The sequence below is a fragment of the Physella acuta genome, unplaced genomic scaffold (genome assembly GCF_028476545.2).
Source record: "Physella acuta isolate Inbredline_101_S28 unplaced genomic scaffold, ASM2847654v3 ptg000091l, whole genome shotgun sequence".
NCBI lineage: Eukaryota > Metazoa > Mollusca > Gastropoda > Physidae > Physella > Physella acuta.
The window spans coordinates 665518-792712 of record NW_026731611.1 but is presented as its reverse complement, the minus strand read 5'-3'; the positions used below and the strand labels follow the sequence as shown (position 1 = coordinate 792712).

Sequence of the window (127195 nt, the reverse complement as noted above, 5' to 3'; positions counted from 1 at the left end):
CAGCATATCCCAGTTGCTAAGATAGTCACAGGTTAACTCTTGGTGCCCATCGCACCCTACCAGTGTTTCTTCCAGACTTGTTTTCTCCGGGGGAGGGGTGGGCACTAGAAAATTTTCGGGGGGGGGGGGGGGCGGACACTGGTAAAAGTATATATATTCTATATAAATTCCATTTCGTTCGGGGGGGGGGGGGTAGACGATCTTTGGGGGGGGGGAGGGCGAAGAGATACCTGGAAGAAACTCTGCACCCTACCAGGCTGCCACTCCTCCGAAATTTGTTTTTTTTTTTCGTTGAAACCTTTCTATGAGTATTCTCATCAACTTCCAAAAGAATGAAAGACAGAATAAAAGACAGAATAATAGACCCGCACATACTTTCTCTTTTATCTATAGATACTGATCTTAGCATTGATTCCACACGATCAAAGCTAAGTCCCGACTTTAAAAAAAAACGACTGTGGGGTCTTTCAAAAACCCTGTCTTCGAGACTTCTGAGGCTTAGAAAGTATTCACATTTGAGATAATTCATAGTTTCAAATTATCTATTTGGGTAACGTGTTTTGTTGGGGCGGCTTGGGATTCTATATCCGTATTCTTTAAAATTGTAATAACTAGCGTTGAATCCTCCTGAGCCTTGGTTGTAGTAAGGTCTTTGGTGTCCCCCCCCCACCCGATGATCTTCGTTAGGCACATATTATTGTCGTGTTAGTACCCAGATCATTCAATAAATACATTTTTTTCTTCTCAAATATAGACCTACATACCTAAGAAATAAATATATTAATTTATTGATTGTGTAGCTTTTAAAAAGTGATGGAACCCAAAGGCAAATCGTTTATGGACGAGCAGTTTATTTTGGCCGACGTTTTTTTTTTAGGGTGACCTACATTATGTTTGTAGTGTATTACATTTTCCACCAACTTTTATTTTGTCATTTGTTGTTTGTTTATATAAATGGAGACCCATTTAATTCAAATCAACATATTTGTTGGAGTTAGATTTAGAAAATTAATATTCCCGTTTCGCTGAAAATAAGCTTGCTAGCATTGCTAAATAAGTAAAAACTTTTTGATTATATTTTATTTTTCCTAATGTCATTACTTATTTTCCATATTTACTGATATATACAAAAGTATCCATTTATCCCAACAAAAAAATGCCCAGCAAATACCCACTTTTATCCCAACAAATGTACACCTTTATCCCAACAAATGTACACGTTTATCCCAACAAATGTACACGTTCATCCCAACAAATGTACACGTTCATCCCAACAAATGTACAAGTTTATCCCAACAAATGCACACGTTTATCCCAAAAATGTGCACGTTTATCCCATCAAATTTGTGAAACATATCTGTGTAATCTCCTCTAGGATCTCGAGTAGCTTTCTTTAATGATGGAAATAAGATAGGTGTAGGTTTCTGCTGACATTCGACACGACCATCCAGTTAAAACAATAAACGTCATTACAGTGTAGGTTACCGTGACGTGCATCCAATCAAAGGCCAAACTCTTTGCTTGCACTGAAAAGATAGTTTGACATGTACATTTTCTGGAAGTTAAAACGACCCAGACTTGCGACATTATTCAAACCTTTTAAAAAACCTGTTTGACTTCATTCTTTCAGCTGTACCTCACACCCCAACCCTCCCCCACCCACCCGATCACACTGGGTGTGAGTTTAATACTTCGGGGATCTGTCCCATATGCGACACCATTATTTATGTATGCCCATACAATTGGTTACCCTGTAGGAACCGTGCGCTTCTGGACGGTGATCTAAAAGTCTGACCAGTGCAAGTGTCCCCGAGCACCACACACATCATGGGAATATTAAATCACCGGCAATGACATTTCTCAAATTTTAATTTTTTTTTTTTACTAAGATTACCAAAAGTTGGTCAAATAAATAAATAAAATTGGTAGATATGAGGGGAGAGAATTTGTACACAAGTCTATTTACTTCATGGATTAGATTTTTTTTAAATTGAATGGTAAGCCCCAGTCTTCGTCCTGAGTGCACGCAAGGATAAATCTTATTGCACAACAATCTCTGGCAGGATAGGCTAAACAGTTTTCATAATGATTATTTGCAAACGTCAAATAATGATTGTTTTATTTAAAACGTCATTAATGATTGTTTAAAACGTCATGTAATGATTGTTTTATTTAAAACGTCATTTAATGATTGTTTAAAACGTCATGTAATGATTGATTAAAACGTCAAGTAATGATTGTTTGAAACGTCAAGTAATGATTGTTTAAAACTTCAAGTGATGATTGTTTGAAACGTCAAGTAATGATTGTTCAAAAGGTCACGAGTACTTAGTCTAGATGTGTAGAGTAGAGCAGTGTGGGTGAGCTAATGGCCAGTTGTCTGACACAAGTGTGAGATCCCATTGATTTTTTTAGAGACACTCCATTGCAGAAAAAAAGGACAAAAAAATGTTTTATAACCCTGTAAATAGTAAAAGGCGGAGTCTGTGTTCATAAATATTCAGATAAAGAAGTAGATAAATACAAATATTCAGATAGAGAAGTAGTAAAATACAAACATTCAGATAGAGAAGTAGATAAATACAAGCATTTCAGATACAGACGTAAATAAATACAAACATTCAGATAGAAAAGTAGATAAATACAAACATTCAGATAGAAAAGTAGATAATACAAACATTCAGATAAAAATGTAGATAAGTAAAAAGTAATCCAGACTTGGGCGATTTGCAGACTCTGCGTCTGGTTTACTTCAGGTAAATAATTAGACGAAGTGTTGATTGAATACACTTCAGGTAAATAATTAGACGAAGTGTTGATTGAATACACTTCCGGTAAGTAATTAGACGAAGTGTTGATTGAATACACTTCCGGTAAGTAATTAGACGAAGTGTTGATTGAATACACTTCAGGTAAATAATTAGACGATGTGTTTGATTGAGTACACTTCAGACTTCAGGTAAGTAATTAGACGAAGTGTTGATTGAGTACACTTCAGGTAAGTAATTAGACGAAGTGTTGATTGAATACACTTCAGGTAAATAATTAGACGAGGTGTTTGATTGAGTACACTTCAGGTAAGTAATTAGACGAAGTGTTGATTGAGTACACTTCAGGTAAGTAATTAGACGAAGTGTTGATTGAATACACTTCAGGTAAATAATTAGACGAGGTGTTTGATTGAGTACACTTTAAATAATTAGTAGAGGTGTTGAGTTACTTCAGGTAAATAATTAGACGAGGTATTAAATTGATGTTCAATATTGGAACAAATTAATTTAAATCTGCTGAGACATGTCTCTGTTCTAAATATCGGACACAGTTTCAACTCCGTGGTGAGTACGCGTGTGACTTTTTACATCGACAGATAATTATAAGAGCATCTGAGGGCAGAGTTGAGCGATGTGTCTTCACCCCAAATGTGTCTCATTTGTCAGCCACGCCACATACAGTGGCGTAGCTAGGATTTTCCGGCCCCTATGCAAAAATTATCTCCTCTATCAGCCATTAGACTACAACGGAGTTAAACATGGGAAGTGAAGAAATCGACTGCTATTTACGAGGGAGGGGTTTAAATAATATAAATATTCTGTACATTTTGTATTGTATATACTTAATTATTATGTATTACCCGGTAGCGTAAAATATCATTTGATTTTATGTCACCTTTATGTAAAAAGCACAAGTTAACTGTATGCCTGTAATATATATATATATATATATATATATATATATATATATATATATATATATATATATATATATATATATATATATATATATATATATATATATATATATATATATAAGTAACCAACACAGTAGTGTCACAAGATGGGGACGAAGGTGACACCATGTCGGCGTGATACTAGGACAATTTTTTTAGATGTACTGTCAAAACTATGTTTTATCCGTTAAAATAATAAAATACTAGTGAGAGAGAGGTGACACCTTGTTGGAGGGGGCGGGTGTGGTAACATCCTCAGTAAAAGCACAGGGTGATACCAAAACCTGTGACGCCACTAACCAAACACAATTTTTAAATAGGTGCCCATGGTCTGTTTTCTTCATGTTTTCAAGTTAGCAAAGGGGTTAATAAGTTCATTGAGATCTATTTCAGCTGCTTTTGTATGTACAATACTTTGGATGGCCAAGTTACTGACCCTAAGGGCGTATCTACAAGGTGTTTCATAACATCTAAATAATGAGCAAATAATGAGATAAAAATTACACCATAAAAGCATGATCTCCTTCCCGATCACTATATAATGCCAAAGAATTTTAATGCGGAACTAGCGTACCAGACATAAGTTATGTAAGTATAATTAGTCCTGTAAGAACAACTAGTTTTGTAAGCATATTCAGTTATGTAAGTATATTATTTTCTGTAAGTATAACTAGTCGTGTAAGTATAACTAATCGTGTAAGTATAACTAGTCGTGTAAGTATAATCAGTCATGCAAGTATAATCAGTCCTTTAAGTATAATCATTTCTGTTAGTAGGCTAAACTCAGTTCTGTAAGTATACAGTTATGTAGGTATTATCAGGTCTCTAACTATAATCAGTCCTGTAATTATAATCAGTCATGTAATTATAATCAGTCCTGTAATTATAATCAGTCATGTAATTATAATCAGTCCTGTAATTATAATCAGTCATGTAATTATAATCAGTACTGTAATTATAATCAGTACTGTAAATCTATATATATAAAGCAAAGTGGTCAAGTGCCCGATAGGGCACTTCCCGGCGCCGCAGGCGCGTCAAATTTGGAACGATGGTGCCTTCGGGCGATAGAACACGAGGGCCGGTGACGGTTGGCCGAAAAATATACGGAGAGGGGGTCAAAACTGACCTCGACTGACCGGCGCCTTATATGGGCTATATTACGAAAAAAATATTCCTCCGACGACCCCCCTTGATATTTTGTGAGGTGGTAGGAGAATGCCTTGGGGTGTCACAAAAAACTCGGCATATCTGGGAAAACTTCGTAAAGGAGTCAAAACTGACCAGTCGTATTTCCCTATATAATCTTTGTATTTTATGGGGAAAACAGAGGGTCATTTCAAAACGGATTTTAGGGCACTTACCTTCTTTACATCTGGCTAAGTTTTGGCATGCTTATAGGTAAATGGCTTGGCCGTAGGTCAGACATGTCGGTTTCACTCATAGCCCTCGACGAGGGCTAAAAAGTGACCGTGAGTGAAATTCTCTTTAAATGAGCTCTATTACGAAAAAAAATTTCCTCCGACGACCCCCCTTGAAATTTTGTGAGGTGGTAGGAGAACACCTTGGGGTGTCACAAAAAACTCGGCATATCTCGGAAAAATGGGGAAGTGGGTCAAAACTGACCAGTCGTATTTCCCTATATAATCTTTGTATTTTATGGGAAAAACAGAGGGTCATTTCAAAACGGATTTTAGGGCACTTACCCTCTTTACATCTCGCTAATTTTCGGCACGTTTATAGGTAAATGGCTTGGCCGTACGGCTGACCTGTCAGTTTCACTCAAAGCCCTCGACGAGGGCTAACAAGTGACCGCGAGTGAAATTCTCTTTATATGAGCTCTATTACGGAAAAAAATTTCCTCCGACGACCCCCCTTGATATTTTGTGAGGTGGTAGGAGAACGCCCTGGGGTGTCACAAAAAACTCGGCATATCTGGGAAAACTTCGTAAAGGGGTCAAAACTGACCAGTCGTATTTCCCTATATAATCTTTGTATTTTATGGAAAAAAACAGGGTAATTTCAACACAATTTTTACGTTACTTAACCTCTGTACATCATGCTAATGTTTTGCATACACTTCTATAGATGACTAGGCCTTATGGAAAAACTGTTGGTCAGACTCCAAGCCCTCGACCAGTGCTAAAAGATGACCGCGAGTGAAATTCTCCTTATATGAGATATCTATATATATAAAGCAAAGTGGTCGGGTGCCCGATAGGGCACTTCCCGGCGCCGCAGGCGCGTCAAATTTGGCACGAGGGTGCCTTGGGGCGATAGAACACGAGGGCCGGTGACGGTTGGCCGAAAAGTCTACGGAGAGGGGGTCAAAACTGACCTCGACTGACCGGCGCCTTATATGGGCTATATTACGAAAAAAACATTCCTCCGACGACCCCCCTTGAAATTTTGTGAGGTGGTAGGAGAACACCTTGGGGTGTCACAAAAAACTCGGCATATCTGGGAAAACTTCGTAAAGCGGTCAAAACTGACCAGTTGTATTTCCCTATATAATCTTTGTATTTTATGGGAAAAACAGAGGGTCATTTCAACGCGGATTTTAGGGTACTTAAACTCAGTATATCTGGCTAATTTTAAGCATACTCTTAGGTGAATGGCTTGACCGTTAGGGAAAACTGTCGGTTTCACTAAAGCCCTCGACGAGGGCTAAAATGTAACCGCGAGTGAAATTCTCTTTATATGAGCTCTATTACGAAAAAAAATTTCCTCCGACGACCCCCCTTGAAATTTTGTGAGGTGATAGGAGAACCCCATGGGGTGTCACACAAAACTCGGCATATCTGGGAAAACTTCGTAAAGGGGTCAAAACTGACCAGTTGTATTTCCCTATATAATCTTTGTATTTTATGGGAAAAACAGAGGGTCATTTCAACGCAGACTTTAGGGTACTTAAGCTCAGTATATCTGGCTAATTTTTTGCATGCTCCTAGGTCAATGACTTGACCTTTAGGGAAAACTGACGGTTACACTCAAAGCCCTCGACGAGGGCTGAAAAGTGACCGCGAGTGAAATTCTCTTTATATGAGCTCTATTACGAAAAAATATTTCCTCCGACGACCCCCCTTGATATTTTGTGAGGTGGTAGAAGAACACCTAGGGGTGTCACAAAAAACTCGGCATATCTGGGAAAACTTCGTAAAGCGGTCAAAACTGACCAGTTGTATTTCCCTATATAATCTTTGTATTTTATGGGAAAAACAGAGGGTCATTTCAACGCAGACTTTAGGGTACTTAAGCTCAGTATATCTGGCTAATTTTTTGCATGCTCCTAGGTCAATGGCTTGACCTTTAGGGAAAACTGTCGGTTTCAATCAAAGCCCTCGACGAGGGCTAAAAAGTGACCGCGAGTGAAATTCTCTTTATATGAGCTCTATTACGAAAAAAAATTTCCTACGACGACCCCCCTTGAAATTTTGTGAGGTGGTAGGAGAACCCCATGGGGTGTCACAAAAAACTCGGCATATCTGGGAAAACTTCGTAAAGGGGTCAAAACTGACCAGTTGTATTTCCCTATATAATCTTTGTATTTTATGGGAAAAACAGAGTGTCATTTCAACGCAGACTTTAGGGTACTTAAGCTCAGTATATCTGGCTAATTTTTTGCATGCTCCTAGGTCAATGGCTTGACCTTTAGGGAAAACTGTCGGTTACACTCAAAGCCCTCGACGAGGGCTGAAAAGCGACCGCGAGTGAAATTCTCTTTATATGAGCTCTATTACGAAAAAATATTTCCTCCGACGACCCCCCTTGATATTTTGTGAGGTGGTAGAAGAACACCTAGGGGTGTCACAAAAAACTCGGCATATCTGGGAAAACTTCGTAAAGCGGTCAAAATTGACCAGTTGTATTTCCCTATATAATCTTTGTATTTTATGGGAAAAACAGAGGGTCATTTCAACGCAGACTTTAGGGTACTTAAGCTCAGTATATCTGGCTAATTTTTGCATGCTCCTAGGTCAATGGCTTGACCTTTAGGGAAAACTGTCGGTTTCAATCAAAGCCCTCGACGAGGGCTAAAAAGTGACCGCGAGTGAAATTCTCTTTATATGAGCTCTATTACGAAAAAAAATTTCCTCCGACGACCCCCTTGATATTTTGTGAGGTGGTAGGAGAACGCATTGGGGTGTCACAAAAAACTCGGCATATCTGGGAAAACTTCGTAAAGGGGTCAAAACTGACCAGTTGTATTTCCCTATATAATCTTTGTATTTTATGGGGAAAACTGGGTAATTTCTACGCAAATTTTAGGGTACTTACTCTTTGTATAACTGGCCAATTTTTTGCATACACCTCTATAGATAGATGGACCGTATGGAAAACCTGTTGGTCAGCATTAAAGCCCTCGAAGAGGGCTAAAAATGACTGCGAGTTAAATTCTCATTATACGAAATTTGGTCAATTGGTCTATGAGCAGGGGAGGTAACTTTTTAATGTAACAATTTTTTAATATTTTGTATACTCTTTTTAAGAAAAAACAAAAATCATAAAGTATAGCATTGTTTTAAATGGATATTGTGTTATAAATTAAGTTTTGTATTGTATTGTAATTGTAAAATTAATTGCAAAAGTAATTTAATATATTTGATTGATAATTTTTATGAAAGCCCTTTCAGTTCTAATAACCTTGCGAGTAATAAGTTGCGAATATTCTATCAATTTATGGGTACTAAAAAAGTACCCCACTGTATAAATTTAGGCATTTAACATAACAGCCAATCGCCTATTAATTAATCATTCAATTTCTCAACTTTTTTTGAAAACCTAAGCGAAGCTAGGCAGTATGCCTAGTATATAAATAATTTGACGATCGATCCCGTTAATATTATTTGAGGTCGTAGACCGACCCTGGAGGGTAACAAAAAAACTTTAATCCCGTCGGAAAAAGCTATTGTAGTCGTTAAATATGTTTATATATCGTATTTTCTTATATAAGCATAGTAACTGTTTGTTTAAAAAAAAAGTAAACACAGAGATACGTCATTCGGTTAATTTCCAAGGGAGGTAACCATTTTAAATAATTATTTTTCAAATAATTGTATACTATTTTAAACAGAAACAGAAAACGACAAAGTATGGCATTTGTTTTAGATAAAAATAAGTTATTAATTAAGCTACATATCATAATTAAATAAAAAATTAATTTTAAAAGTCAATGTAATATAAATTATGAGATATACTGTTCATGGAACCTCTGTAGTTCTATTTCCATCTTAGTTATAAATTGCGTACTTTCGAACACTTTTTCTGAAAGCTGATGTTAAAGAGCATAGGCCTACAACATCTTCTCTAAAATTAGCATTACTGTTTACATTTAAGCACTCCACGCCTCATCCATCACCTAATAATTACTATTCAAATTATCAAATGTTTTTGAAAACCTAAGCGAAGCTAGGCAGTATGCCTAGTATAATCATAGACGTAGTGGGTGACACCATTTAGGGGGGGGGGGGGTGACACCAAGTCAAAAAATAGCAAAATGATAATTCCACTTAATTAAGTGATTCATTCGAGTGTTAAATAGTGTTTTAAGAGGTGCAAATCGAAAGTTTGAGGTGGGAGGGGGTGTGCAAATCGAAAGTCTGAGGGGGGTGCAAATCGAAAATTGAAAGTCTGTCCCCGGGAAGGGTCGCTAGGCCTCTGGGGTGGGGGGGGGGGGGTGACACCATTAAGTGGCGCACCTGGTGACACCCGACCTCGCTACGCCACTGATTAAAATCTTCATGTACGTTACACTGTACGTATAATCGGTTCTGTGAACATAACGTTTAAAATGAGTGGCCACGGAACTGACAGTTAAAAAACAAACTGGACAAAACACTACTCCCTTACACCCAGTCCTAGGTCACATGACATGGGTTTGTGGGAAGATGGGAAGGAGAACGATAATAAAAAATGTTTTTTGTTTTCTTTAATTTCCTTGTAATTACCCGAGACAATTTTTTTACTTTATACAATACAGAAGGCAATGTTTTATTTTTTTTTTTACTTTATACAATACAGAAGGTAATGTTTTAATTTTTTTTTTACTTTATACAATACAGAAGGTAATGTTTTAATTTTTTTTTTACTTTATACGATACAGAAGGTAATGTTTTAATTTTTTTTTTACTTTATACGATACAGAAGGTAATGTTTTAACATGAAGCTGGACACAATCAATCAATCAATGACGTCATGGTGTCTAATTACGAGTGAGCTAATTGTGGTAATTAAAACATGTCTGCTGTTTTATTTCGGATTTCAACATTAATAATATGTTAAGACTTCTAATTCAAAGATAATCAGATAACTTTTAAAATTCTGCAAAATTGTAGATTTTGAGAAATACTTTTTATTTACTTAATTTGTATCTGTTGCTAGAATACATCTTTTCTGATATAATAACATTGTATATACAAAGAGCAACATATTTAAACCTGAATGCCGTTTAGCATCAAACATTGGAGTGTAGTATAGCATCCAACATTTAGTGTTAGATAACATTCAACATTTGGTGTAGTATAACATCCAACATTTGGTGTTGTATAACATCCAACATTTGGTGTTGTATAACATCCAACATTTGGTGTTGTATAACATTCAACATTTGGTGTTGTATAACATCCAACATTTGGTGTTGTATAACATTCAACATTTGGTGTTGTATAACATCCAACATTTGGTGTTGTATAACATTCAACATTTGGTGTTGTATAACATCCAACATTTGGTGTTGTATAACATTCAACATTTGGTGTTGTATAACATCCAACATTTGGTGTTGTATAACATCCAACATTTGGTCTTGTATAACATCCAACATTTAGTGTTGTATATCATCCAACATTTAATGTTGTATAACATCCAACATTTAGTGATGCATAACATCTAACCTTTGGCGTTGTATAACATCCAGCATTTAGTGTTGTATAAACATCCAACATTAAATGTTAGATACCATCCACCATTTGGTGTTGTATAACATACAAAATTTGGTGTTGTATAACATCCAACATTTGGTGTTGTATAACATCCAACATTTGGTGTTGTATAACATCCAACATTTGGTGTTGTATAACCACGACTAACACTTGAGATCTCGTATCGTATGACCGAGGTAAACAAGAGCTGACGACACCATCAAAGTTCAGACGGCAGACATTGTGATTCGCCCTCCTCAGCTAACGGCCTCTTGTGTCCCCCTCCTTCCCCCCTCCTCCGCAAGGACTCTGATAGCAGATATGTAGGTGCCGGACTAATTATACGGGCGTCAAGCAGTTCGTCCCTTGCCACTTCAATTCACGTCACATTGTCCATCACTGTCCACGTCAATTCACGCCACATTGTCCATCACTGTCCACTTCAATTCACGCCACATTATCCATCACTGTCCACGTCAATTCACGCCACGTTATCCATCACTGTCCACGTTATTTCACGTCACATTGTCCATCACTGTCCACTTCAATTCACGCCACATTGTCCATCACTGTCCACGTCGATTCACGCCACATTGTCCATCACTGTCCACTTCAATTCACGCCACATTGCCCATCACTGTCTACGTCAATTCACGCCACGTTATCCATCACTGTCCACGTTATTTCACGTCACATTGTCCATCACTGTCCACTTCAATTCACGCCACATTGTCCATCACTGTCCACGTCGATTCACGCCACATTGTCCATCACTGTCCACTTCAGTTCACGCCACATTGTCCACGTCAATTCACGCAGAATTGTCCATCACTGTCCACTTCAATTCACGCCACATTGTCCATCACTGTCCACTTCAATTCACGCCACATTGTCCACGTCAATTCACGCCACATTGTCCACTTCAATTCACGCCACATTGTCCATCACTGTCCACTTCAATTCACGCCACATTGTCCACTTCAATTCACGCCACATTGTCCATCACTGTCCATTTCAATTCACGCCACATTGTCCACGTCAATTCACGCAGAATTGTCCATCACTGTCCACTTCAATTCACGCCACATTGTCCACTTCCATTCACGCCACATTGTCCATCACTGTCCACTTCAATTCACGCCACATTGTCCACGTCAATTCACGCCACATTGTCCACGTCAATTCCCGCCACATTGCCCATCACTGTCCACGTCAATTCACGCCACATTGTCCATCACTGTCCACGTCAATTCACGCCACATTGTCCATCACTGTCCACTTCAATTCACGCCACATTGCCCATCACTGTCCACGTCAATTCACGCCACATTGTCCATCACTGTCCACGTCAATTCACGCCACATTGTCCATCACTGTCCACTTCAATTCACGCCACATTGCCCATCACTGTCTACGTCAATTCACGCCACATTGCCCATCACTGTCCACGTCAATTCACGCCACATTGTCCACTACAGTCAACGTCATTGCAGCAGCCTCGAATTTACCCGATAGAACAATCATTTGATTTTATACCTAGGCAAAGAGATGTGTGAACATCAAATTTAAAATATTCCTTGTCAATATCTGTATTTCGTCTGGATTTTGACGTTGTTATTTGGTCTCGATTGCTTACATTAAGAATTGTTGACGGCTTTTCAACTTGATCCTATGCTTTATTACGTTTTAGACACTGTCTCTGTAACTTTATTCCCCAGCCTGTCTTGACCTCACCTCTGTAACTTTATTCCCCAGTCTGTCTTCTGTAACTTTATTCCCTAGCCTGTCTCTGTAACTTTATTCCCCAGCCTGTCTTAACCCTCACCTCTGTAACTTTATTCCCTAGCCTGTCTTCTGTAACTTTATTCCCTAGCCTGTCTCTGTAACTTTATTCCCCAGCCTGTCTTAACCTCACCTCTGTAACTTTATTCCCCAGCCTGTCTTCTGTAACTTTATTCCCCAGTCTGTCTTGACCTCACCTCTGTAACTTTATTCCCCAGTCTGTCTTCTGTAACTTTATTCCCCAGCCTGTCTTAACCTCACCTCTGTAACTTTATTCCCCAGTCTGTCTTCTGTAACTTTATTCCCTTGCCCGTGTCTTCTGTAACTTTATTCCCTAGCCTGTCTCTGTAACTGTATTCCCCAGCCTGTCTTAACCTCACCTCTGTAACTTTATTCCCTAGCCTGTCTTCTGTAACTTTATTCCCTAGCCTGTCTCTGTAACTTTATTCCCCAGTCTGTCTTAACCTCGCCTCTGTAACTTTATTCCCTAGCCTGTCTTCTGTAACTTTATTCCCTTGCCCGTGTCTTCTGTAACTTTATTCCCTAGCCTGTCTCTGTAACTGTATTCCCCAGCCTGTCTTAACCTCACCTCTGTAACTTTATTCCCTAGCCTGTCTTCTGTAACTTTATTCCCTAGCCTGTCTCTGTAACTTTATTCCCCAGTCTGTCTTAACCTCGCCTCTGTAACTTTATTCCCTAGCCTGTCTTCTGTAACTTTATTCCCTAGCCTGTCTTCTGTAACTTTATTCCCTAACCTGTCTCTGTAACTTTATTCCCCAGCCTGTCTTAACCTCACCTCTGTAACTTTATTCCCTAGCCTGTCTTCTGTAACTTTATTCCCCAGCCTGTCTTAACCTCACCTCTGTAACTTTATTCCCCAGCCTGTCTTAACCTCACCTCTGTAACTTTATTCCCCAGCCTGTCTTAACCTTAACTCTGTAACTTTATTCCCCAGCCTGTCTTAACCTCACCTCTGTAACTTTATTCCCTAGCCTGTCTCTGTAACTTTATTCCCTAGCCTGTCTCTGTAACTTTATTCCCCAGTCTGTCTTAACCTCACCTCTGTAACTTTATTCCCTAGCCTGTCTTCTGTAACTTTATTCCCCAGCCTGTCTTAACCTCACCTCTGTAACTTTATTCCCTAGCCTGTCTTAACCTCACCTCTGTAACTTTATTCCCCAGCCTGTCTTAACCTCACCTCTGTAACTTTATTCCCCAGCCTGTCTTAACCTTAACTCTGTAACTTTATTCCCCAGCCTGTCTTAACCTCACCTCTGTAACTTTATTCCCTAGCCTGTCTTCTGTAACTTTATTCCCTAGCCTGTCTCTGTAACTTTATTCCCTAGCCTGTCTCTGTAACTTTATTCCCCAGCCTGTCTTAACCTCACCTCTGTAACTTTATTCCCTTGCCCGTGTCTTCTGTAACTTTATTCCCTAGCCTGTCTCTGTAACTTTATTCCCCAGCCTGTCTTAACCTCACCTCTGTAACTTTATTCCCTTGCCCGTGTCTTCTGTAACTTTATTCCCTAGCCTGTCTCTGTAACTTTATTCCCTAGCCTGTCTTAACCTTACCTCTGTAACTTTATTCCCCAGCCTGTCTTAACCTCGCCTCTGTAACTTTATTCCCCAGCCTGTCTTAACCTCACCTCTGTAACTTTATTCCCCAGCCTGTCTTAACCTCGCCTCTGTAACTTTATTCCCCAGCCTGTCTTAACCTCACCTCTGTAACTTTATTCCCCAGCCTGTCTTAACCTAGCCTCTGTAACTTTATTCCCCAGCCTGTCTTAATCTCGCCTCTGTAACTTTATTCCCTTGCCCGTGTCTTCTGTTGGAAAAGTCTTTATTCAAATCCAGCTTTAACTGACGTGTATGAATCGCTGTCGGAAATTATTTTTTTACTGCTGCCCGTGTAACAAATTAATTTGATTAATTAGTGCATGTGATCATTGCAGTCAGACCTCGTTTCCAGTCACCATCCGAGCAAATTACACGGAGCTTAATTGCATTGAGCTTCATTTTCCAAGCTATAATTACCCTGATATCCCCCACTGGTCATCTTTGGGAAGACTTTTTCTTCCGCCTCTTGTACATTTTTCTATTTGAATAAAACATCAGTGCCGTATTTAGTTTGCTCTCAGTGGGAAAAAAAACCACGATAAAACAACCAATAAAAAGTACACTATTCATTACATGATGTTCGTTAGTACGAGCTACGTGATAGTGTAGTCTATGTTATGTCTGCCTGCTATTAATTTTAAATGACTATCTATTTCTAGCCGTTATCGTCTAATAAAACTGTCATTGTGTCCGGATGTGTGGACATTAAGAGATGGTCTCGTTCAAATGTAACCCCGTGGTTATGATCGGCTTTTGTCTGACTTTCACTCATGGATTCAATTACCATCATACTATCCGTTGATCCTGCCTGGAAAAATATCGTGTTTCTTGAATAGCTATCTCAACCTTTTAATCGTTACCGTATGCGGAGGATTAAAGTCCTCAAATGACGTCACGTAAGCCGATTTTAACCTACACCTATCCTAACGTCACGTCTCGCCACAAAATCAACACCTACACCTGTTCATGTACCCGACGTCACAATATTCCCCAGCAGTGTTTCTTCCTTTCCTGACTTTTTTCTCCGGGGGGGGGGGGGACGGGGGGGGACTTGATATTTTCGGGGGGGGGGGACTTGATATTTTGGGGGGGGGGAGTAGAAGGCGGACGACATTTTCCGGGGGGGGGGGTGGACAGTGGTAAAAGTATATGTTTTCTGTATAAATTCCATTTCGTTCGGCGGGGGTTTGCGGCAGACTTTCTTCGGGGGGGGGGGGGGGGGGGGTAGGGGGATGCCTGGAAGAAACTCTGATCCCCGGCCACGACTTTCATAGCACGATTATAACAGATTCTCAGTTTTCTTTTTTTTTATTCTTTAAAAGACCTCCCCCCCCCCTTCCCCAGAGGTTTAACTAGGGGAGGGTGTTTTGTGCGGCCGCCCCGGGCGCTGGCTCTAATAGGGTTCCAAAAGCGGTAGTAAAATATAAAAGCTCATTTTGTGCTTCAGTACTAAATAATTGAGTCAAAGATAAGAAACAGACGGCTGCTTGGGTGTACACTGACTTATGTAAGACCAACGTCAAAAATTAAGCCTCAGTTCGCCCGCCCCTCCCCCATCTCAGTCTGTGTCAAATCAGAGTTTATACTGTAACAACTCTATTTTTTCTTTAGCTTTTTATAGTGTGTCCATTCGTCATGGAAGGTTCCGAGCAAGATAACATTGGCAGACTCTGGACCCTGGATATGTACAAGTACTAATTAATATTCGGCGATATATGGAGATCTTGAAGATGCGGACTTGAGTTGAAAATAATATGTTGGATGTTTTAAATTTATAAATTTAGGTTATTTAAAGAAGAAAAAAAAGGCATATTCGAATGTAGAAACACTTTTTTAATTATGCACCCGGAAAAGTGTTTACAAAGTGTAATAGTATTAATTACTTTAAAAAAAAAACCACAAATTCCATTGAACAGCCGGGATTTTAACGGAATCAGTTAAATCTCTTAATCAGTGTATGCATTTAATATGGTGTTGTGTTAACTAATAATGTATATAACATCTAATTGGTTTTAAATTTTTTTTTTTAATATATAGGCCTATAATTCCCGTGGAACGTGTACCTATGGCTTGTTAGTTTATAAACAGCTAGACTACATGTCGCGCGTACTGTTGTCCAGGAACAGCGGAGTTGATTTCAGTACAAGCGTTCCAATCAGCGGTGCCTGGTGCTAAGATAGCCGCAGGAGAACTCCGGGCGCCCAACCGCACACTACCACCGGGGCGTCGGCCCATGTATATTTAAACAACAATTAGGCTAGTTACATTCGCTGGAGTGGGCTAGGCAGCTTCCCTCAATTTGATGGCGATCGGATGAATGAATAAAAGACAGAGAAATAAAGAAGCAGACAACGTCAACATTCGTTTGTAACATTTTTTACTTTCAGTCTGTTTTATTTTCAGGATATGAATGGCACTTCCGGCAAGTAATGTGACTTCCGGCTGTCAAGGAAACAAAAACTGGATAATTAATGGAACTGTCTTGTGAGAGCTCCAATTATGCATCGCTTTAAAATGTTAATTGTTTTCGATAATTGCAACGTTGATTCCAGTAAAGAGAGACACTGCATTAATTTCCTTTTTTTTTTATCTTAGATCACAATGTCTGAGGGTGGGTGGCTTTGTGGTCAAATCTTCTAGCTCAATTTTGACCCTCTTCTAATGAAGTGTTTTCGTTTTACAGTTAAAATTCTTTTCTGGTGACAACGCAAGAACATTCTATTTTAATCGATTGAGATATTACATTAGTCTTTAAAACTTTGTTAAAATATTACTATATTCAATAACAAAAAGGAAGATAAATGGCTAAGTAGTTCTGGCGATCCATTGGTTGGCTGGGGTGAGTTGTGTTCACGTGTGTTTTCACACCTCAGACATTACTGATGTACAATTGATTGCCGTTTACAGTTGACCCCAAACCACTCACTGGATCTTGGTACACAAGTTTTAGGCGGGAGGGGCGTTGACTAAAAGAACAAAAGAAATTAGGTACTAATTAACTTAATTAATTGTTCTTAAAAACTTGTATATCGACCTACTTTTTTATTCTAAGTTACTAAAAGTAAAAATTTAAAAAAGAACAAAATAAACTAAAACTATGTAAGAAATTATTGGCCTCTCATGCATCCTTGCACATTTTAGCGCCAACAGTTTGTAATACAGAAAGATATTTTGTTTTATTTTCTATTTTATGTGTGGATTTAACAGCGAAGTGTCAAACACATTTTTTTTGTTATTAGCTTTTTCTTAGGTCAAAATATCTGGATGTGGGTGGGTGGGTTTGCGTTCAAATTTTGTAAATAATTTTTGACTCGTTTCTAATACAATTAAGGGTCCTATGATAACTAAAAATTTTCAAATTGTATGTGTGTGTGAGAGAGAGTGTGCGTGTGTGTGAGAGTGTGTGTGAATGTGTGAGTGAGTGTGCGTGTGTTAATGTGTGAATGTGTGAGTATGTGTGTGCATGTGTGTGTGTGTGTTTGTGAGTGAGTGTGCGTGTGCGTATGTTAGATACAAAGACTTGCGCGTGGAGCATGGAGTAGACCATACTGTCTGTGTGTGTCGTAGCAGCCAGTCTTGGTGCCTCAACTCTGCTCTGTCTGTAAAACTATACCAGTGTATCAAGAACAATAGAAGGCTCGGTGGAAAAAGTACTTCAGTTACATTTTTTCAAAAAATATTTTTGTAATAGTTGATTACATCATCTAAATCATCCCTGTAAATTTTTTGTAATAGTTGATTACATCACTAAACCATCCCTGTGACATGAACAAAGTACCCAAGATGTAGGCAACTCAAAACAAAACAATAAATTTTACACTTGAGTGCTCTTTCCATTAAGCCCAATTTACGCTTTAAACAGCACGCTTTAAACAGCACGCTTTAAACAGCACGCTTTAAACAGCACGCTTTAAACAGCACGCTTTAAACAGCACGCTTTAAACAGCACGCTTTAAACAGCACGCTTTAAACAGCACGCTTTAAACAGCACGCTTTAAACAGCACGCTTTAAACAGCACGCTTTAAACAGCACGCTTTAAACACCACGCTTTAAACAGCACGCTTTAAACAGCACGCTTTAAACAGCACGCTTTAAACAGCACGCTTTAAACAGCACGCTTTAAACAGCACGCTTTAATCAGCACGCTTTAAACAGCACGCTTTAAACAACGTAGCTTAGGTTTACAGAACAGATGAAGAGAACTTAGGCGAACCTAATGTTTGCCCGCCATAGATTTCCATCGAGCAAACTGGCAGTAAGTTGTCAGATTCTTCCTTTACAATCGGAATTAAGTGTCCAGCAGTCTGACCTTATCTAAAGGTCAAATCAGACATGAAATGGGTCACAAAGACCTCTATTACTTAGGACAACAAGCTAAAAGCTATTATTAGTCACATTTGTATTGGCCGAGCGAGTCCACTGTTGATCAGCTGATAGACACGGCTAAAGTTAAATGTAATCTGTTCATTAGTTACCAGAATGTATACTTTACGTTGAACTGCTCAAATTAATTGACACGATTATTTTTGTTTCAAAACATATCAAGTAGGATACGTGTATTTTAACCTGTATTTGGTGTATACAGAATAACTTGTGTATCAAGATAGAAGCAATAATTAATTTAACAAAACAAATGCAATAACTAACTTAATTTTAACAAAGATATAGCCAACATACAAATACTTTATCTCACACAAAAACAACTAAAAATATGTAGGACAATAATTAACAAGGTAAACACAATGATTAAATTAAAGGGACAAATAAAATCAGTGAACAAATTAGTCTTTTTGTAAACATTTTTGTAGTTCCCCGTGGGATTCTAAATAAACATTGAATTGACATAAAGTAATGAATGGTTTTATTTTTTAGCTCCCATTAACTCCAGTGCAATCGGGAGTAACACTGATGAATGGTTTCCATTAGAAAGTGTAGTGTATCACACTATCATTCTTTAAAATATTGTCAGTCGAACTTTGTCTGACGAATTGCAACACTTTTGTTTGTGGTTTTTAGTTAGCGGTTTTTAGTTAGTGGTTTTTAGTTAGTGGTTTTTAGTTAGTGGTTTTTAGTTTGTGGTTTTTAGTTAGTGGTTTTTAGTTTGTGTTTATTGCACTCAAGCTCAATTGTTTATATCTACCAGCGAGTAGTGTCGAGGGTTTAATCTTCAGTTTGTGTCTCAAATCTCTGCCGTGCAGTTTTGAAAGTGAATCAAGTGTGTCCGCTCAGCTGTGTTGATACCCAGCACCCGTTGGAGAAATGTTTCTCTTGCTTGGAATCGGTTGACGAGGAGAGGGGATACGAGAAGGTGATAGGGACAAGATACATGGAGAGGGGAAGAGAGAGAGAGAGCGGATTTTATAAATTCAACATCTTTGAAATTTTATATTAAAAAATAAAGTTCTGATTGTAAGACATGCATTTAGTCCTAGAAATTAGGTATTCTGTCATTTAGGTATTCTGTCATTTAGGTATTCTGTCATTTAGGTATTCTGTCATTTAGGTATTCTATCATTTAGGTATTCTGTCATTTAGGTATTCTGTCATTTAGGTATTCTGTCATTTAGGTTTTCTGTCATTTACGTATTCTGTCATTTATGTATTCTGTCATTAGCTATTCTGTCATTACTAAAAGTCAAACCTCTATCCTGTACAACCAAAATCACACAATATTACAAGGACTAAAGAACTTGAATCCACAGTCTGTAGTTAAATAAATAATCCAGAGTTTTTTCCCCTGTCAACTTGTATCAAATTTCTGTTCTAAAAACATACTACAATTAAAATATTCGTTTATTAATTAGCTACATCGCCAAGATGTTTTTCTTGAAACCAGAGTTTTTGTTTAACGAGTTTCTGATAACATGAGACAATAAAAAACGTCACAATAATTGCTTTTCTTCAAGTCAAATGTTTGAAGAGTTGTTTTGTTGAGTTCTTCAATTTCATCCCTACTGAAGTGGAGGCACAATATCAAAATAATTAGAGGAAGTAGCGTATTGTGTAGGCTAGTGTTAGATTAACAATGATGACGTTAGAGCAATACTATATAGCTAGTGTTAGGTTAACTATTGACAATATAAACACCTTTTTTAGTGCATCTAGGGAGAGGGATACACGATAAAACTTACAATTATCCTGTTGCTTGGGATACACAATAAAACTTACAATTATCCTGTCGATTGTGATACACAATAAAACTTACAATTATCCTGTAAACTGGGATACACAATAAAACATACAATTATCCTGTTGATTAGGATACACAATAAAACTTACAATTATCCTGTAAACTGGGATACACAATAAAACTTACAATTATCCTGTTGATTGGGATACACACAAAAAACTTACAATTATCCTGTAAACTGGGATACACAATAAAACTTACAATTATCCTGTTTATTTATAATTTTTAAAAAGATATATAAATGTCATCTATCGTTTAGCAAACATGGCATTGACTGCAGGCACGATGACTACTTGTACAGGGGAAATATAAAATAGTTTCTAATAGAAGAATTTCTAAAGCAGGTTTATGACATGATATTGTCTTTAACAAACTTTATGATAAATAGCACCAGTTTTAAAATCCTATCACATTTTAGAAGATTTACAGCACACATTCGATTTGTTATTAAATAAATTATTAAATAATTAAAAATGTGTCATTGAAGTAAGTAATGTGGATGTGAAATATAGTATAGCATCATCGTGTTATGAAGGATGGTCGGTCAGTATATTAATTATTATCTTGTTCTGAATGATGGATCCAATAGGTCAGTATAGCATCATTATGCTCTGAGTGATGGATCCAATAGGACAGTATAGCATCATTATGTTCTGAATGATGGATCCAATAGGTCAGTATAGCATCATTATGTTCTGAATGATGGATCCAATAGGTCAGTATAGCATCATTATGTTCTGAATGATGGATCCAATAGGTCAGTATAGCATCATTATGTTCTGAATGATGGATCCAATAGGACAGTATAGCATCATTATGTTCTGAATGATGGATCCAATAGGACAGTATAGCATCATTATGTTCTGAATGATGGATCCAATAGGTCAGTATAGCATCATTATGTTCTGAATGATGGATCCAATAGGTCAGTATAGCATTGTTATGTTCTGAATGATGGATCCAGTAGACTGAATGCAGAGGCGTAGCGAGGGGGGGGGGGCATAAATGGGTTGGAAAAATAAATTGAAAGCTTGAGGGGGGGGGCAAATAAAAAGTTTGAGGGGGGTGCAAATCGAAAGTTTGAGGAAGGGGGGGGGGGGGTGGAAATCGAAATCTTGAGGGGGGGGGGGTGCAAATCGAAAGTTTGAGGAAAGGGGGGGGGGGTGCAAATCGAAAGTTTGAGGAAGGGGGGGGGGGTGGAAATCGAAATCTTGAGGGGGGGGGGTGCAAATCGAAAATTTGTTCCCGGGCGCCGGGAAGGGTCGCTACGCCTCTGACTGAATGTTAAAGTTTAGTGAATCAGTCTGGTTAAAACAAACCTTATCAAATGCTGATTTTTAAAAATTGTTGAAACAACTACCAAAATAGTTTTATGTTTGCCGTAGACAAATTATTACCAAGATTGTCCATATTTAGATATTGGTTGTGTCTTTAACACGTGGGCTGTATACAGGCCTACATAATGTGTCACCCCACTGGCCAACCCTACGACAATAATACTAAAACCCCAATCCAACCCCTCCCCTTTTCCCCGTCACCCAGGCCCACGTGTCACTCCACTGACCAACCCAGGGACAGTCATACTACAACCCCCATCCTACCCCTCCCTACCACACCCACAAATGTAAACATTGTTCGCTGTTTTTACAAGCTTTTATTTAACTTGCTTCCTCGCCAGTCTAGATTGAAACGGCCGTGTGAAATTGCAGGCACTTCTAACTAACAGATACAGTTCTTAATTGGTATGTGGGTCAAGACATAAAGACAACGCATCGTGACATTCAATTTGACTTGAAATTTGGATTGAATTAGTAGGCAGTTCTAGTTATATCCACACAGGTCATCACGGCCGTGTTGGGCGTGGAGCGAGGGGTCGCTCCACGTCAAAAGGCGTCATTACGTTCAATAGGCACGCGATGGTTTTTAGTCGGGTTTACAGCCCATAATACTTTACTGAAACTTTAGCTATAAACTTGACAATGGTTTTTAGTCATGTAACTATTGTAAATAAAACATGTAAAGTACTGAAAAAAAAAAATCATAAAAACGTTTTAATAACAAGCTTTTATGTAATAATTACAAGCTTTTATTTAACTTGCTTCCTCGTCAGTCTGTCTGTCTGTCTGTCTGTCTGTCTGTCTAGATCGAAACGGCCGTGTGAAATTGCAGTCACTTCTAACTAACAGATACGGTTCGTAATTGGTACGTGGGTCAAGACATGAAGACAATGCATCGTGACATTCAATTTGACTTAATTGCAGTGGCGTAGCGAGGTCGGGTGTCACCCGGTGCGGCACTTAATGGTGTCACCCCCCCCCTCCAGAGGCGTTGCGACCCTTACCGGGGACAAACTTTCAAGTTTTCGATTTGCACCTCCCCCCTCAAACTTTCGATTTGCACCCCCCCCCCCCCTCAAGTTTTTCTCTCTATATTTTGCCATTTTTTGCCTTGGTGTCACCCCCCTAAATGGTGTCACCCGGTGCGGTCCGCACCCCCCCTCCCGCCCCCCCCTGCTTAATTGGTCGCCTAATTAATTTTTTATGAATTAATTACAATTTGGACCGAATTAGTAGGCAGTTCTATCCACACGCGTCATCACGGCCGTGTTGGGTGTGGAGCGAGGGGGGGGGGGGGCTCTACGTCAAAAGCGCGTCATCACGTTCAATAGGTGCGCGATGGTTTTTACTAATTTTAGTCGGGTCAGCAGTCTAGTTCTTTACCACTAGACTGCGCCATCCCATAATACTTTACTGAAACTTTAGCTATAAACTTGACAATGGATTTTAGTCATGTAACTATTGTAAATAAAACAGGTAAAGTATTGAAAAAAATCATAAAACAAAACGTTTTAATAACAAGCTTTTTATGTAATAATGCACTAAAAAGTAGAAAATAAATTATACACTACTATTTAAATAACTATAAAGAAAAGCGTGGGTCACTTTAGTATATATTGGATACCTTTACTAATATTTAGGAAGAGACCCACGCTTTTCTTTATACTTATTTAAATAGTAGTGTATTTTTTTTTCTACTTTTTAGTGTATATTACATAAAAGCTTATTATTAAAACGTTTTTTATGAATTTTTTTGTGTGTAAGTTATCAGGTTCAATATGAAACTTAAGTTCACTTAACACAACATAAAACAATTTTATTCTATTGACTCTTGAAAAGTTTTAATCTTTAAATATTTATAAAGGTCAGACACAGACAGATTTGAACATACAAGACAAAAAATGTTAACAATTGAAGTTGTTTCAACATTGCGGTCTCGAAATACGTTATTAAAAGTACGTTTCCATACCGCTATTAAGCCGCTTACATTAAAGTGAAACTTTTAATTAAAATTCATACGATCCATTAATGAACAATCTCATGAATAAGAGGCGAGGGTTGAATATTTAACATCCTTACTAGAACCAGATTAAGGACGAGAGTCCTTTGTGTTTATCAAAAAATGATTTAACAACTTATGAAGCACAAAGTTAATCACAATAGTAAACAATACTTTAATACCATTTTAAAGTAAGCACAAACTTTACCGAAAAAATGTCTCTAAAAACCTTGTGCATTTTTTGTTTTGAGTTGTCATTTGTATTATAATCCTATACTGTCTGTGATATTTTATTCCCAACCTAAACAATGTTGGTACCCAGAGGCGTATCCAGGTTTTCGTTGTAGGGGGAGCGAAAAGAGCAAAAAAAAGGCGCCGAATTTTTAACACGTTCTATATACTTGTATTATATATATATATATATATATATATATATATATATATATATATATATATATATATATAATTACTTGCTGTATGACATTACTTCGCTATGATGTAAAATAAATTGAAAGTAGCACTCTAAAGAAATAAGAAAAAACACACAATGTAAGCCGACAAAACAAAAATTGTATCAATCTAAACAAAAAATATATATACACACACTACAACCAAAAACAATGAACGTAACACAATCTATTTTGTAATTCTTGTAAAAAAAAAAACTCTTACATAATAATTCCTGGGAAATTATTTAAGACAAGTGAAATAGGGGAAATAATCACTCTCTTAATATAAATATGTATATATCTACACATTTAATTACAAGTGTCAAAACAAATAAATAATTACATTAGAATATTATGAAATTGTTTAACATTATTCGTGTTTACAAAATGTTTTTGTCTATAATCAGACTTTAATATATCGTCATCATAAATGCTAAAGTATTACAGCATAATGAAAGTTTTTAAAATCAGGGTTGGTATAAAACCACGATTTTCGATACAATAGAGGAACATTTGGAATAACAACGTACATTTTATTAAATATCGGTCTATTAGTTCAGTTCATATATTTTTATTAACTATTTTAATTAACTACTGCTTCTTTGTAATCTTTAAAGATTAATTTTTAAAATAGTGATAGGTATGGGTTAGATCACTGTATTGATCACACACCTTTTTACTGGTAATTGCAAAAACAATATTCACAGAGTTTTACGTTTAAAAAGCTAATTTTCTGGCGGCATGGTACTTTGGTACATCATTACGCGTTTTTCTACATGTACTTAACAGATCAGTTCGGGGTGGGTTGGGGGGGGGGGGTGGGTTCAAATTTATTCACCACTTTCCGTTCACTTTAGGTCAATTATCCAACCCAGTGTATACCTAGGTGTGACATTAATGTCGCTCTACACAATTGTGGTGGTTAGGTGTGTTGGGGGGGGGGGGGAGTGATAACCAACCACTACGCAGTTTGCTCATAAGTAAATTTAAATAGAGGTGCCGCATCAGTTGTATTTGTTTCTGTATTGTAATTTTTTTAAAAATTAATCACGCGATTCAAACTGTATATATAAATTAATTATGTGTGAAGTTTTATGTATAACATTTTCTAATTCAATTCTTCATAAGCAAATACATTATACAGTTGCCTTAAACTTAACACCCCTCTTGCCAAGTGGTACTACCGTAGAGGTTTTTTAAACATTGCAACGCATCGTAATGGTTATTTTTAGAACTGATGCAGCTGTTAATATGTGTTGTAAACGTAGACACTACTTGACTAGTGCAATAATGCTTAATTGCTGCATGAAAAGAAACCTTGTGATTTACATAGATGTGCCGACCAAAAATATTTTTTTAACAAATATCATTGTTTCAAACGTGGAGTTTAAAAAGTTTCCAAAAAGGCGCCACTTTGCTGAAAATGGCCAGAGGGGGAGCGGCCGCTCCCCCTGCTCCCCCCCCCCTGCGTACGCTACTGTTGGTACCCTTTCGCCATTCATTAGTTAGATTTAAAAATAGCTTGTCTACAGAAATGGGAACCGCTGATAGGGTGACTGAGGTTCTGCCAGGAAGTCCAAAGTCTACCAAGGGACATAACAATAAAAAATATATCAAAACACGACCTTTACACTCCAATGTTATAATCTCATACGCTCAACATAAATCTAGCATGACTTTACTAGCAAAGTTTGTTTCGTACCTTGTCCAAAGTTCAGGGTTTATTTACAGGTGGTACGCGAAGATTAGAATTTTTAACGTGCGAGATAGCATGTATTATTCATACCGTCAGTATCAGCATAGCCAAGAGAGATAGTGGGAATTTTTTTTTCAAAACGTATTAGCCATGGCATAAATAAACACAAACAGAAAGCTATCACGTGTACGTGGGGTGTTTGGTATTAGGACATTGTTTAGCTTTAGACTGATGTTGATGAGGGACATAGTCATAGGCCTATAATGTGGCCTTTGTTTAGACTGATGTTGATGAGGAACACAGTCATAGGCCTATAATGTGACCTTCTATGCGCCTTAAGAAAGTTGATGCCACTTTTGTTTGATGAAAAATTTATTCGCAGATCTGCAGCTATGGCAGTTGATTAATGAAGACATCTTTTTGACGTCACTATGTTGGATGTAGGCAGTAAATTTCGGTCAGTCATTGGCCAGCCAATGCGCGGATTGGCTGTGAAATAAAAATATGTTTGGCTAAATGGGCGCCTAAGTGTGGTAATCTGAAAATAAATATCTTCTCTCCAATAGCAGAGATAAAAGGGCTAATATACTCTACATAAGCCTCATGCGTTTAAAATCTCAAGAGGTAATTTTTTAAATCATGTACGCAGACATACAGAAATAAAATAGCACTTTCATAAAATTGAATCGTGAAGCATTTTTTTATTGTTGTTTAACGGTATCGCTTATCCCATTAATAAATAATTTATTTTGTCCAATATAGGCTAACGGGTCGGGTTTCATTGAAACTTTTCTAATAGGAATTTGAACCTTTCGTTTAATTTACAGACAGGGTTATTTAAATCACTCTTAAACACAATCACTCATTAAAGCTATACCGTGAACTTGGCAAACAAAATATGGAATAGCAAAGAAAACAAGATTTGATTGTATAACATAAAAACATAATTAAACTTTTCTAGCTTGCAACATTAACACTGCTCATATGTATTACCTAAGCTGTCTGACCTCCTGACCTAAGTTGTCTGACCTCCTGACCTAAGCTGTCTGACCTCCTGACCTAAGCTATCTGACCTCCTGACCTAAGCTGTCTGACCTCCTGACCTAAGCTGTCTGACCTCCTGACCTAAGCTGTCTGACCTCCTGACCTAAGTTGTCTGACCTCCTGACCTAAGCTGTCTGACCTCCTGACCTAAGCTATCTGACCTCCTGACCTAAGCTGTCTGACCTCCTGACCTAAGCTATCTGACCTCCTGACCTAAGCTGTCTGACCTCCTGACCTAAGCTGTCTGACCTCCCGACCTAAGTTATCTGACCTCCTGACCTAAGCTGTCTGACCTCCTGACCTAAGCTGTCTGACCTCCTGACCTAAGCTGTCTGACCTCCCGACCTAAGTTGTCTGACCATCTGCTCACCTGTCTGACCTCCTGACCTAAGCTATCTGTGACCTTCTAGTCACCTCTGCTGTCTGACCTTCTGCTCACCTAAGCCGTCTGACCGGTGACAGGACAAATGATCTCAGGACAAATGATCTCACGGACAAATAATACCAGGACAAAATATCTATGGACAAATGATACCATGGACAAATGATCTCAGACAAAATATCTCACAGTAAAATATTTATAGTTTTTTGTGTTATTTTAGCCGATTTTAACTTTTTGTTTAAATTGAATATCATATTATGGATTTTGTTTACTTTTTTTTGCACATAATTATTGTAAGATATAGCCAACTACATGAAGAACTTAAATTTAATAAACAAACTATCAACAGACTGAGTAAACTTACTTTTTTTTTAAATAGAAAATTTATATGAAAGTATTAGACAAAATAAACAGGGAGTGATCTCCCCTAAACTAAAACAACAGGGGATGGGAACTCGGGATATACACATGAATTTTAATCCATTTTAAATACTTAAACTTTTTAAAATATAATAAATCTCGTGGAAAAAGAATTGCATACCAAGTGAACGCCAAATAAAATGTGCATAATAGTGCGCAATATTATTAGTACTTTATAAATTTACATTAGTTTTTTGAGAAATCGGAAATAGCGTAAATTACTACTTTCCGTCAACGGATATTACTCAAAATTTGATAGAAGGTAGAGAATTAGATCTTTTACTTATATGTAAAATTTCATTTATCTATCTGAAATAGTACTCAAGTTATAGACTTTTGAAAAATTCAAAGTAGAAAAAGTACCACTTCCGGTTATCGGAAATCGCTCAAAAGTTAATAAGGATCTACGATTTTTATAAAATACTTATATATGAAATTTCATCAACCTAGCTGTAACGGTACTTAAGTTATCGTGTTTACACACACACACACAAACATACAGACACACATACACACACACAGACATACGGACAAGATTGCACAACTATGTTTTTCCGACTCTGGGAGGTGTAAAACGTTGAGATTTGCAAATATCTCGATTATTTTTTTTTGCACGATTACAAGACTTTCTCTATACTTTGTAGATCTATATACGAGAAAGTAAAAATGCATAAAACAAGTAAAATGATGATAGCATTAAATTAACCCCATTAATGGCAAAACACGTGAAAGAGTTTTTAAAAGGAAGTTTTGGTCTACAGGTTCGTAATATGAAATTGGTGTTTCTATTGCAACACTGAAAGGGGTGTTTTCATAGCCCTTTCATCAATAGATGAGAAATCTCCTTTGGTCTAGTATCGTTCAACTAATGTGGTAGGATTGACTCATGACCGGCAAGCCCACCTATACTGTCTATCGAAACTTAGTTTGAGTCTACGAATATTATACTTCTAATTGCAATTTTAATATGCTTAATGTAATGTGACAAACCTTTGCGACAAACCTTTTCTCACAATTATTTATGTGAAAAAAAAATTTAAAGTAAAATCCTTAAAACAGTTTTTTAAAATGTTAAAATCGACTAAAATAATCTCAAATACATTTTGCCGTGAAATATTTTGTCTGAGATATTTTGTCTGAAATCTTTTGTCTGAGATCTTTTGTCCGCGAGATCATTTGTCTTTGAGATCATTTGTTCTGATATCATTTGTCATGGAACCGTTTGACCTCTTTGACACTTAAGCTGTCTGACATTCCCATCACCTAAGCCATAAGCCATCTTGCTCAATCTGCTGACCTTGGTTAGATTTGAGCTGAGGCTATTATTTCAAGTTTGAATGGCAAAACTTGAAACGATAAACGTCTTCCTGACTGTTGCAAGATGCTAGAAACACTGGCACAGAGCCAGTAACATTGTGAATCATTGATGTTAGTGACAGTACGATTTAACAGTTGAATCAGAAATATCACCATTGTGACCATTACAAGTGTTTTATTGTCTAGTCTTGAAACTCAACTTTCAAAGATTATGAAGGGTGCGATTTCTTTCAAATGCTCCGATTACATTTACATTTTCGAAATAGTTTGGTATTGAAATAGTCACAAAATTAACAAAGAGATTACAGTATAGGTCTTTAATAAGTTTCGGAAATAAGTAGGTGATAGCGACGATAAGAGGCGTAGCGACCCTTCCCGGCGCCCGGGGCGAACTTTCAATTTGGCACCCCCACCCTTCCCCCCTTATATATATATATATATATATATATATATATACATATATATATACATATATATATATATATATATATATATATATATATATATATATATATATATATATATATATATGTAACTAGGGTGGGCCTAGTTACTAGTCACTATTGTTGAGAACGCGATAGTGCAGGTGTTGGACTGATAAGCCAACTGATAACGATTATAAAGCCACGGCGTAGTTTGGAAGGATACGACAAGCGCTGTCAACTTTGACACGACTTGGCTGACGAAACAGTGCAGATGTTATATTAAATCGGACTGTACGACAGAAGCGGCGTAATTAACATTCTGATGCAACAATTAGAATCGATTACGATTACGATTATAATAGAACCGAATACGACTACGGATACGAAGGGGATATAAGGAAGGCGACGGCTCAGTCTCTCTCTCTCTCTCTCTCGATCAGTCAGTCTGTGTGGCAGTATCAAGTTGGTTATATTGTGTTAAGAAGGACGATAGACATGTGTATTCAGTTATATGAAGACTAGTGAGGACTGTTGGGAGTCAGTTGATTCAAACTATTATTGTGAAGCATTCCTTTTGATTCAGTATATTATTGTGAAGCATTTCTTTGATTCATGTAATAAAAGGATCAATAGCGAACCTGCATCTTCGAGTATCTATACTGTGGTCGATGTTGTGTAGAATGAGTGGTTAGACTCGGTAACATTTGGCGTTGTCGAGCAGAACTCGTTAACATTTGGCACTACAGGCAAATAGTCTCGTTACATTTGGCGCTGCGGACAGGGTCACATTTGGCGCTGCGAGTAGCCTAGGTCACATTTGGCGTCGTCGGACAGGATGAATTCAACTAGACTTGCCGCTTTAGGCACCCATAGTCAACCTTGTTCATAACTGTGTTTAGTGTGTGTGTGAATTCGGACATTCAGGAACAGTGAAAATTGAGGAACGAGGAAAATTTTTTTCATACACACATGGTAAGAAAGGTCTTTTTTTATTTGAAGTAAATAAATAAAAGGGAAGACGGAAATCAGAATTGAGGAAATTGAAAAGAACAGAGATGAGACACCTTTCATTATCATTCTGGCTTGGTGTCACATGCTCTTTTGCTGCTGCAAGCATGTGGCTCAGTATACCCCTAGTTGTAGCACCAGCCACCATGGGGACAGCTATGGGGCTGACCACCAGCATCCAGATAATTGTCATTGGTATCTCCAACTGGGTTGTTGGACAAATACTGGGCAAAGATGGCAACCAAGATACGGATGTAACTCTTAGACACTGGAAATGTGTCATGATCTCCCTGTTGGGCAACACTATCTGCTGCATAGCTGTAACATTTTTCCTTAATGTGAGTGGCAGACGCGGGAGTGGTATTTTAGATATCGGAAAGGGACAGAAACTCCTGCTGGCCCAACAATCTGAGCCAGATAAAGATAGCCCAGAGATAGGCAACGGTGAGGATGACCCTTTGCCTCCAGAGGGACCAGGACAAAATTTGGACAAAAAGCCGATCCATATTGTGGTCCTGCCCAGTGAGTCCCACATTAACAAATTTTACGGGGACGGTGATCCAGCTTTAACCAACAGGTTCAGTGAAGAGGTCAAAGCGGCCTGGGCCTCAAGACACATGTCACCAGAGGAAAGATTAAGACTGCTGATGGGCAGTATAGGAGAGACGGTTAGGGCAGAGGTCAAATGCCACGATAAAACCATCCAATCAGATCCAGATAAGGTGCTGGATCTAATTATGGAGACCTTTGGGGAGAGACGGTCGGGATCGCAACTGCTATCGGTGTTCGTAGGCGTAAAGCAGAGAATGGCGGAGAGTGTGATGGAGTATTCACACCGAATGAACGGGGCCTTTGATTCGGTAAAGGGCAAAACACCTGACATTGATGTACGCCTACTGAGGGACCATTTCATCGAGGGGCTAGCAACCCCGATCTTAAGGAGAGAGTTGAAAGAGGAGGTCCACAAAGACCCACAGTTGACCTTCCTTCAGGTCAGGAACTCAGCGATCCGCAGGTCCGAGGATGAGGACCAATCGAACTGTTCGGTAGACAAAGTCTCGGTGCCGGAACAGAAACAATCCCCACCCACAGGGACCGGCACGATGGAAACCATGATGGCCCGACTGTTGGCCCACCTGGATAAGGTTGGCCAACGATTGGAGAGGTTAGAAAGCAGGTCAACAGCAGAGAATCAGGGCAAAAACGGGACAAAACATGGTCAGGTTGGACAGCCGCGACCTGCTGGTCCATCGCTCCGGTGGACGGCTGACGGTCGACCAATTGGCTTGTCCTGCTCTCAACCCGGACATGTGGCACGGTACTGTCCGGTGAAACGAGCGCCCTCTGTAAGGCAAGACAAGGCTACAGAGTGGCGAGGTTATGGCTTAAGAAACAAAATGGGACAAACAATGAAAGAGTCTCAAACAGGACTTGAAGAGAAATTATCAGATATTGAAAAAGAACTTCAAATTACACAAGGAAAATTAGATTTGAAGCGTTCTGAACTTCAGAATTGTGAAACTAAGCTAACAGATACTATAGCCTTGGTGGAAGAACTTAAGAATTCAAAAGACTTGTTAATAATAGAAAAAATGAACTGTGAAATGAACTTGGATGTTGAAAAGTTTCAAGTGAACAATTTGTTGGCAGAGAAAAATTATGATAAGAAAGAAATTGGTAAACTTAAGAATGAGATCTCAATGTTAACCATGAAACTGGATAGGGAAAGTTCATGCAAATTAAAAGCACAGGAGAAATGTTCATCTTTAAAGTGTCTGTTAGCTGAAGAAGAAAATAAAAACATGAGACAACAGAACAGTGTTGGCAAACTAGAAGAAATGATAGAAAAAGAAAGGCTATTGAATCAACAGTTAGAAAAGCAAGTATTAGAACTAATGAAAAAGGTTGAAAATGATACACTTCTTATAGCAGATGAAGAAAAAGAAGTAGAAGTCTTGCACATTTCTATTGAAGAAGTAGAGGTGATGCAAAACGGGCAGACTGTGGTGGAGCACAGATCCACAGAGCCCCGTCATATGGACATTAGTGATTTTAATTGCCTTAATCACAAAGAGATAAGAGATGCCCAGAGAACGGATAGTGGCTTACAGCCGCTGTTGAAACACGTCCAGGAACAAAAATTTCCAGGAAGAAGGGAAAGAGAACAATTTGGTCGAGAAACAAAGAAAATACTGAGTCAGTGGGACCGTCTCAGTATAAAGGAGGGTGTTCTCATGCGGAGAATTCATGACCAAATAGACGGGACAATACACCAGGTGGTTGTGCCTGGACAATTACGAGAAGAAGTGCTAAGGTTGGCACATGACAGGGCAGGACACCAGGGTCAGGACAGGACGCACAAAATATTACGACGGAGGTGTTACTGGCCCAATATGGAAACGGAGGTCAAACGCCATTGTGAGGCTTGTGTGAGGTGTCAGCATGCGAAAATGCCAGTTGTCAAAATGAGACAGCCATCAGGACACCTACTAGCGACAAAACCACTAGAGATTGTGGCTATGGACTTTACGTCGTTGGAGCAATCATCGGATGGGACGGAACATGTGTTGGTAATGACTGATGTATTCACCAAATGGACTGTGGCGGTGCCCACACGAGATCAGACTGCCAAAACAGTGGCAAAGGTCTTAATAGAACATTGGTTCATCAAATATGGCATACCAAGACAATTACACTCTGACCAAGGAAGGGCCTTTGAGTCAGAAGTAATTAACCAACTGTGCAGCCACTACGGGATCAACAAATCTAGAACAACCACATTTAATCCGAAAGGAAACGGACAGTGCGAGCGGTTCAACCGCAGCATGCATGATTTGCTGCGTACGCTAGAACCTGAACAGAAAAAACGTTGGCCTGATTTTCTCCCAGAGTTGGTATATCTATACAACTGCACCCCCCATGCCACAACCGGCTTTTCGCCACACATGTTGCTGTTCGGACGGGAGGCTCGACTCCCTCTTGACTTGTTCCTAGGAAAAAAGGAGAGTATGACTGGCTCATACACTGCACTGGAATATGTGAATGAACATATGAGACGAATTAGAGAAATGTACAGGGTAGTACAGGAAAGACTAGAACATGAAGCACGGCGAAGGGAACCGCCGGTACAGACAAAGGACCCGCCACTCAAACTGAACGACAGGGTATTACTGCGTAGCCACCCGTTAGGCAGAAACAAAATCCACGATCTCTGGGGACAGGAGATATGGCAAGTCGTGGAGATGCCTAAAGAAGCAGGTGGCCCCTTTAAGATAAGACCCATCGATCACGCCAAACCGGATCGGTGGGCGAATATTGCTCAATTAAAGAAATATTGTCATAGTCAAGAAGAGCAGTTACACACAAGGAAACCCAAGACAATTAGGGAACCGGAAACTATAACGGAAATTCACATACCCATCCCGGAACCATGTCACCATCAACAGAACAACAGCGAGACACAAGTGGAGGATAACGGCAACGAAGAGGATCCCGTTCCTCCCAGAAGCAGAGAGACAGTAGACCATCAGATAAGTGGTCCGCGGAGAAGTTTGAGAAACAGAAAGAATACGAAATTTTTTGTCAGCAACCATCAATTCTTTCATGGTCGCGCTGGTATGAGAACAGACTGTTCAAAAAGTCATAAAAGTGAACTGGTGAAGGCACCAAACGAAAAAAGGTGGATGTGAATTCTAGAACTGTTTTGTGTCTGAGGAATATGATGTAGACACATTTGATATGTGAAATAGGGATAACTGTCAATCTTTTACGAATGGGACGACATTGACAGTGAATGGAACAATAAATTTTTTTTTACGATGGTGCGATGGACATTTAGGAAGTGCACCTACCAAGCGTTGTTTGTGGTTGAAAACACACAAAAAAAGGCGGCGGTGGATGTAACTAGGGTGGGCCTAGTTACTAGTCACTATTGTTGAGAACGCGATAGTGCAGGTGTTGGACTGATAAGCCAACTGATAACGATTATAAAGCCACGGCGTAGTTTGGAAGGATACGACAAGCGCTGTCAACTTTGACACGACTTGGCTGACGAAACAGTGCAGATGTTATATTAAATCGGACTGTACGACAGAAGCGGCGTAATTAACATTCTGATGCAACAATTAGAATCGATTACGATTACGATTATAATAGAACCGAATACGACTACGGATACGAAGGGGATATAAGGAAGGCGACGGCTCAGTCTCTCTCTCTCTCTCTCTCGATCAGTCAGTCTGTGTGGCAGTATCAAGTTGGTTATATTGTGTTAAGAAGGACGATAGACATGTGTATTCAGTTATATGAAGACTAGTGAGGACTGTTGGGAGTCAGTTGATTCAAACTATTATTGTGAAGCATTCCTTTTGATTCAGTATATTATTGTGAAGCATTTCTTTGATTCATGTAATAAAAGGATCAATAGCGAACCTGCATCTTCGAGTATCTATACTGTGGTCGATGTTGTGTAGAATGAGTGATTAGACTCGGTAACATTTGGCGTTGTCGAGCAGAACTCGTTAACATTTGGCACTACAGGCAATTAGTCTCGTTACATTTGGCGCTGCGGACAGGGTCACATTTGGCGCTGCGAGTAGCCTAGGTCACATATATATATATATATATATATATATATATATATATATATATATATATATATATATATATATATATATATATGTGTGTGTGTGTGTGTGTGTGTGTTGCTGTGTGTATAATCGTGTGTGTAATCGTGTGTGTATAAGTATAAGCGTATACGTGTGTAAGCTGTATGTGTGTGTGTTAGCGTGTGTGCGACAGTCCGGAAAAGGTTTCATAATTACAGTGTATGATTTTCGTTCCTTAAAACTTTACTCTACGCCAATTAAATTCCCATTAAGATGCGTTTTCCTTTTACAAAATGTCAGTAAAAAAATATGCCTGATCTGAGTTAGAGGGTGGTTTGTAGCAAGCGCTAATTTGTTCAGACCAGCCTTTTATGTTTTATTTTTGGAACGATCTCAGTTGTGATATGGTACATAGTTGGATTATAAGTTTTTTAGAGTAAGGACATACAAGTGACATGCAATAGCAACTTATCAGAAACATTTATTGTGTGCATTGGAATACGAGATGGGTATAACGAAACAAGTGTAACCCTCACTCAGTGGGGATGCTTTTACCCACTGAGGTGTTGTGGTTAAGACGGGCTGACCCTGAGATTAAGTACACACTGACACCGACAGTTGTTGTCCAGTACTCGCTTTATTTACAGCATCAAGCCATGACGGCGATGCAACACAGTAGTACAAAACAAACTAGCCAAGAAGAAAAAATCCAAAACCAAATCCAAAAGACCAAAAGTCCAAAAGAAAAAAACTGTAGCCCTTCATTAGGTCTACATCTTGGTCCACAGACAGCAGCCTTGCGTGTGCCTGACACGGCTAGGCATGAAACTACCCACAGTCCCATGTCACATGACATGGAACACAGGTAACATCGCTCACAAAAGCATAAAAAAAACAACGTCAACAGTTCAGTTGCAGTCCCACAGGTGCCGCAACCCAATGAATAAAAACTTCATATTTTTATCCCCCTTGGCTGGTAACCATATGTGTTACACAGCCCCCCTCACAAATAAATGTACAATGGAATTCACATTTACATTTACATTTACAACTCATACTTAATAGTACTTTAAAAAAAAGTTCAGTACACTAGTACACAGACATTAAGTCCTTTCAACTCAAATAGATTATTCCCGGCAAACCGGTAGAGGCTCCAGTGCTGGTACTGGTCACCACTTGATGCGCCAGGTTGAGTCGCTCGACGGGTCGTCGTTGACGGGTTGACCTCCGCAGCTCCGCTGGTGGTTCTGGGTTGATCCAAGAGTCATCCTCGTCCGATGCCTCGTCCCTCGCATTCACCTCATCCAGATGTGGGGCTGGCCTGACCATCACCTTGTCTTGTCCGTCCCGGGCGACCACCTCTGGCACGAAAGGCGTTGCCTCCGGCCGAAGTCTGGTTGGGACCACTACCTTGATTGTCAGTTCCTCACCTTCATCTGCCTCACTGGTTGGGGTGATCTCTCTCCGTCGCTCCCCCTCCGCCACAGTGGGTTCAGCACTCGACATTGTATAGTCGGGTCGCTGCCAACCACGGCGGCGTCCACCACGTCGTCGGCCTCTCCTCCGGCGGCGTCTCCGACCTCTGCTTGTGTCATGTCTGTCTCCCAAAGCGACGATCTTGCTCGCGCTGAGACTGACATTCATAGTGTGGCTGTCTACCCTCCTCACGCGCAACCTCCGGCTGCAACCCTCCTCCACGGCGGAACACCCGACAGCCGTACCTCCAGCCGCTAGGCGAGGTAACCTGAGCTGTGGTTGCTCGACACTGTGCTGATCTCGGTGGCGTAAACTTGGGCTGGGAGCTTGGCAGAACACGCATCAGCATCCGCTCCCCGACGCTGATCGACTGGCGTTTCCCCTGCTGCTGACTCCGTTGCCTAGCTGCTTTCCTCGGACAGTCGCGGACGAAGTGCTTCCTGGACCCGCACCCGTAACAAGCTCCTCTGTAAGGCCGTTGTTTCCGGGCTAGTATAGCTGCTGCCACCTTCTCCGCCAGACGGTCAAGTTGTTCCTCCGTGAGTATCAGCGGCGTCGTCTCTTGGCGAACAGCTGCCGTTAGTGAGTCTACCTGGATAGTCCTGTTAGCTGCTGCCGTGGCTACGACTGGGGACTCAGTTGTCCCGTCCAGCCTTTTAACAGCTTTCAGGACGGACTCCATCTTCGGACTGGCTTCCCCTGCAAACCCGCCCGTGGGTAGAAAGTCGGTGAACTCGTCCTCATCGCTGTGTACTGGAGCACACACCTTCACCGTCACGGGCCACTGCACACTTGCCTGTATCGCCGCCATCTTAGCCGTCAATTCGGCCAACTCCTGCGACAACTTCTCGAACGTCGGCTTGGTGCTTTCCATCCTACCTCCCAAGGTCAAGCCCCACGTTGGGCGCCAAATGTAACCCTCACTCAGTGGGGATGCTTTTACCCACTGAGGTGTTGTGGTTAAGACGGGCTGACCCTGAGATTAAGTACACACTGACACCGACAGTTGTTGTCCAGTACTCGCTTTATTTACAGCATCAAGCCATGACGGCGATGCAACACAGTAGTACAAAACAAACTAGCCAAGAAGAAAAAATCCAAAACCAAATCCAAAAGACCAAAAGTCCAAAAGAAAAAAAACTGTAGCCCTTCATTAGGTCTACATCTTGGTCCACAGACAGTAGCCTTGCGTGTGCCTGACACGGCTAGGCATGAAACTACCCACAGTCCCATGTCACATGACATGGAACACAGGTAACATCGCTCACAAAAGCATAAAAAAAACAACGTCAACAGTTCAGTTGCAGTCCCACAGGTGCCGCAACCCAATGAATAAAAACTTCATATTTTTATCCCCCTTGGCTGGTAACCATATGTGTTACACAAGCTAGAGGAAACAAAGTGGAATTCAACTGGAAGACAATATGGAATTCAAATGCATTGTTAAAAAAATCAGGATCTATAGCTAAATGTGAAGTCTCTTTTACTGTATGGCTCGGAGCTAGATTATAGACAGTGGCAAATGAAATAAGCATGAAAAAGTGGTGGTATGGCAAAATATCAGAAAGACAGTAGTATGCAAAGCAAAGTAGCAGTATCTTTTTCATAATTTGGTGGATAATTTAGGATTGCGGCTTAGGAGTTGTTTTTTTCCTCTTTCTACCGTTTTGACCCCCCCCCCCCCCCCCCCCCACCTCCCTCCCAACGTCGGCACCCCGGAAAGCCGCCCCACCAGTCCTTCCCTAACTAAGCCGCTAGTTTGAAGGGGTGAACGGAAAAAAAGTCACAGGAAAAAAAACACAGAAAAAAAGTCAGTTTTTGCTAGGAAAAAAAGTCACAGAAAAAAAGTCACAGTGGAAAAATTTTATCGGAAAAAAAGTCACAGAAATAAAGTCACAGAAAAAAATTCACAAAAATCTTTTTAGAAATCGTTTTATTAATTTGTTAAGAATTGTAAAATTTTGTATGTTTATTGTTGTGGGTTGTATTTTTTGATAGCATAAATTTTTTATAGACGTTAAAAGCATTATGATTTATAACAATTGTAAGTAAAAATACTCTAAGATAATTAATACAACAATCTCAACTTTTGTTACGCATTTAGTTGAATACGCGGTAGAAAAGTTAATTATAAAAGAAATTTAGGCACAGTTGCCGTAGGCTACTCTCTGGTCGGCCTCTCCTCAGTAGGCATTGTCTGAACATATTTTGTGTTGTTGACGTTATGTGTCATTGACAGCCTTTGAACCTTGTCGGCTTTCTGTTTTGATCCTAAGTTTTGTTATGTAATGAGCGTGATAAATGTGGGCAGTAAAGGTGGTTGAACTAAACATAACTATTGTTGCCATGATTTGAGGCCAGCAAGTCAGACGAACTTACCATTTCACGGTAATTTAATATTGGTATTTTAAAAAAAACACGATAAAAACGTGGACTTTGGAGCATTCTATTAAATGCCACTAATCTTAAGTTTAAAATAATTACAATCTACATAAACAGTCAACTTTAATGTAGGTCTTTCTTAGCCCCATATTTGGCGACCACAACGATATAAACACCGATGATAAATCGAGGATTGACAAAAGGAAAGCCGCTTTCTCTCAATTCAGCGGGCCTTCTGGCCTTATAGAACTCTTTCGAGACAACCCAGTTTTAAGTTTTATAGTATAGAGCAAACAACCGGAAGAAATAACTAGAACACAATTCATTTTTTGTTCAGAGTTTCTTCCAGGCATCTCTTCGGGGGGGGGGGGGGGGGGGCAGAGCCCCCCGAAGAAAGTCTACCGCCCCCCCCCCTCCCACCGAACGAGATGGAATTTATATAGCAAACATACACTTTTACTAGTGTCCGCCCCCCCCCCCCCGAAAAATGTTGACCGCCCCCCCCCCCCGAAAATATCAAGTGCCCCCCCCCCCCCGAGAAAAATGTCTGGAAGAAACACTGCTTGTGTTACAAGCGCACATAGCTGCCTTAGCGTTGCTTTAGAAAGTTTTCTAAAGCAGAGAAAAACTGTGGTTAGAGGTCCATTCCAATAAAATATGAAATGCAGTAAAAACGGAAACAGCAGATGAAAATGTGTAAAGTAGACCAACAAATGTAGGAAATAGTTGCCTCATTTTTTGCGGGTGTCTAGACGTGGAAGGCGAAGAATAATGTATGCAGAAGACGAGGAAATTAAATGCATAAAATTGCACATGGTTTACAATTTTTAAAATTAAAACAGAAGCATTTTTATTTTAGCAAACGTTTCAAATTTTTTGTCCGAAAAGGCGCCTCTGTCCTGAAAATGGCCTCCACTTCCCTTTCGTCACATATCGTCACTAATGTCGGACCCCCCCCCCCCCCCTCACCCTATGAGAGTGACGTCGTTTATGGAAGACATGTTTGCGAATAGTCCTATAACTATAAGTCCTTTTATAATGAAATATGACTGATCCTTCGTTGGGCTAATGTATTTTTTTAAGCTGACTTTTTACTTATGTTTTGAATGTGTACAAAAATAACATAAGATTTAATATTTAATTATGATGAATTCCAATCAAATATGTTAATATTTATTAAGTAGGTCTTACCATGAAAAATGTTTTTGATTTATTATAATATTATATGTTCGTTGTTTTTTTTTTTAATAACTAGCATAAGCATTCGATAATTAGTAAATACTTTTGAGTTGACCTTTGACTTTCGACTTTAAAAGTGTAACTTTTTTTATATAATCAAACAATACAATGACACTTTCGTCTTCAGCTACACCCAAAACTTCGCCGCTGGAAAAAATAAGTGAACCACAGTCCAACTTTTAGTCTAGACTCTTGACCCTCTATCCGAGTCTATACCGAGCAACGAAATATAGTCTTGATCTTAAATCCTAGATCAATATAAAATAGATACTGGAACAGTTACAATATGACTTCAGCTGCAAGTGGATCAAAGTTTTGGGTAAGTCTAAGTCTAAAATCTAAAAAAACCTCTAAAATACTAGACTTTAACTAGACCTAGATCTATACAAGTATTTAGTATAACAAGTATCTAGATCTAGATCTAGAAATCTATAGGGTAAAGGAGGGCGTTAAGAGCCACACTTTTTAGCACCTGTACATTTTAAAAGATTTCTACTAATCTAACAATTTTTTAGTATTGAAAATATGGCAAAATTATTCTAACATATCTTACAGACTTACACAATATAAAAATAATAACAAAGTCTATTAAATATACTTTAAATGGGTTTAATTGAACATTTATTGTCATACCCCCAAAATCCGCATTTGGGGTGAAAGGAGCCGGGCAATGGGGCAATAAGTATTATCTCCTAGTTTAGACTAACTCTGCAATAAAAATAATTAATTTCTAACCCCAAAATAGTTAATGCTGTGTACACACACTTTAACTGATACTAGCTATCACTAGGCCCCAATGGGCCCAGTCTACAATTGATACAATTGCAGGTGTACATAGGGCCTAAAGTCTAGTAGTTTACAGTAGGCACATTAGTATGCCTAGTGTGTAGCTAGTATACTAGTGTGTAGCTGTCCAGAGTTAACATTCTTGTATGTAAAAAGGGGTGGTACTAACTAATCTGCCTTAATGCTTTCCCCTGATAAGCCATGTGTGCTATACATTACATAACATGACATGGAGGTGAGAAATGTTGATTGGAGAGCAGTGGTACTGGTTTCCCCTTTGTTCTCCTTGCTGGACCCTGAGGGCCATAAATTACATAAGAAGATGCTATCTCTGGTTGGCTGAGATCTAAGAACTAAGTCCATGCTACCTACAAAGTGATAAGTTTTATGGTGGGTTAGATACAGGTGGGGGCTGGGTATCATAAGGGTGAGAAATTGTGAGGGGAGAGCAGTGGTACTGGTTTCCCCTTTTTTCTCCTTGCTGGACCTTGAGGGCCATAAATTACATAAGGAGATGCTATCTCTGGTTGGCTGAGATCTAAGAACTAAGTCCATGTTACCTACAAAGAGATGAAGTTTTATGGTGGGTTAGATACAGGTGGGATCTGGCTATGATATCATGGAGGTGAGAAATTGTGAGGGGAGAGCAGTGGTACTGATTCCTCTTTGGTCTCCACCCTGCTAGACCTTGAAGGTCATATATTACATAACATGCCACCCCAGATTGTCTGAGATATGTAACTGTAATCCATGTTACCTACAAAGAGATGAAGTTTTATGGTGGGCCAGAAACTGGTGGGGCTGGGTATTATGGTGGTAAGAAATTGTAAGGGGGGTGCAGTGGTATTAATGTGCCTGTTTACTTCCCTGCTGGACCTTGAGGGTCATAAATTACATAACATACCACCCCAGATTGGCTGAGACCTAAGAACATTTATTCCTGTTACCTACAAAGAGATTAGAAGTTTTATGGTTGGTTAGAAACAGGTGGGGGCTTAGTCGGCTGTATTGCCCCTTAGGGGTAATAAGTACTTGTACCATTTTAAAAATTACCTTGCTAACATCAGATGGCTGAATTTTTACTTTTTAGCAGGTTAGAATTGTAGTTCTATCATTTAGACACAAGTCTGTTTAACAGTAAATACATTTTGTGTTAACTATTCCTATACCAGTGTCATATTCAGTGGTCTAATAAATGAGAAACTTGCACATAGGGTTTCAAGAGCCACATAACAGTATATGTTATAACTTTTCTAAAGAGGCAAGCTAGTGGACAAAATTAATGTATTCATGTAGATTTAGTTATTATCTAACAAATAAAACCATTATGGTAATGATCAGTCAAGTTTTACTCTGATAATGATAAAAACTGTATAGCATGGTAAAATGGGACGAATATCGGCCATTTTGTTTTGACACCAATAATCACTGTGCAAAAAAAATTCACCAAAATAAAACTATTCTAGCCATAGCTATAAAAATAGTGTTAAAATGTACAACAACCAATGCTCTAATACAGGAACAAAGAATGGGCTTGAAAAAACTCATTTGGTTTATTACAAAGTGAAGTTTCCCAAGTTATGTCTATTTGGAAAAAAAGTTCACAAAATGGTTTTATGGAGATGAGAAATTTTAGGGAAAGAGCAGTGGGATTAAATCCTGTCTCATCCTCTCCCTATTGGACCAAGTGGGTCACAAATTACATAAAATGAATCCTCTGCTTCTCTGTTATCAAAGAACAGCAGTGGTTGTTACCTCAGAAGTAGATTAGCAGTGTTATTGGGGGTTTTGTGGGGGTGGGGTGTTGATTGGGGCTTAATACCACACGGCTCTTAACGCCCTCCTTTACCCTACTAGATATCTAGAGTCTATGTGTATATGTAACTATTGTAACTAGAATCTACTAGTTTAGGTCTAGATATATATATATAATACTAGGCCTATATATTATATATTATTGTATTTAGGCCTAATGTATTTATTTATATTTACTGACTTGTCTTAAAATGCCTTAAAATAAAAAGATAGCTGCTAGTTGCAGTGAATGGAATCTGTGTCATTTTTCATTTTATATTATTTTTATTAATAAATAATTTTAATAATATTATAAATTTAAATTATTATAGGCCTAACAAGTAGATCTAGCTAGATCTAGTAGCTAGTAACAAGTTGAAAGTTAAAAGCAACAATTTTGTAATCTTTAATGGAGGCGACCAACTTGATGAGAATCCTTCCATCATATTGTTGACATGGATTAAAAACTTGCTTTTTTAGATTTTGCAATCAAAGCAACCGTAAAAATAATAAAAAATAAAAACTTAAGCCTAAAAATAAACAAGTAATTTAATATTTTAAGAGTCAATGTTATAAAAGTTGCAAATCCAGAGAATTTGAAAATAATTTGGTGAGTTTAAGGCTACATTTCTATTTATTTTCATCAAGCCTAAGTTATGACCTGATGTTTCACTTTCATAATTGATTGGCTGTACAGGAACTTTGTGATAGATTTCTGACAGCCCCACAGAGGCGTAGCCACGGGGCAGGGGGGGGGGTACATATGTCCCCGGGCGCCGACCTAGTTTTTTTATTTACAAAACTTTGCAGAAAAAGTTTTTAAATAACAATGCAAATTTAAACCCCATGACCTAGTTTTCCCTTTTTTTTCACATACAATGTGTACAATAAAATATATGGTAGCCTATTGAATAACAGGATGCCATTGTTTATGTCGCAATTACACATGAAAACTAAATTGTTTTTGCTTTTTTTTCTTTTTTTTTATTTAGTTACCGAAAATATTAAAAACATCAAATACATCTAATCCTTAGCATAGTCCAAAAAAAACAACCCAGACAGACAGGATTTTATAACTATGATTAATTCCTGCCTAAGCCACTATTGTACTTAATACTAAGTATATAAACTTTTATAATTGGCATTTTATACTTTTTGATTGGATGATTGTTTTCTCCTCCCCATCGTCACAAGAAGTCAGACTTCACTAAAATGACAATTACATTTTTTCAAACACTATCCTACAAAAAGCAATTTTTGTTTTTGAAAGAGCAATTTATTTTTATTTCTAAAACATTTACCTAGTTGGACCAAGATTTGATGTGTTATGATTAATTTTTATAATAACTTACAACAACAACAAAGTCTGATGAAAAAAGGTAAATTACTGCTAAAATTCAGTGCAAAAAAAATACTTTTTAAAATGTGACATCACACATCTTTAACCCCCATCTCTTGTGACACACTATCAAAAAAGTCAAAACATTTCTTCCTCCCTTGAAGCATGATAGATGAACTGTATTGTAAGTACTATAAACAATAACAATGCTTATTTTTTCACACAGCAGTATAGTATAAAAATATTAAATTTTAAAGTATGCTTTAGGTCCAGCTAAAGCAAGCAGCTGTAATTGTCAATGGGGGCATTCTGTTGTTTGGAGGTATCAACTTGTACAGAGGCAATGAGAAATTTTATGAAGAAATTGGCATGCCCTTGTTTCGGGTGTTTGGTGCTGAGACAGCTCATAACTTGAGCATAAAGCTAGCCAAGTACAAAATTGTTCCACGGCCGAGTGTACCAGACCCACCTGCTCTGGTAAGCCTATTCTTTATAGTTTAACTACAAATTACTTTCTAATTATGCTTGGGAATTATAAAAATCAAATACTGAGTTACATAAAACTCTGTTTTAAGAATTTGATTTAAATCGGTTATTAAAAAGAAATAAAATATTTTGTAATGTGATGCCATCTCAAAGATGTTTAATACTAAAATTAATTTGAAATGATAACAGATACAGAGCTTTGTTCAAATTGGATATAACGTTCTCTAACAGTTGTGTGAATTGAATCTGTGATGAAATAGATAATCATCAAACTTTTTAAAAAAACAGTTGTAATCATTCTCCAATATTGTCTAAAGCTAATATTGTCTTGATTAATATCTTTTAGTTGTGCTGTAATGAAGCCATGATAGATTCAGAGGAATTTATGTTTCATGCTTATTCAGAATATTCATTCAATCAATTTTTTTCATTAAATGTTCATTAGAAAACTGAGCTTTGGGGGCGATGTTTTCCCAACATTGTAGGACTAGCTGCAGGTTTTGACAAGCAAGGGGAGGCTGTGGATGGACTGCTCAAAATGGGCTTTGGGTTTATTGAGGTCGGCAGTGTCACGCCTGAACCACAACCAGGCAATTCAAAGCCTCGAGTTTTTAGATTAACAGAAGACAAAGCAGTTATAAATAGGTTTCTGTTTTTTTCAATTTCACAAAATGAGATTTCTAATTTGATCTTGTATTAAACTGTTTAGCACTCTGTGCACAATTTTTCTGATGTAGCTAATAGGTTTGTTCTTTAGATTTGTTAGAATTTATAGACACTAACCTGCTCGTCAATCCAAGTGAAATCACATTAACTGGTTAATATTTCTAATCCTAAAGGTACGGCTTCAACAGTGAGGGACATGAAGCTGTGTATGAAAGACTGGCTAAAAGACATTCAGACAATCCATCAGGTACAGGAAAACAATGTCTCATGTTGTGTCTTAAATCCCACCACAATGTCTCATGTCTTGTCTTAAATCCCACTACAATGTCTCATGTCTTGTCTTAAATCCCACTACAATGTCTCATGTCTTGTCGTAAATCCCAATTTGCTGCTTATTTCCTGTAGAATAGTTTTCTACAAGAATTCATGAACAGAAAAAGTAAAAAAATCAGGTCATAATCTAATGACAGCTAGTAAACTAACATGCGTTATGCATAATTTATCATGATTCTAAAAACACAATTTTAATGACATTATTGACAGTCACATTTATTTTTCTTATAGTACAATACTTTAAGAAAACTGTTCTATGTATGTTCAACATTTTTAAGAGACTTGTGATGAAATGACACAATAACTGTGAGCCTCCAAGTGTGAATTTGGAATATAAAATAAAACAAATATTTAAAAAACTTTAAAGTAATTAACTTTTAAATGCTCTGAAAATTTTGAGAAAGTATAAAAAATAAAAACTTTGGTTGCTAAAATATGAAAGTGATCTCATGAGCGGTCAATGCTTTTACTAAAGAAAGCAAATTTTGTTTTATTGTTTTTATTTTCAATACATTTTAAATATTATTATAAAGGTTTTTTTTATATTTGTTTGATATTATAATATTTAGTTAATCGTTCTTAATAAAGTCAACAACACATGACTTAAAATATTTGCTTTCAAACCGAATCAATAACTTGCGATCTTTAAGTAGCAATTATCTGCCCTTTCTTAATATCCATGGTTGCTCTGAGGCGCAAAATCAACCACCCGTAATCAGACTGATTGAATGTTGGCTTGAGATTAATCCTGTTGGTATCCCTCTTTTTATGATTTAAATTATTTAAACATCTAATATAATATCTAATTTCCTAAAAAATTAGATATTCTTATATTGTCTTCAGAGTTGAATGAAATAACTGCATTAGAAGTGGGACCAAATTGAGTTACAAGATTTGCCACAAACCCACAAACTAACACCAATGTTACCTAACTAAAAGCTTATTAAAATATGTAATGTTTTATTATCTGATGTCCTAACATTATAATGATGAAATGCACTCAATTATTCATGCAATACAGTTAATGGGCTGTCTAGCTCATCCAGACACATGGCTAGTGTCATTAAATCATTCACATCTGGGATCTTAGGTTACCTATTGACATATCTTGCTGGTGACATTAAATCATTCACATCTGGGTCTTAGGTTACCCATTCACAAATATCGGAGAAACGAGAAATATGCTTAACATAAATTTTTGGACGCAAGTAGAAGATGAGGACCGGGAAAAGTCTGATAGTGGTTGGATTAAAGTGCTGAATAGAAGGAAATTCCCTTTTAAGAGAAAAGGTAATTGAGAGGATTGAAAATCTTGTTTGGGTGTGTAATACTTTGTTTCACTATCTGCTGGCGTGTAGTTTTGTGTTCCACTGTCTCCAGTCGTGTACATGACGATGCACTGGTGTTGGCGCAAATCAAAATTTGGTCACTTTTCTCACACTCCCTGTAACAGTTAATTGAATTTGTTTTTTGTCTGCCAAATTTATGTGACATAGAACACTGTAATAATTTTCTTCCCCCAGAAAATGGCATCCTTGGCATTAACCTGGGGAAAAACAAAACCTCTCCTGATGCAATAGATGATTTTATAAAGGGTGTGAGGAAACTTGGGCCCCTTGCAGACTACCTGGTGATCAATGTCTCTAGCCCCAACACACCTGGCCTGAGGGACATGCAGCGCCAGGAGGAGTTGGCACAGCTGTTGGAAAAAGTAGGTCAACTGGTGGGATTTGGATTAGCTTGTTGAATGTCAGTATTTGTAGGGGATGTGTCATAAATCTACTCATGTCAGTGGTTAGTATTTGTAGGGGATGTGTCATATCAGTGGTTAGTATTTGTAGGGGATGTGTCATGTCAGTGGTTAGTATTTGTAGGGGATGTGTAATAAATCTACATCATTAGCCTTGTTGAATGTTAGTGGTTAGTACTTGTAGGGTATGTGTCATAAATCTACACCATGTGCCAATATATTTTACTCAGGTGATTGAAGAAAGAAACAAGCTGACAGTTAATCCCAAACCCCCACTGCTAGTGAAGATTGCCCCAGATCTAACAGAGGATGAGAAGAAAGATATTGCAACTGTCATAACTAGACCTAAGGTGAGCTTTCATTGTACATTATAGGATATATTTCTTGTGGTGGGGTACATTTGTTCTACTTGTGGTGGGGTACATTTGTTCTACTTGTGGTGTGATACATTTGTTCTACTTGTGGTTGTGTGATACATTTGTTCTACTTGTGGTGTGATACATTTGTTCTACTTGTGGTGGGATACATTTGTTCTACTTGTGGTTGTGTGATACATTTGTTCTACTTGTGGTGTGATACATTTGTTCTACTTGTGGTGTGATACATTTGTTCTACTTGTGGTGTGATACATTTGTTCTACTTGTGGTGTGATACATTTGTTCTGCTTGTGGTGTGATACATTTGTTCTACTTGTGGTGTGATACATTTGTTCTACTTGTGGTGTGATACATTTGTTCTACTTGTGGTGGGATACATTTGTTCTACTTGTGGTGTGATACATTTGTTCTACTTGTGGTTGTGTGATACATTTGTTCTACTTGTGGTGTGATACATTTGTTCTACTTGTGGTGTGATACATTTGTTCTACTTGTGGTGTGATACATTTGTTCTACTTGTGGTGGGTTACAAAAATTGTTCTACTTGTGGTGGTGTGATACATTTGTTCTACTTGTGGTGTGATACATTTGTTCTACTTGTGGTGTGATACATTTGCTCTACTTGTGGTGTGATACATTTGTTCTACTTGTGGTGGGTTACAAAAATTGTTCTACTTTTGGTGGTGTGATACATTTGTTCTACTTGTGGTGTAATACATTTGTTCTACTTGTGGTTGTGTACATGTCGAGCTATATTGATGTCCTGCTGAGAGAAAATCAGCCACAGTTTTGTTTGACCTGAACTTTGACCCAGACTGCTGACCATGTTCTGTAAGATCTTGTATGAGTTTTTGTTCCTTGTGCAGTTTATTCCCCCCCTCCCCCCCATCAAGTTTGACCTGTATTTTGAATGTGTAGAGCAAGGTTGATGGGATGATCATCAGCAACACAACTGTAGCCAGGCCTGAGTCTCTAGTCAGCAAGAATAAAACAGAGACTGGGGGTCTGAGTGGAGCACCACTGAAAGAAAAATCTTTGCAAACAATTTCTGACATGTACAGGCTAACAGGGGGTGAGTACCAGACTTTTTTTTTTAGCTTTTGGTGCAGGTGAAAAATGTATTGTTCTGATAACATAAAATTATCATTAAAAAGTTGTTAACATGTTTGGGGTTACTTTTCTCTGATGTGCCTTTTTTTTAGATCTGTCTGTTGTTAGATCTGTTTAGATCTGTCTGTTGTTAGATCTGTTTAGATCTGTCTGTTGTTAGATCTGTTTAGATCTGTCTGTTGTTAGATCTGTTTAGATCTGTCTGTTGTTAGATCTGTTTAGATCTGCCTGTTGTTAGATCTGTTTAGATCTGTCTGTTGTTAGATCTGTTTAGATCTGCCTGTTGTTAGATCTGTTTAGATCTGTCTGTTGTTAGATCTGTTTAGATCTGTCTGTTGTTAGATCTGTTTAGATCTGTCTGTTGTTAGATCTGTTTGTTGTTAGATCTGTTTAGATCTGTCTGTTGTTAGATCTGTTTGTTGTTAGATCTGTTTAGATCTGTCTGTTGTTAGATCTGTTTGTTGTTAGATCTGTTTAGATCTGTCTGTTGTTAGATCTGTTTGTTGTTAGATCTGTTTAGATCTGTCTGTTGTTAGATCTGTTTAGATCTGTCTGTTGTTAGATCTGTTTGTTGTTAGATCTGTTTAGATCTGTCTGTTGTTAGATCTGTTTGTTGTTAGATCTGTTTAGATCTGTCTGTTGTTAGATCTGTTTGTTGTTAGATCTGTTTAGATCTGTCTGTTGTTAGATCTGTCTGTTGTTAGATCTGTTTAGATCTGTCTGTTGTTAGATCTGTCTGTTGTTAGATCTGTCTGTTGTCAGATCTGTCTGTTGTTAGATCTGTTTGACCTGCCATTGTAGTCAAGTTGTTTGAACGTGTTACAGGTCAAGTTCCCATCATTGGAGTGGGTGGCATCAGCAGTGGCAAGGATGCGTATGACAAGGTCAAGGCTGGCGCAAGTCTCATCCAGCTATATTCAGCTCTGGTCTACCAAGGGCCACCAGTGGTCACCAAAATAAAGAGGGAGATGGATGAGCTCTTGAGGTAGGCTTTTGTTGCTAGTCACATTGTTGAGGTAGGTTTTTGTTGCTAGTCACATTGTTGAGGTAGGCTTTTGTTGCTAGTCACATTGTTGAAGTAGGCTTTTGTTGCTAGTCACATTGCTGAGGTAGGCTTTTGTTGCTAGTCACATTGTTGAGGTAGGCTTTTGTTACTAGTCACATTGTTGAGGTAGGTTTTTGTTGCTAGTCACATTGTTGAGGTAGGTTTTTGTTGCTTGTCACTTTGTTGAGGTAGGTTTTTGTTGCTAGTCACATTGTTGAGGTAGGCTTTTGTTGCTACTCACATTGTTGAGGTAGGTTTTTGTTGCTTGTCACTTTGCTGAGGTAGGTTTTTGTTGCTAGTCACATTGTTGAGGTAGGCTTTTGTTGCTACTCACATTGTTGAGGTAGGTTTTTGTTGCTAGTCACATTGTTGAGGTAGGCTTTTGTTGCTACTCACATTGTTGAGGTAGGTTTTTGTTGCTAGTCACTTTGTTGAGGTAGGTTTTTGTTGCTAGTCACATTGTTGAGGTAGGCTTTTGTTGCTAGTCACATTGTTGGGGTAGGCTTTTGTTGCTAGTCACATTGTTGAGGTAGGCTTTTGTTGCTAGTCACATTGTTGGGGTAGGCTTTTGTTGCTAGTCACATTGTTGAGGTAGGTTTTTGTTTCTAGTCACATTGTTGAGGTAGGTTTTTGTTGCTAGTCACATTGTTGAGGTAGGCTTTTGTTGCTAGTCCCATTGTTGAAGTAGGCTTTTGTTGCTAGTCCCATTGTTGAGGTAGGCTTTTGTTGCTAGTCACATTGTTGAGGTAGGCTTTTGTTGCTACTCACATTGTTGAGGTAGGTTTTTGTTTCTAGTCACATTGTTGATGTAGGCTTTTGTTGCTAGTCACATTGTTGAGGTAGGCTTTTGTTGCTAGTCACATTGTTGAGGTAGGTTTTTGTTGCTAGTCCCATTGTTGGGGGTAGGCTTTTGTTGCTAGTCACATTGTTGAGGTAGGCTTTTGTTGCTAGTCACATTGTTGGGGTAGGCTTTTGTTGCTAGTCACATTGTTGAGGTAGGTTTTTGTTGCTAGTCACATTGTTGAGGTAGGCTTTTGTTGCTAGTCACATTGTTGAGGTAGGCTTTTGTTGCTAGTCACATTGTTGAGGTAGGCTTTCTTGACTAAAATGTCTGTCTATCCCAGGAATGATGGGTACCAGCACATCTCAGAAGCTGTGGGTGCAGACTCTAAAACAAGTCCTTCCAAAAAGGTGTGAGATGAAGTGTTTTATTTGTTGGTACATAGATCTTATATATGAATTTTTTAAATAGCGGTAAGAGATGATTTTTTTTTTTTCAAAAGTGTAAAAGACTTAGTATTTAAAAATTAATTTGCTGGATCAATTCTGAGCAATGCGCTTTTGAAGAAAAATGAAAAAATATAAACAAGTTTTAAAGAATTTTCTGTTCATCATCTCATCCTTATCAAGACAATGTTTGACCAGATTTGTAGTTGTGTTACAGAGACATATTTGATGAATTTTTATACTGCTGGTCTTCCTCATGTCATTGTGGACCTGCTGTAGAACAAGTTAGTGAAATCATGACCAAATCTGTATTTGGTTACACAGATATTATGACTCAAGTCAGAATAACAGGTTTAACTGCATGTTATTGAAATTGATAACAAGAAGCAATCTGCTGCCCATTTTATTAGTTATGGTCAAAACAGCTTGTTAGATTTGGCAGTCTACTGCCCATTGCATAAGTTGCAATCAAAGGTTTGTTAAATTTGGCCTGATTGTACTTTTCACAGGGACAAAAATGTTTATTCTTCATTATAGAAGTTTCTAAATACAAGCAGTTGATGTAAATGATGTTGATACATTACCATCATAACTTGGATGTTCTAAGAAAATTCAACTATGTATAATTTAATGTATGCATTAGGTATTATGTTTTGTGGTTCATTACATATCAAAGATAATTTATGTAAATAATGTATGATGATGAATAAGTTGTTTGTTAATGTAAATATAACATTTATATTTAGTAAAGGTGTTGCATGAATAAGCTAACGTGACTCACCCTAATTTTGCTCTGAGTGTTTGCTTTTTACATGAAATGATAAAATTTAATAAAGTGCTCAATTGAAATACTCCTTTGTTGCTTTTACATTTGTATTTTGTTGTTGGAAGGCTGTTCATGTAATTACATTTTCCTCAAAGCTGACAGCCAACAAATATTCTTAGGTGTTGTTTAAAAACATTAAAAAGCATACTCAATTATTTAACTCATAAGAGAACAATTTTAAAATGTTTTTTTTTCCTTAGATCATTGTTTAAAAACAAATGTGTTTTACCAACCTCACTTTCACATGGACAGCAACAAGACAGCTGTACAAAACAAAAATTATAAACATGGCACTAGGCACAATATATAGATCACATGCAACACCAGGTGGATCATCAAATTGTTTTAATTTTACTCATAAGTAACATACAGTACATTTCTTTAACAGACCAATAGTGTTAAAACTGTTCAATTTAGACAACAATGTTTAAAGCAAAGGGAAAATCAAAGTGAACAGCACTCATTAAATATAACATTACCATATAAAGATAGCTGTATTTGTGCTACTTATCGCTGCTATGTGACAGGTGAAAATTTTTACCCCTGAATACACATCATATATAGACTGTTCTGAATAAAACACTAATTGAAAAAACAAGAGAGGTGGAAAAACTAAATATAGTTTGTTTAATGCTTCCATTTTTTATAACTTAAAAAATGCGAGAATGAAAGAAGTAAAATTGCTGGAAAGGAAAGTAACACAAGATTTGTAACAATGGTCTTTAAAGTTAAAGTGCAGATCAAAATGTAAAATAAAGTCATCACTAAAAAAAACTACTTTTTCACTTTTTTCTAGCTTAAAAAGCATTCATACAAATAAAGTTATAAATATTATGTAAATGAATGTATCTACAATCACAGTAAAGAATTCTGCAGCTCCTGGAATTGATGAAGATGGCTTGTCTAGCTGAGGCTAAAGAACAAAACAGAAAACACAAAAAATCTTTCTTGACAAATTAATTGACAGTGTCTGGCGTGGGAGGGGACAACTAAAGGATGGCAAAACAAGTGTACAATTTTGTCCCATTCTGATCAATGTTTTATAAAACATCTCAAGTACACTTTTGTCCCATTCTGATCAATGTTTTATAAAACATCTCAAGTACAATTTTGTCCCATTCTGATCAATGTTTTATAAAACATCTCAAGTACAATTTTGTCCCATTCTGATCAATGTTTTATAAAACATCTCAAGTACAATTTTGTCCCATTCTGATCAATGTTTTATAAAACATCTCAAGTACAATTTTGTCCCATTCTGATCAATGTTTTATAAAACATCTCAAGTACAATTTTGTCCCATTCTGATCAATGTTTTATAAAACATCTCAAGTACAATTTTGTCCCATTCTCATTAGCTTAACCAATATTTTATAAAACATCTATGAGATACAGACATTACAGTTTACAGCCACTTGATCTAATTACTGTTCAATTTCATGTGTGGTACAAACTGGTATTTATACCATTATAAAAATATTGAATTTATTCAACTGAAAAAAAGGTTACTTATTCTAAACACAAAAAGCTAAAGAACAGAACTGAAAAGAAGTATGTCTAATATTTTAAAACAGTCATATATGTGTGCTTTACAAGAAAAACTCGCATTATGGAACATAAAAAGTTATAAATTCAGAACTGGTTAATACCATTTGTATCACTTTAAAACAAATACATTTAAATATTTGACATAAAAATATAAATTAAAACCCAAAGTAAAATATTTGTGATAATTTTCTTTAAATAAACAAACAAGATATACTATTGGGTTATTAAAATTTGAACTTAAGTGTTAACATTGTTACTGACAAAAAAAATAACTTGCTAATATGATTCTATCGCAATTAGAGGACTCCCTGACACTTATTATTTAAAATTATAAACAAACATTTTTATACTCTAAAGTTGATTTTTTAAGGTTTAAATTTTTAAAATCTATATACATTCTGAAGCACAGCCTAGACTACAACAAATCATTTGATTCTCACCACATTCACAGTAAAATGGTTCAGCTCTGTACGAGCTGATATAATCTTAGTTTTATATTAGCAAAAATGATCTCAGCTTATACTAGAAATAATTTGAGCCCATTAAAGGTGCATTAACTAACTTTAAATGCTAACATCTGAGGCAAGATTCTTCACAGGTTTTTTCTGGAATAAACTGTTCCTCATTACCTTCCCAGAAGGTGTAAAATTTCATCAAAATCCAACCTGAATTATTGCATGCTTACCTTGCTGGCTAAAATAGCACAGCCATTGTATCCCATGTTTGCAACACTTAAATAAAATTAAACATAACCTACAACATATTAGACTAAATTAAAAACCTCCACCACCTATATTGATTTGAGTCAAATAATTTCACCCCCCAAATCAGGGTGGGAATAGAGAGCTAATACTAGCACCCCAGTGATAATTGTTCAAACATATTTAGCAAAAAGAATTCCAGCATCAGTTTAAAAAAAACCAATTACTATTTATTAAATGTTAAAATTAGAAAGGAATCAACTTGGTGTAATGATATTCCCTTACTGACAAGGAAATTCACCCTGTTCAGTCAATCCTGTCTGTTGAGACCATCCACCACCAAACTTCAGTTAGTCTTGATAATAAAGTAATTACATATTGTAGCAGCAACATTTGTTAAAATAAATTTGTAATTAAGTATAAGCTTTTTTTTTTTGGTGGCAGAAATAGATATATAGATCTACAAGTTTAAACCAACAGAAAACCTGGAATAGAACTTCAAATTACTTCAGCAAAAATAGCAAAGTTATGTACACAACATACCCCTAGGAACTCAGCTTAAAAGGTCAAGATATATATATATATATTATATACAGTCATAAAGATCTTACTTGTACACTAAATTAACACTCAAGCAATCAATACATTAGCACGCACACACACTACCACACACACAACAGAGCCAATGAACATTGGAGCACATCATGATGTTGTGTCCACATTCAGTACACTACCACACACACAACCTCACACACAACCACACATACAACAGAGCCAATGAACATTGGAGCACATCACGATGTTGTGTCCACATTCAGTACACTACCACACACACAACCTCACACACAACCACACATACAACAGAGCCAATGAACATTGGAGCACATCACGATGTTGTGTCCACATGATGGTTTTTGTCCTGACTTGTTGCATGATGGATATAGTTGACTAGACGCTGACCAACTAAATATCTGAAATGTTAAGAAGATTTATAACTAAATAACTTTTTGACCAAAAGCTTATTACCACGTAATTTCTAAGTCACGTTACTTTTTTAAATAGCAAGGTTATAACAATATTTTTAGAAAATTAAAATATTAAATTCAGGTCCTTACTTGTCATCTTTAATATGATTATAAAGTCTGCGGAACTGGCGAATTTGAAACATTAACATAGCAGTGCATACAATCATGCTGAGGACAAATGGGTAGATTCTTCGTACAACAAGTGTCTGGGTTTCAAAACTTACACCTGCAAAACCAGAAGAATCAAGTTTTTTACAGTAAAACTCATTTCAAACAATATACTCATTTGTTTTCTTGTCTGCTTGAGGCAGAAAAAAAGGGGGTAGTTATATAATTTTTCAGGTTTTTAACAATATAAAAACACTTACCCAAAGCAGGAACAATGCTGTAAGCAATGACATAAGGAACAGCTAAAGCCAAGCCCAAGCAGGTGGATACAGGCAGGCAGATTTCCACCATGATGAACCTCATGTTTAAGTTCCTCATACCATCATTGTATACCTGAAACCAATGATAATACTGTCAGTGATTAGATGGCTAGCTACTTGCATGGGTCCATACTGTCTTGATTTCTCCATGTAACACCACAGTACTTGCAGCCTAGGTTTCCATCTCCTGTACCACCATGCTCAGTGTTTTATTTGAAGCTACCAAGTTACATTTGTAGAAAAAGGCTTCAATTCAATGCCATTTTTACTATAACCCATCCATTTGTAATATCTGTCACAGAGATCAACCCTATTGGATCATAAGCTCACAAATAACACACACATCAGACAACTGTTGGGAATTGAGCTGTTATGACTACCTGAACACTGTATGCTGAGATAGATAACACACAAGTAGTAGATTTCTTAAGGTCCATTAACAACTGATCTAACAACCACACAAAGAAACAACAAATATTCACCCTTTCTATTGCCCGCTTCAGCCACCACTGTGGGCCCATCATAACAACTGCTGTTAGAATTTTCATGTGAAGTACCCCTAAAGCCCAGTCCTGAAGAGAGTAAAAAACAAATGTAATGGATAAAAATAACATTATTTTTGTATTTGAAATGTATATTTCATATCATGGCAACTGTAAGCTATTTTATGAGTTATCATGTGTTTAAAAATGTATTAAGAAAATGTTTGGGTTCATATCCTAGGTAGGGCAATGTAGTACCTAGGATCAACATGTTTTCCCTGCTGGAATGGCTAGTATGGGGAGCTTATACTAGCAAAAGAAAAGCTTTCATTAATCTTGCTGATGTGTTAATAAGTATTCTATATTAGTAATAAAAAATGCTTAATATTATCATTTTGCATTTTTATTAAGGTTTTTAAAGTTTTAAAACAGTTGAAAATATATTTCTGTAGTTACCTGCCAAGGGAAAAAGATGGGTGACTGATCTAAAGGTACTCTCATAGGAGCTACAATGATAACATCAAAGAGCAATCCCAGCAACAAAGGAATGATGACTAACAGGACCACAGCCATCATCAGAGATTTGATCATCTGGGGAAACATTGTAAGGCCTGATTCAACAAACATAATAGATGAGATTTCTCTTATTGTACTTAATTTGCTTTTAATAGCAGTGCATGGTATATTATAAGATCAATTAAAGAAACAAGAATGTTTGAAAAGACTCATACAGCACAGTGAGTGGGATAAGGATGACTCATACAGCACAGTGAGTGGGATAAGGATGACTCATACAGCACAGTGAGTGGGATAAGGATGACTCATACAGCACAGTGAGTGGGATAAGGATGACTCATACAGCACAGTGAGTGGGATAAGGATGACTCATACAGCACAGTGAGTGGGATAAGGATGACTCATACAGCACAGTGAGTGGGATAAGGATGACTCATACAGCACAGTGAGTGGGATAAGGATGACTCATACAGCACAGTGAGTGGGATAAAGATGACTCATACAGCAGAGTGAGTGGGATAAGGATGACTCATACAGCACAGTGAGTGGGATAAGGATGACTCATACAGCACAGTGAGTGGGATAAGGATGACTCATACAGCACAGTGAGTGGGATAAGGATGACTCATAGAGCACAGTGAGTGGGATAAGGATGACTCATACAGCAGAGTGAGTGGGATAAGGATGACTCATACAGCAGAGTGAGTGGGATAAGGATGACTCATACAGCACAGTGAGTGGGATAAGGATGACTCATACAACACAGTGAGTAGGATAAGGATGACTCATACAGCACAGTGAGTGGGATAAGGATGACTCATACAACACAGTGAGTGGGATAAGGATGACTCATACAGCACAGTGAGTGGGATAAGGATGACTCATACAGCACAGTGAGTGGGATAAGGATGACTCATACAACAGAGTGAGTGGGATAAGGATGACTCATACAACACAGTGAGTGGGATAAGGATGACTCATACAGCAGAGTGAGTGGGATAAGGATGACTCATACAGCAGAGTGAGTGGGATAACACTGTACATAGACTAACCAGCAGCCCCCAGAGTTTGAGCTTGGCCTTGATGATGGTCCAGCCCTGTAGGTACCAGCCAGCTATGACAGTGGACACCCTCAGACACAGCCAGCAAATGTACAGACCACAGCCAGCGGTGTAGAGCTCATGGATCTTTGTGTCTCCCACCCACAGCCACATCAGCTGTCTGCCTAGAAACACTGGTAGAGAGGAGCATACACTCAGTCACATGACTTCTTTTACTGTTGAACTAGCACATGATTTCTTAAATTTATAATTAGAAATCCACTAGAAGCAAATGATGGAGACTAAATGGTTTGTACCTGGTAACACTAAAGAAATGGTGCTGGCAAAGAAGAAGGTCAGACACATTAAAAACACAAGAGCTATTATCTGAAACAAAAAGACATTGTCAATGTTAGCATTTAGGTAGTCATACTTGGTTTGTTTATCAACAGGCAGGACAGAGGGTAACATAGAAACTTACCCTTGCTGGGAAAAATGATGGCCTTTTGTAAGGTTGAAAACCAGTGGGGCCACCACCTTGTAACATGGCCTGGTGAGCGGCCCCGAGTCCATCTCCTATATCTTGAGCTGCAGGCGGAGGGTTATTTAGTCTTGGATCAGCTTCATTATGTGGCTCATTACTGTCTACAATACTGGCAGAATCCTAGATAGAAAAATACAGTTGCTCTTAGAAACCAGTACACTTGATCTTAGTAACTGGAAAACAACAATTACAAGCTAGCTTTAGAGCACTTTACTCACCATCCCACCTGATGATATAAGAAATGTGTACTCACCACCACATCCAATGATATAAGATCTCTGTACTCACCACCCCATCCAATGATATAAGAACTGTGTACTCACCACCCCATCCAATGATATAAGAACTGTGTACTCACCACCCCATCCAATGATATAAGAACTGTGTACTCACCACCCCATCCAATGATATAAGATCCCTGTACTCACCACCCCATCTAATGATAAAAGATCCCCGTACTCACCACCCCATCCAATGGTATAAGATCTGTGTACTCACCACCCCATCCAATGATATAAGATCCCTGTACTCACCACCCCATCCAATGACACATCCCCAATGAGATAAGATCTCAGATCCAGCAACCATGCCATGGCCTTAGACCAGCCCTCCACCAACTTTTTCAACATGGCCCTTGTGTGGCCAGCTTCTAGTAGTGATGGTAAAACAACTTGCAACAACAGCAGTTCCAATGAGAGTTCACTGACCGGTGCCTCGCTAATGAAATGAAAAAATTTTGAAAGGTAAGAACAAAATTTTAACTGCTTTTATTCACAATGTACATCAATGCCTATAAATATATTTTTCAATTGTTAAAATTTCTTCTTTCTATACAAAATGTATAGAAAGGGAAAAGATACCTGGAAACAACAACTCTGTATGGTAAAAAGCCTGGGAAAATCAGTCGTATCACTTTGATGGGCAGCCACAACATTAAAAGTACAGCACTTCCAAAAATTACCTAAAGAAATATGTAGCAAGGGATTAGTACTAAATTTTGCTAGAATTATATAAGCTTACTTAGTTTTCATTATATAAAAAGATTTTGTAGCTTTATAGATAATCATAAGCTAAAACTTACCACAGAGGCAATGAAACGCCTGAAGTGTCTAAAAACACATAAGTGTATCATCTGATGAGAAACAATTTTAACATTGTAAAATTAGTTGAATAATAAAAATGATGAGTCAAAATAAAAATAAAAATGTATTATATTATATAAGTGTTGTAAAATAGAAGTTATTACCTCCTGGATTGGATTAAATTCTGGGTCATTCAGATTGCGAAGAAACCATAAGACTCCAGGGCGCAAGACTTCTCGTGTCAACAAAATGAAGGAAGCAAAGTAGAAGACATAGACCATCCCCACCAGCCAATGGATGAACATTGAGGTCCCAGGGGAGGAGAGAAAGCTGGACTCCCTGTCTTTGAGTGTGGCATCAAACATTGACTGTCAGAGATATAAAACACATGGCTTTAGTAGATGTCAAGTCAGCTGTAAACAACGTCTGAGGGTGTTAAGCAGATGTCAAGTCAGCTGTAAAACAACAAGTCCAAGGCAAACAACAAAACCATCATGAAGTAGACTCATACATACCAGTGAGCAAATATCCAGCCACCATCCACAAACAAGAGGGAACACGCCAATCTCCATGACAACCAACAGCTTCACTTTGACAACAACATAGCAGAGGCCAAAGATTTTCTGAGCTCTGAAAGATGAAAACAAAACATTGTAGTATGATAGACTTCAATAGGACCTGTTATGGAACAACGGGAGCAAGTGATGTGGGCACCTACCTTCTAGCTCTTGTCAGGGAGCACAAGGTATAAATTACAAGCAGGGAAACTGCAATGATAAGGTAGCCAGTTAATGTTGTCACCAGGCCTTCAAAGTGAGATGCAACCACCTAAAAAAATTATGTGTTCACATTTTCAACACTGCAATAGTACAATCAATTAGATAATAGGAGGCAGAGTGTCAATTTCTACATACCATTTCGTCCAGTTTAGCTCCAACTAACACAAAGTGACCAATATGAAATGGACAGAATGCTGAAAAATATAATATAAAGAATTGTAAAAAAAAATATTAAAATATTCAGTTTGAAAATTTAACAAAATTACTGTAGCTATTAGATACATAATTGACATGTGAAATGTACATACCAAAAACCAAAATGTAACAGAATTAATGTAGCCATTAAATGCATAATTAACAGGTGAAATGTACATACCAAAAACCAAAATGAACAGAGTATTCAATGAAACCACCCAGAAAACATGTTCCTGTAAAATAAAAAATTTGATTTCTACAAATAAAACAGCACCATAGTTTTCTTAAATAAAATATGCTAAAGTTTTATCATAAAATTTCTAAATATGGAGGTAATTAACTTTTTTACCTCTATTCCCTTTAGACATAGTAAATGTGCTAAAAGCATTAAGTAATCACAATGAATATTGTCTTTTGAAATAGAAAAGTTTTGTAATTTAAAAAAGCAAAAGTAGGTTTAATTTCTCTTTTAATATACACATGAAGCCTATTCCTGCTGCAATAATGAAATAGCTATATATTTTTTAGTATTCCTGTTTTATTCAAAGGAAACTTATGCAACTGGGCACAGGAATCTAAAATGGCTATAATAACAATAACATTAAAGAGATAAGGCAAAACCCACCAGGAATACAAGTGATCCATCAAGTCCAAGTAACTGAAACAAAATAATTTTCAAATGTAAAATAACTCTTCATTCATTTAAGGTTATGTTTAATTTTACCTTTTTTCTTTAATAAACACAGATAAGCATAGTAAATAAAATATAGTGAGTTGTTTTCATAAAATATAAAAAATAGGGTCATGTTCTCATACACAGAACTAATAGTTAACCACTAATGCGACCATGTACTCACTCTCTCCCAAGTTAATTCCTCTGCTGCCCTGTCCCACTCTATACATATGTAGCACTAATAGTTAACCACTAATGCGACCATGTACTCACTCTCTCCCAAGTTAATTCCTCTGCTGCCCTGTCCCACTCTATAGGGTTCCAATTGTTGTCATCTGTAACAAAAACAGTTGCTTGAAATTTGAAGATTTTGTCTGGTTTTAAAAACAACATACAATTGGCACCATAAACTTTAAACCCACCTTGTGCAGCAACATTGTTGGCATTGTTTCCATCATCTATCACTTCCTCTATGGCTTCTCTAGCACCTTCATTCTCTGCCACTGCATGTTCAACAACTTCCTGGGGTGCATTTTGATTGGCCGCAACATTCCCATCCAGTCCCCCAACTAACCCTCCAATTCTGTTTAAATTGTTCACTCCAGCTCCACCTAAGCCAACGTTCTACAAAACAATACAAACCCATACAATTCTTGGTTTTAAACAACTGCTAGTTTTTATAACTTTGTAATCAAATGAAATTCCATCAAGCAACCAAAATAACAATGATGATTAGTTTCTTACTCTTTGTCCATTATTGACATGACCAAGCTGCTCAAACCACTCAGGCCCACCACCATGTAGAATTTGTTCTCTTAGCCAGACCAAGCTGATGAAAGCACACAAGGTGCAGGTGACAACCAGACATCCCTGGAAGCAGTCACTTGCCAGATTCTCTCTGTAGCACATTCAGATAACTTTACTTAGACATCATCAAATACAATGGAAACATCAGCTCACAAAATAGCACAGAAAATCCAATCGTTACATTTTTTTATTTATTACATTGTGTTACTCACGTTGATAACATATCCAAAGGTAGGGTCAGGAGAGAACTCACAGAGCCAGTAAAAAGACAACGATAAATACGGCCTAACAAAGAATAAAATCATAGGAAAATTACAGCAAATACAAAAATAAAATTAAAAAATTGACAAAACAGCCTTTAATAATAATAATAAATAAATATCTATTAAAACCGTATTAAAAACGACAGAAGATATTTTAAATTTCAAAAAGCACTTTTTTAAAGATCTACTGCAATTATATGAGCTGGATAAAATGTTTAACACTTACAAGCTGTCAATGGTACAACACCCAGCCAAGCAAAAGCTACCAGTGTGTAGTGAAACCAGTAGCGCACAGCTCGGGCCATGCTTGTTACTAGCCCACTGACAATATCCTTGATAGGCAGGCGGTTCGGCATATCAGGTGAGTAAACTGAAAAAGTGTATCAATGAAAATATTTAGACTCAAGCTGAGATGATCAGATGATTGAACCAGAAGAGATGTGGAGACTTACTGGGAGTAAATGAAAACCTGTGTTTGCAGAGCTCACAATATTCTTTACGGCTGTACTTAAGCCACTGCACCAAACTGTAATGATTCATAGGTTAATTAAACATAGTTGTTTCATACAAAAACTCAGATGTAACTTTTTATTTACTCTCTTGTGATGGAAAAAAATTGATAGTTTATGTTTTTTTAATTAAATTATAGTAATAACTGTAGGTATGTCTAAGCAAAGGACAAGTAATCAAAATCCACATAGTAATTCAATGGTTATGTTACTGACCAATCCTGATGCACATATTTTATGCTTCCTGTACAAACACAAGGGTAGTAAAGTGGTTTATCTGATGTTCCTTCACAGCGGCATACTCGACAGATGTCTGTGTGAGGAAAAATATATATACTTCCACCAAGTTTCAAGTTAAATTAGAAAATGTGTACGAAAATGTGTATGGTAATAAATAATGCAAGTCAGAAAAATGTTAAAGTCCCCAGCCTACTGATCTTACACTAAAAAAAAAACTTTGCCTTTACACTAAAGAAATCTACTTCACTCTACAGCAAAAGATTTTAGACAGGGTTATGTTAAAAATTTTAAACTTTATTTATAGCTAACATTTGATAAGGCTTAATAGTAATATAGTTTGATGTCTATTCAGCCCATGTCAATAAGTTTTATAGTTTTTGTGTTATAATTTTTTTTTATATATTTAGATCTAGTTTACTGTATAGGCCCTCATGTCAAGTCATTTGTAACTTTGTCCATAATATCTTACCTAGAACTAGACTAGTACTAAGAGTAGTTTAGCTTAGTTAAATATATTATCTAGGTAAACTAGATCTAGATCAGGGGTCTCCAAACTACGGCCCGCGGGCCGGATGCGGCCCACGAAGTCCTCTCATCCGGCCCGCGGAGATCTTTTTGTCCAAGGAAAAATTGTTTGTCAGTGATTGCTGAGGAACTTTGCCCAGAAATATCAAAGACATGCCTGGAAGAAACTGGCCCCCGAACTGAAATTTGATAGCCAATGCGGCCCTCGGACTGAAAAGTTTGGAGACCCCTGATCTAGATTAAACAAGTGTGAAGAGCTATTTTAAGTACTTTTACAATGAGACTTTACTTTTTTAGATTAATAACTAGAATGTAGTAATTACAACATGCCCAAACCAAACTGAATTGACTCTGTCCAGAGTATAACTCAAAATCAATATAAATAAAACAAAAGTCATCAGAATCAATAACAACCAGTGAGGAACTGGAACTGCGCATACAGCTAAAACTTTTAGTAAAAGGAGAAGAAATACAAGTGACAAATTCAAGTATCTGGGAAGTGTGATCAACAAAGATGGAGAGTAGTCAAGGACTAATAAAGCAGGGTTGCTTTATCATTCAAGACTTGGCGGGTTACTAAGTCAAATATCAATAGGCTACAGTTGTTCACAAACAGATGTTTACGATTAATCCTTAAGAAACAATGACCAGACAAAACGTTAAATAAAAACATGTGGCAAAGCACAAAGCAAAAGCTTATTGACAATTGATAGGAATGTCGAAGCCTGTAAATGGGGATGAATCAGGCATGCCCTCCTAGGAAGAGGGCAACATCGCAATGCAAGCGATAGACTGAAACACTCAGGGCAAAAGAATAGTTTAATTAATTAGTTAGCCGACCAAAGCAATTTCTGCATAAGGACAGTGGAATGACATCAAGTGATCAAGGGCTGTTGTCCAAAACAGTCCAGTCCAGCATCAAGCAGGAGCTTCAATACTCAATAGATCTATATCAAAGTTCAAAAAACAAAAAGGAATTGATTCTTGAATAAGAAGTGGATATTTATTGGCTGAATGAAAAAATAGTGAATACTCAGAATATAGAATAGACACCAAACTGTGTTACTAATAATATAATATAACTACTTATATCAACTGTTAGCTCTAAATCAATTATTTTTTTAACATAAACACGTCTTTGAAACCATCTGTTGTGGTGTAGATTTAGACTAGATTTCTAGATCTATTTTATTAAAAAATGTAAATAACTAGATCTAGATTAGGCCTAAACAACACAAAAACTGAAAAACAAGAGGAGATAAATCAAGCTTCACCTTCTTGAGTCGGAGAAGTGAATGTTTAAATGAAGTATGAATGACAGACAGTATTTATACACGTTTTACCCTAATAGACCAGTTTGAAATTTGATTTTCTATACTAAGATAAAAATCAATGCAGAGGAGAATCGATAAATTAAATACATACCAAGTTGCCCATCTTCTTCCGAATCGTCCATTTTGGTTTTAAAAATAGCAACAAGGCAAACCTCTATTTCAGTCTGAAGAATACGCTAATGTCGCAAAAACTTAAAATTATTGGTGCAGATCTAGATCTAGTAAATAAGAAATTAATATTGTAAAATATAAACTGTTTTGTTTAAAACTCACGTTATTTGTTATTATAGTCCTACTTCTTCAAATAATTAATAGTATTATTTTTTTACTACAAGATCTGAAAATATGCGACATTAAAAAAGGAAACAAGAAACAAGTTTGTTGCTTCCGTTGCTGCTATAAACAAAAATATAAATTTTAATTAAAAGTCAGTTTTAATTTAATGTAGTTAATAACGTCACCTCAATGTGTTGTGTGTTGACAAAGAAATAATGTTGTTAACCGATGCTATTGACTTAATGTTCAACCATTTTCAAATGGAAATTAGCAAAAAATTATATTATAATATTGAAAGTCAGTCATAGATCTATATTAATACTTTCTATATTCTATTAAATTGGAAATTTGTGTAATGTCACAGTGTAAGTGTAATCTATCGGTTTAAGTACGTAAAATAAAATCGCCCGCGAATAGTAATGTGAAAAACAAGTGACTCCTTAAATTTTAATAATTATTTCACATTTTGAGGAGGGTTTATGGTTTGAAAAATACAAAAAATGTTTCCTTGTTTCATTTATCATTTTATGTAACTGTTTTTCCCACGTTTTCTTTAACTTGCTTTCGTCTCTGTTTGTCTTTCCAATCAAATCTTGCGATCGAAATTTCTGGCACTTCCCAGTTAGCTAGCGCGTTGAAATTTTCAGGGAAGCTTTGTTTTGGATGACATTAGAATATTCAATTGTTATTATTACTAAATTGATCCATGGAAACATTTTATTGAGCATCTTAGACCGCTATATAATCTATTTATATAATTCTCCTCTGCGAGCCATTAGAAAACAAGCTGCAAGCGCCTCCTTACAGTCCCCTCTCTTTCTCTCTATCACTATCACTACCACCCTACCCCACCCCCACATGGTCTGCTGAGCTGTGGTCACGTTAATGTTTACAAACCGTACAGCCAGGTTTAGTGACGGCTATTAGGGGCAGATAATTTAGTTTGAACTGACTTTAAACTTACATGAGGTAACTAAGAGGAGGCTGCTTTCACGGGGGGGGGGTGTAGGGTTGGGGTTAGGGGAAAGGAGGGGGATTAGTGTTTTAAAGCAAATATTTTCAGTGGCAGTATTGGTACTGTCGAATTCACAAATTATGAATTACTGAAAAGTAGAAAATAAATCAACTAAATAGTGGCGTATGATACGCTCGTTGTAGTAAAAACGTGGGGAAAAAGGGACATAACCCAGTAACTGTAATTTGTGTACAAACAACCATAACAACTGGTGGCCAGTATAGGGGAGACGATATGGTCGAGTGGTTGGGCACACGATTGCTATCCCACTCGACACGGGTTCAAATCTATGTGTTCTAGTCAGTAACGTATTCACACAACGAGTTGTCTTTTTACGAGTTGTCTTTTTACGAGTTGTCTTCGTTTACCCAAAAAAAAGTGAAAAGATAAAATCGATAGCAAGATTTTAATGCAAACAAACAGACAAAGACTAAAAAGTAGAAAATAACAATCATTAAAAAAGTTTTAAAAAACCCACGTTTTCTGATTGAACTAAAAAGTAGAAAATAAATGCTATACATCACAATAATGCAAGCGATCACTCTACTATAAGCGATCAAAAACGTGGGGCGCCGTGATTTTCTTACAGTTTCTAATACTGTTGACTCTCTACAAGCTCCCTAATAAAAGTCAATAGTATTATCTAATCAATAGTAATATAACTTTTACTTCGGCGCCCCACGTTTTTCATTGCTTATAGTAGAGTGATCGCTTGCATTATTGTGATGTATAGCATTTATTTTCTACTTTTTAGTTCAATCAGAAAACGTGGGTTTTTTAAAACCTTTTTAATGATTATTATTAAACAATTGAATTAAAACTTTTCAGTAATAAATGAAGACTAGTAATGTTTTCATCAGATGCAACCATGCACATTTACTATAGCAGCCATCTTGTTTAAGTTTTATTTTGTTAAACTTATAGTGGGACATTCAGGGGAAGCTACTCTATTTTGGTTTATTATTCAGTTATCTATAATATTTGACACAAATATTTTACAGTATACTTCTATTAAAGCCTTGACAATGAGGTAACTTTTTTGTACATTACTAGGAGCGGCCGATTTTACGTACCTAAAGTGATAGATTACCGAAATTTGTATTCTAATTGACAGTAATTGTTCAAATTCAATACTTCGACTGGTGTCACACACTCATCATACTGCTACATAAACATATAACACAATATATAATAAACCTGTAAACATAATCTTAATGGTATAGAGAGCCTATCCTGCCAACCCAATTCCTCCTTTTTAATTTAGTACAAAATTCCTATTTAGTATTTACTGCAATTTGCAATACTGATGAAACACCCCCCCCCCATACATTCTTACTTTTAGGTTTTAGAAGGAGAATATTCAATACTTATCTGATGCCTTGGTGATCAAGACAATTACAATGCCAGCTGCAGCTATTAAGTCTGAAAACTCCATTGTGCATGAGAAATGGGATAACGAAGATTTAGCCAAAGTTAGTGAAAAAAAATTAATCTTAAATTAGTGATTAGTAGGCAAGTATTCACTTATTCATATTGATAGAAAATTTAATAATAGACAACCTTAGAGTTAGGTTCAAGATTCAGGATCAGGGCTAAAAAAATATTGAATGTTATTAGTCATCATACATTCTAAATTAAGAGAGGCTAGTGATCTTCTTACAGGTCTCACTTGTATTTATTAGTTTAATGATCAAGGCATTCATAGCATTACCTATAATGATAATTTTAATTTAATGATCAGGATTAAATTCTAAATTAGGTTGATGATTACTGGTGTGATATTTTTTTTTTTTATAACACAATGTCAGTATATCTATCTGTGTATGATGTGTGTATTCTGATAGGTTCAGTTTTGTGGGTTGTATTCAAGTAAGGAAACAAATCGTTGTTTACCTCCTTATAATGACTTCTGTATGACTGAGATTTCACTTTCTTGTCATAATTTGAACCATAAATTGGTTTTATTATCTGGTTAAATTATGACAAAACAAGATTTTTATTTAATTTACCTTTAGCAGTTCCTCCATAATCAAGATGCTTAAATCTCCAGATATAACCTACAGGATTATTGTTTATGCTTTCAGCAATATTAGATAAAGAAATTGTAGGTCTATCAAATTTTATTTTATTTGTAACTATCTACCTAGAAAGACTTGTCTCTAAACTGTTTAAATCACAAGCCTACCATTCCCACTGGGGTTTTTCTTCAGTTAAAATACAATCTGAGTTCTCTTACTAAAAAACATTTGTTTTGTTTATACTTCTAAAAGTTGTGCACAGCTTATGGATAAAATTTCAAGTAACAAACCACAATTTGTTTTTCTATAGGTGCGAATCAAAGTTCTTAAAGACCACACTGATAGTGTCACCAGCTGTCAATATATTCAAGAGTCTCAGAAAGCTGCCAGTGCATCAACTGACTGCAGTGTCAAGCTTTGGAATCTGAAGACTGGTGAATGCATCAAAACATATGAAGACTTACACACCGTTAATATATCTCAAACTCATTTTATGTTAGATGGATCAAAGTAAAGTTTTTCATATTATTTTACATTGTTCTTATCTAAATAGAAAATATTTTTGCTGTTAATGTCTTTTCTGGGTTTTGTTTAATCACTTTCATCATTGAACAACTTTTGAGTTTGCTCTTGGTCTTAACATGCTGCTGATGCACAACTTATGACATTTCTTAACAGTCAAGAAAAAAGAGAGAAAAAATGCCTCTTTTATAAACCAACATGTTCTCACAGTATCACACACCATCAGTTTATCTTATGTTAATGGGCAACATAGAAAAAATAAATTAAATGTAGTAGCCTATATGACAAAGCAGAATTAGTAGCCATTGTTAATTTTAATTAAATAACAAAATATAATAATTCATGTAGGTAGCTTTTGTTTTCCCAGATCAATTTTTCTAATGATTTTATAGATTTTTAACTTGTGGTTGGGACAAAGCTTTAAAGTTTTCTGATGCTGAAACTGGGAAATGTTTAGTAAGTAGTTGCAGCATAAAATTAATAAATTCTAATTACCATTTACTTAGTGAGGATTATGTGGGGTTTTTTAAAATCTCTTTTGGTTTACCCTATGTGATAAACACAGTATTCTAGTTCTGATCTATGAAAGTAAAGCTGATGACATAATTATTTAAAATAAATTAAAAATTTTCCATTTGTCTTTTCCAGCTGCAAAAATGTCATGAAGATTTCCTGACCTGTTGTCAACTATCCCATGATGGGAAATTAATGGCAGTTGGATCAGATATGTCATGTAGCTTAAAAATTTATGATGTGGATAGTGGTGCACTCATTCATAATTTAGAAAGTAGGCAGTTCTTTGTACATTTTATTTTATATTAATTCATTAAATATTTTAGCAACTTCTATAATCAAATGTTCTACTACAAGGAGGGTGGGTTTTAAAAAGAATGTTGAATAATGTATCTCACATACAGATGTATGGTGCAAGAAATAAATACTTGTGTTTTCTAAGTGTATAAAAACAAATCATAAAAAGTCTTATTGTTAACTGCATTGTCTAATTATTCTAGAAGCTAAATGATGGCCTCTTTCTTGTTGCAGCTGTAGTTAAAAGAAACAAATCCCATTTCAACCAACCCCCTCCCAATATTATATAGCATCTTTAGCACTCTCCTCCTTGCCCTTATCTAGAGCAGAATAAAAAGTTGAATGCTACAATTTTTCTGTTTAGAACTGTTTAAAACATCTGTTACTATAAACAAAATGATTATTGAACATACAATGCTGCTGTACACCTACATTTACTCTGATCCAATGCAATTCTGATATTTTACCCTCAGATTTCCACAAGAGCAGTATAACAAGTGTCAAGTTTGCCCCTGATGATGATAAAATAATAACAACATCCTCCGACAGAACTGCAAAGTTTTATGATTTATTGACAGGAACAACAACATTAAACCTTGAGTACCATACATTTGATCATTACATTTATACTGATTAAATACACTAGATCCACTTTTTCATTATGAATACTTTCATTTTGTTTTGTCCAGAGGCCATACAAATATAGTCTCAAGCTGTGACATCAGTCATGATGAGAGAAACTTTGCTACTGCATCATGGGATAAAACTATTTTACTTTGGGATGTAGCCACTGGCATGTATAGGTTAGTATTACCAGCAGTGTTTGGACACCTAGGAAAGCTCGCTCTGCCTATTTGGTTTCTTATAGTTAAACATTCCCCTGACATATAGAGTCAATGCTGGAGCACCAGAGAAAAAGTTAACATGTGTCCAAAGATTTTCAAAACCCAAGCAAACTCAAATTTTTTTGTTAGTGGAAATCAGTTTGTGTTAAGTCAGCTTTTGTGTAAAACAATAGTCAGCAGGAACAAAACCATGTTTTAATAACTATGTATGCAGTTATAAATCAGCATCAATTTAAAAGTTTTTTTGTTAGATCAAAAGGACTAATTTCGTATGTATTTAAAACTGTTTTCCATTAGATCAAAAGGACCAACAATGTTGAAAGGTGGCCATGATGGTTCAGTGAGTTGCTGTCAGTTTAGTTCTGATGGTTAGTAAAACCTTACCTATGAAATTCACAATTCTATTTTTCTACTATTATATATTACCCAATATAGTGTTTGCTTTGTTGTTTATTAAAATTTTTTGAATGTACACATTTTTTTCAAACCCTGCTTTTTATTAAAATCTTTAATGTAAATGTTAACTCCTAATGCAACAGATTCTCTGTCTTTTTAAAGTAAATTTTAATAGTATTCACTATTTTTAGTAATTATATTAATGTTATGGTTAAATATATTACTTGAATTATTTTGATGTTCATTTGGTGTGTTCTTAGATCTAACTGAAGAATAAGATATGGTAAACACCATACAACGGATTGTGAAGAGATTTTTATCACGCACTTAATTAAATAGTATCCCTGTTTTTACCCCCAAACAATTCATACAAGAATGATGTATTTTTAGTATCGTTTATTTTGTTGGCACATTTAAATATGAGTGTATTTCCTGACTTGTTTTGGCAGGACTTCTGCTGGTAACTGGTTCATACGACATGAACATTGTTGTCTGGGATCTAGAAAATAGTGTGCAAAAACTCAAACTCCAGGTAGCAGCTTTCTTACTGCTCAAATTTCTTTAAAATTGAATTGTTGCTTAGATAAGATTTATAAGTTTGCTTCAATAGCATTAGTATTAACCTATTAAGTGTTCTATTTTTTCATCAAGTGGAAGAATTTTTATTTTAGGGACATTCTGACTGGGTAAATGATGTCTGCTTCAGTGAGGACCAGAAATGGTTGTTGTCATGTTCCAGGGTAACTTTAAATCTTTTATTTTATTTGAAAAGGCAGTAATGCTCTTTGATGACATTATGTATCACCTCAATCAAAAGGCCCGAACATTAGGATAGTGTATCTACCTCATGTTATGTCTGCATATTTTAACACCACAATTTTTTTTACAATAGTTCTAAATCAACTGTTTCAGGACACAACACTAAGACTATGGAACATAGAAGAATCAGACCAAATACCGATGGTCATGGAGAACAAGAAGACAGTCAACATCAAAGTGGCTAAGGTAAAGTTAGTTTAAGTTGCTCAAAAATGTGTACAGGTTTTAATTTAAAAACATTTCACAACAAATGTGTGATTTTGTTAATTTAAATGTTTGATATTTCCAGTGCTCAAAATGTGGTAAACCATTTTCCTTGTCTCAACTTGAAAGTTTTCAAGATGTGACCAGATGTGTTTTTTGTCGACTTGCCAAACCTGATAAGTCATGGCTTGGCTTTAGTGATTCTAGCAACACGAGTTCTTGATGACAATACAAATGGAAGAAGTGAACTATTGAAATATGGGTTACTGCTCTTATCTCACAGGATTTTGAAGTATAAAACCTTAAAATTTACAATGCTTTTAGTTTGTTTTTTATAGTTTTTCACAGGGTAAACTACTTAAACCAGAGCACAGTTTACTGCTCCCACATAAACAAAATTTGCAAATTACTGAATAATACTGTGATAAATTAAAAACATTTTATTTCTGCTCCTGTAATTCTTCAATACAATTTACAGTAAAATGGTACATTAATTACGGAGCTAGTTTCCTCTAATATAATTTCATTAATGCAATACAACAACTATACCATGCTAAATATACCAATTTTCCAAATACATTAATAAGCTTAATAGTTGTGACCAGTATATAAATACTACAATGTCAATGATGATGAACTTTATAAGACTTATAGCCAAAATTTAGGATGTACAGTAAAATATTCTCTAGCTTAGTCCGTTTTAAAAAAATGTAAAGTTTCTGAAAATACAACTATAAACTTTATATTAAAAGTACTCTGACTACAAAACTGATAAGGTGTCACTGAAATTTAAAAATATGTAAACAAGAAGACTGCAAGTATTTTGTTATGTCAAAAAATATAAGGCATCAAAAGGCACTTGATATGAAAGACATGCAAAATAAGATCCCTACTACAGAACAATACATGTTTTCAAAAAAACATGAGTTGCTTCTAAATTTTTTATATACCAACAATGGTAACTCCAACAAGAAAAATGTTATATGATGCTATAAATATGATACACAAAATATATACACCTAATATACACAGTGACACAAGTCATGCAACACAACATTACATAATTTACCACAATCTTGTCACTAGAGAGATAAGCCCATGTGACTGACTTCAGTAGTTTCAGCCTTCTTTTAATCTGTCCCAGTAACATATGATGTAAAATAATTACCAATGGCTAGCTAAATCATAATCCACAATGCCAGCAACTACTCTATTCAGTTATGTACATTTTAAAGCAAATATTTCACTCAATATCAGGATTAAATATAAGGTGAAGCATGACAAAGTAGTGGAGAAGTGGTTCAAGTTGAAAGAAATGTGTAAATTAAAAATACAGCAACTAATGGTAGGATGATGTGGCTTGTGGTTTTGATGGTTTCAGAGCATCTGCATTCCAGGTCCTTAAGTTGGCTAAAGTGCGGTTGATTTTATTGCACCAAACAATTCGTTCTTCTTTAGAGTCAGCAGATATCTGGTGTCTGAAACAAGCAGAGCATGTGTTTACTGTCAAGTTTTTTCCTTCACACAGCTGATGTTTACAGTGAAAAGAGACAAACTTAAAAAAACCCAGCCTACCTGACAGTGGTTGTGGAGTTATAGGTTTTAGTCACTAGAGTGTCATGTTCACCTTTCAGGGGCTGTCTTACAGTCACCATCTCAAAGGTGTTGGGTCTGGCACAAATATCTCGAGGCACCAGACCAACCTTTTCTGTGATGCACCTCTTCAAATCTATTATGGCCATGGGATCCTTAAAAATACAATCCAATCCCCAATAAGTTAGTGTGTGAACCAACAGTAGCAGAAAGCAATGTGTGTGAACAAACAGCAGTAGGTGTAAAGAAAAAAGTGTGCAGAAGATTACCTTGCGAGTTTCATCATCAGGGTATTTCCAAACACAAAGTTTGTTTCCTGACAACACACACCAGCGCCGATGCCAAGCACCAAATCCACTGACGTCATCAAACATTGTCTAGGATAAAAATATATTAACCATTAATGTCCCGTAACGCCCGCTGCCGCCCGACACCGTTAATGTCCCGTAACACCCGCTGCCGCCCGACACCGTTAATGTCCCGTAACGCCCGCTTACAATACGCATAGAAAAATTAAATTTGTTTCATTAAAATTTGGCCTACAAATCCTAATTTTTAACTAAACAGGAAGTCGGATAGTTTCAGCATCCTTTTCCGGTTTTCTAATTTCAATGGCGCTTTTGAAAGATAAAAAATAATAAATCCTTTCTATCTCGAAATTTTAGACTCATCTGTCCTATTTTTAGTAGATTAAGTATTAAAAATAAAATAAATTAATGCCTCTAAACGTATCTAGGCATGTATTTTATGAATTATATATCTTAAACATAACCAAATTGATATTTAACTGTTAAATTCGATGCATAGTTGTTTAGACAAAAATAAATAAAGTTGACTACCGAAAATGACCTGTTTTGAATTTTCTCCGACATTTTTTATTTTTATACTGTACTTGTACCGAATATAATATATTCTATTTAATACTGTTGGAAAGCCAGGTTTATTCCCAACATTAAGCAGTAGTTTTTATCTTAATTTTCAATTTCATTTAGACAAAAACAAATATTTTGTGAAACTATTCACTTGATCATACAGAGTTATGCTCCTTACATTGGGCCGTCATGGGTGGAGTTTTGGTAGAATGAATGGGACATTAATGGTTAAAAAACATTAAAATATTACAGTGCAATGGTATGCCTAGTCAAATTGAAGGAATGGCTAATTGTTATTGACCAGAGTTTAAAACTTTGTGTGTGCAGGAAATCACCTCAATAATTAGATAATCATATTTAGTGATTTAAGTCAGATAAATCAACTCCACTCAGGTAAAATGGAGTGATGAGGATTAAGTAAGTACTCAGGTAAAAAGATTCATATAAAATAATGTTCAAATGTTAACAACTTACCAAAAAGCCTCTCTCTTCAACATTGACTTCCATTAAACACTTTAATCTCATGAAAATCTGACCATACAAAGGAGACAAGTAGGGAAGCTGAAAGAAATATACAGTTAACATTGTTAAACTACATTCATGACATACTTAACAAGTAAATTTTTTAAAAATAATTATAGTAGAAAAGGGTGGAATGAGGATAAGACCAAATTAATTCTTACTCTTTCTAAATGAAAAGAATTTTTATCCAAGCACTTCATGTTAAGTGTGAGTGAAGTCACATGACTAAAACTTGTTGTTCTAACAGCTGTTGGTCCTCCAGGACTCTCCACTGTAACAATCAAAACAATTCACTGCACTTAAAATACTATGCAATAGCTACTGACAGTTATTAGCATGTCACATATAGTAGCACTAACAAAATAAGTCAAAAAAATCTTTTGTCCTTGTGAAGTGACTGTAAGAGGAACATTCTAACTCAAGAGAATTCAGTCAAATACTTACAAGCCATGGCATAGCCCTTTGATTTTTTAGGAGTCTTTTTCTTTTTGTCTTTAGAGTATTCTTTGCTAACACTCTGAAATATGAAATACTAGACTTGAAAAATCTAATCATCTTTTATTAAATTAATATACGGATATTTCAATACATTTTAAAAAGATGAATGACTAGTGAATGATTTGAAAGCAATGCATGGAATAAGAAGCTCAAGTTACCATGCTGTAAATATCAAGCACAAGTTTAAAGTTTCCAGTGATCCCATTAATTTTAATTAAGTTGGGAAAATCCAGACTTCCTCTCATCATAGGATCATGGGTAGACAACATTTGGGTACAGATCAGCTGGGAACCATTCTTAAACAGCAGTATGAAGTAATGTGTCGTAGTATCTGGTGGCAAATCATACAAGTCATTTTAACTACATAAACAAGGTACAAAACAGTCTTTTCTATTTAACAATATCAGCACAACAGTTAGATAATGTTTTTTTTTCAATTTACCTTGGGAAGTCCCTATCTTGGTGACAAACTCCTTCTTTAAAGGTAATCTGATATCACTGATTGTCAGAGACCCCTGTGGCCCAGGCCCTTCATGGGACAAAACTCCCGTCTCTTTCAGTCTCTGTATTTCTGTCATGTAGCACTGACGTTTTTGACCTAGAAAAGTCATTAATAAAAAGGTTAATATAGAACAAACAGGAATTATTTTTTTTAAAAGAGATAATACATCATACAAGCAAGATAAAAAGCAAGCAAAAGAAATAGTTCTATACTCACAAGCAATCAGCAACAGCTTGTTACACTCCACTTGTTCAGCAGAGCCAGCAAAATAAGAATTGCCCATGCAGCACTTGTTCAGGGCATTGCTTGTTTGCATGATCACATTTTGTTCTTGCTGAACCAACTCTTGTAATTCCTGCAACACACGTCATACAAACAGTAATTAGGAGCTTTAAAAAAAAAATTACAACTTGAATAATTTTAGTTACTCAAAGCCAAAAAGCCTAAATAAGCAAATTGATTACTTTAATACGTTCTTGAACAGCTCGTCTATCATCCCTTCTGGGTTCAGTGACAGCAGGCATTCTCACTTCCTCTTCTTCGACTGGTTTTCCTGCATACCTGCTACTACGAACAATGGGTTCCATCATATGCTGATGAATGTTGCTAATAGACCAATGAAGAAATAATTTATTATTTACTTAAAAAAATACAAACCAGAACCACAATTAAACAATTGCTTTTCTCTAAATATCCACACAAAAAATGGTGACAAAAAGCTATGTATCAAGTCACTTACGCGCTCTTTCTATAAGCTTGTAGACTATATGGTCTATTGTCATCTTCATCTTCTGTTGAGTCTGTTCCTCTGTTGTAGTTTCTGTGAGCCTAAATTTTAAACAATAGTTAACATGAACCATTTAAAAAATGTTTAGTTGCTATTTACTACAGTGTCTCCTTATTTTAATAGATGTGATAATCACTTTCTCTTCCAGAAAAAAAATTAGCCTTACTGGAACTGGATCAGTAGTCTTTCTCCTCATCTGTACATTGTTAATATCCATATCCGGATCATAATCATTGTTTGGCCTTGGTCTTCTCAAAACCACATTGTTCGGATCCATATCAGGGTCGTAATCATCTGAAGTATCACTCATAGCCTCATCCAACAACTCATCCACTGCATTTCTCTGTGAATCATCCTCCTCATCCATACTGTCATCATCTGCCTGGTATCCACCATGCTTTGAGGAGGATGGCATGTCCACACTTCCCTCACTGTCACCAGTGCCACCAAGCTCATCCCCAGAACTCTCTGACTGACTCGATCTTTGAGCTGGCACAGGCAGGATACTCTCCCTTCTTACAGCTTCAGATACAAAACCCTTCAGGCTGATATCATCATCATCAATATCCAATGAGAACCTAACATTTTCAAATAAAATTAGCTGAAATATTTGCTATTAAAAAACAGTGTACCTTAACTGTACGGTCACATATACACCCACACATCAATCTTATTTCCCTCTTAACTAGTTTCCAAAACAGAGCGAGGAAATGAATACCTGGAACCAAACTCCTCATCCCCAACATCTGAGCTAGTAGCACCATCTGATTCTTTTTCTTCCTTGGCTTTGGGTACTTCAGGTACTTTAAATTCCTTTTCTTCTGAAGATTGTGATGTCAATTTTCTGGCTGATCGTGGAATTTTGCGATCAGAATCATCATCACTGTCATCAAAACTGTCATTAAATTTAACCTGTAGTTTAAAGAATTTTGTTAATTTGTTGTTTTATCACACAATGTCTCCTGTGAATGCAAACAGTTTGAACTAGAAAAAGTTTCACCTTCTTTTCTTCAACAGTCTGAGAACTAATCTCTTCTCTCTTTTTGATCAGATTGTAGATGCTGCTAGTCTGTCCACCAGTTGTGGGTTTGGTATTGGTTTTAGATTCACTGGCAGGTAGGCCTGTAGCTGGAAGCTCCTTTTTCGATGAGGTGTCACTAACAAGACCAATCTCGGCCAACTTGCTGTTAAACTCTGCACAGATTAAATGAAGAGAAATTAACATGCAATGAATTCAGCATGCTATAAATAATCCCAACAATGATTCAAGACACTACCTGCTCTAGCTTTGTTGCGAGCCTCCTCTCTTCTACTGCTTGCTGGGGTTTTCGGCTCTGAAGTAGGTTTCTCAGGCGTCTTGCTATCTACTTTAGAATCAACAGGGGCAACCTAGAACAAATAATTACATTAGCTGTAACTGATAGGAAATCTAATTGATGTAAAATCCAACATAACTAAAACTAAACAAATGTAGGTCTAGTAAAAATAAATACCTTAGAACTTTCATCAGATGATGAATTGTCATCTCTTAGAATACCATTTTTCCACCTGTTCTGAATAACTCCAAGCTCTGCCATTCTTGAAGCCCTTTCCTGAGCAGCCTTAGCACTAGCAGTAGTGATGCTATCCTGACACCGTTCAACCAACAGCTTTTGGGCTGACTTTGTTCCTTCACTAACCTGCTCAACAATTGAAAGTTAACTTTGAAGACAAGACTACAGACAGTGATATTAAACAATCAGATCATTGCATTTAGTTTGACCAGTAGAAAAGCAGCGAGAAAATAACCTTAGTTGGGGAGTGAATGATTTTGCTAGGCGTCCTACAAAGCATTTTGGAAGGAGACTGTTTTTCTGGTCCTGTCATGGCAGGGGAGCTACTGGACATATCTACACCTTTTTTTGACCACATGATGGATGCCTTCTCCTCTATACATTCCCTAAAGCTTTTAGCTGGTGTAACACTTTTAGTAACAGGAGGAGGTGGAGGTGGATTCTGTAACAAGAAAAGCCTTAAACAAATCAGTCACATTGAAATGTGACTTATACATTTTTCTAATAAAAACTTGCTTTTTAATAATCAAATAAAAAGAAGTGAAACATTTCAGTAAAAATATAAACCGCAATTAAATCAATTTTAGAAAATAAAATAGTTAAATGGGACGGCAAGCATTTGAAGATGAGCTACACACTGACCTGTGGAGTGGCAGGTGCTGCTGATGAGCCTGGTACAATGCTGGAGAAAGGTCGAGGCTTTGGGGTGACTGGTGCAACATCAGCAGGATTTACTTTCTTCACATTGCTGACATTGTTGGCGGCTGTCATAGTCTCCCAAGCTGACATCCTGGCACCCACTGGGAAAGCTGTGGGTTCATCTTGTCGACGCAGCGGAGTGTTGGAAAGCTTTTCTTGCATTTGTGACATGCGTTGAGACACTGGCAGCTCAGATGGGTCTCGCACCTTTGTTGGTACAGCACTAGTTGGAACTGGAGTAGAGGCTGACAACGCTGGTGTACACACCTAAACATGAACACCATGAGTTATTTGAGAAGAAATATAAGCAGTCTTGTGTTTTTACTACTAAAATCTGTGGTATGCCATACAAAATTGAATTTTTTAAATTTTACGCTAAGACGAGCTAAGTTAATAAATGAACATAATGCACAAAAAACAAAAATATTAGTTTCTATTAAGCTGGACTTCAAAAGCTTCTAATGAGTATTGCATAATACCCATTCTGTAGCATATATCTTACACAAAACCAAGAGCATTCAAAGAGAATAATCTATGTACATATATATGTGTATATATATAACTATTTATTACGCTAACTATACAAGGCCTCTTAATCATTACAACTTTTATGTGCAGATTCTTGCAAAAAGCCAACAAACTGATTCCTCTAAGATTAATTTACTATAAAGTTACTTGTAAATTTTGAATGTTATGTAAATTTAGTATAGCTTAAAACAACTAGAGACTGGACAAAGTGGTAGATTATGGTAGATGGCCTATGCTCCACTAAACGAATAAGTTTCTAATATAAATTCAAACAAATTAGATTTAAAAAATATAAATTTTATTTAAGGTAAAACATGCTCATGCAAATAAAAAATAATCAGCTTTTATTAAATGAGCAATAGAAGCATGCATTAAAAAAACCTTCAGCACTTGGTTAGCAGAAGCAGTGTTAGCAAGCAAATGTCAAAGAGTTTCAACCTGTTTGGGGGTTTTTGGTACATGCACAGAGGAGGCTTTCCCAGATCTTGGAGTGCTTTCTGTAATTTTCTTTTCAAATGACGCCAGTTTAGAAGACAGTGGCTGTCTGGATGGTTCAATCACCTTTGACTTGGGGGTCTCTGTCTTCTGGGCCCAAGTGGCCATTCTCTGAGAAACAGGTTTTGATGTAGGCTCATCCATGGTTTTGTTCAGATCACTTTCAGGAGGCGTTTCATTCAGTCCTGGGGCATTGACAGGCAGATCTGATGGTGGGGAGTTCCATGTTCTGGCAGGTGAATTAGACCCTGCTGGTTTTATAACTGACTTTACGGGAGTGGCTAACTTAGCAGATGCTGTCAAATCAACGGAAAATTTGACTGGAGAAATCACGTTGTCTTTGTAGGCAGGTGAAAATGGTTTTGGTGAGCTATTCAGTTCAACCTATTAGCAAGTAGATGAGTAGAACCAACATGCGACACTTGAAATTTTACAAGCTTTTAGATTCATTTTAAATGGCATTACGTAGTTTAACATATGTGAATTAAATAAATACATTCACATTAATTCATGTAGCAATACATTATAACATGAATAGAAAAAAAAAATAACATGCCCATTTTCATTGAACCTATGAAGTAGATAATGAGGTAACGTATGTTTCAAACAAAATTAAAACATTTACCTTGGATGTCCTCAAAGGCGAGTTTCTTGTCAAAGTGGAGGCAGGACTTTTAGGCACATTATTCCTGGGTGTAGGCGGAGCATGTGTTTTTTTAGGTGAACTACTGGCAGCCACACTAGACGCTACGGTGGTGGCTACTGGAGCTTTGGGAGCAGGACCTTTACCAGAGGAGACAACACTAGCTTTGGGTAGGGTTTCTGCTTTAGCTGGTGCTGGGGGCTGCCATCTTGGCTTCTTCTCCTCTTCTTTCCTGCAACAATTTTAATATTTCATTGTTTTTTGGTGTAAACAAAGATAATTATGAAATATACAAAAAGCTGAATACAACTTACTGTATAACATGGCGTGTCAAATCATCTTCAAAATTATTGATATGTTGAGCTAGGGCAGCAAAGCGCCCTTTTCTGGCAGAGGAAATGCTGGATGAATTTTCTGCCTTGGCCGGTGATGGCAAACCTCTCTTCTCAAGTGGAGGAGATGAAATGCTTTTCCTAGGCTTTGGAGTTGGCACTTCAACATTTTCTGCAGAAGAACACATTGGTTTAAAAAAAGAAATTATTTTAACCTTTCAAAGAACTTCCCCATTCAACGAATCTTACCTTCATTATTATCTTTAGTAAGAAGGTGTGACAAATCCTTAGCACGTGAATGCACACCCTGTATGGCAGGAGTATCAGGTTTCAAGGTCTGCTCTACATCACGAAAGCATTGACGTTTTGGAGATTCTGTAGATAAAAAAATGTTACACATGGGAGAAACTTATCTAGTAGGAATCTACATTAAACCATGTCAAAATGCCAAAGAAAATGTTTCTGTCTACACATTGTTTTCTTTCATTTACCACTAAATTTTTTTTACCTTTGGCTACATGACTTTAGAATTTACAAAATACATTTGAAAAAACTTAAAAATTATATACAATGATAAATCAGTTTTGAAATGAAAGAAAATTGAAATAAATTGAACCAAAATGTGAACAAATAATACCACTGTTAACACAACTGTTTGTCAAAAAAAAAAAAACAAGGTTTCCCCAAAAGTCTAGATCAAATTTTAGTGAACTAACATTTTCATACAGCTAGTGAAGTAACTATTCAATATTCAATACAATATATAATATTCAATCTGGAGTAAATATAGGTTTGGCTATCTATTTTTACCATCAAATATAATAATTGTTTCTTTCTCCACCCAGTTATCTCATCGGCTTAATTTAATATTACACAAAAAAGTAACAAGCAGACACTATCCCATGTTTTAACAGTCAGCTCCTTGCATAAAATAGACCACCTAATCCTGATAGTATGAGTGTATAAGATGTTAAAAGTGAGGTAATTTAAAAGGATTCCTTCAAGCATGTACAGCTAAACAAATCTCTTTATTCGCAGAAAAAAAATTCTAAATTTTAAGAAACGAATGTAATGCCTTTTAAAATTGACTTTACAAACTACTATTTGAACTATTAGATACAATTTTTTAGTTGAGATTGCAAAGGCTTCACTATTTGTATAAAATGACACATTTATTGAAGTGCAATGAGTTTAAAAATTGTTTCAGAGTATAATAATTTGAAAGGGAGAGAACCAAAAATGTTTAAAGATAATACACAAGGTAACTTCTAAGTGTTAGCCAGGAAAATGGTACCAGAAATTGTTTTATCTTCTGTGATTTAAATATATAACATACATTAAGAAAAAACTGTAAGCAAATGTGTATGTTATACATTGTATTTAGAATTAAATATTGAGAATTTACTTGGTGTGAAGTAGTTAAATGATTAATTAAATAAAGTTTAGCAGGGATAAAAATTGTGTATTAAATGATGAAAACCATTATACTAGTGTCAGTAGAATACATCCCTTGAAACAGAATAAATTTAAAGCAAGAATTTTAACAAATTTTATTTTTTAATGAAATACCATAATATGGTGCATCTGTAATGCCTAGATGGGGGTGGGAAAAAATGAAAACATGGTTATTTAAGCAATAAAATACATTTGCTAAATTATAAAAATGTTTGAACTAAATCAGCATCGAGTTTTTCTACTTCTGACAATAGGACTGCAAACATGCTTTGTAGGCAAGACCAAACAGCAATGGCCTCCAAGCTTCATACAAGGGCTTTGATATTCATTTTTTCATTGCATACCACATAGTTTAGGAATTCTCTAAAGGTTAAAATTTGTAGTAGGACGTATACTTTATAAAGAGAAACTCAATTTGATCAGAATTATGGTATTCACTAATCTGAGGTTTAGGTAAAAAAAAAAAAATTAGTTAATATGTAGACTAGGCAACCAACAAAAAGAGACAGCTGAAGTAACATACCATCTTGGTTGTTCTGCACCTCTGTAAGAATTTTTTCAGATCCATCGCTTTCAAGTACAGGTGTTCTACGTTTACGAGGTGCAGCTTCTGGCATACCAGCTATTCTCTGGTTAAGTATCTCTCTTCTCTGCCTTGTCCTCTCAATGAGTCTCTGCCATTCATAAAGTAGACATTGCATGAAAAATGTATGCAGGGTAAATGTTTGTAACCCAGCTAAACATCAGTAAGTAAAGCATAGCTGCTACAAGATAAGGATCATGAAACAAATTTACTATACAAAAATAAAACCATGTGAGGAAATAATTTTCAAATATTGTTTATGCCTAATGCATTGTATCAATTAATCTCTACTAACTCATAGGACCACTTACTACTTTACGTAACTTAAAAAATACACAGACTCCTAGATCTTATTCTAAATGCTGAGTCCCAATAGTGTCCATGACTATACTAATTAAAGGCGTCCACGATTATAGATTCTATATGTCTCTGCTAGAGTAATAGTTTATTATTTTATAGAGTCCTTGCAAACACGTGACCTAAATCACGTGATACCTACGCCCGCCGCCACAGTGGTGTACATCAGACGTAAACACAATCAGCTGTTCGCCAGCGCTGGACGTGTTCACCAGCGCTGGACGTGTTCACCGTATGTAAAGAATCGCGCCCGCGGAAAAGGAAAAATATGTTAAAAAACTTGAACTCTTAGGAATTGAAGATCCTTATACAGTTATTGACAGTTTCGTGGATAATATAAATATGTGGCCGAAATTTCTAAATAAAAATACTGTTAGTAATACCGTTTGCGTTTAGAGTTTAAGTAGACGAAGCTGATCAAATGCAGTAATATATTAGCGGTTATCTACTGTAGCAAACGTGAGACCACTTAACTTCTACAAAACCCACACTACAACGATTAATATAATCCATGGGTAATAACCAATCTGGGTAGCATGTTATACAATTTAAGACCCTTATAATCCAGCAGGGAAGTAATCAGACACATTAATACTGACGTTCAACCTTCATGATGGCTGTCCCCACCTGTATCTAGCCCACAATAAAACCAAAGAGGAGTCTGCCATGCCCTCCCCTGAAAATGTCTCACCTCCGTGATACCCAGCCCCACAGAGATAGTATTTCTTATATAATTTTGACCCTCAGGGCCCAGCAGGGAGAACAAAGGGGAAAGTCCCACTGCTCTCCCCTCAACACTTCTCACCTCGGTGTCATGTTATGTCATTTATAGCACACACGGCTTATCAGGGGAAAGCATTAAGGCATTAAGAATCTTAACTCTGGACAGCTACACACTAGTATACTAGCTACACACTAGGTGCCTACTGTAAACTACTAGACTGTAGGCCCTATGTAGACCTGCAATTGTATCAATTGTAGACTGGGTCCATTGTTATTATTCTAAACCATCTCACTTATAATGTTTCTAGCTTGATTTGTTTCTTTTATAAACAGTGGATTTTAAAAAAAAAATTAGCCTAATCATTAACCTAATAATAATAATGTGGTTATTTGTTGTTGGCTGGTATGATCTAGATTGTTCTACTAGGCTACAAAAACTTAGTAGACCAATTACTAGATATGAATTTGAATTTAATTAAACTCAGTCCAGTATCAGATACATATTGCTGTAAAAAGACAACAAAGTAGGTAGGCCTTAGTAATTTATTAAAGCCTTCTACTACAATAATATCAACTACATGCTTGTATAAAGTTTTTACAATTTAATTTAAGTAGCAGATTCTAGATCTAAGTCTAGTCATATAATCTATTTCAATTTCAGAAAATTTCGTTTGCTAAAAAAATGATTAGATAATAGAGCGAGATTTTAGATCTTAGAGACAATTAAATGCTTTATTAGGCCTATTATGACTACTTTTGATTTATTATGGGTGTATTTTGAATCGAATGTAGATCTAAAGTAATTAAATTTAAGTAAAGAAGTAGATTCTAGATTCTATGTCTACCCAGCGGAGCCAGGTATAAGCCTACTATTAGATCTTGTTATTCTTATTAGCCTATAATATTACTTTTGACTTTGTCTTTTACTATTAGTATTTGTGAAGGTCGTGCATATTTGTTTTATTAATAGTTATCTTTTATAATTAAAATGAAGTTTATTATTTTACTGTCCTTACATGAAACAAAGTATCGAGAACTGCATTTGATCAGATTCGGCTACTTTAACTCTAAACGCAAACAGTATTACTAACAGTATTTTTATTTAGAAATTTTGTCCACATATTTATTTATACGAAACTGTCAATAACAGTATAAGGATCTTCAATTCCTAAGAGTTCAAGTTTTTTAACGTATTTTTCCTTTTCCGCGGGTGCGGTTCTTTACATACAGTGAACGCGTCCAGCGCTGGTCAACACGTCCAGCGCTGGCGAACAGCTGATTGTGTTTACGTCTTGTGTACACCACTGTGGCGGCGGGCGTAGGTATCACGAACGGACGTGACGTCATATGAAAGGACTCTATTAGAAAGTTGAGTAATTAGTCTTTAATAGTAATACATTCTAGAGATCTAAATGTTTTAAATATACTAGATCTAGGTAATTTCCAGTCTGTTGGGATAGCCGTATTTGTGACAGAGTGAGGTAGGCCTATAGATTAAGAGCAGTGCTATTTTATTTTTATCTTTTTAACTTAATCAGTTAATCACAATTTTCCCAAGTTTTTTTTCTCTTAGCAAAAATATAAGGGACATGTCTTTATCTTTCTGAAAATTTACCAGCAAAAATAAAATTTGGATAGGCCATGGATCTAGATCTAGTAGGCCTAGATCTAATTGTAATAAATAAATGCCAAAGGTATGAAAGCAGTGATGTGATCGATGGATTGAACCTGCAAAATACAAAAATACTATAATCTATCGTTTTAGGTACGTAAAATCGCCAGCGGCTAGTAATGTACGAAAAAGTTACCCCTTTGTCAAGGCTTTAATAGAAGTCAGAAGTATTTTGTGATATATTTGTGTCAAATATTATAGATAAATGAATAATAAACCTAAATCAATGGCTAAATATATCAATATAGGCAAGAAATTAACTTTAAACAGCAGTGTTTGCTAGCAGGATTTGCTATAAAAAAGTGGCCATCTGTAAGTTAGAGTGGCTTCCCCTGAATCATGCGCTATTAGTTTACAATAAAAAAAAATAAACAAGATGGCTGCTATAGTAAATGAGCATGGTTACATCTGTTGGGAACATCGCTAGTCTTCATTTATTATTGAAAAGTTTTAATTCAGTTGTTTAAAAACAGTTACATAACATAGCCTAAGGCCTAAATGAAACAAGGAAACATTTTTGAATTTTTCAAAACATAAATCCTCCTCAAAATGTGAAATACCTATTAAAATTTATTATTTAAGGAGTCACCTGTTTTTCACATTACTAGTCGCAGGCGATTTTTACACACCTAGAATGATAGATTACCAAAAATACAATGCAATGTCCACACAGCTTCAATTGGTTTTTAACATTTTAAATTGTTAATTTTAAATTATGTAGATCTAGGCCTATAAAAAAGTCACAATCTATAATTCTCTTCTGGGAGACGTTAGAAAACAAGCTGCAAGCGCGGCTTGCAGTCCCCTCTCTCCCTCTCTATCACTACCACCCCCACATGGTCAGGTGAGCGGTGGTTCACTCTAAACTCTAAATGTTTACAATCCTAGAGCCGGGTTTAGTGACGGCTATTAGGGGCAGAAAATTTAGTTTGAAATGATTTTAAACTTAGAGGAGGTAACTAAGAGGAGGCTGCTTTCACGGGGGGGGGGGGGGGGGGCGTATAGGGTAGGGGTTGGGGGAAAGGGGGGTAGTGTTTTAAAGCAAATATTTTCAGTGGCAACATTGGTACTGTCGAATTCACAAATTATGAAAATTACTGAAAAGTAGAAAATAAAACAATAGTAAATAGCCAATAGCGGCGTATGATAAGCCACGGACGCCACGGGTCGGCTCGTTGTCATTATTGTGAAAAGTCCGAAAGGCTAATAAAAAAAACGAATAATAATTAGAGATCTGGATCTAATCTAGATCTAAAACTAGACTCTATCTAGAGATCTAATAATTTAGAGATCTAGTAAGGCTAACTCATTAGGGTAATCTATCGTTTTGGGTACGTAAAATCGCCCGCGGCTATTAATGTACGAAAACGTTACCTCATTGTCAAGGCTGTAATAGAAGTATATTGTGATATGTTTGTGTCAAATATTATAGATAAATGAATAATAAACCTAAATCAATGGCTAAATATATCAATATAGGCCAGAAATTAACTTTAAACAGCTGTGTCTGCAAGCAAGATTTGCTATATAAACAGCAGCCATTTGTAAAATAGAGTGACTTCCGCCTGAATCTCGCACTATATGTCTATAAAAATAAAACTTTAACAAGATGGCTGCTATAGTAAATGAGCGTGGTTGCATCTGTTGGAAACATCGCTGGTGTTCATTTATTACTGAAAAGTTTTAATTCAATTGTTTAAAAACAGGTACATAAATGAAACAAGGAAACATTTTTGCATTTTTTCAAAAGTCCTCCTCAAAATGTGAAATAATTATTAAAATGTAAGGAGTCACCTGTTTTTCACATTACTAGTCGCGGCCGATTTTACGTACCTAAAACGATAGATTACCCTCATTAGCCCTCATTCATTAGGCCTACTGGCAGTAAATGAGTAATCATACTGGGAATAGTGAATAAATAGTTAAATAATATTAAATATAATCATTGATTCATTAGACACTTCGCTAGACTAAAAAAACCTAGACTAGATCTAGTAGAGTAGAATCTATAATATTAAATAATAGAAAGAGAATCGAATAGGTAGGACAAAGACAGACCTGCGTGTCTGGATCCATTCTGTTTCTTCTCTAGTTTAGGCCTATTGCAAAACAAATTTAAATTTTAGTTCAACTCAGTGTTAACATTGCACTTCCGTGAACAACAATAATACGAACTTTTCAAAATTGGCGGTTGAAATCGCGAGGTTTCACGCGAGACTGCCAACTCATTTTGGTTGGTCGCTGTTATCTTTTAGTTTTATCTTCACGAAAAGGTCATAAGGCCAAGTCAACCTGCCGTATTTAAATATAGGCAAGTCCAATATAAATTCAAAGTTTTAAGTTTTAAACAGAGCTACACGTCAGGTAAACTAGAGTTTACCTACAGGATATCAAAATACAAAGAAACGCAAGCTATTTAATGTGATATTCTCAATGTAAAAATTACTTTAATAAGGTTAATGCCATTAAAATATCATAATCTAAATTAGGCCTAGATTAGTTTCTTATTTCAAGAAAAAGGGGAACAAGGTTTTTTTCCAGACATTTATGGTGGGGGGGGGGGGGGGGGGGGGCGAACACTGGTTAAGAATATGGCCTCTGTATGGGGAAATGTTTCCAAACCACATTACTTATCTTTTATTTTCATATGTCTTGCACGCACGACTTCCAACAATCTTCAGCACCTACTGGTAGGGGGGGGGGGGATGCAAACGGAAGAAACAACACGGCGACGTGAACTAGACTACTAGAGGCCGACACCTATAGGTTGAGTAAGTTACATCGGGGGAAAAAATGGCTCAGGTCATGTGACTGGGAGTGTACAGAGTTTCTTCCAGGCATCTCTTCGGGGCGAGCTCTGCCCTCCACCCCCCCCCCCCGAACGAAATGAAATTTATATAGAAAATATATACTTTTTACAGTGTCCGTCCTCCCCCTCGAAGAAAGTCTACCGCCCCCCTCCCCGAAAATTTCAAGTGCCCCCCCAGAGAAAAGAGTGGAAGAAACCCTGGGAGTGTAGCGGCTTATACCCCAGCATGGTTGACTCGCTGTAAGCAAGTCTACTTACATAATGCCTGCATAGTGATTCTCGGTCGTTGGACTAGTTAAAAACTAAACATTCGACGTTAATTATCGAAAATAAAATGGTAAAATAAAAGTTAGGGGGCGTGGCAGATAACCTCCATAACTATTCAACAAGACAAAAATTTGCTTCCATTTTAATATAGCCCTTTTAAAAAAAAACCCCCACTACTTTTGCTTTTAAAAAAGAAGTGATGTATCTGCACTCTCACCTTGTTTCTGATTGTTTTTTACAATGTATAACTTTAACTATGTTTGCTTTTATTTCTGATGCTCTCAATAGTCAAAAACATCTGCTGCTTTAAATTTATATTTTCTATATCCAGAAAATAAAAATTATGCACATACCTACACACCAGAGTAGTGACGAGGGGGGGGGGGTACATATCTCCCCGGGCGCCAACCCTAGGGGTGCCAAAAAAGCTCATTTTAGCTGCTATTTTTAGGTTTGGAAAGCCTATTTATAGGCGGATTGAACTAAAAATAGTTATTGAATGACCTGTTAAAAAAAAAACACCCACCTTTCCACTACTGCAGTTTGGATTTATTTCGAGAAGTAGCCCATCAAAGTTTACAGAGAAGTCAGGCTTCAATATCACAACTAGCTCATTAAGTGTTCGCTACCTATTCCTCTGTGAACTAAATTATCTTCTTAAATCAACCCAACCCCTGTGCACGAACCCCGGTATAAAAGTTAAAATGTGCCATTCATCAGCCAAGGAGCAACTCGTTCTCCCCCCCCCCCCTTCCCCATACCAAGTGCGAAGTCATTTGTATTGACCCCATTGAAATAAAACAAAAGCATTTTTTTTACATCAGTCAGTGTCCAATTTATTAGTCAGTCTCAATCCGTTGTACAAGTGTAAACAATTGTAAATCAAAGTAAATTAAACTGTAAATCGTGTAAATCATGTAAATCATTACAAACAGTGAAAATGTCACATTCATTCTGCTACTTTCACCAAATGCTCTCCCTGTCCGGATTTACCCGGATTGTTTCCCTTATGTTAGAATCTAAGCCAGCCTATGCTAATAACTATTCTTTCCTTTACAACCTAGTTGTAAGTGGGTCCAGACTGGAAATCGTCGGTTAAACGAGAGTCAGTCAGGACCCTTTAAACAATTTGATTCTTTAGATATTCACTGTAACTTTCAATTAAAAATTAACTATGTGCTGCAGACATCTATTGATGGTTTCAACTACTTTGCTATAGATAATAGTTTCAACTAATTGTTCTACAGGTAACAGTTGCAAATGTTCAATGAATGAACTGTATGATAGATGCTGTATCAACTGTATGATAGATGCTGTATCAACTGTATGATAGATGCTGTATCAACTGTATGACAGATGCTGTATCAACTGTATGATAGATGCTGTATCAACTGTATGACAGATGCTGTATCAACTGTATGATAGATGCTGTATCTAACCAACCCCCGCGGATATCACATTCAAACGGTCATGAAAAATGGAATCGGAAAGTCTGTCGGTCACGTTACGCCGCCTCCCCCTCCTCCTCTTCCTCCTCAAACTCTCCCTCCTCCTCAGCTGTGGCATCCTGGTACTGCTGGAACTCTGAGACCAGGTCGTTCATGTTGGACTCGGCCTCAGTGAACTCCATCTCGTCCATGCCCTCGCCAGTGTACCAGTGGAGGAAGGCCTTTCTCCTGAACATGGCTGGGGACCAAAGTCAGGTATTCAAAGTCAGGTGTTTAAAGTCAGACATTCAAAGTCAGACATTCAAAGTCAGACATTCAAAGTCAGACATTCAAAGTCAGGCATTCAAAGTCAGGCATTCAAAGTCAGGCATTCAAAGTCAGACGCTCAAAGTCAGGTTTTCAAAGTCAAGCGGTCAAAGTCAGGCGCTCAAAGTCAGGCATTCAAAGTCAGGCATTCAAAGTCAGACACTCAAAGTAAACATTCAAAGTCAGACACTTTAAGTCAGGCGCTCAAAGTCAGACACTCAAAGTCAACATTCAAAGTCAGACACTTCAAAGTCAGGTATTTAAAGTCAAAGTCCCAGAGGAAGCGATTTTAGAAAGAGACAGTAACAGAAAATGTCAGGCTTCAATATCACATATAATTAATAACTTTTCAACCCAGGAAAATGAAACATTTTATTTCATATAGCATTCACAGATTAACTCGCAGATTACTAACCAGTAAACCGATGGATAAAACGCAAGTAAAAGCATGCCTAAACCTACCACCTACAACCTACTACCGACAATCTACCACATGCAACCTACCAGTGAACCTTCAAACAGCACAAAACATTCGACTCACCACAAACCGCCAACCACAAAGCTACCACCCGTAAAAGTATTCCCAAAACATAACACCGTCAACCTACCGCACCTGCAACCTACCTACCTACCTACAACCTACCACCTAAAACCTACCACCTTCAACCTACTACCTAGAACTTACCATCAACAAACTACCACGAAACCTACAACCTATCAACTAGAACCTACCACGAAACCTACCACCTACAACCTACAACCTAAAAACTATCACCTTTAACCTGCAACCTAGAACCTACCATCAACAATTTACCACGAAACATATTCCTACCACCTAGAACCTACCAAGAAACCTACAACCTACTACCTACAACCTACCACGAAACCTACAACGAATCATATAGAACCTACCACGAAACCTACAACCTACCACATAGAATCTACCACGAAACCTACAACCTACCACATAGAAACTACCAGGAAACCTACAACCTACCACCTAGAACCTACCACAAAACCTACAACCTACCCGTAAACTGCTCCGATATCCTCTTGAAGAGTTCCTGTATGGCCGTCGTGTTGCCGACAAATGTGGCCGACATCTTGAGGCCCCTGGGCGGGATGTCGCACATGGCTGTCTTGACGTTGTTGGGGATCCACTCGACGAAGTAGGACGAGTTCTTGTTCTGGACGTTCAGCATTTGTTCGTCAACCTCCTTCGTCGACATCCGACCCCTAGTGGCATTAGAAAACAGCTTTATATTGGCTACCCCTAGTGGCATTACATTGGAAAACAGCTTTATATTGGCTACCCCTAGTGGCATTAGAAAACAGCTTTATATTGGCTACCCCTAGTGGCATTAGAAAACAGCTTTATATTGGCTACCCCTAGTGGCATTACATTGGAAAACAGCTTTATATTGGCTACCCCTAGTGGCATTAGAAAACAGCTTTATATTGGCTACCCCTAGTGGCATTAGAAAACATTGTAAATTGGCTACCCCTCGTGGTATTAGAAAACAGCTACACAAAACATAAGTGATCCAACACTCACAGATCAAGGCTGGGTGAAGGGGAAATTAAGTGAACAAATGTGGTAAAGGGGTGGAGAGGGTTTTTGGTCCTTTTGGACTACTTCATCATGTAATTATCAACGATGTGCGTACCAATTTTAGTTATCAAAATTAACTTTTATCCTGCGTTAAAATGTTTAAACGTAATAAGGCGATGGTATTAAACATCTCATTAGCAGGTTTTATTTCAAATGTCTTTTTCTATTTGAAACTTCCAGTGGGAAGGGGTGGATGGGCAATAGAGGGAGTGAGCGAAAAATGTATAAATAAGAGTTTTCTGTTATGTCCTGTGGATGGGACACATTGAACCAATCCCCTCCCCCCCCCCCCGAAATTAACATTGCTCATTAGATAAAGGTATGTGGGGTTTTGTTTAGTAAAATTAGCAGCGCTTTGAGATAAACAATCGATTAAAGGAATGAATTAAAAAACAGGAAAGAAGGCTTGAAACTTACATCAGCTACAGTGGACCCGACAAGAGTAAACAAAGCCGTCACCAACTTAAACTTACATGAGATACAGTAGACCCTACAAGGGTAAATAAAGACGGCACCAACTTAAACTTACATGAGATACAGTGGACCCGACAAGAGTAAACAAAGACGGCACCAACTTAAACTTACATGAGATACAGTGGACCCGACAAGAGTAAACAAAGACGGCACCAACTTAAACTTACATGAGATACAGTGGCCCCTACAAGAGTAAACAAAGACGGCACCAACTTAAACTTACATGAGATACAGTGGACCCTACAAGAGTAAACAAAGACGTCACCAACTTAAACTTACATGAGATACAGTGGACCCGACAAGAGTAAACAAAGACGGCACCAACTTAAACTTACATGAGATACAGTGGACCCTACAAGAGTAAACAACGACGGCACCAACTTAAACTTACATGAGCTACAGTGGACCCTACAAATACGACACCAACTGACCTGAACATGCATGCCACCGTCAGGTACCGGCCGTGCCGCGGGTCGCAGGCGGCCATCATGTTCTTGGCGTCAAACATCTGCTGCGTCAGCTCCGGCACCGTGATGGCGCGGTACTGCTGGGAGCCGCGTGACGTCAGGGGAGCGAAGCCAGGGATGAAGAAGTGCAGCCGGGGGAAGGGGACCATGTTGACACACATCTTGCGGAGGTCACAGTTCAGCTGGCCGGGGAAGCGGAGACAGGTCGTGATGCCCGACATGGCGGCTGATATTAAATGGTTCAGATCCCCATAGGTCGGCGTTGTGAGCTTCAAAGTTCTGGACATTCAAGCAGACGTACAGTGGTTAATGGCATTCATTATAGGCCTTCTGGTACACATCTTTTCAATTGGAATAATTTAACTAATTACAAAAATTACAGATTCATTTTTTACAGCAAAATATTAAAAATACTACTGTCTTAACCTTTCAGTAATGTAAATGGAAGAAATTCTGTGATGTTTATAAAACGGTCTTGTAAAGAAAATGTTATGTTGTCTGCAAAGAAAATGTTATGTTGTCTGCAAAGAAAATGTTATGTTATCTGCAAAGAAAATGTTATGTTGTCTGCAAAGAAAAAATTATGCTTATTGAAACGGCCTTGTAAAGAAAATTTTATGTTTATTAAAACGATCTGGTAAAGGAAATGCGATGTTTATTAAAACGGTCTTGTAGATGAAAGCCTAAGAATTCGAGGCGAAGTATTTATCTAAACTGGTATCGCTAACCTAACCCCGCCATATTTGTATAAAACAAGAACAAAAGTTTAGGTAGACGTATCAATCAAGTCTAGCTCGTCAAGAACAGAATTTGTTTACATTGTGGACTAACGATGTTGTCAAATTTATTTTTATGGTAGGACAACGATAAGTTAATTTAACATGGTGGATTAGTCAAATGATAAGTTTTAATACAGGTTAATTAGCGATACTAATTTATTTTAAAAAGGAGATTAGGTATTGGCATAAGTTTAATTAAAGGAGATTATTGATGTCATTACCTTAAGTAATAAAGGAGATTATCGATGTATTAAGTTTAATTACCAATGTAAACAGGCAATGTCATAAGTTTATTAAATAAAGGAGAATATCGATGTTAATCTACCTGAAGCAGATGTCGTAAAGCGCCTCGTTGTCAATGACGTAGGTCATGTCTGTGTTCTCTACCAGCTGGTGTATGGAGAGGGTGGCGTTGTAAGGTTCTACAACTACATCAGAGACCTGTTCACAGGTGTACAGCAAGTTAGTACATGTGTTTACTGGAGCACAGTACATAGCTAGTCTACTGGCGCACAGTACATAGCTGGAGTCTACTGGAGCACAGTACATAGTCTACTGGAGCACAATACATAGCTAGTCTTCATGAGCACAGTACATAGCTAGAGTCTACTGGAGCACAGTACATAGTCTACTGGAGCATAGTACATAGCTAGTCTACTGGAGCACAGTACATAGCTAGTCTACTGGAGCACAGTACATAGCTAGTCTACTGGAGCACAGTACATAGCTAGTCTACTGGAGCACAGTACATAGCTAGTCTACTGGAGCACAGTACATAGCTAGAGTCTACTGGAGCACAGTACATAGCTAGAGTCTACTGGAGCACAGTACATAGCTAGAGTCTACTGGAGCACAGTACATAGTCTACTGGAGCACAGTACATAGTCTACTGGAGCACAGTACATAGCTAGTCTACTGGAGCACAATACATAGCTAGAGTCTACTGAAGCACAGTACATAGCTAGTCTACTGGAGCACAATACATAGCTAGTCTATTGGAGCACAGTACATAGTCTACTGGAGCATAGTACATAGCTAGTCTACTGGAGCACAGTACATAGCTAGTCTACTGGAGCACAGTACATAGCTAGTCTACTGGAGCACAGTACATAGCTAGAGTCTACTGGAGCACAGTATATAGCTAGAGTCTACTGGAGCACAGTACATAGCTAGAGTCTACTGGAGCACAGTACATAGCTAGTCTACTGGAGCACAGTACATAGCTAGAGTCTACTGGAGCACAGTACATAGTCTACTGGAGCATAGTACATAGCTAGAGTCTACTGGAGCACAGTATATAGCTAGAGTCTACTGGAGCACAGTACATAGTCTACTGGAGCACAGTACATAGCTAGAGTCTACTGGAGCACAGTACATAGCTAGAGTCTACTGGAGCACAGTACATAGCTAGTCTACTGGAGCACAGTACATAGTCTTCATGAGCACAGTACATAGCTAGTCTACTGGAGCACAGTACATAGCTAGTCTACTGGAGCACAATACATAGCTAGTCTTCATGAGCACAGTACATAGCTAGAGTCTACTGGAGCACAGTACATAGTCTACTGGAGCATAGTACATAGCTAGTCTACTGGAGCACAGTACATAGCTAGTCTACTGGAGCACAGTACATAGCTAGTCTACTGGAGCACAGTACATAGCTAGAGTCTACTGGAGCACAGTACATAGCTAGTCTACTGGAGCACAGTACATAGTCTACTGGAGCATAGTACATAGCTAGTCTACTGGAGCACAGTACATAGCTAGTCTACTGGAGCACAGTACATAGCTAGAGTCTACTGGAGCACAGTACATAGCTAGTCTACTGGAGCACAGTACATAGTCTACTGGAGCATAGTACATAGCTAGTCTACTGGAGCACAGTACATAGCTAGAGTCTACTGGAGCACAGTACATAGTCTACTGGAGCACAGTACATAGCTAGTCTACTGGAGCACAGTACATAGCTAGAGTCTACTGGAGCACAGTACATAATAAGTCTACTGGAGCACAGTACATAGCTAGAGTCTATTGGAGCACAGTACATAGCTAGTCTACTGGAGCACAGTACATAGCTAGTCTACTGGAGCACAGTACATAGCTAGAGTCTACTGGAGCACAGTACATAGCTGGAGTCTATGGCCTACTGAAGTACAGTTAGTAGAGTAAGTAGTACTTACTTTAGGGGACGGGACGATGGAGTAGGTGGTCATGATCCTGTCCGGGTATTCCTCCCTGACTTTGCTGATGACCAGTGTCCCCAGACCCGAGCCGCTGCCCCCACCCAGGGAGTGAGCAAGTTGAAAGCCCTGAAAGTATGTCATGACGTCACACACATCTGCTCAAAGTCGGTCATTACATCACAAAATTCAGATGGTATTATGTCAATTCAGTCTCTACACTGCTGAAATGTTCTATATCATCTAAACCTGTGGAATGTTCTACATCATCTAAACATGTGGAATATTCTATATCTGAACATGTGAAATGTTCTATATCTAAACATTTGAAATGTTCTACCTCCCTGGAAACATCACACGACCTTTACCTGTAAACAATCACAAGACTCCGCCTCTTTTCGAGCGACATCTAGGACTGAGTCCACTAGCTCCGCCCCTTCGGTGTAATGACCTTTGGCCCAGTTGTTTCCGGCCCCGGATTGTCCGAAGATAAAATTGTCCGGTCTGTGAATTTGTCCGAAGGGTCCAGATCGGATACTGTCCATCGTTCCTGTACAATTTGGGATCTGATTATAGGGGCGCTAGTTTGGGATATCCTCCCCATACGTTTGGGATATCCTCCCCATACGTTTGGGATATCTTCCCTATACGTTTGGGATATCTTCCCCATACGTTTGGGGTATCCTCCCCATACGTTTGGGATATCCTCCCCATACGTTTGGGATATCTTCCCCATACGTTTGGGATTTCCTCCCCATACGTTTGGGATATCCTCCCCTGCATACACATGTTGATGTAGCCTACTGCTTTAAACAACACACATCATACACAGACTACCCATCTATAGAAGACCAACACACAGACTAACCACACGTACACAGGCGCCCCCCTCCACACACACACACACACAGAGACGACCCACACACAGACGACCCACACACAGACGACCCACACACAGACACCCCACACAGACGACCCACACACAGACGACCCACACACAGACGACCCACACACAGACGACCCACACACAGACGACCCACACACAGACACCCCACACAGACGACCCACACACAGACGACCCACACACAGACGACCCACACACAGACGACCCACACACAGACAACCCACACACAGACGACCCACACACAGACGACCCACACACAGACGACCCACACACAGACACCCCACACAGACGACCCACACACAGACGACCCACACACAGACGACCCACACACAGACGACCCACACACAGACAACCCACACACAGACGACCCACACAGACGACCTAGCTAACCCACCTGGCTCCAGATCCACCAAGATCCCCCGGGGCACGTACTTGCCGCCCGTGGCCTCGTTATAGTAGACGTTGATCCTCTCCAGCTGCAGGTCGCTGTCCCCATGGTAGGTCCCCGTGGGGTCGATCCCGTGTTCGTCTGACACCACCTCCCAGAATTTCCCGCCAATTTGGTTGCCGCCTGCAACAAGAGGACACGTTTCTAGAATCTCTTACAGATGATCTCAACCTTTACCATAAACATGGACATAGCCTCAATTATAGCCGGAGATTTTCTTCTGACCACAGTCACCCATTCGTCAACCATGCTTTATAGAATTACAATGAGTGGGAAGTGCACTATTTCTATTGACCTGGCTGGGTTAAAAACAGCAAAACAATTTGTACTTCCGAAAAAAATGAAAAGTAGTCGATTTTTTTCTAGAGGACAAGTCTGCAGTATCTCCTTACTGTTGTCACTAAATACAGTTTCACTCGTTTGACTAAGGCTTATCTAACGTCATGGTAAAGCTGATTAGCAGTGAGTTAGCTATTGACAACCTACCAACCTGTCGAAGTTAACAGTGATTTAACTACACAAAACTTACCAACCTGTCACAGTTAACACTAATTTCTAACTACTGACAGTTTACCAACCTGTCACAGTTAACACAGATAGTTAACTACAGAAGACTTACCTTGGCCTACTTGAAAATGAACAATTTCTCGCATTTTTTGTCCCCGTCCAGTCGTCCAACACTCTGCTTCACCTCAGTATAAAGTCGCTGTCTCAGGTTCTATCAGAATTCCGCTAGTGATCTTCGAATACAGCCCTTCAAGAACTTGTTTGGCACTAGGAAAGTTACAGAAAATATTGAGAAATTTGCTTTAGCCTGCGTTCTTGCCAATGGTTTCTAAGTAAATAGTGCGTATTACGTCAAACGCGCTTTATGACATCACTTCAACCTAAGTTATTTATAGAAAATGAAACGAGATTTTCTTTTATATTTATTCATATTGGGCTATTTTTAGACTAGAGAGATGCGCAAAATTTATATTAATAGTAAGAAGAAAAATTTAAAACACATATCAAATAGTAAATACTAATTTACGTATTCAGGGATTTAAAAAAATGTCAGTAGACGATTTAGATATGGTGATACTGGATTGTTAGGGAGTAGGACCCCCCCCCACACACACACACAATAAATACCCAGTTATGATTACCATCAGATGAATTACCTCTGTCGATTACCTTCCTACCAAAAGCTGCAGTATCACATGACCCCCTAACCTATCGATTGTTGATTGGCACTAAACAAATTAGTGAAAGGGTTAGAGCTAGAGATAGGGCAAGGTTACGGCAGGGGCGTATCGAGGGGGGGGCGGGGGTGCGGACCGTACTGGGTGACACCATTTAGGGGGGTGACACCAAGGCAAAAAATAGAAAAATATATAGAGAAAAACTTGAGGGTGGGGGTGCAAATCGAAAACTTGAGGGGGGTGCAAATCGTAAACTTAAAAGTTTGTCCCCGGGAAGGGTCGCTACGCCTCTGGGGGGGGGGGGGGAGGGTGACACCATTAAGTGCCGCACCGGGTGACACCCGACCTCGCTACGCCACTGGGTTACAGTCACGGTCAAGGTCGATCAGGGTATAAGTTAGAGTTAAAGGTTTATTTGATGCCAGCAGTCTGCTCTACAACAACTGGTGAGTACACACGGTGACCTACTTTCTGCACGTGCTTCCTGGTGCCGACATGAAACAACAACACCAGTAGACCCACCACTGTACTCACGCACAAGGATGGAGGTAAAGATCGTTGGGGTGTTTTATTTGATATTTATGGCGTCATCAGCTACGGCCGTGACGTCACCAGCTACTGGTAAGTCCTAGTGTGAGTTTTTTATATTTGTTTATTTAAATAACAAAGTAAAACAAAGCAAGCAGGCTAAACACAAAGCATTTCTTTACCATTGCATTTCGAACTTTGTAGCACTGTGTCCACAAACACAATTATTTAATTTTAGAACCCCAGCCATAGCCTCATTTAGCATTACAATTTTTTTCAAAACGTCAGATTCATAAATAAAAGACAAGTATTTAAACATAAATTAATCGTTCCCTAGACTTCAATGTTTCACTTCCACGCGGGTCTTTGTAACTTAAATCATCAACCCCCCCCCCCCTCCCACCCCTTGCTTCTTGTGAGTGACTCTCTGGGGTCGGTCAGAACAAAAAGTGCTATGCCGTTCTACTCCCTCCCCCTCTTCATGTCATCTCTCATCCAATCGCAGCATGAGTAGATCACGTGCCACGCGCTTGTCTAGAAATAGAACTTAGAGCATCATGTTTACGCTCGTTTATCACCCCACCCTCTCCCCCACCCCAGCCAATAGCAGCTCGAGCTACCTGCACAGCAACGTCATCACACGTCTGATGAGCTCTGGGCGGCGTGACGTCATCCCCATCAGACGCGAGGCACACTACAAGCCCGTGGTTGTTTCACTTAGCTTCAGCGTCATCAACATCGAGAAGGTCGACCTTGACCTAGGCATCGTCCAGCTGATGGTCTGGCAGACGGCCACGTGGCACGACCAAGTTCTGGCCTGGAGCAGGGTAGACGAGGATTTTACACAGGTCAATGCTGGGTTAATGCTGGTCAACACGACATATAACATACTGTGTCATGCTATGTGACTGTAAACATCTAACATGTATGCATACATGGCGGTGCACTGTCAAAACGGGCCGGGACTAATCGGCCCCGTCAAAACGGTCCCGTTAATATGACCCCGTCTAATAGACCCCCCTCCCCTCGACAAAACGACCCAGTCAAAATAGCCACGTCAAAAGAGCCCCGATTTATTGGCTCCCGTCAAATGGCTCCCAGCATTTAGGTTCCCGATAAATGGACTCCCAAAATATTGGCCCCAGACAAATAGGCTCAGGACATGTTGGCTCCCGACAAATCTAGTCCCGACATATAGGCCTCCGACATATTGGCTCCCGATAAAGCGGAGCCCGACATATTGGCTGTCGACATAAGGTCTCACGACAAATGGGCTCCGAACAAAGGGGCTCACGACATATTGGCTACCGACAAATCTAGTCCCGACATATTGGCTCCCGACATATTGGCTCCCGACAAAATGACTCCATACATATTGGCTCCAGTCAAATGAATCGTATGACCACTATTGGCATAAAAGTACCAATTTTTTCCTAACTCCACTACCACTATAACCTTTTTTAAATGCCTGAATGAAATTGTTTTTATGAACCAACATCAATTCACAAACAAATCGAGACCTTAGCAGTAAAATTGCACCAATTCTAAAGTTTTGATAATGTTTAATTTACAACAGTAAAGATATGTTGCTTAAATGTGAGCACAGAAGTGTAAATGTATGATACACATGATGTTTACAGGTTAACGGCATTTTGTTTTGTTAACCTACGATCATACTGCAGGTACAGAGTGGACCCCACTCCCCACACAGCCTATAACCTACTCATTTATGGAAGTCATAGATAGATGACCTTTAAATTAAAACATACTATTTCTTATAATAAATAAACTATTATAAAAATAAGGCCTGCCGAACAAGAAATGCGAATGTTGTATTACTTTGGATGAGCTACACTAAAGAATATTGATGCCGGGAGACTTTTGTCAGGAGCCTTATTGACGGGAGCCTTTTTGTCGGGAGCCTATATAACGGGAGCCTATTTGTCCAGAGATAGATACCAAATACCTTGAGATATTGTCTTTTTTGTGACTTCTTAAATGTTAAAGATTTTAAACAACTTGCTTCCTAATTAATGTGTGTATAGATTCTGTCAAAATTCTGGTACTTGGTGTAAACCCTATCTTCTAGAGCACAAAATCAATCAATATGTTTGTTTAGGTATCGATACCAGCTGACTACATCTGGACCCCAGACATCACTCTGTTGAACGGGGAGGCAGACGTCTTGTACCCAAACACCGCCGTCATTTCCTACCGGGGAGCAGTTCGGTGGCTGACCAAACAACGCATGCGCGTCACATGTGACGTCTGGACTTCTAGCAACGGCACAACCTGTGACGTCAATCTAAGCTCCTGGACCCACAGCACACAGGAGCTTAAACTTGAGCTGTCGAGCGACCCGGTGAACGACCTGAGCTACCTCGCTGGCTCGAGGTACGAGCTGCTTGTGGCGGCGGCTAGAAAAGATGAGTACACCCTCCCAACAGGCACGTACGAAACTGTGCAGCTGTCGGTCACCTTCAGGAAAAAACTCTCAGTAGCAGCTAGTCAATCAGCTCTGATACAGTCCAGCCTGATAGTCTTGGTTCCCTTCATGTTAATGGCTAGGTTTAATGGCTAAGTTTTGGCGATATGTTAATGGCTAGGTTAAACGGCTAAGTTTTGGCGATATGTTAATGGCTAGGTTAAACGGCTAAGTTTTGGCGATATGTTAATGGCTAGGTTAAATGGCTAAGTTTTGGAAATACGGATTGTGTAGTGAATAGAGAACACATTAACACACGGGAAAAAAATAAGCATAAAAAAACCATAATCCAAGTTCAAAAACGTTTCAATACAAAAAACAATGTTCCTAATAAATTAAAAATGTCTGAAAATATATATTCAAAACTAAACTAAAAACCCTCTGCAACTGACTCATGGCATTTCTTATTCATTTATAGAATTCTCATCTTAACTCACGGTGTTTTACAACAAACTAATTATTATTATTATTATTATTATTATTATTATTATTATTATTATTATTATTATTATTATTATTATTATTATTATTATTATTATTATTATTATAATTATTATTATTATTATTATTATTATTATTATTATTATTATTATTATTATTATTATTATTATTATTATTATTATTATTATTATTATTATTATTATTATAATTATTATTATTATTATTATTATTATTATTATTATTATTATTATTATTATTATTATTAGGCTTATTATTATTATTATTATTATTATTATTATTACTATTATTATTACTATAATTATTATAATTATTATTACTATTATTATTAGTATTATTATTTTTATTATTACTATTATTATTACTATTATTATTATTATTATATTATTATTATTATTATTACTATTATTATTACTATTATTATTATTACTATTATTATTATTATTATTATTATTATTATTATTATTATTATTATTATTATTATTATTATTATTATTATTATTATTATTACTATTATTATTATTATTACTATTATTATTACTATTATTATTACTATTATTATTACTATTATTATTATTATTACTATTATTATTATTATTATTATTATTATTATTATTATTATTATTATTACTATTATTATTATTATAATTATTATTATTATTACTATTATTATTATTATTATTATTATTATTATTTTCTAAACAGGCAATGTGAACAAATGATCTCCGTGCCTAATGGTGTTGCCGTTATTAAATAAAGTTAAGTAAATAAATAACACGAACATTTAAACACAATCTTTTTCTATTCGGTTTTCATAAAAATAAAATATAATTTTGGATTAAAACAAAATCTTGTACAATCTTCGTGTTTAAATGTCACTGTTGCCATTTTGTCACTTCTGTGATAGCTTGTGTTTTTGTCAATTCCGTGATAGCTTGTGTTTTTTAATCACCATAAAACAAACAGATTCTATAGAAGGGTACCTAGACAATAAAAACAATGTTAACTTGACAAAACATAAAGTGGTCTTTTTTTCCATCCCCCCCCCCCCCCCCGAAATAAGAGGAGCTGAAGCACTCACGCACAATAATGACAGTATTCAAAGTTAATGGACTCATCACTTCATTGTCAAATTACCCTTCGGCCTTTTTTTTATGGCTGACATAGTATGTATGTGACATTTGTACTTGCTGGATGTGTATTTGTACTTGCTGTGTGTGTTTGTGACATATGTACTTGCTGTGTGTATGTGACATGTGTACTTGCTGTGTGTGTATGTGACATGTGTACTTGCTGTGTGTGTATGTGACATGTGTAGGCCTACTTGATATGTGTAATGTATCCTGAAAATCGATAGTTGACGGCCTTGCATATGATAGGCTTAGATAATAGAGATGATATTTTTTTGTACTTTAATATGACATCTGTCATTATTGTACTTTTACTTGAAATCTGTCATATGTATATATATATATGTATATATATATATATATATATATATATATATATATATATATATATATATATATATATGTCATAGGCAACTCAAACATTTAATGATAAATAGCAAGACAAAAAACAAGAAAAAAAATTCAAATCAAACGGAACTGATTCATTATTTAATTAGCAGACAGAGAAGTAACATTAGTTAGTAATTATAAAATAAGAGAACTTCTGAAATGGATGAGACCGCCGGAGTTGTAAGGAGATAAACTGACAGAGAACATAAAGCCACAGAAAGATGAGCGTTTTGGTAAACTTAGCCGGCTTGTTTTTCACGTAACGTGATGGAGAAGGTCACGTCATCATACTCATCAGGACAGCACGAGTAGCGGACTTTGTTTTGTCGGACGGACGTTTTGATGACCTCGAACTTGGAGTCGGGAGAAAAGTGGGTCACGTCGACTGAAGCCAGGCCAGAGGTGACCAGTCTGACGTCATCCGTGCTGTAGGTCCAAGGTCCAATCTTGACCTGACACTCAGCACCGGAAGTTGTCTTGACGCCTGACAGGTCACAGGAAGTGCGGAAGCGCAGGCTGGGGATCCACGTGACCTTACCGTCCCTGGAGACCACGGCCAGGTCGGGGCTCAGGGGGGTGGGGCTGTCCACGGCGTTGTAGACGGCCAGCCCAGGGGTCCAGATCTGTTGGCGGCCAATGGACACCTGGGGAGGGGGGGGGGGTTATGTTAGAAAGTATATGACTGGGGGGGGGAGGGGTTATGTTATAAAGTGGTTGCCTGGGGAGAGGGGGAGGTTCAAGCTAGAAAGTGTATGAAGGGGGGGGGGAAGTTTATGTTATAAAGTGGTTGCCTGGGGGGGGGAGGTTGTGTTAGAAAGTGTATGAAGGGGGGGGGGAAGTTTATGTTATAAAGTGGTTGCCTGGGGGGGGGAGGTTGTGTTAGAAAGTGTATGAAGGGGGGGGGGGGAAGTTTATGTTATAAAGTGGTTGCCTGGGGGGGGGGAGGTTGTGTTAGAAAGTGTATGCCTGGGGGAGGGGGAGGTTGTGTTAGAAAGTGTAGGCCTGGGGGAGGGGGGAGGTTGTGTTAGAAAGTGTATGCCTGGGGGAGGGGGGAGGTTGTGTTAGAAAGTGTATGCCTGGGGGAGGGGGGGAGGTTGTGTTAGAAAGTGTAGGCCTGGGGGAGGGGGGAGGTTGTGTTAGAAAGTGTATGCCTGGGGGAGGGGGGAGGTTGTGTTAGAAAGTGTATGAAGGGGGGGGGGAAGTTTATGTTATAAAGTGGTTGCCTGGGGGGGGGGGAGGTTGTGTTAGAAAGTGTATGCCTGGGGGAGGGGGAGGTTGTGTTAGAAAGTGTAGGCCTGGGGGAGGGGGGAGGTTGTGTTAGAAAGTGTATGCCTGGGGGAGGGGGGAGGTTGTGTTAGAAAGTGTATGCCTGGGGGAGGGGGGGGAGGTTGTGTTAGAAAGTGTAGGCCTGGGGGAGGGGGGAGGTTGTGTTAGAAAGTGTAGGCCTGGGATGGGGGGAAGTTGTGTTAGAAAGTGTATGCCTGGGGGAGGGGGGAGGTTGTGTTAGAAAGTGTATGCCTGGGGGAGGGGGGAGGTTGTGTTAGAAAGTGTAGGCCTGGGGGAGGGGGGAGGTTGTGTTAGAAAATGTAGGCCTGGGGGAGGGGGGAGGTTGTGTTAGAAAATGTAGGCCTGGGGGAGGGGGGAGGTTGTGTTAGAAAGTGTATGCCTGGGGGAGGGGGGAGGTTGTGTTAGAAAGTGTATGCCTGGGGGAGGGGGAGGTTGTGTTAGAAAGTGTATGCCTGGGGGAGGGGGGAGGTTGTGTTAGAAAGTGTATGCCTGGGGGAGGGGGGAGGTTGTGTTAGAAAGTGTATGCCTGGGGGAGGGGGGGAGGTTGTGTTAGAAAGTGTAGGCCTGGGGGAGGGGGGAGGTTGTGTTAGAAAGTGTAGGCCTGGGGGAGGGGGGAGGTTGTGTTAGAAAGTGTAGGCCTGGGATGGGGGGAAGGTGTGTTAGAAAGTGTATGCCTGGGGGAGGGGGGAGGTTGTGTTAGAAAGTGTAGGCCTGGGGGAGGGGGGAGGTTGTGTTAGAAAGTGTATGCAAGGGGGTGGGGTATTTTTTTGCTAGAAGATGGTTTCTGGTTTTATTGCCATTAACCTTCTGCTATGATGCCAGGTGTTTACTTACTGTGGCAGCAGATGTGACTGACTATACAGCCAGGTGTTTACTTACTGTGGCAGCAGATGTGACTGACTATACAGCCAGGTGTTTACTTACTGTGGCAGCGGATGTGACTGATTATACAGCCAGGTGTTTACTTACTGTGGCAGCGGATGTGACTGACTATACAGCCAGGTGTTTACTTACTGTGGCAGCGGATGTGACTGACTATACAGCCAGGTGTTTACTTACTGTGGCAGCGGATGTGACTGACTATAAAGCCAGGTGTTTACTTACTGTGGCAGCGGATGTGACTGACTATACAGCCAGGTGTTTACTTACTGTGGCAGCGGATGTGACTGACTATACAGCCAGGTGTTTACTTACTGTGGCAGCGGATGTGACTGACTATACAGCCAGGTGTTTACTTACTGTGGCAGCGGATGTGACTGATTATACAGCCAGGTGTTTACTTACTGTGGCAGCAGATGTGACTGACTATACAGCCAGGTGTTTACTTACTGTGGCAGCGGATGTGACTGACTATACAGCCAGGTGTTTACTTACTGTGGCAGCAGATGTGACTGACTATACAGCCAGGTGTTTACTTACTGTGGCAGCAGATGTGACTGACTATACAGCCAGGTGTTTACTTACTGTGGCAGCGGATGTGACTGACTATACAGCCAGGTGTTTACTTACTGTGGCAGCGGATGTGACTGACTATACAGCCAGGTGTTTACTTACTGTGGCAGCAGATGTGACTGACTATACAGCCAGGTGTTTACTTACTGTGGCAGCGGATGTGACTGACTATAAAGCCAGGTGTTTACTTACTGTGGCAGCGGATGTGACTGACTATACAGCCAGGTGTTTACTTACTGTGGCAGCAGATGTGACTGACTATACAGCCAGGTGTTGACTTACTGTGGCAGCGGATGTGACTGACTATACAGCCAGGTGTTGACTTACTGTGGCAGCGGATGTGACTGACTATACAGCCAGGTGTTGACTTACTGTGGCAGCGGATGTGACTGACTATACAGCCAGGTGTTTACTTACTGTGGCAGCAGATGTGACTGACTATACAGCCAGGTGTTTACTTACTGTGGCAGCAGATGTGACTGAACGGTTCCAGGCCAGCGCCTTGTTGTCCCATGACGTCATCTGCCAGACGACCAGGTCCAGCAGGTTGGTCTCAGGGTCAGCTCCCAGGATGTCGGAGAGACCCAGGCCTAGCCGCACGCGCACCGGACTGGCACCGTTCTTTGGGATGACGTCAGCATCGGATGAACGCCGGATGTGGGCGATGACGTCAGAGGTGTCCCGCTTCAAGGAGCTGGACACTGTCCAGAGAGATTGGAAATGTCCATTATGTTGAGCTACGGCTAACCACACGACAAAAAACATCTGTAACAGAGGCTATACACACGACAAAAAAACACCTGTAGCAGAGGCTAACCACACGACAAAAAACATCTGTAGCAGAGGCTAAATACACGACAAAAAACATCTGTAACAGAGGCTAACCACACGACAAAAAAACACCTGTAGCAGAGACTAACCACACGACAAAAAGGAATCAAGAACAATAATTAAACTATGGAAAAAACATGTACAACACATATACAACACAATATCTAGACCTACCTGACATAACCACATACACAAGACAACACAACAGCGCAACACAAGACAACACACGACATCACAATTACAACACAAATTGTGTCTACTTGCCATGAGCCACTAGCACCAGCAGTAAAATTGTAACATACACGACCATCTTGCCTTCTTGTCCCTCACAATCTGCCTGTCTCCTACCACACTCTCATTTAAATACATCCCGGCATCCAATCATGGAGACATTATCGTTGACACGTAATCGGGGTGGTGGGGGGGGGCAGAGATAAATGTCATAGTATTATGTAGTTTATGTTTTTGTAGTTTAACAACATATTAGCTCGACCATCATGTATTGTAGTTCAAACTGGCCTTTTTAAAACTTTGGTGAGTGACCCCTGGTAGTGCTACCCCCCCCCCATCTTCGCGGCAGTGACATTTGTAAGTCCAGAGTCATGCAGTAACATTTGTAAGTCCCGAGTCATGCAGTAACATTTGTAAGTCTAGAATCATGTAGGAGTCATGCAGTAACATTTGTAAGTCCCGAGTCATGCAGTAAAATTTGTAAGTCCCGAGTCATGCAGTAAAATTTGTAAGTCCCGAGTCATGCAGGAGTCATGCAGTAACATTTGTCCCGAGTCATGCAGTAACATTTGTAAGTCCCGAGTCATGCAGTAACATTTGTAAGTCCCGAGTCATGCAGTAAAATTTGTAAGTCCCGAGTCATGCAGTAAAATTTGTAAGTCCCGAGTCATGCAGGAGTCATGCAGTAACATTTGTCCCGAGTCATGCAGTAACATTTGTAAGTCCTGAGTCATGCAGTAAAATTTGTAAGTCTCGAGTCATGCAGTAACATTTGTAAGTCTAGAATCATGTAGGAGTCTTGCAGTAACATTTGTAAGTCTTGAGTCATGCAGGAGTCATGCAGTAAAATTTGTAAGTCCCGAGTCAATCAGTAAAATTTGTAAGTCCCGAGTCATGCAGTAAAATTTGTAAGTCCCGAGTCATGCAGGAGTCATATGCAGTAACATTTGTCCCGAGTCATGCAGTAACATTTGTAAGTCCCGAGTCATGCAGTAACATTTGTAAGTCCCGAGTCATGCAGTAAAATTTGTAAGTCCCGAGTCATGCAGTAACATTTGTCTCAAGTCATGTAAGAGTCATGAAGTAAGCACCTGTTAACAAGTTTGCCCCGGTGCTAACGCCCTGCCGACCTTTGTGTGTAAAGGTTGAAACCGTTCAAATGTCCTCTAAAATAAATGGCACTGTTTAACATATAGAGAGGACTGCCTTCAACCTATAATCAAGTGTAAAAACTTGTTTCAATTCTCTTATGTCACATTACCTCATCGTCCCCCCGTCCCCCCCCCCAACCATCCATGCGACCTGTGTGGGCGGGACTCTAGCGGCCCGTGCCCCCCCCCCCCCCCAACCATTCATGTGACCTGCATTTATAGTTTAAAAGCCTACGTTTTTAGTGAGAAATAAATATAAAATAAACCAGGAGTGATCTCCCCTACACTTTCTCGAATATTCTTATATAAGACAACAATGGATGGCAACTCCGGATATAGACATGATTTTTAATCCATTTTTAATTACTTAAACTTTTTAAAATAGAATAAAATCTCGTAGAAAAAAAAAAAGAATTGCACATCAAGTGAACGCCAAACAAAATGTGTATAATAGTGCGGAATATTATTAGTACTTTATAAATTCACATGCGTTTTTTTTTTGAGAAATCGGAAATAGCGTAAATTACTACTTCCGTCAACGGATATTACTCAAAGTTTGTCAGAAAGCAGATAATTAGATCTTTTACTTACATGTGAAATTTCATATATCTATCTGAAATAGTACTCAAGTTATAGGCTTTTGAAAAAAAATGAAAGTAGAAAAAGTTCCACTTCCGCTTATCGGAAATCGCTGAAAAGTTTATACGGAACTTCAAATTTGATATAATACTTATATATGAAATTTCATCTACCTAGCTGTAACGGTACTCAAGTTATCGTGTTCACAGTCACACATACACACACATATACACACACAGACATACGGACAAAATTGCAAAATTATGTTTTCCCGACTCAGGGAGGTGTAAAACGTCGAGATTTGTAAAAATCTCGATTTTTTTTTTTTTGCACGATTACAATACTTTCTCTATCCTTCGTACGAGAAAGTAAAAACTAAGATTCTACTCCGGACTATTCAGCTCGAAATTTACTGGTCTAAGGGAAGTAATCATGAGTATACGGAGCAAGGGAAGTAATAAATAAATATCTAGAGACCACATCTAGGTTATCGCCTATCGTTAAACCGATTTTAAGAAGCAAAGAGAGTCAAAACTACCAGGTATTCGGTGGAAGAATTACAGTCAGATGGATCAGTAGATTAGAATTATTTTAGCTTTCTTGTTTAGCATGAGGTTTATTTGTCTGGACCCGTGTTGTCGTTTACCATTCTGGACCCTTTGTTGTTTACCTGTCTATACCCGTGTTTACCTGTCTAGACCCGTGTTTACCTGTCTAGACCGTGTTGTGTTTCCTGTCTAGACCCGTGTTTACCTGTCTAGACCCGTGTTTACCTGTCTAGACCGTGTTGTGTTTCCTGTCTAGACCCGTGTTTACCTGTCAAGACCAGTGTTATGTTTACCTGTCTAGACCCGTGTTATGTTTACCTGTCTAGACCCGTGTTATGTTTAACTACTAGACCCGTGTTTACCTGTCTATACCCGTATTTACCTGTCTATACCCGTATTTACCTGTCTAGACCCATGTTTACCTGTCCAGACCCGTGTTTACCTGTCTAGACCGTGTTGTGTTTCCTGTCTAGACCCGTGTTTACCTGTCTAGAGCCGTGTACCTGTCAAGACCAGTGTTATGTTTACCTGTCTAGACCCGTGTTATGTTTACCTGTCCAGACCCGTGTTATGTTTAACTACTAGACCCGTGTTTACCTGTCTATACCCGTATTTACCTGTCTATACCCGTATTTACCTGACTAGACCCGTGTTTACCTGTCAAAATCCCGTGTTATGTTTACCTGTCTAGATCCGTATTTACCTGTCTAGAACCGTGTTATGTTTACCTGTCGAGACCCGTGTTATGTTTACCTGTCTAGATCCGTGTTTACCTGTCTATACCCGTGTTATGTTTACTTGTCTAGATCCGTGTTTGCCTGTCTAGATCCGTATTTACCTGTCTAGACCCGTGTTATGTTTACCTTTCTAGACCCTTGTTTACCTGACTTGACCCGTGTTTAACTGTCTAGACCCGTGTGTTGGCCCGTGACGAACCTAACGGCTTTAGTTACAGGTATGTTCCATACACTTCTGCCATCAATTTTAATGTCAACCGGTATTTGACATCTCACAAAGAATTGATTTTTAATTACCTTCTTTTAAAATTAATTAAACCTACGGCGAACTGACTGAATTGATAAAAAAATTAATTAAATCGTATCTGTTAAGAGCTGGTAGATTTGACCATCGGTGTATTTGTTATGAACTGATGTATAACCTCTGCCGTCATTTCCAACATCAAATGCCTATAATCTACACTACACCGTGTCTATATGTATTATCTTATTGTCATTATGTAAATAAAGCACAGTCAATAAGGAAGCAAAGGTGAAACGAATCATATGTAAGAATTACCATCCGTGTATTGTTTGACTTAGGTGTATAAAAGCGGGAGTCGACCACAAGACGGAAGCTCCACAGGACCACATAACGACACACCACATAACCACACGTTATCAGTTCAACAGACGGAGACATCCGTACAAACTCAAACACCGCGATCTGGTTTCACCAAGGGCAGACGACCGACGTCACGCTATTGTCCATTGATTATCCGGTAAACGGAAAAAAAGTCACAGGAAAAAAAAACACAGAAAAAAAGTCACAGTTTTTGCTAGGAAAAAAAGTCACGGAAAAAAAGTCACAATGGAAAAATTTTATCGGTAAAAAAGTCACAGAAATAAAGTCACAGAAAAAAAGTCACAAAAATCTGTTTAGAAATGTTTTGATTTATTTGTTAATAATTGTAAAATTGTGTGTATTTATTGTTGTGGGTTGTATTTTTGATAGCAAAAATTATTTATAGACGTTAAAAGCATTATGGTTTTTAAAAATTGTAAGTCAAAATAAAAATATTCTAAGATAAGTTACACAACAATCTCAACTTCTGTTACGTATTTAGTTAAATACATGGTAGAAAAGTTAACTGTAAAAGAAATTTAGGCACATCATTGTGTTTTGCATATGTTTTGCCGTAGGCTATTCTCTGGTCGGCCTCTCCTCAGTAGGTATTGTCCGAACATATTTTGTGTTGTTGACGTTTTGTGTCAATGACAGCCTTTGATCCTTGGCGGCTCTCTGTTTTGATCCTAAGTTTTGTTATGTAATGAGCGTGATAAATGTGGGCAGTAAAGGTGGTTGAACTAAGAATAATTATTGTTGCGATGAGTTGAGGGCAGTAATTCAGATGACCTTATCATTTCACGGTAATTTAATTTTAAAAAAAACACGATGAAAACCGTGGACATTCTATTAAATGCTATAAATATGATGTTTAACATAATTACAATCTACATAATTCATACTAAATATTTTAGATGAATTATAAAAATTACTATGCGTATACAACCTACACACATTACACATTACATTACATTTAGTTAATCCTAAGTTAATTTGCACTCTCTGAATATATAATACATAAAAGTATTAACAAATTCCATGCAAATATATATTTGTGACTTTTTTTCCTGTGACTTTTTTTCCTGTGACTTTTTTTCCTGTGACTTTTTTCTGTGTTTTTTTTTCCTGTGTTTTTTTTTCCTGTGACTTTTTTTCCTACAATCGATTATCCACCTTGTTAACGACCAAACGATGAGCCAAATTTAGACTTCAGCGACCATCGTCAGGTAATTTTGTCCCGAGCTGAGACGTAATAGTGCTGTACTGGTTATCGTTCGTACATTAGACGAGATTCTTACTTCCTCTTTAGAGCTATGTTTACACACAGTTCGTTGACCACAGTCAGAAATATGTTTTTAAATCTTTACTAAACTGTGTATGATAAACTCACCCACAAAAAAGTATAGATTCACTCACACATGAGTAGATTCACTTACAAAAAATTAGAGAATAAATTACACAAAGGTATAGTTTCATTCACTCTAGTAGCCTATAGATTCAATTACGCGTAAATATAGATTCATCTACACAAAAGTATAGATCAACTTACACACAAGTATTTGATTCATTTACACAAAAGTATAGATTCACCCACAACCCATTTACCATTGACACGAATTTACTCATACAGTGTTTCTTTCAGACTTTTTCCCATGGGGGGGGGGAGGAGCACTTGATATTTTCGGGTAGGGGAGGCGGACTAAATTTTCCGGGGGGGGGGGGGACACTGGCAAAAAGAATATATTTTCTATATAAATTCCATTTCGTTCGGGGGGGGGGCGGGGTACACGTTCTTTGAGAAATCGGAAATAGCGTAAAGTACCACTTCTGGTCACCGTAGATTACTAAAAATTTGACAGAAAACGGGTAATTAGATCTTTTACTTTTACGTGAAATTTAGTCTCTCTATCGAAGACAGTACTCAAGTTATAGGCTTTAGAAAAAACCGAAAGAAGAATAAGTTCCATTTCCGGTTACCGGAAATCACTGAAATGCTGATATAGAACTACAAATTTAACATAATACATGAAAATTTCATCAGCCTAGCTAAAACGGTAGGCCCCCTACTCAAGTTATCGTGTTCACAGACATACAGACACGCACTCACACGCACTCACACACACACACACACATTGCAAAACAAAGGTTTTTCGACTTAGGGAGGCGTAAAACGCACGATAACAACACTTCCTCAACTATTCTTCGTAAACTAGAAAGTATAAATTACTTTCACACGATTGACCATGAACACACCCTTCTGTACACACGATTGACCATGAACACAGCTTTCTGTACACACGATTGACCGTGAACACACCCTTCTGTACACACGATTGACCATGAACACACCCTTCTGTACACACGATTGACCATGAAATAACAGAAACCAATCCCAGTGACCAATCGATCGGCACAGATCGATGAAGCAGACAATCACTTGAACCTGCTTTGATGTTACCTGCAGTGTCAATATCATTAGTGACACTAGCCGGCAGACACATCCGTGTGTCGTGTCATTAGACGTACGTCAGTGTGTCGTGTCATTAGACATTTGTCCGTGTGTCGTGTCATTAGACATTTGTCCGTGTGTCAATATCATTAGTGACACTAGCCGGCAGACACATCCGTGTGTCGTGTCATTAGCCGGCAGACACATCCGTGTGTCGCGTCATTAGACGTGCGTCGGTGTGTCGTATCATTAGACATTTGTCCGTGTGTCGTGTCATTAGACATTTGTCCGTGTGTCAATATCATTAGTGACACTAGCCGGCAGACACATCCGTGTGTCGTGTCATTAGACGTACGTCCGTGTGTCGCGTCATTAGCCGGCAGACACGTCCGTGTGTCGCGCGTCATTAGCCGACAGACACACGTCCAGTGTGTTGAGTCATCAGACTAAGTCCGTGTGTCAATATCATTAATGACAGTAGCCGGCAGACACGTCCGTGTGTCGTGTCATTAGCCGGTAGAAATGTCCGTGTGTCGCGTCATTAGCCAGCAGACACACGTCCAGTGTGTTGAGTCATTAGACGTACGTCCGTGTGTCAATATCATTAATGACAGTAGCCGGCAGACACATACGTGTGTCGTTCCATTGGCCGACAGACTTTTTTCATATTGATTGTTTCTTATGATTTATTAGTTATGTCTGCGTTTGTTATTATTTTATTTGTTGTGGTTTTTTTTTTTAATTTGTTGTTGGAGTGAGCTTATCCGTTAGTGTTTGTGTTATTATTGCGGTCTCATTTAGCTGATGATTTTGTATTTTGAAGTGCGTATCATGTTTTGATTAGTCATGGTGTGTCTTGGTGAGTGGAGGTGTGTCCTGTCCAGCTAGTTTATATCATCTTGTTCATATCTGTGATGACGCAAGAGTACGTCAGACATGTTTAGCAGATATATGTTAGCAGAAACAGACTATAGGCCTAGTTGGTTGGTTAGAGAGGCCAATGGGCGCACAGGGCTGACCGGTCACGTGGGACGGTCAGCTGACCAGTGAAGCGTGGGCCACTGTTAGGCCGGGAGTTGATGATTAGCTAGCGAGGGCAGAAGGTGTTAGGTTGTAGAACGGAGCAGACGTAGTTATGTAGAGAACAGTTAGAATGTAGATAGTGGTAGGATTGGTCATGGAAGGGCATGATAGTAGAGTTAGTAGTAGTAGTAGTAGTAGATAGTATCTAACAGGCTAGTTAGATAGGAAACTTGATTTTTTTATAATTTTAATAAAGAACTTTGTATCTGGAACTGAACTGTGTGTTATTGGATTCATTCGTTCCGCCTTCTTAAAAATCCCCACCCTCACAACTGGTGCAACTAGTAGAACCACAAACAAAGATCTTTTTCGTACCATCACAACTGGTCTTAACCATCTTCAAAACACCTGTACCCTCACAATATCCAAATAAATAGTTTGACCACAAGCTATTAATTATTGTATAGGTTTCTAACAATCAGAACACGCTTTAAGATAATAACTTCTGCTGTCGTCACTTCCGTCATCGCACCGAGCAAACTGCGCATGCGCACCGGTTGTCAGCGCTCGCCATGAGCAGCAGACACAATAGCTGTCACGTGATGTTGTGCCAGACGCGACGCTGTGGTCTGAGTGTGACAGCGGCACCATACGTCAAAGCTGCATTCATTGCGTGCGTCAAAGCTGCATTCATTGTGTGCGTCAAAGCTGCATTCATTGCGTACTTTAAGTCCGCACATTTCAGTACCTGCACTAGGCGAAAACTCAGGGATACGAGGACTTTCAAAATAAAAATTTGAAAACTTTGGAGAAATTATTTTCAAAGTAAGTGTTTTTAATGTTCTATTAAACTTTTTATTTTGTTTCGACGCATGCACCGCTAATGTCTGCAAAAGAAAACCGCCATTAGACGTTTATTACAATTAGAGTTTCTTCCAGGCATCTCTTCGGGGGGGTCGAAGCCCCCCTGAAATTTTTTTACCGCCCCCCCCCCCCCGAACGAAATGAAATTTATATAATTTATATAGAAAATATATACTTTTAACAGTGTCCGCCCCCCGAAGAAAGTCTACCGCCCCCCCCCCCCCGGAGAAAAAGTCTCGAAGAAACACTGAATACAATCTTGCTGGACCATTTGTTCCTGTGATACCCTACATTCTCACACAACTAAGACTAGTTGCGAAAACAAATTCAGATTATATATATATATATATATATATATATATATGTATATATATATATATATATATATATATATATATAAATTTAGTGCTGAGTTACAGGATTTGACCCCAAACCCATCAATATACGTTGTGCTAGTAACGATATGTCCCTTATATCGGGAATTATCTCCCCTTTAAAACAAACGATTATTATCCCTGATCACCAAGTCACTGTCTGAAGTTACTTCCCCTTCTGACGCCTGTCTGATATTTTGAATAGGTTGATAGTACAATTTGTAAAAACTTAATTTATATACTTAATTAATAACATAAAAAAGTAATCGTGTTATATCTGTCTAATAAAAAAAAATTTAAAATTAGAATCTAGAAAACTATAAATTTTTTATACATAATCCCACCTACTTTCACTGACACAATAAACCTCAGACAACAATAAATCAACGTTGAGTACAAGTCAGTTCATTTGAGTAGTTTAAAAAAAAACAAGAAAACAATTATTTTTACCGAAGTGGAAAGCTTTAGTTTACTCGAGGGACTATTTATAATGTCACAACATTTGTCGTGTTAGTATGGTGTCCAGCTCTCATTGATAAACGCCGACATCTAATTCGCTCTTGTAATATATATATATATATATATATATATATATATATATATATATATATATGTGACTAGGGTAGGCCTAGCCACTAGTTACAAATCTGATAACGAACGAGAAGCCGAGACGCAGTGTTGCAGTCTGACGCAACACAACAGGTGGCTTATTGGGTCGGGCTGATAACAATCTCAAAGCCAACGCGTGCTATTTTGGGAAACGGTACAAGGAGATTCAGACGGCCTGTCAACTTTGATTGATGGGATGCAGATGTTATTCCACGGACTGTATGTAAGAACTACGCAACTAGTGGTCGGAGACATCGAGTACAAGTATCGATTACGGAGGAATACAAGTACGGAGACGAGTACGGATATAAGGCATAAATAGGAGGGGACGACTGAACTCTTCCCTCTTCCGTCGTCGTCGCTTGCTTTAGATCAGTCAGTCTGTGTGACATACTCAAGTTGGTTATATTGTGTTAAGAAGGACAATAGACATGTGGATTCAGTTATATGAAGCCTAGTGAGGACTGTTAGGGGGTCAGTTGATTCAGACTATTATTGTGAAACATTTCTGTTGATTCATTGTGTTATATTGAAACATTTCTTGATTCATGTAATAAAAGGATCAATAGCGAACCTGCATCTTCGAGTCTTTCTACTGTAGTCGATGTTGTGTAGCATGAGTGGTTCAACTCGTTACAATTGGCGTTGTCGGGCAGGATAGACTCGGGAAAGGTCACATTTGGCGTTGCGAACAGGATAGATGCAACTAGCCTAGGTCACATTTGGCGCTGCGAGCAGGATGAATTAAACTAGACTTGCCGTTTTAGGCACCCATAGTCAACCTTGTGCATAACTGTGTTTTGTGTGTATGTGAATTCGGACATTCAGGAACTGTGAAAATTGAGGAAAATTTTTTCATACACACACGGTAAGAAAGAACTCTTTTGTTTTACTTACGGGATAAAATGTCTACTCTGGACGAGAAGCAGACCCATATAGTGGTCCTACCCAGAGAGTCCCACATTAACAAATTTTACGGGGACGGGGATCCAACTTTAACCAACAGGTTCAGTGAAGAGGTCAAAGCGGCCTGGGCCTCGAGAGGTATGTCACCAGAGGAAAGATTAAGACTGCTGATGGGCAGTATAGGAGAGACGGTCAGGGCAGAGGTCAAATGCCACGATAAAACCATCCAATCAGATCCGGATAAGGTGCTGGATCTGATTATGGAGACCTTTGGGGAGAGACGGTCGGGATCGCAACTGCTGGCAGGGTTCGTAGGCTTAAGGCAGAGAATGGCGGAGAGTGTGATGGAGTACTCACACCGGATGAACAGTGCCTTTGATTCGGTAAAGGTCAAAACACCGGACATTGATGTACGCCTACTGAGGGACCATTTCATTGAGGGGCTGGCAACCCCGATCCTAAGAAGAGAGTTGAAAGAGGAGGTCCACAAAGACCCGCAGTTGACCTTCCTTCAGGTCAGGAACTCAGCGATCCGCAGGTCCGAGGATGAGGACCAATCGAACTGTTCGGTGGACAAAGTTTCTGTACCTGAACAGAGACAATCCCCACCCACAGGGGCCGACACGATGGAGACCATGATGGCTCAACTGTTGGCCCACCTAGATAAGGTTGACCAACGTTTGGAGAGGTTTAGAAAGCAGGTCAACAGCTGAGAATCGGGAAAAGAACGGGACAAAACAGGGACGGGTTGGACGGCCGCGTCCGGCCAAGCCATCACTCCAATGGACGGCCGACGGTCGACCAATTTGTTTGTCTTGTTCACAACCCGGACATATGGCACGGTACTGCCAGGGAAACGGTCGTCCTCTGTAAGGCAGGGCCAGGCTACAGAGGGGCGAGGGTATGGCCCAAGAAGCAAAATGATGGGAGTCTGTCCCGAAATGGTGATTACGATTGGGGACATCGCGGTGAAGGCAATTGTGGATACAGGCTCCCAGGTGACGACAATCACGGAAAATTTTTACACCAAATGGATGAAAGGAAAAGACCATAGGTTGAGGTCTGACACATGCATGCGCCTGACGGCAGCTAATGGACTAACCATTCCATACTGTGGTTATTTTCTGGCGGATGTCGTGGTGGCAGGACATAGGTTGAAGCAGGTTGGGGTGTTCGTTACGAAACACAACCTCGAGACAAATGTGTCAAATATACCTTGCCTGTTGGGCATGAATATTCTTGGCCAGTTGCCAGAATTTCTTACAAATATTGTCGCATCGACCACACCAGGTCGGGGATCCAAGTTGGCCAGGTTTGCCAAGACCAGAGGAAGGACAGCAGTCCCGGCAAACACGGTCAAGGCAATCACATTACAAATTGGTGATAGAAGCGTGAATGGTGATGTGATGATAGAACCATGTGGCGCCGCACTGAGGGCAGGCGTCGTGTTACTGCGGACATACACATCAGCGGAAAATGGACTAGTTCAAGGATTAGTGGCAAATGTTTTGGATGAAGAAATTTTTATACCGCCTAATACTCTGGTAGGAGTACCACAGAACGTCGAGGTACTAAGGTCGGCACAGTGTATCGAACTGAGCAATACCAGCAGTAATGAAGTAACAATTAGGTCGGTCAATGTGACGGCCGAGGTGAAGAAACAGGATGGCCGATCATATACATTCCCAGAAACTGAGGACCCAAAACTAAATGAATTGCTGAATAAATACAGTGATATATTTGCCTCATATGAGGGTGATTTGGGGTACACGGAAGTAATAAAACACCAGATACCCTTACTACAAGACAAGCCGGTGGCGCAACCATATCGAAGATTACCACCGAGTCACTACTCGGCGGTGAAAGCACACCTGAATGATCTACTAAAAAAGGGAATTATTACAACCAGTACGAGCCCGTATGCGGCACCGATAGTAGTGGTAAAAAAGAAGTCAGGGGAGATAAGACTGTGTTGTGATTACCGGAAATTGAACAATATCACAAGAAGGGATGCATTCCCCTTGCCTCGTATTGATGAATGTCTTGATGCGTTGGGGGGAGCAAGATTTTTTTCTACCTTGGATTTGGCTAGTGGCTACCACCAAGTGGCCATGCACCCCAACGATCAACATAAAACTGCATTTATTTCTCCACTGGGACTGTACGAGTGGACCCGTATGCCGTTTGGTCTAACTAATGCACCTGCTACATTCCAGCGAGTAATGCAGAGTGCTATGAGTGACTTTCTATTTCAAATAATGTTGGTGTATTTGGATGATATTCTAGTTTACTCAAAAACTTGGGAGGACCATTTAAAAAGATTAGAACAAGTGTTTCTCCGTCTTAGGGAGATAGGAGTAAAGCTGAACCCAGACAAATGCTGCTTTGGTTTGAAATCGGTACATTTTTTGGGTTACGTGATTTCGTCGGATGGCATCGCCACTGACCCAGATAAAATTGCAGCTGTTAAAGAATGGAAACAACCAACAACTACGGTAGAGGTCAGGTCATTCTTGGGTTTTGCCTCCTATTATAGAAAATTTGTGCCGGGTTTTGCAAAAATTGCCGCACCATTGCATGACTTGGTAAACAAAATGACAAAGAAACACAGTAAGGAGAAAAAGAAAGGTAAAACACAACTGATAGGTGAATTATGGACTGATGAATGCCTGAACTCGTTTAAGCTATTGAAAAAGGCTTTGACAGAGGCGCCGATATTGGGATACGCAGACTTTGACAAACCATTTCGGCTAGAAATTGACGCCAGCTCTAAAGGTCTGGGAGCTGTGCTATCACAACAACAAAAGCAAGGTTTCAGGGTTATTGCGTATGCAAGTCGAGCTCTGAAGGAATCAGAGAGGAACATGACAAATTACAGCGCCATGAAACTAGAACTTTTGACATTAAAATGGGCTGTGACTGAGAAATTCAGGGACTATCTATTAGGTGCTAAATGTGTGGTATACACTGACAATAACCCCTTGAGCCACCTAAAGACAGCAAAGTTGGGATCCATCGAACAGCGATGGGCAGCAGAATTGGCACTCTTTGACCTAGAGATAAAGTATCGCCCGGGGCGGTCCAATGGCAATGCGGACGCCTTATCAAGGAATCCTTACGAGAGACCGGGTGATGAGGAAGAAACACTGACAGGAATATGTGAGGTCAGAGCGTCAACAGATATCCCTCATGGGGTACAAGTGATGCAGAACGGGCAGACCGGGGTGGAGCACATATCCACGGAACCCGGACATATGGACAATAGTGATTTTAATTGCCTTAATCACCAAAAGATAAGAGATGCCCAGAGAACGGATAGTGGCTTACAACCGCTATTGAAATACGTCCAGGAACAAAAATTCCCAGGAAGAAGGGAAAGAGAACAATTTGGTCGAGAAACAAAGAAAATACTGAGTCAGTGGGACCGTCTCAGTATAGAGGATGGTGTTCTCATGCGGAGAATTCATGACCAAATTGATGGGACAATACACCAGGTGGTGGTGCCTGGACAGTTAAGAGAAGAAGTGCTAAGGTTGGCACATGACAGGGCAGGACACCAGGGTCAGGACAGGACGCACAAAATATTACGACGGAGGTGTTACTGGCCCAATATGGAAATGGAGGTCAAACGCCATTGTGAGGCTTGTGTGAGGTGTCAGCATGCGAAAATGCCAGTTGTCAAAATGAGACAGCCATCAGGACACCTACTAGCGACAAAACCACTAGAGATTGTGGCTATGGACTTTACGTCGTTGGAGCAATCATCGGATGGGACGGAACATGTGTTGGTAATGACTGATGTATTCACCAAATGGACGGTGGCGGTGCCCACGCGAGATCTGACTGCCAAAACAGTGGCAAAGGTCTTAATAGAACATTGGTTCATCAAATATGGCATACCAAGACAATTACATTCTGACCAAGGAAGGGCTTTCGAGTCAGAAGTAATTAACCAACTGTGCAGCCACTACGGGATTAACAAATCTAGAACAACCACATTTAATCCGAAAGGAAACGGACAGTGTGAACGGTTCAACCGCAGCATGCATGATTTGCTGCGTACGCTAGAACCTGAACAGAAAAAACGTTGGCCTGATTTTCTCCCAGAGTTGGTATATCTATACAACTGCACACCCCATGCCACAACCGGCTTTACGCCATACATGTTGCTGTTCGGACGGGAGGCTCGACTCCCTCTTGATTTGTTCTTAGGAAAAAAGGAGAGTATGACTGGCTCATACACCGCACTGGAATATGTGAATGAACATATGAGAAGAATTAGAGAAATGTACAGGGTAGTACAGGAAAGACTAGAACATGAAGCACGGCGAAGGGAACCGCCGGTACAGACAAAGGACCCGCCACTCAAACTGAATGACAGGGTATTACTGCGTAGTCACCCGTTAGGCAGAAACAAAATCCACGATCTCTGGGGACAGGAGATATGGCAAGTCGTGGAGATGCCTAAAGCAGCAGGTGGCCCCTTTAAGATAAGACCCATCGATCACGCCAAACCGGATCGGTGGGCGAACATTGCTCAATTAAAGAAATATTGGAATAGGCAAGAAGAGCAGTTACACACAAGGAAATCCAAGACAATTAGGGAACCGGAAACTATAACGGAAATTCACATACCCATCCCGGAACCATATCACCATCATCAGAACAACCGCGATACACAAGTGGAGGATAACGGCAACAAAGAGGATCCCGTTCCTTCCAGAAGCAGAGAGACAGTAGACCATCAGATAAGTGGTCCGCGGAGAAGTTTGAGGAACAGAAGGAAGACGAAATTTTTTGTCAGCAACCATCAAGTCTTTCATGGTCGCGCTGGTATGAGAACAGACTGTTCAAAAAAGCTATAAAAGTGAACTGGTGAAGGCACCAAACGAAAAGGGTGGATGTAAATTCTAGAACTGTTTTGTGTCTCAGGAAGACGATGTAGACACAGTTGAGATGTGAAATAGGTATAACTGTCAATCGTATACGAATGGGACGTCGTGGACAGTGAGTGGAACAATAAATTTTTTTTTACGATTATGCGATTGACTCTGGAGGAGTGCACCTGCCAGGCGTTGTTTGTGGTTGAAAACACACAAAAAAAGGCAGGGGTGGATGTGACTAGGGTAGGCCTAGCCACTAGTTACAAATCTGATAACGAACGAGAAGCCGAGACGCAGTGTTGCAGTCTGACGCAACACAACAGGTGGCTTATTGGGTCGGGCTGATAACAATCTCAAAGCCAACGCGTGCTATTTTGGGAAACGGTACAAGGAGATTCAGACGGCCTGTCAACTTTGATTGATGGGATGCAGATGTTATTCCACGGACTGTATGTTAGAACTACGCAACTAGTGGTCGGAGACATCGAGTACAAGTATCGATTACGGAGGAATACAAGTACGGAGACGAGTACGGATACAAGGCATAAATAGGAGGGGACGACTGAACTCTTCCCTCTTCCGTCGTCGTCGCTTGCTTTAGATCAGTCAGTCTGTGTGACATACTCAAGTTGGTTATATTGTGTTAAGAAGGACAATAGACATGTGGATTCAGTTATATGAAGCCTAGTGAGGACTGTTAGGGGGTCAGTTGATTCAGACTATTATTGTGAAACATTTCTGTTGATTCATTGTGTTATATTGAAACATTTCTTGATTCATGTAATAAAAGGATCAATAGCGAACCTGCATCTTCGAGTCTTTCTACTGTAGTCGATGTTGTGTAGCATGAGTGGTTCAACTCGTTACAATTGGCGTTGTCGGGCAGGATAGACTCGGGAAAGGTCACATTTGGCGTTGCGAACAGGATAGATGCAACTAGCCTAGGTCACATATATATATATATATATATATATATATATATATATATATATATATATATATATATAGGCTTATATCTACATATGTATATATGTATTCGCCTTCGGGTGATAGAAGGGGTCAACTATGTTATGTGAAGTTCATCTATGTGTCTTGTAATGTTTGACTTTTGATGTTTGACCTGTGATTTCTGACCTTTGATGTTTGACCTGTGATGTGTGACCTTTGATGTTTGACCTGTGGTGGTCGTCCATATGTTCTTTAATATTCCTCCACATGTTTTGTGATTTTCTCCCATCGGTTTGAAGACCTGGATATGTGATATTTTCAGGGACAGGACGTTTAGAGGCCCAATGCCGACAAAAAAAAAACATTTTTTTTTCATAAAGAATGCTTTTCGTGGACCTTGATAGTGTTGTTATAAAAACAAACAGGTCTACTATATCAGTGATTGTTCTACAGTAACTAACACACACTGTTGCGTAGAAAAATATTTTAAAATCTACAAGAGCTGTAGTTTGAAAGATAGGCAATCGTTTAGACTACTTCCATGACTTACTACCCATCTTTAAAATAATGGTGCCAATAAAGCTCATTTGAATAGTTTTGTACTATGTAAATTTAAAAGCAATTGATTCTCTTAATTCTTATCTAAATAAGACATACTAAAGAACTGTGTAGCTATAAAAATAAAAAAAGTTCAAAATTAATAATATACATACAAAAAAATCATAAAATAAACAAAACACGAGAAACCATTGAAAAATTCAAGCTTACGTGTTTATATACTTTTGTGGACTAAAAAGTAGAAAATAAATTTTTCTTCCGACCCTAGGGGATCTACCAATGACTGCTCGTAGATTTTGTGTTTCCTCGAGCTGTGCAGGTTCTTGTGATGACTGTTCATACATTTGATGACAAAAAACGTGGGTACGTTCACCATCAAATTTCCAAAATTCGTGTGTTGTGTGCTTTTCGCTTTAAACATAAATCTGCCCGACCCACGTTTTTTGTCATCAACCCATATATATGGGGGGGGGGGGGGGGGGTTCTAGTTCCTCCACTGGATATTTCTCTTTATAAAAATATCAATAACTCAAACAATATACTCGCATTGTGACGTCAACTTAATAACAGCTATTGGTCTGGAATTTAATCGTGACGTCTTTAGCCAGACAAGCGCATGCGCAGCTGATAGCTGACATCTGACACAAGTTGACATGTCGGCCATCTAGACATGACATGTCTCGGGAGTTGATAGCAGACTTGTCAGTGAGCTGGAATCATCAGACAAATTGTGTATAGCTGTGGCCAATTTGGAGCGACAAGGTTAAGCGCCATTCATTTAGAAAAGTTTTTTTTTTTAATTTGAGGAATTTTTAACCCATTAAAATGTATCGTGATATTTCAACCCAGCTCCTCCCGGGTTTATATGTTGGGTTGTTGTGTTGGGTTGGGTTGTTGTGTTGGGTTGTTGGGTTGGTAGGTTGGGTTGTTGGGTTGGTAGGTTGGGTTGTTGGGTTGGTAGGTTGGATTGTTGGGTTGGGTTGGTAGGTTGGGTTGTTGGGTTGGTAGGTTGGGTTGTTTGGTTGGGTTGTCGTGTTGGGTTGTGGGGTTGGGTTGGTAGGTAGGGTTGTTTGGTTGGGTTGTTGTGTTGGGTTGTTGTGTTGGGTTGTTTGGTTGTGTTGTTTGGTTGTGTTGTTTGGTTGGGTTGTTGGGTTGGGTTGTTGTGTTGTTGGGTTGGGTTGTTGTGTTGGGTTGTTGGGTTGGGTTGTTGTGTTGGGTTGGGTTGGGTTGGTAGGTTGGGTTGTTTGGTTGGGTTGTTGTGTTGTTGTGTTGTGTTGTTGGGTTGGGTTGTTGGGTTGGGTTGTTGGGTTGGGTTGGGTTGTTGTGTTGGGTTGGGTTGGTAGGTTGGGTTGTTTGGTTGGGTTGTTTCGTTGATTTGTTGTGTTGGGTTGGTAGGTTGGGTTGGGTTGTTGGTTTGGTTTGGTAGGTTGGGTTGGGTTGTTGGGTTGGTTTGGTAGGTTGGGTTATTTGGTTGGGTTGTTGGGTTGGGTTGTTGGGTTGGGTTGTTGGGTTGGGTTGTTGGGTTGGGTTGTGGGGTTGGGTTGGTAGGTTGGGTTGTTTGGTTGGGTTGTTGTGTTGTTGTGTTGTGTTGTTGGGTTGGGTTGTTGGGTTGGGTTGTTGGGTTGGGTTGTTGTGTTGGGTTGGGTTGGTAGGTTGGGTTGTTTGGTTGGGTTGTTTCGTTGATTTGTTGTGTTGGGTTGGTAGGTTGGGTTGGGTTGTTGGTTTGGTTTGGTAGGTTGGGTTGGGTTGTTGGGTTGGTTTGGTAGGTTGGGTTATTTGGTTGGGTTGTTGGGTTGGGTTGTTGGGTTGGGTTGTTGGGTTGGGTTGTTGGGTTGGGTTGTGGGGTTGGGTTGGTAGGTTGGGTTGGTAGGTTGGGTTGTTTGGTTGGGTTGTTGTGTTGTGTTGTTGTGTTGTGTTGTTGGGTTGGGTTGGTAGGTTGGGTTGTTTGGTTGGGTTGTTTTGTTGATTTGTTGTGTTGGGTTGTTGGGTTGGGTTGGTAGGTTGGGTTGGGTTGTTGGTTTGGTTTGGTAGGTTGGGTTGGGTTGTTGGGTTGGTTTGGTAGGTTGGGTTATTTGGTTGGGTTGTTGGGTTGGGTTGTTGGGTTGGGTTGTGGGGTTGGGTTGGTAGGTTGGGTTGGTAGGTTGGGTTGTTTGGTTGGGTTGTTGTGTTGTGTTGTTGTGTTGTGTTGTTGTGTTGGGTTGGGTTGGTAGGTTGGGTTGTTTGGTTGGGTTGTTTCGTTGATTTGTTGTGTTGGGTTGTTGGGTTGGGTTGGTAGGTTGGGTTGGGTTGTTGGTTTGGTAGGTTGGGTTGGGTTGTTGGGTTGGTTTGGTAGGTTGGGTTATTTGGTTGGGTTGTTGGGTTGGGTTGTTGGGTTGTGTTGTTGTGTTGGGTTGGGTTGGTAGGTTGGGTTGGGTTGTTGGTTTGGTTTGGTAGGTTGGGTTGGGTTGTTGGGTTGGTTTGGTAGGTTGGGTTGGGTTGTTGGGTTGGTTTGGTAGGTTGGGTTGGGTTGTTGGTTTGGTTTGGTAGGTTGGGTTGGGTTGTTGGGTTGGTTTGGTAGGTTGGGTTGGGTTGTTGGGTTGGTTTGGTAGGTTGGGTTATTTGGTTGGGTTGTTGGGTTGGGTTGCTGTGTGGGGTTGTCGTATTGGGTTGTCGTGTTTTGTTGTGTTGTGATCTTGTGTTACGGTGTTGTAAAGAAATAATGTGTAAGTCAGTTGTATTCATTTGTTCCAACATTAAAATTCAGCATAATTTTTTTTAAATCATTAAAGCTAGAATGGTACAGGATCGCCCTATACCACACCCATCTCATATAATAGAGTAATGATAGACCACTCCCTACTCTCCGTTTTGCATAACGTGCCCATCCACGGGCCTTTAAAAACTATTCTATTGTTTTATACCCGACAGTTAGGGCAGATGAAGTAGAGTTCGTCTGAAACTATCACCTTTGCATATGTATAAAGGATGTTATTTGTAATTTGTTTCGTGCACGTTGCGTCTTTATCATAGTTTTTAAAACTTTTATTTTGTTGCTATCCAACACCAAAACTTTTTACAGTTTTCCCATAACAAACCAACAGCACGTCTCTATAGAAGGTGAAAACATGAGTAGACATCAAATACGAGTTAACCTTTCCAGATGAATGTAGAATTCTCTTTGTCACCAAATGCACACTAAATGTAATGTTATTCTCAGATTGGAAGCTTTTGTCGCATCAGAGATCGATTTTTGGGCATAAATAAATGATTGAGACTCAGGTCGTGATATTTGGATGGTAATTGCTGGCACTGGCTCTATCTGATGCCATTTATCAGAAAATTTCAAGGATCGATGCTCATTATCGGTGTATTGTAGCGGCGGGGTGGGGGAGGCAGTCTCTAGTTTACATAGGTCCGTGGAGACAGCTATCTTACATGACGGTAGGTCCATGACGGTAGGTCCATGTGGGTAGGTCCATGTGGGTAGGTCCATGTGGGTAGGTCCATGACGGTAGGTCCATGACGGTAGGTCCATGTGGGTAGGTCCATGTGGGTAGGTCCATGTGGGTAGGTCCATGTGGGTAGGTACATGACGGTAGGTCCGTGTGGGTAGGTCCATGACGGTAGGTCCATGTGGGTAGGTCCATGTGGGTAGGTCCATGTGGGTAGGTCAATGACGGTAGGTCCATGTGGGTAGGTCCATGTGGGTAGGTCCATGTGGGTAGGTCCATGTGGGTAGGTCCATGACGGTAGGTCCATGTGGGTAGGTCCATGTGGGTAGGTCCATGTGGGTAGGTCCATGACGATAGGTCCATGTGGGTAGGTCCATGACGGTAGGTCCATGTGGGTAGGTCCATGACGGTAGGTCCATGACGGTAGGTCCATGTGGGTAGGTACATGACGGTAGGTCCATGTGGGTAGGTCCATGTGGGTAGGTCCATGTGGGTAGGTCCATGTGGGTAGGTCCATGACGGTAGGTCCATGACGGTAGGTCCATGTGGGTAGGTCCATGTGGGTAGGTCCATGTGGGTAGGTCCATGACGGTAGGTCCATGTGGGTAGGTCCATGTGGGTAGGTCCATGTGGGTAGGTCCATGTGGGTAGGTCCATGTGGGTAGGTCCATGTGGGTAGGTACATGACGG

The 127195-nt window shown here is 38.5% G+C and overlaps 7 protein-coding genes across 10 annotated transcripts; 3 read left to right on the top strand and 4 right to left on the bottom strand.

The window, feature by feature from the left end:
• The first annotated feature begins 40273 nt into the window (after window positions 1-40273).
• LOC131928888 (dihydroorotate dehydrogenase (quinone), mitochondrial) lies at window positions 40274-51782 on the top strand. The gene is made up of 9 exons (XM_059285045.1): window positions 40274-40337; window positions 44205-44414; window positions 44869-45068; window positions 45263-45336; window positions 46946-47133; window positions 47403-47522; window positions 48468-48621; window positions 49485-49644; window positions 50829-51782. The coding sequence occupies exons 1-9, from the start codon at window positions 40305-40307 to the stop codon at window positions 50899-50901; spliced, it is 1212 nt and encodes a 403-aa protein (XP_059141028.1). The 5' UTR covers window positions 40274-40304; the 3' UTR covers window positions 50902-51782.
• A 303-nt stretch (window positions 51783-52085) lies between these two features.
• On the bottom strand, window positions 52086-64594 carry LOC131928787 (E3 ubiquitin-protein ligase MARCHF6). Its single transcript, XM_059284919.1, has 25 exons — window positions 64540-64594; window positions 62566-62662; window positions 62293-62366; window positions 62067-62210; window positions 61790-61862; window positions 61515-61668; window positions 61193-61394; window positions 61044-61105; window positions 60723-60755; window positions 60279-60330; window positions 60038-60096; window positions 59842-59951; window positions 59639-59753; window positions 59288-59491; window positions 59123-59173; window positions 58902-59002; window positions 58575-58758; window positions 57979-58161; window positions 57815-57884; window positions 57510-57691; window positions 56398-56532; window positions 55942-56031; window positions 55400-55532; window positions 55122-55257; window positions 52086-54977 (listed from the first exon to the last, which is right to left on the bottom strand). The coding sequence occupies exons 1-25, from the start codon at window positions 64568-64570 to the stop codon at window positions 54893-54895; spliced, it is 2760 nt and encodes a 919-aa protein (XP_059140902.1). The 5' UTR covers window positions 64571-64594; the 3' UTR covers window positions 52086-54892.
• A 213-nt stretch (window positions 64595-64807) lies between these two features.
• Window positions 64808-71668, top strand: LOC131928753 (WD repeat-containing protein 88). Its single transcript, XM_059284869.1, has 12 exons — window positions 64808-64875; window positions 67082-67211; window positions 68068-68267; window positions 68672-68735; window positions 68928-69066; window positions 69563-69689; window positions 69779-69892; window positions 70232-70302; window positions 70780-70862; window positions 71002-71070; window positions 71243-71335; window positions 71439-71668. The coding sequence occupies exons 2-12, from the start codon at window positions 67140-67142 to the stop codon at window positions 71574-71576; spliced, it is 1170 nt and encodes a 389-aa protein (XP_059140852.1). The 5' UTR covers window positions 64808-64875; window positions 67082-67139; the 3' UTR covers window positions 71577-71668.
• A 110-nt stretch (window positions 71669-71778) lies between these two features.
• LOC131928733 (anillin) lies at window positions 71779-87362 on the bottom strand. Of its 4 annotated transcripts, XM_059284832.1 has the most exons (25): window positions 87226-87362; window positions 82356-82506; window positions 81947-81970; window positions 80627-80752; window positions 80360-80549; window positions 80028-80277; window positions 79346-79786; window positions 78323-78646; window positions 77916-78122; window positions 77621-77806; window positions 77405-77516; window positions 77128-77321; window positions 76846-77039; window positions 76294-76705; window positions 76080-76168; window positions 75805-75946; window positions 75557-75695; window positions 75281-75436; window positions 74997-75169; window positions 74785-74857; window positions 74502-74611; window positions 74293-74379; window positions 73216-73323; window positions 72929-73101; window positions 71779-72831 (listed from the first exon to the last, which is right to left on the bottom strand). In XM_059284832.1, the coding sequence occupies exons 1-25, from the start codon at window positions 87241-87243 to the stop codon at window positions 72693-72695; spliced, it is 4218 nt and encodes a 1405-aa protein (XP_059140815.1). In that variant the 5' UTR covers window positions 87244-87362; the 3' UTR covers window positions 71779-72692. The 4 variants fall into 4 exon arrangements, with proteins under 4 accessions (XP_059140815.1, XP_059140835.1, XP_059140842.1 ...); XM_059284852.1 differs by lacking the exon at window positions 77916-78122; XM_059284859.1 differs by lacking the exon at window positions 79346-79786.
• A 1704-nt stretch (window positions 87363-89066) lies between these two features.
• On the bottom strand, window positions 89067-97707 carry LOC131928664 (tubulin beta-4B chain). Its single transcript, XM_059284741.1, has 8 exons — window positions 97481-97707; window positions 96808-96984; window positions 95878-96059; window positions 95510-95638; window positions 93655-93770; window positions 92515-92829; window positions 91028-91233; window positions 89067-89929 (listed from the first exon to the last, which is right to left on the bottom strand). The coding sequence occupies exons 1-8, from the start codon at window positions 97512-97514 to the stop codon at window positions 89748-89750; spliced, it is 1341 nt and encodes a 446-aa protein (XP_059140724.1). The 5' UTR covers window positions 97515-97707; the 3' UTR covers window positions 89067-89747.
• Window positions 97708-99130: 1423 nt separating this feature from the next.
• Window positions 99131-101273, top strand: LOC131928868 (acetylcholine-binding protein-like). The gene is made up of 2 exons (XM_059285020.1): window positions 99131-99421; window positions 100693-101273. The coding sequence occupies exons 1-2, from the start codon at window positions 99131-99133 to the stop codon at window positions 101152-101154; spliced, it is 753 nt and encodes a 250-aa protein (XP_059141003.1). The 3' UTR covers window positions 101155-101273.
• Window positions 101274-103127: 1854 nt separating this feature from the next.
• On the bottom strand, window positions 103128-106947 carry LOC131928879 (acetylcholine-binding protein). The gene is made up of 3 exons (XM_059285032.1): window positions 106872-106947; window positions 106239-106477; window positions 103128-103681 (listed from the first exon to the last, which is right to left on the bottom strand). Exons 1-3 carry the CDS (start codon window positions 106915-106917, stop codon window positions 103277-103279), a joined length of 690 nt encoding a protein of 229 aa, XP_059141015.1. The 5' UTR covers window positions 106918-106947; the 3' UTR covers window positions 103128-103276.
• Window positions 106948-127195: the final 20248 nt, after the last annotated feature.

Coding starts and splice junctions, on each gene's coding strand:
- LOC131928888 (XM_059285045.1), top strand. CDS start 40,305: ATGACTTCAGCTGCAAGTGGATCAAAGTTTTGG. Junction 45,337..46,945: donor ACATTCAGACAATCCATCAG/GTACAGGAAAAC, acceptor TTCTTCCCCCAG/AAAATGGCATCCTTGGCATT. Junction 47,523..48,467: donor CTGTCATAACTAGACCTAAG/GTGAGCTTTCAT, acceptor TTGAATGTGTAG/AGCAAGGTTGATGGGATGAT.
- LOC131928787 (XM_059284919.1), bottom strand. CDS start 64,570: ATGGACGATTCGGAAGAAGATGGGCAACTTG. Junction 61,669..61,789: donor CCTTTGGATATGTTATCAAC/GTGAGTAACACA, acceptor AATGTGCTACAG/AGAGAATCTGGCAAGTGACT. Junction 59,492..59,638: donor GGCTGGATATTTGCTCACTG/GTATGTATGAGT, acceptor TATCTCTGACAG/TCAATGTTTGATGCCACACT.
- LOC131928753 (XM_059284869.1), top strand. CDS start 67,140: ATGCCAGCTGCAGCTATTAAGTCTGAAAACTCCATTGTGCATGAGAAA. Junction 67,212..68,067: donor ATAACGAAGATTTAGCCAAA/GTTAGTGAAAAA, acceptor GTTTTTCTATAG/GTGCGAATCAAAGTTCTTAA. Junction 68,736..68,927: donor CTGAAACTGGGAAATGTTTA/GTAAGTAGTTGC, acceptor TGTCTTTTCCAG/CTGCAAAAATGTCATGAAGA.
- LOC131928733 (XM_059284832.1), bottom strand. Junction 79,787..80,027: donor CGCCTTTGAGGACATCCAAG/GTAAATGTTTTA, acceptor ACTTGCTAATAG/GTTGAACTGAATAGCTCACC. Junction 75,437..75,556: donor CAAGCTGTTGCTGATTGCTT/GTGAGTATAGAA, acceptor TGACTTTTCTAG/GTCAAAAACGTCAGTGCTAC.
- LOC131928664 (XM_059284741.1), bottom strand. CDS start 97,514: ATGCGAGAAATTGTTCATTTTCAAGTAGGCCAAG. Junction 96,060..96,807: donor CTTGGTGGATCTGGAGCCAG/GTGGGTTAGCTA, acceptor CAAATTGTACAG/GAACGATGGACAGTATCCGA. Junction 92,830..93,654: donor CTTTACGACATCTGCTTCAG/GTAGATTAACAT, acceptor TTGAATGTCCAG/AACTTTGAAGCTCACAACGC.
- LOC131928868 (XM_059285020.1), top strand. CDS start 99,131: ATGTTTACGCTCGTTTATCACCCCACCCTCTCCCCCACCCCAGCCAAT. Junction 99,422..100,692: donor TAGACGAGGATTTTACACAG/GTCAATGCTGGG, acceptor ATGTTTGTTTAG/GTATCGATACCAGCTGACTA.
- LOC131928879 (XM_059285032.1), bottom strand. CDS start 106,917: ATGGTCGTGTATGTTACAATTTTACTGCTGGTGCTAGTGGCTCATG. Junction 106,478..106,871: donor GCTGGTGCTAGTGGCTCATG/GCAAGTAGACAC, acceptor CTCTCTGGACAG/TGTCCAGCTCCTTGAAGCGG. Junction 103,682..106,238: donor CAGTCACATCTGCTGCCACA/GTAAGTAAACAC, acceptor CCCCCTCCCCAG/GTGTCCATTGGCCGCCAACA.